This window comes from Dermacentor silvarum, chromosome 5 (assembly GCF_013339745.2).
Source record: "Dermacentor silvarum isolate Dsil-2018 chromosome 5, BIME_Dsil_1.4, whole genome shotgun sequence".
Lineage (NCBI taxonomy): Eukaryota > Metazoa > Arthropoda > Arachnida > Ixodida > Ixodidae > Dermacentor > Dermacentor silvarum.
This window is the reverse complement of record NC_051158.1, coordinates 32,491,087-32,635,265: the sequence shown is the minus strand read 5'-3', so window position 1 is coordinate 32,635,265 and position 144,179 is coordinate 32,491,087. Positions and strand designations below refer to the sequence as shown.

The 144,179-nt window shown below is 46.7% G+C and overlaps 1 protein-coding gene and 5 non-coding genes across 6 annotated transcripts; 1 reads left to right on the top strand and 5 right to left on the bottom strand.

The window, feature by feature from the left end:
* Positions 1 to 34,538: 34,538 nt before the first annotated feature.
* On the bottom strand, positions 34,539 to 122,209 carry LOC119454050 (uncharacterized). The gene is made up of 13 exons (XM_049667891.1): positions 120,819 to 122,209; positions 116,623 to 116,713; positions 114,310 to 114,436; positions 112,621 to 112,735; positions 109,135 to 109,332; positions 108,669 to 108,863; positions 104,231 to 104,308; positions 99,202 to 99,399; positions 94,845 to 95,040; positions 93,952 to 94,014; positions 38,240 to 38,302; positions 36,330 to 36,394; positions 34,539 to 34,559 (listed from the first exon to the last, which is right to left on the bottom strand). Exons 1-13 carry the CDS (start codon positions 120,933 to 120,935, stop codon positions 34,539 to 34,541), a joined length of 1,527 nt encoding a protein of 508 aa, XP_049523848.1. The 5' UTR covers positions 120,936 to 122,209.
* Trnas-gga (transfer RNA serine (anticodon GGA)) lies at positions 84,911 to 84,985 on the top strand. The gene has a single exon. It is a non-coding gene; the product is annotated as a tRNA-Ser (tRNA).
* A 3,239-nt stretch (positions 122,210 to 125,448) lies between the features above and the next one.
* LOC119454672 (U1 spliceosomal RNA) lies at positions 125,449 to 125,612 on the bottom strand. Its single transcript, XR_005192610.1, has one exon. It is a non-coding gene; the product is annotated as a U1 spliceosomal RNA (small nuclear RNA).
* Positions 125,613 to 128,836: 3,224 nt separating this feature from the next.
* On the bottom strand, positions 128,837 to 129,000 carry LOC119454660 (U1 spliceosomal RNA). The gene has a single exon (XR_005192604.1). It is a non-coding gene; the product is annotated as a U1 spliceosomal RNA (small nuclear RNA).
* A 3,271-nt stretch (positions 129,001 to 132,271) lies between these two features.
* LOC119454734 (U1 spliceosomal RNA) lies at positions 132,272 to 132,435 on the bottom strand. Its single transcript, XR_005192662.1, has one exon. It is a non-coding gene; the product is annotated as a U1 spliceosomal RNA (small nuclear RNA).
* Positions 132,436 to 135,309: 2,874 nt separating this feature from the next.
* On the bottom strand, positions 135,310 to 135,473 carry LOC119454722 (U1 spliceosomal RNA). The gene has a single exon (XR_005192652.1). It is a non-coding gene; the product is annotated as a U1 spliceosomal RNA (small nuclear RNA).
* Positions 135,474 to 144,179: the final 8,706 nt, after the last annotated feature.

Below are 144,179 nucleotides of genomic sequence, written 5' to 3'. Positions count from 1 at the left end.
ATGTTTGGCCCACATTAGACGCCGTTCCAAAGGGGAATCTTTAGTTGGAGATAACTCCATTTCGCTAATCAAATACATGTAAAACGCAGAAATGCTGTCACTAGACATTCGTTGAACCGAATTAAATCACATTTATTGCACATCAGACAGCTGAGTTCTACCGTCTGCAGAAAAAAAAATCTTATTTACGGCTTCATAGTATCACACAGACTGCCGAAAATCGGGCAGCTTCAAAAATAATTGAAGCATGGAGTAAATAGGTATACCCGTAACGAGAACCAAAAAAAAAACAGATACTGCAGATCTGTAAAATGCATATGTTAGAGGATCCAAGCGCACAAACATGATATGCCAGTTTACAGGTCGCGTAAAATTCTTACGATGTTAACGAGGGCGCGGCAGTGGTCCTATTAACAAAATAATTGTCCTCCGTTCCACCCTGTGAAAGTGGACGTGTACAGCGAAGCTGGTGCGCATGTTACACAAGCACCACCACCACCACAAGCGGCGTGCGTCACGCGCGCAAGCGCGTGCGCGGAAGTGCTGCATACGTCATCATTCTTCTAGGGCCGTCCGCCAAGCGCAAAAGCCGCATTGAACGAATTAATTGTTTAAAAGTAAATTGCGCCAGCAAATGCGTAAAGCAAGTATTGCACTGAAGCTGCAGACATGGTAGTTTCGGATTGTTATTTGAATATATACGAGAAAACATAAACCTGTTTACGCGACAACTGAAAGGCAAAGCCCTTTTCCAGCGGCTGTTTGAGGTCTGGCTGAGTGGCCGGGGCCACTAGGGGGCGCTGCCGTTAGCACAGCACACATCTTCATTCTTGTAGGCCCTCCGCCTATAGCGCAAGTGCGTTATTGAAATGACTGAATTTCTCAAAGTAAAATGTGTCAGAAAATTCGCAAAGTACGACTTACACACAGCCTACAGACGTGGTAGCATCGGATAGCGAGTCGAATCAACGTGAAAACGTAATTCTGTAACGCGGAAACTCAAACACAAACCCCTCTTTCAGCTGCCGTTTTTGGGGTGAGCCACGCCACAAAAAATCCCGACCAACTCGCGGCTAACAGCTTCGCTGTAATAGTGGCATATTTCGGGGAATGTACTATGCATCGAGTATATTCGCTTCTGATGCGTAAATAGGTGTAGTATGCAGCACTTCAATATCGTTTATAATTGCTGAGCTACGCTTGATGCTTCAGTACTGCCTTTTTTTTTTCATTTTTACCACTTATAAAATTTTATTGGCCAAAATAAAAATTCTAGTTCCCAGAGTCGGCATACGTTTTCTTTTAAAGATATCAAAACTTATCAAATTCGACTCCGTGAGGTCGAACAAAACGATGACTCTGTTCTATTTAGATATCACCTTCTGAGGGCAAAGTGCTCTCTAAAAGAATCATCTTACATCCCCGTTGGAGTACGTTCCTCTGACTGGACACGTACTGAGTAAGCGTACTCCAACGGCCAGTGCGCGAACTGTGCAAACGAATAGTTTGTAGTGGCCACCGCTAGGCGGTGGCTGAGGGTGGCATGAAAACGGCGCGGTCGCTCAGTCCACGCCAGTGGGCCCCAGTCCTGGCAAGCAGCGCGCAAGAGCGCCCAGCCACGGCTCGCGACACCGCTCGCCCATTCTTCCACCAATGGCTCTGATGTCGATCACGGCGGCGCTCCCATAATGGGAAGATGGGAGGGGAAATATTGCATGGTTGCATGGGTTGCATGGGTTCCATGCAATATTGCATGGGGAAAAACATGGTTGATCCCTCTTTCATAGAAATCGGTAGAACACGATAGTGAAACGTGTCTTCACAGAGGCTCTTGCACGTTTTCTTCGTGAAATCACGGTCCACTTCAGCGAGAGGCGCACGACTTGCGGGTCGGCGACTGTGTTGCAGGTTTGCTTGGCGAGTGGCGTCCTGCTGCCGAGTCACTTCGGCAAATGCACAAAACTTTGATCCGACTCCGTCGTGTCTTGGGCACCCAGTTGAGTTGCGACGCGCTCAGATTTATGAATGCGAGTGGCAGAGCTCGCAGCGTGCGCCGTGAACGCGCGAAGGCGTTCTGCTTCACGCTGGCGTTTCTCTCGCCGGACCAAAACGAGCTTCGACCGTTGACGTCGTTGCCTTTATACGCCGCTTAGCGCAGCAGTTTTTAGGGGCGAAGCTCCTTTAAGGGTCTAGCCTTGTCCGTCCAGCGTCGACTGCCACGCCATCTGTCTGTCATGGATGAAACGGTTCATGCAGCGGCTCAACGTCTATACACGATATGGCGCTGCTGTGTATGGCGCGTTCCAGACTACACAATCTCTTTCTGCCATGGACGAACGTAAGGCGCGGCATGCTGCGGCTCAGCGTCTACACAGACAGCAAGCTACTCCGGCGGCGAGGGCACGGAAAGCATCGGCAAAGCGGCAAAAACGCCAAGCGGACCCGGAGTTGAGGGCGCCGGAAGCGGCGGCTCGCCGGCAACGCCGACAGCAAGCTACCCCGGAGACGAGAGCGAGGGAAGCGGCGGCAAAGCGGCAACGCCGACAACAAGCTGCTCTCTAACGGTGCATCTTTTACGACTACAAGCAACCTACGACCACGAGTGGAACGTGCCTAGACCTCGTCTTTGCAAACTTTAGGATGTATCCGCGTCTTCCAGTGCCTTCCAGTGTGAAACCAGCGCATTATTTGACACTGGATCCCCCTGAGGACACTGGCTCTCGCTGGCGCTCGCTGGGAGTCACTGGGATACCGGTGACATCGCTGGATAAGAGCTGGGTCACACTGGACGAGACACTGGTTTCACTGCTATGACGCTGGGGCGCACTGGTGTGCGCTGTACACGCGCTGGTTTACCCGCCGCAGTGGCTTAGTCAGCTATGGCGTTGCGCTGCTGAGCACGAGATCGCGGGATCGAATCCCGGCCGCGGCGGCCGCATATCGATGGAGGCGAACTGCAAAAACGCCCGTGTGCTTGCGTTGTAGTGCACGTTAAAGAACCCCAGGTGGTCAAAATTAATCCGGAGCCCTCCACTACGGCGTGCCTCATAATCAGAACTGGTTTTGGCACGTAAAATCCCAGAAAGCAGAAGAAACACGCGCTGGTTGTCGCTGGAGTTCGCTGGCTCGTATACTGGAAACTACGCTGGTTTCGTTTGTGCCGCACTGCTGGAGTATAGGCGCTGTTGAATATTAAATGCTGGATACAATATTGTGGGCAGGTACTTGTCTCCTGTGCTAAATAACGCTATATTTTGTGGTCATAAATGGTTCCGTGTCGGCGGTGTTGCAGCTTGGAATAAAGGTGCGTGAGCTACCCCTGCATATGGGACACTGAAGATAACTTTCGTTTTGTGCATTTCCTTTTTGACTGTGCGGATAGCTGTATTCGTGAACGAAATTACGCAAACGCAGATAACGCCTCGTTATCTAGTAGTTTGTACGCAACCGATGACTCCGAGTTGACGCAGTGTTGTGCAGTCGACACGAAACGCAGCAGCCGTTCAGACGCGTTCGAACGGACCTCAGGAAGCCTGCCGCTGATAGATATTATCGCACCGATAACAAAGCTGAGGAGTTTCGTGCGCTTCCACTTTCCCTAGTCTACAAAAAATAATAGTTAAAAGGTTCTGAAGCTCAAATACAAACATTTTCGCATTCATCAGGTACCCGCCCCGAGATCGTTCGCTTCCATAGAAGGTTAAGCCTACCGTACCCGCTGAGTCCGTCTACACTCTATCGGCCCGTCTGGACTCGGGAATCAACAAGTCTAACGAGGATAAATCACTCTATAGTTTAGCTTTCCTATCGGTGTTTTTAAACAGACCATTCTGTCGTGACGCGTTATAAACATGCCTATATTTGCTGTCGCCGAAGGCTGCCAGCCGCAGTAACCGACCGCTTCTCTGACGGAGATATGTGACTACACATACGTGTCGATTGAAATGCATTGTCGAGCTAAAGAAATGTTGCATTTCCCTTACACAAAGAACAAGAAACGGATATCAAAATCGGCAGTAAGAGCCCGTACAGCGTCTCGGGTCGGCGGTTCAATTAAGACTTTTTTTTTCGGAGTTAATATAGCAATCGCAAAAGGGCAAATCAGTGTTGCAGCACTTCCAGGTATACTATGCAATACGGACAACAACTTTTTTGTTCTGATAGAGGCGTAATTTTTAGTTCTGCCATGTCTGTGCGAGACGTCTGTGCAAAACTGCAACTGTGTCTGCGTGTTGACATGGCAAATTATGAATCAATAATCACAAATCAGCGTGGCGTAGTGGTAAGATACTGGGCGTAGGATCTGTAGGTCAGAGGATGGAAGCCTAGCGTTTTTTTTTACTTCCTTTTTTATTGCATTACAACGCTCTATGTTCCTTTTTGTATTTGAAAAAATGTATAAGGTAGCCAGGCACCACGTATTTCTCGCTCTAGAGCCGCATTTCGCACCAGTACCCCGCGCCCAGCGCCTCCCAGTATGCCGCGCCTTGCCAGCGTCCCAACATCCAGCGCGCGACACTGGACCGATAATTAGGCATGGCACTGGACACTGGATACTGGGTTTTGCAATAGGGCAGTGGCGCCAAAAGCATCGCCATGACACATCCACTACATGCTTTGCTCCAGGCTCGTTGGTCTGGCTGTGGGTGCCTTCTACTCCTCCGGGACTTTCCTCCAAGCTGCACTCCATGTACCCCGGTCCCTACCGGGTACTGCAACAAACATCCGCGGTCAACTACCTCATCGAGCCGACGGACGCGTCTTCAGACTAGCGTCGTCGGGGTCAGGAACTTGTCCACATCTCCCGGCTCAAGCAGTGCCACGACCCCGCTGTGTTATCCTGCCCCTAAGTCGCCAGGATGGCACCTCTTCCGGTGGGGAGTGATTGTACTGAAGGCGCTGGCCACGGTGCTGGTGAAGGTAGAAGAAGACTCCCACTGACTTGCTTACTTCTCCGCTGCAAAGATAGGTCAAGTGCTACTAGGCTAACACCCCCATTGCGATAACAAGATAAATGTCTCGGTCTTACAGTGTACGAACAACGTGACCTACCGATAGGTTATACATGGATAGACAAGCAGACATATAGTCCTCACTCTCTCGCAGTCCTACCGCATACGAAAGATCCCAACTACTTATAGGTTAGACAGAGATAGGCAAACACGCATAAGGTCCTCTCTCTCACTCTGTCAGCAGGTAGACGGTCCTTCTTGGGGAAAGGCTAGTTGGTCTCGGAGGTATCGCCGACACGACTGTCGCAAACGCAGCTCCAGCTGTCCTCGTCTGTCGTCGGCGACGCCGATGTCTCTGTCCACTCTTGCTCTTGGTTCGTGACGCTCGTGCCCTTCTCTCTAGGCTATCCCGTAATTTGGCCTTTACCGAGGCAGGTGATGAGCGCAGCTGAGAGCTTGCGCGGACAAGGAACGCGCGGATAACGCTAGCAATCAGAGAATAGCGTCTGCAACAGGGAGAAGCTTCTGAAGAGGATGCGCTGGAAAGAAGCCGAGCACGCCGGCGGGCAAATTATACGCGAAAAAAAAAACGCCCTTCAGCAACATTTCTTTCATTTCCCAAACCCAAAATTAGTAGTGAAAGTCGAGATCGTCATAGTGCGCATGGTATTCTTAGCGGTTGCTTATCTCTTAAAATACGGTATTTTTGGTTTCAAAGGCGCAGTACCGGTTTCATAACTAACGATTACAAATAATGATACGCACTATATACAATTCCCCAGTGGAGAGTTTCTGCCCTATTTTTTTTTTTCGTTTTCATTTGCCGTCCAGTGAATCGAACTCGAGCTGCTATATTAGAAGCTAGGATCAAGAACAAAATGCCGACCATACTTTTTGTAGCGTGTTTAACTTCCTGCCAAGTGCTTCGTCCAGCAATACCCACACTTGCATGAAACTTAAACAATGTACTTAATTACGGTATCCTTATTACTTTTGAAGCTAGCTTCGTATCTTTTAAAGGCTTGGAAGTCTCTTTTTTGTAGTAATTTAAGCACTTTTCGAAGTAAATTCAACATCTGCTTTATTATATTCAAGAGAAAATACCAATTTCTACAGGCGCAACACTAAGATTCAGCTCCCTTTGACTTTACTACATCGCGCGGTAAAAGTAAGAACTCGTCGGAAAACCTGCTGCGTTTCTCGCGATTAAGCACCATTGTTCTTGTCTGCAAACCGTATAAGCGTAAACTTCTCAGGGTGTCCTTTATATCCGTCGTCACGTCTCCAAAGTCACCCCCAAGACAGGATTCCTCGCGGACGAATTCCTTTGCTGCTTTAAAAGGCACCGATAAAATGCCACAGCAGGAATCTCCTCCGCACTCAGAAGCGCGGGCGACTCTAAAGCGGCATCGAGCCGAGCTTTAGCGTCAGTGATTTTCTATGCAAAGGTACAAGCCGCCGACGCGCCCGAACACATCAACTATCAAATGTAACTGCCGTCTGTCTCTGTATATGTCTCTGTATGCCGTTGAGGTAGATCAGGAGGAGAGTGTGAAGACTTACGTAGGTGTTCATCTGTAACCTTCGCCACACGGTTGCCTCCTCAGCGCAGAGTTTGCCGTGCGGGGGTGGATAGACTTTTCTATTTTCTCTATAGCATTTCAGAATTGTTGCAAAATCACGGGTCTAGGGAAATATGGACCTCTATTGCAGAGTCCGAGGCGGCACGGTGATTTTGTAAAGCCTCGAGCCGCCTCGTCCGCATGCAAGTTCCCGGTGACGTCCTCGTGCCCCGGTGCCCAGGTCACAATTTGGATGTATTGAACCGTGGGGTCCCATCCAGCCCCGACAAGTATTCGGAGCGCCTGTGCTCCAATTTTGCCCCTCAGATAGTTTCTGTAAGCTTTCTGTGAGTTTGTGATTATTGTTAAAGGAGCTTTTCGCGTCCGACCCTCTTTTATTGCGAGCGCTATAGACACCTCTTCCGCTTCTGTTGTGTAGATGCGCGATCTGTTGAAGCGCAGGTTGGTAATTTTACCTCTACGGTCCGCGACCACCGCCACCGCCCTCCTTGCATCTGTGTGATAAGAAGGAGCGTCAGTGACTCTTTCCGTATTAACCCGAGAGCGTTAAGGGCCCCGTGTCGCAGAAAATCCGGCGTCAGCGTAAGCATCGGCGTCTGGCGCAAATAATCAACGCCGAACCATATCATCCCGAACCACCCCGACCACACAGGCCCTTCGCGTGGCGCAAGGCGTTAGTGAACAAAAATTGAATTTCTCAAAGTAAAATCCGTCAGAAAATCGTAAATTATGACTTAACCACAACCTACAGACGTGATAGCATCGAGTTGTAATTTGAATATACCAGAAAAAAAAAGCCTGATAAACAGCCGGGGATCGTTGAATGCTATCGCGTTCCACTCTTAAAGGCGAAGCTTAAGCGTCCTCCAATTCTGATGTTGTTTCGCTGTACTTTGGATCTAGGCAACATTGAGGGGAATGTTGAAAACCGAGCCTTTCTAAATTTTGATCGGGCCCCATGTCGCAGAAAATACGGTGTCGGTGTCGGCGTCAACGGCGTCCGATAACGCTATCGCGTTCCACTCTTAAACGCGAAGCTTGAGCGTACTCGAAGTTTTTTTATATATTTTGTTATTTTTTCTATGTATTGTGCCCTAGCCGTTCTTCTCCCAGCATGCAGGGTAGGATCCATGTTCTTCGGTATGGGGGATACCGTGTACCATTCTTTAAGTGCGTTGGGTATCTCATTATTTTCCTTGATGTTTTTGCATTAGTGCATCACGCCCTAACTTGCTTAAGACTTCTCTGCCTTTTGGAGTCTGGAGCAGGCGATTTTCTTGTCTCCGTAGATATGCTTCGGTTAATTCTTCAATCGTGTTGTGTAGATCAAGCGCCAGTAGCTTGTCGTTTGAAGTATTCCGAGGTAATCTTAGGGCAGTCTTGAAGGCCATTCTTTTTATTTGGTTTGCTTCTTCTTGCTCTTCCCTGTTCATATTATGATAGGGGAGTGAGCATGTGATGCGACTGATGACGAGACTTTTTTACTAGTAGGAGGGTATCTTGTTCTCGCATTCCCGTACGATTGTTTATTATACGGGCGATCATGCATGAGATCTGTTGCACTGGTGATTTGAGGGCATTTTGTGTGTGCAGGCATCTCTGATTAGCTTACAGCCACATTCCCAGTATTCTTGTGGTATCTTTCACTGGAATGATTTTTCCTTCTAGCTTGACTTCAGCTTTAGACTCGGGTCCGTGCTTCGTGCACATTTGTTTGGCGATGTTTGACGAAAATGATGTTTCATGACAAAGCTGGTGTTTGGCGATGTTTGCAAAAATGTTGTTTCATGAGAAAAGTTGTGTTTGGCGATCTTTGATGAAAATCTCGTTTGATGACAAAATTGGTGTTTCGCGATGTTTTACGAAAATTATGTTTGATGACGAAAGTGGTTACGACGACAATATCTTCCGGGACGTGCGATACCTCGTCTCGTCCCTTCGTAGACGTCAAGGGCATCCACGTTTTCACCGCCACTGAGCCCTGTAAACCAGGGGGAAAAAAAACAAGATTGTTGTAATGCGGCTCTAGTCTAGCGGCGTCCCTATTGCTGACATTTCTTAGCGGTATATTTCTTCCGAGCTCATTGAGTTGCTTCTGCTGTTTGCGCAATGCGATGACGGCGATTTCAACGCGACGTCAGCTCTACTGTTGATCTTTCTCGCTCATTTCTCAACACGTTCTTTTTTTTTTTCATTCCTTCATGTTCAGCAAAGCACGAAGCGTTGAACCCATTCTGTTCTTAAGGGCGCCTCCTCACTTTTTAAGCACGGAACATTTTCCCTCTACACTGTGCGACCGCATACCATTGAATTCGGCACAGGGCATGCTCTCTATAGGTACTTTTTGTCCCCGCCAAAGTTATCTGCTACGCGATCCACTAAAACCGGGTCCTATAAGTTACCAAGGTTGTGTGCTAGCAGAAAAGGCGAACACGTGAAAGACATGGGCTGTAAGCTCGATACTACTACTATGGCATGGTAGCGACGACGGTGGGGTGACTAAGCGACTATGACGACGACGAAGACATTTCGTTGACTGACAACTGAGACGGCACTCAGGCAAGATTCCTAAGATCACGTACAACGTGCCGAGACCTGAAAACAGCTCCGGGACTTAATAACTTAGAGAGTTGATTCTTCTTACTGACTGGCATAATGCTAACATGGGAAATGTTTGAAGGCCGCGGCGGAGGCATTTCATTGGAGGGGGGCAAAAACTCCCGACGGTATACCGTGCACTGGGTGCACGTTAAAGATCCCCAGGTGGTCGAAATTAATCATGAGTACCCCACTAGGGAGTGCCTCACAATCAGACCGTTGTTTCGAAAATTAAAACCCTAGAATTAATAAATTTTTAGGTATGTTAACAAAGTAACCACCTCGACATGCTTCTAACGGTAAAAACCGCCTTTCTTCACCTTAAGAGAGAGATGAGGTGGTAAAATTGTGTTCGCATGTTAACGCTGAGCCCTCCTTCAGGTGCCTCCTCCCCTTCCACCTTCATCGGGCCTCCTTTCCACTCCACTCCCCTTTATTGCCGTACACAAGCCGACAGACGCATTCTCGTTCTTATATGACCGTTCTAATGCTGGCATTTTTAAACTAATAATATCAATTTGAGACCAGTGCGTATATCTCGCTGCCTACCTGCAAATGTATTATGCAACTGCCCCTACTCCGGACTTCAAGCCTTTCCTACTAAAAACACTTTGAAGCTATCGGCAGCGCTTCTCGGCCACTGAAACACTTAATAAGCTCCACGTCAGTAAGCCACCGCTAGAGATTTCACCACCTATGACAAAAATATGACGAACTGAGGTCATTGTCTATCGATTTCAAGTAGGCCACACGTATAGCACGCTTTTACCTGTTGGCCGGTGAACCACCCTTCTATGGCAAATCTGGCGAGACGCTGACCGTTCAGTGATGGCGTCATCCGATTTTTAGACTTGCAGTTAAGACTTTCACCCAAAACTTGTCAAAAAGGGAATAGTAAAGACATGCCTAAGCAATGCTCGGAATAAATCGTGCCAACATCTAGTGAACCTAAGTTACACGCAACAAGCGAAACGTCAGAAACTTACAGCGTGTCAGCTGAGAGGTAATACCTCCGTCTTACCACTCCGTCTTATTACGGAGAGGTAATACCTCCGTCTGCCATTTTGTGAGACCAGAGTTCAATTCATTTTAATTCACTTTACTTCAGCGCCACCTACGTTGAGGGCCTTGAACGAAAAGCCAATAAGGCTCGACGTGGTCCACGGCCCTGTTTTACAGGCAGCGACCAACAGCGGATAAACAGTGTCAAACGTATAGACGGTAACACGAGGGTGTGAAGAATAATATTACAGACAATACAAAAATAAAAAACACATGACATTCGTAATGAGTAATTTTTATGGTTACAGCCATCCAAACATTAGATGCATTTAGAATCCGTCTCACGTAACAACCATACACGTAAAGAGTGGCGCAAAAGGCAACACAAGATATACTTCATTAGTGAATTATTTAGAGCCAGCAATAACAATTTCAATAATATATACGCAAAGATTTGACGCACGTGATACAAAGAGTAAATGTTGAACCCGTGGTTTGCAAAAGCTTTTGTTTATTTAAGAATATCTCTCAGAAATAGAATAATTCTTCTGTTGCAGAAAGAATACGTTGTGTAGTGTGTAATGTTCGCTTTGTTTAAATGGTAACGTAGTTGAAACCATAACATTTGATAGGTATAAATTGTTCCGGCCCTTGCCTATTCTCGTAATTCAAAGTTGTGTGTATTGACCGCCTTATGCTCCAGCGTCATGTCAAAGATACGTCTTAAAGTGGCATTAATTTTTGCAATATCGATCGTGTACCGTTTTGTAAAATTCTTTCATAAAAAAGTAGGCATTGTTAGCAAATTCAGCTGTTCAAATAGGGTACTGATGTGGGAGTAATAAAGAACACCTACAATACAACGTACGGCCTTTTTCTGTATTTGTGCATTGTAGTAATATTGGATATTGTTGTAACACCCCAGACAATATGGCAATAGTTTACATAAGATAAGAACAAATATCTCTACAAGAGAAGTTTGATGCTTTTTGGACGAAAGTTTACTGATTACCATTTCCCCATGAGCATTCCACGACATATGTTGCTCAAACACAACACCGACACACTTCCCAGAAGGAACAATTGGTACACATGTCAACATTTCGATTTTTGGCCTAAACAGAACAGCATTTGTTTTGTTAAAATTTATCTTTAATGAATTCGCGACACACCAGGGTTACAGTTTTGGTGGTACCTCACTTGCTTTGATCACATCTATAGGATACTTCGCAGTGGCAAGCATACTCGTTTCATCTCCATGTACGAGGTCATCATATTTCAGTGTTATGGAATTTTTAAAAAGCGCTTGTTGCAGATAACATAGTTTTAGTCATTGGGCTGGATTACTCAAAGAGGCATACATATTGCACCCTAAATTGAAACACATATAACTAGTCGAGATGTATATAACTAATTACCAAAAATTTCATCATTAACTTCTTAATCGCGGACATACTGGGTCGCCACTTTTTTTTAAATTTCCTATATTAGTCAACACCATAATCATCATCATCAGCCTATATTTATATCCACTGCAGGACGAAGGCCTCTCCCTGTGATCTCCAATTACCCCTGTCTTGCGCTAGCTGATTCCAAGTTGCGCCTGCAACTTTCCTAACTTCATCACCCCACCTATAGTTTTCTGCCGTCCTCGACTCCGCTTCCCTTCTCTTGGTATCCATTCTGTAACTATAATGGTCCACCGGTTATCCATCCTACGCATTACATGGTCTGCCCAGCTCCATTTTTTTTTCACTTAATGTCAACTAGAACACCGGCTATCCCCGTTTGTTCTCTGATCCACACCGCTCTCTTCCTGTCTCTTAGCGTTAGGCCTAACATTTTCGGTTCCATCGTTCCTTGTACGGTCCTTAACTTGTTCTCGAGCTTCTGTGTTAACCTCCAAGTTTCCGCCTCATGAGGAAACTCGATTAAGTGGGTGACACGGGCACCACCACGTCGTTACGCAGTTCACTCCATCGCGAAAGCTGTCTGTAGCGGTATCCTTCGCACCGCGGTAGTGTCACCGACAGAGAAGCTATCCACGGCATAGGGCGTGCATGCGCACTACGCGTACCGCGGTAACGTATCACTGTATAGTATTACGTGAAGAGACTTATTTGACGCAGAAATACCAAGAACAAAGAGATTGCGTGTATGGTTATTCTTGGGACAACCTGGAACACGTTCACGTCAGCTGTCCCAAGTTAGCAGTAAAGACATTCTTTGATGTCACCAAACGAATCACCCTTGATGACCGTCCTTTCTCAGCGGAAAAGTTACTTCGATCATGGATAAAGGCGTCGTACAGCAATCTGCTCTAAATGTCTTAATAACCAAATTTACTGAAAGTGCTACCGTATTTATGAACACTTAATCGTTTTTTGGGGTCTTTTGAAACTTATATGTTGATATTGTAGCCTTGGATTGGCTTTTGTGGTTGACTTGTGACTAATCGCAAACATTTCGCAAGTCGACTTTTTTTTTAATTGTGGACACTCCAGGCGCATTCCTGCCGTCGCTGTCGTCGTCGCCGTCATCGTCGTGCGGTTCCATAAAAATTTCAATGGCGATAACACCGTCACCGCGTGCCCTACGCTGTATGTGCGAGTCAAAGCGCGCGCGGGGAGCCGACGATCGTGGCTCAACCTCGTCTGCGAGAAACGAAGGAAAGCGGGCAGGAAACGCGCTGTCTTCGGTCGTGCGCCAGGCACCCAACGTTGCGAGGCATCGTGGGGAGGGCAGGGAGGAGGGCAGCACTCTACTCTGGCTGCAACTGCGTATGTGGCGGCTGCACGCGGTCGCGCGGCCGTATCTTGAGAGCGATCTGCGTCGGAACAGAGTCTAGGTGCGTCGGCGGCTCGTAGCTTTGTGCGTGCTGTGTGTTCTCGGCGCTCAGTCTGCGTTAATGTGTGATTACGCCGTGTCGGCGTAGTGTGATTCAGCCTGAAAAAGGCTGAATCACACTACGCCGACACGGCACTGATTTTGGTTTGCCGACTGTTGGCGACAGCGTTTGCCTTTCTTCAAACCGTTGGCCACAGCGTTTTCATCAGTCGGCAGACCAAAACCTTTGTCGTGTCGTCGTAGTGTGAATCAGCCGATAGACAAAAGCACGAAGGTCACTTCGCTCGCTGTATTTTGTAGCGATGCCTTTTCGGTAATAATGCCTTTTCGCGCTTATCGCGCTTTGTCAGTGGTCAGAGCGACGGTCCGCTCGCGTTATCAACGGGATCAGCCGGCCGTGAGCGGTGGATGATAAGACTAGTATAGAATAACTCATAAGTCATCGCTACAAAATCGCGGCCCTCACGCCAGTGTTTTGACAGCGAATGTCCGCGGTCATCGACTGTGATGTGTTAATGTTTGCTGTGCCCGCTGACACCATGCTTGTTAATTTAGTTAGCAAGCGAATGTTTACAAGTTGATACGGCCGATAAAAGTACTATCTTACTTCTTATGGCTCTCTGCTAATTTGCTATCGCAATCGATACTTCGCCTTTCGGGCGAAACTGCGACTTCTTATATCACTTCTTGTCATGATTTGATCGTTGATTTGATTCATTCGTTTGTGGAGTAGCTGGCGATGCAATAGTTAGCCACATTTCAAATTTCATCAGTTTAAATCAATCAGTGAGACCTTTGTATTACGTGATTTCTGCATCCACTCAGCGATGAGGGTTTACCGTGCGTCAAGCTGCTTATGCCTTGATACAGCCCCTTGTTTGTTCTATCTGTTTAACGGAAACTTCCCCTGACCTGTTCATGTTAGTATTGTTCTTGTGCTTTTATATTTCTTACTGCTGCCGAAGTGGTGAAGTTCCGAAAGAATGCCAATCGCAATAGTACCAGTGATGCTATATAACACATTTACAGAGAAAACCAAATGAAGTTGGCGCTGTTACAGCCCCTTCGGATGTTTTAACGCGACAGTGTTAAGAGCCCCGGGTACAAAAAAATCCGGTGACGGCGTCGTAGCCGGCGTAGGCGTCCCGTGAGCGAAAAATATTCTAACGGTACTAAAGTTCTTCTATCACTAAAGTTGCTCATACCTTGTCTTACATTCTTTACAAAGTTATTCTTCGGAATTTTGAGAATGACAGCCCGCAAACAAATGTGAAAAAAACAACACCAACAGTGCATGCCTTTTATGTTAAATCTTCTCAGACTGAAATTTTAGAAGAGCGAAACAATAGCACAAGACAGGCCAACGCAAGAGGCCGCGTTTCTACCAGAAAACTCGCCTTCGTGCATAGCGTTCGTTGCCAGCGTTTCCCGGCAAACGTTGCGGTTACATAAGCTACATTTGCCGGGAAACGTGAGAAGCAGTCAGGGATCGCTGAATGCTATCGCGTTCTACTCAAAGGCGAGGCTTAAGCTTCCTGCTATTTTTTTTTATTCAGGAACCCCAAAAGTATGAAATGACCGCTCGTAGAAGAAAAACCTCTCAGTTATGCGCTGAACCGGTTCCTCGGTATCCATCTGTATTATTAGGGGATCCTCAGTCACATTGTGGGAAACCGCTCGAGCAGTTTGGATTGAAGTGTGGACATTCACTCAACTGGCTTGCACAAGCGTTTGGCAGTTCGCATTTTCCACCACAACATATGCCTACACATGCCTTTTCAGTTTCGTTCCTCTGAAAAAAAATTAAAAGCAGATAAATCACAAGTGTATGACGTTTCTCGTTGTTGTATGCATGGGTAATTTTCTGCTGCACCGCACGTGGCAATTGTTATTGTTCTCGTGTGTCCGGTATTCCGGCAAATGCCGGCGGTTCGGGCGGATTTTCGGATGGGCGGAGGCGTAAACCTGAGCGGCTAGAGTGGTGACGCCGCCTAGTGGCGCGAAACTCAAGCAGACAAACACAGAGCCAACATTGCAGTAGCCAGTGTACTCTGCGTCCCTGCTGGTAAAGTAGAGCATTTAAAAGCGCAACGTGTGAACCATTACACCGCTGCCGAAATAGGATACACTTGGTATATACACTTGGACGAGGTGGCGTCACCGGAGTGGTGACGCCGCATGGTGGCGTCACCACTCAGCGGCCGCTCAAGTTTACGACTCCCCCCATCCGGCAATCCGCCAAAACCACCCACGTTTGCCGGAATACCGGACACGCTAAAACACTCTCGTAAGATACAACACCGCGTGACACTGGCAAACCCTACAAGCAACGCAGACACTACAAGAGTCTTTCGTCGCCGCAGAAGGAAAGAATGCGTTACGCTTAACTAACATTATTCAGGGTGTATACAGCAATTATTGAACGCTACAATTTATTTATTTATTTATTTATTTATTTATTTTATTTATTTATTATTTATTTATTTATTTATTTATTTATTTATTTATTTATTTATTTATTTATTTATTATTCGTGCAGAACATCTTAACGCCTTAGCAGGAAAAAAGAAAGGCGAACACATCAACACTATTTATATATATATTGTGAGACGACGCCCGAGACGAAGGCAGAGCTCTTGTATTGTCACACAGCGCGAGACAGCCCACGAACACCAACCCGACAAAATGATGATGATTATGAGGATGGGTATATACACATGAAGACGATGATGAACTGCACAGTTAGCGCTCACACTAACTTCCCCCCCTCACGAAAGCGGCCGGTAAGGCAGCGAGTCAGAAACGGTCGGAACGCCGAAGATACGGCTTCAGGCGAGAGACGTGAACAATTTCAGTGCTGCGGCAACGGCGGTCAGTAACCGAGGTAACAGGAGCTACGCGATAGTTCACGGCAGATGTTCTTTCAAGCACGGTATATGGGCCGCGATACCTGTGAAGAAATTTTTCACAGAGCCCTGGCACTCGAACAGGTGTCCACAGGAGCACTTCGTCGCCTGGGCGGAACGAAATGACACGACGGGTCGCATCACAACGGACTTTCCTCTTGTCCTGAATGGTCGCGGTGTGGGCGCGCGCAATTTCGCGGCAGTGGGCGACGCGGGCGGCGAACTCCTCTGGTAGAGATGTGGATGGAACAGAAGGCGTAGAGAGAAAAGTGGTGTCCAAAACAAAGACGGTGCACGGCCGTACACGAGGAAAAAGGGGCTGTAGTTTGTTGTGCGTTGAACGGCAGTATTATATGCAAACGTGACGAAAGGAAGTATAGTGTCCCAGTTTGTGTGGTCGGGTTTCACATACATGGAGATCATGTCGGACAGAGTTCGATGGAAACGCTCGGTAAGACCATTGGTCTGGGGATGGTACGCAGAGGTGGTCTTATGGATGGTGTTTGAGGCTTGCAGGACTTCAGCAAGAACATGGGAAAGAAATGTCTTGCCACGGTCACTTAGAAGAACACGAGGGGCACCGTGGCGCAAGATAATGGCTTGCAGGACAAACTCGGCGACCTCAGAGGCCGCACCAGAAGGAAGAGCTGCCGTCTCAGCGTAGCGAGTGAGATGGTCCACGGCGGTGACAATCCAGCGGTGACCCGCGGGTGTAAGCGGAAGGGGTCCGTATAAGTCGATGCCCACGAATTCAAAGGGAACGGACGGGCACGGCAATGGTTGTAAAGGGCCGGCGGGAAGAGAGGTCGAACGTTTTCGATGTTGGCATGACGCACACGAACTGACGTACTTGGCAACACTAGTAGACAGGCCAGGCCAGAAACAGCGAGTCTTAATGCGGTCGTAGGTTTTATGAAATCCTAAGTGGCCAGCCGTTGCGTCGTCGTGAAAAGCTTGTAAAATTTGCAGTCGAAGTGAGCGAGGGACGACTGGGACCCATCGGTGACCGGTAGGGTGGTAAACTTGCCGCAATAATGAGCCATCATGAAGTTTAAACCGTGCCAGTTGTCGTCTTAAGCGGCTGTTGGGAGGACGGGATAAGCCAGTGAGCCGGTCGATAATTGTGCGGCAGTACGTATCTGCACGTTGGAGGGAGGCGAGGTCTTCTGAGGACAGAATGTCGACCGAGGTCACGAACCGTACCGGGGCCATGGTTGTGGTCGGTTGGCTGGGCGGTGCCGAACGGAGGGAAGGTGAGACATGGGCATTTGGCGACAGCGGGCAACGAGATAAAGCGTCAGCATCTTGATGTTGCCTGCCAGACCTATATGTGACAGTGTAGTCGTACTCCTGCAAACGAAGAACCCAACGGCCGAGGCGTCCGGACAAATTCTTCAGGGAGGACAACCAACACAGAGCATGGTGGTCAGTCACAATTGTGAATTGGCGGCCATATAAATAGGGGCGAAACTTTTGTATGGACCATACGATGGCGAGGCATTCTTGTTCGGTGATAGTATAGTTTCGCTCAGCAGGAGAAAGAGTACGACTCGCGTAGGCCACGACTTGCTCTTCAGACGCGTGGTTCCGCTGCACTAGGACAGCGCCTATTCCATGCCCACTTGCGTCAGTGTGGAGGATAGTAGAGGCTGTGGGATCAAAGTGACGAAGCACTGGTCCTGATGTGAGGCATCGCTTGAGGGTCTGAAAGGCGGCTTCGCATTCATCCGTCCAGGTAAAGGGTGTGGTCGTGGTCAGGAGTTTATGAAGAGGAGCTGCGATAGTCGCGAAGCCACGGACAAAGCGGCGGAAGTACGACGCTAATCCGAGAAAGCTGCGAAGGTCTTTAGGTGTGGTTGGTGTTGGGAAATGCTGTACAGCAGCGACCTTGTCGGGATCTGGCTCAATGCCGTGCTTGCTGACCACGTGACCTAATACTTTGATGCTGCGGCTCGCAAATCGACACTTCTTAGTATTGAGCTGGAGACCGGCCTTGGCTAGACACGTGAGAACGTCGTCTAAACGTTCTAGGTGCTGGGAGAAGCTGGACGAAAAGATGACAATGTCGTCCAGGTAACATAGGCAGGTTTTCCATTTGAGGCCGCGTAGTACGGTATCGATCATTCGTTCAAATGTGGCTGGCGCATTGCACAGACCAAAAGGCATTACGTTGAATTCGAAAAGGCCATCAGGTGTTGCAAACGCCGTCTTCTCTTTGTCGGGCTCATGCATCGGGATCTGCCAATATCCAGAACGCAAGTCGAGGCTCGAAAAGTATTCGGCACCTTGTAAGGTATCCAAAGCATCGTCAATACGGGGCATAGGATATACATCCTTACGGGTAATTTTGTTTAGTGCCCTATAATCGACGCAAAAGCGTACCGAACCGTCCTTTTTTTAACTAGGACAACAGGAGACGACCAAGGGCTTGCTGAAGGCCTTATAACGTTCCGTGCGAGCATGTCGTTGACTTGGTCTTCTATAACTTTCCGTTCAGCAGACGATACACGGTAAGGGCGGCGACGAATGACGCGGGATCCGTCGGTTTCGATGTGATGAGTGGCCACGGTTGTTTTACCCAAGCCATCCGAACACACGTCAAAGCAAGGTTGGTGTTTCCTTAAGACGGTCAGCAAGGCATCAGTCTGAGTTGGGCTCAGATCTGAACTCACAGTGGCCCTGAGAGCACTGGGTGAACCGTCCGTGGGCGTACACTCGGCGAAGGAGGAAAGAGGCGAAGCAGTGACGACACATACTGGTGCTGCGTCGATAAGCATGGCAACAGTGGACCCCTCCGGCAGCAGAAGTGGCTCTGATGTCGTGTTGTAGGCGGTCAGACTGGCGCAGCCGCGTGAGAAACGCACTAGACAAGAAGCGATGGCGATTCCCCGAAAAATGCAGCGCTGAGAAGGGGAAACCACTGCGTCGCCGTCGATATTTTCGCTTGATCTAATGGTGAGAATGCGGGCTTGGCCGGGTGGAAGAACAAAATCTGCCGCTGTGACAAGGTGGGGCGGCGAGGAATCGGCAGCGTCAGAGAGCTCGGTGTCCGTAATATGTATCAGTGGTTGTCCGCACGAAATGACAGCAGATGCAGCTGACAAGAAATCCCAGCCTAAGATGATCGGATGAGCGCACGACGAAAGCACAGTAAACTGTATATGATGGCGAATTCCGTCGATGAGGACACGAGCAGTACACTGTCCGGTAGGGTAAATCGGACTGTCATTGGCGCCACATAAGACCGGACCAACATACGGAGTTTGCACTTTTCGTAGACGGAAGCATAGTTCGCGATGAATAACAGAGATGGCGGCGCCAGTGTCAATAAGAGCGTCGACAGAAACACCTTCCACACAAACAGCGAGTAAATTAGTCGGGCGAGCAGGAGGAATTGGGACAGTTCGCAAACAAGCAGTTTCTCCTCCAAAAACTGCAGCGTCTAGTTTTCCGGATGGTTGTCGAAAGAAGTGGAGGCAGGACGCAGGGGCGATGAAGTACGGCGGAACGGAGACGGGGAACGACGACGGGGTGAGCGAGAAGACCGGGACATGTTTTGAGACAACGGAGGTGAGGGCGAGCGACGTGACGAGGATATATAGGGTCCTGGAACGTAGGCGTCCGATCTGGGCACATAGTCTCTCTCATAGGCGGAATAGCCACGTCGTTCATCGTGCTGGCGCCGGCGGCAGAAACGAGAGATATGACCACGTATGCCACAGTAGAAACATACTGGGCGGGAAGGGCGCCAGGTAGAGTCGTATGGTTGCACGGGGGCCTTCGCTGCCATCGAGGCCAGGTGGTCGCAGACAACGGTGGCAGGTGCAGACGGAACTGGGACCGCAGGCCGCGAAGCAATCTCGGCGTAAGAAGGTGCACAAACAGGCGCAGGGGACCGGGCATGTGTGACACTTGGCATGGACGCCAGTTCTTCTTTAATGATCTCGCGCAAACTGGGAGGAGGAGCGCGCAAAGACGCAATGGCGGTGTTGGCCGGAGCATGGCCGTGAAGCTCCTCTCGCACAATGATGCGGATGAGCGCTCGCAATTCGTCGTTGTCGGTAAGGTGAGCGTCGCAGGAGGCGCGTGGAAGACGAAAGGAGCAGATCGTGGCAAGTCGTTGGCAAGTCGTGATGATGTCACTAACGGAAGTGGGGTTCTCAATAACAAGGGCGTGAAAGCAACGGAGTTGATGCCCTTCAGGATATGGCGGATACGTTCCGCTTCGGGCATGTCACTCTGAGCGCGACGGCAGAGGGCCAGAACGTCTTCAATGTAAGAGGTATAGGATTCCTCGGCTCCCTGGATGCGGGTAGCGAGCTTCTGTTTCGCTACTTCGGAGCGCCCAGCAGATGTGCCAAATATCTGTCGCAGCTGCGCAGTAAATGCTGGCCAATCAGGGAAGTCGCGCTCATGGTTGAAAAACCAAGTTTGGGCGACCTGCCCCAGGTAGAAGGCAACATAGCGGAGCTTGTGTGACTCGTCCCAATGGTTGCAAGCGCTCACCCTGTCGTACTGGTCAAGCCAGTCTTCCACGTCTTCGCCGCGAAGGCCAGAAAAAACCTGAGGGTCGCGTTGCGGTGCGGTGACGGACCAGATAGGCCCAGCTGGCGGAGCTGAGGTGGTGGCAGCAGTGGATGCGGTGGTTTGTGCCATGGCTGGTGTTGGCGAGCACAACCGTCGACCAGAGCGGAGCTCCAGGGGTGACCGGGATATCAACGCGGGGATATCAACGCACGCTCCACTACTTGTGAGACGACGCCCGAGACGAAGGCAGAGCTCTGGTATTGTCGCACAGCGCGAGACAGCCCACGAACACCAACCCGACAAAATGATGATTATTATGAGGATGGGTATATACACATGAAGACGATGATGAACTGCACAGTTAGCGCTCACAATATATATATATATATATATATATATATATATATATATATATATATATATATATATATATATATATATTGTAACGCCTTGGTTGAGGCGAAAGGAAGAGGACGACGAATCCTTTGGTGTGCGGAGCGCAGAAAGAAACCGCGGCTGGACTGCTTTCCTAGACTCTCATCCATCACCTGTAAATAAACACGCCTCATCCGTAACAGTTTTGTGGTGGAAGGTGCTGGGTACTCAACCACGCAACACGGTTCTGCAACCACCTGATCTGCGCCGAAGTCGCCGCCTTGCTGGACTGCCGCCGTTGCCGCTGGTGGTCGAGATGTCTCGCGGTGAAGACGGAACCCGGACTGTACCAGTTCCTACAGCTGCAGCCCCTGCCCTGGTTACAGCCGCCCCTTCGGTACGTGCTTCAGCCGCGGCTGGTCCCTGGCAGCGTCAGCACCTGATAGAGCCGCGTACATTTGGAGGCAAGTCTGGCGAGGACGTGGATGAGTGGCTCACTCACTACAAACGGGTGAGCAACTATTACCATTGGGATGCGGCAACTCAGCTGTCCTACGTCGTGTTTTTCTTAACGGACACGGCACTTGTGTGGTTTGACAACCATGAGGACACCCTCACGACTTGGAATCGGTTCGTGTCGGAAATAACGGAGTGTTTTGGGGACTCAGTCGCGAAGAAGAAGCAGGCTGAACAAACGCTGCTGCAAAGAGCCCAAGTGCCAAGCGAGACGTGCACGACGTATATTGAGGTTATATTGAAGCTCTGCAAGAACGTCAACCCTCGCATGTCAGAGGAGGACAAGGTCGGCCACCTCTTAAAAGGAATTGCCGAGGATGTATACCACTTCCTCATCGGCAAAGAGAACCTTGCTACAGTAGCTGACGTCATACGGCATTGTCGTACATTCGAGACCCTGAAGATGCGACGTATCACGCCTAAATTCGGTCGGTTACCGAATGTGACTACCGTTGCGAGTGTTGACGACTACACGTCCCTTGATCTCGCGTCTACAATACGTGAGATAGTACGGGAAGAGCTCACCCGACACGTGAACTCGACACCTTACGATGCTGCGCCAATCCCAGCCCCCGCTCATCATGTTTCCATCGCTGCAACGGGCGTAGAGGACTACAACTACAGTTATCGCTCGCCACCGAGGCCGTAGCCCAATCACTACCCAGAGTCGCGCTACGAACGCCGCTTCAGCTATCCTCGTCAGCCGGCCGCTACACACCAGGAGCCGCGTGAAGATGCATTTGTCCCACAGCGTCGCGACAATGCTTTTCAGGAGTACAACGCATATCGCCAACCTCCTGTGTGTTATTGTTGTGGTGCTACCGGACACATAGCTCGGTTCTGTCGTCGGCGCAGGGAAACATCCCGATACGATCCGCAATCAACGTTTCTTCGCGCCGGCAATGGTCACAACAACGATCCCTGGTCCGCCTATTCCAGGAGAACCTCACGGCAAGAGAATCGGCGCAATAGTTCACCCGCTTCTGACCGTAGTTTGACACCTCCGTCCGCCCGACTACGCCGCTCGCCTTCACCGCGACGGCGGCTATCACCACCGCCACCGCCGGGAAACTAGCCGGCGCGACCGATGGAGGTGAGGTCGCACAAAATGACTTACCTCAGGTGCCTGCGCCAGTTACGATGTTTAAGAACAAGATAAAGGTGTTAATAGATGGAGTATGTGCAACGGCTTTAGTGGACACTGGTGCAACCATTTCTGTTATGAGTCGTTCCTTCAAAGATCGCATCGGCCAAGAAGTTGTTTACTTGGCACGAATCTACAAGATTTCGTGGTGTCGGCGGAGAAATACTTCATCCCCTGGGAGTTTCCGTCGTTCACGTCTTGTTGGCCGGAAAGGTGTTCCCAACTGAATTCCTGGTTCTGCAGCGGTGTACACACGAAGTTATTCTCGGTATTGACTTTCTGCCAACCGGAGATAATGTCTGGTTAACCTCCCTGTCTTTCCTTCACCTTTTTTTCTCTCTCTCTGCAAGAGTGTGGCGCTTTCGTCGACTGTGGCACCGGCGAACTTTCAGTCAGCAGTGAAGTTGTTCCTGCCCTCTGTGACGAGCTGCCACCCGCGGAAGACACACTGGTTGTTTCCGATGAACTGAAAGTGCCACCATGGTGCATGCGGTCAGTTGCCGTGTTCGCTTCCGTCTCTGCCGCATCTCCCTTTGATGCGATCGTTCAACCTCTGACCGGTCAGTGTGCTAAGAAAAACATCTTAGTGCCTCGCTGTATTGTGTCGATTAGCAACCGAGTCACGTCTTTGTGGGCACTTAACTGTTCGCCAGTGCCTGTTATACTTCCTCGAGGAATGAAGCTCGCCATCTTTGATGGTGCCAACGGAAATTCTATCGCTGCCGTTGACGACGAAGATCAAAAACGCTTGGCCGTAGACGAATGCAGTTGCTCCTACGAGTCGCAGATTCTGAACATGGTTAGTAAGAACCTACGGTCACACGAGTGACAAAGATTGGTTGAGCTATTGGAAAGACATGCTTCTGTGTTTGACTTCTGCGAAAAGGAGAAGCGACCATCTTTACCCTGTTCTCGAGCTCAGCACAGAATCGATACAAGTTCTGCTCATCCGGTCCGACAAAAACCTTACCGAGTGTCGTCTTCGGAGCGGAAAGTTATTGCTGAACAAGTTCAGGATATGTTGCAGAAGGGCGTTATTGAGGAATCGTGCAGCCCTTGGGCAGCACCTATCATTTTGGTGAAGAAGAAAGACGGCTCTTGGCTATTTTGCGTTGATTATAGATGATTGAACGCGCTCACACAAAAAAAGATGTATATCCACTACCTCGGATAGACGATGTCATAGATTGTCTGCATTCGGCTTCCTGCTTTTCTTCACTCGATCTACGATCAGGGTATTGGCAGATCCCTATGCACCCTGCTGACAAGGAGAAGACTGCATTCGTGACACCCGATGGACTTTATCAGTTTAATGTTATGCCGTTTGGGCTTTGCAATGCCCCCGCTACTTTTGAAAGATTTATGGACTCCATTCTTCGTGGTTTAAAATGGGAGGTATGTTTGTGCTATCTAGATGACGTTGTCATTTTCGGACGTACTTTCGAAGAGCATAGCACCCGTTTAAACATCGTTTTAGACTGCGTCGAAAAGGCCGGCTTGGTTTTGAATTCCAAGAAGTGCCGGTTTGGCGAACGACAAGCATTAGTCCTTGGTCACCTGGTTGACAAAGATGGTGTCCGGCCAGACCCCCGGAAAATAGAAGCAGTCAGTGCCTTTAAACCACCTCCGTCACTAAAAGAACTCCGCAGCTTCCTGGGTTTATGCTCCTAATTTCGACGGTTCGTGCCCAGATTCGCGTACATTGTCTATCCTTTGACAAGCCTATTGCGAAAAGACAGCCCATACGAGTGGACACCTGAATGCGACGCGGCATTCTCTCAACTCAAGTTCCTGCTGACTTCAGAACCCATTCTTCGTCACTTCGATCCGTCTGCTCCTACTGAAGTGCACAGTGACGCCAGCGGAATTGGCATCGGTGGAGTGCTTGTTCAGCGCCATAATAATGAAGAGTATGTGGTTGCCTATACGAGCCGTTCTCTCAGCAAGGCTGAAAGAAACTACACTGTGACAGAGCAAGAATGCTTAGCGGCTGTCTTTACTGTTCAAAAGTTTCGTTGCTACCTCTACGGGCATCCATGCACAATTGTAACCGACCACCATTCCCTGTGTTGGCTTGTTACCCTCCGTGACCCCTCCGGTCGTCTAGCACGCTGGGCTTTGCGGCTCCAAGAATTTGATTTCAATGTGTCGTACAAAAGTGGAAGACGTCATGCCGACGCTGACTGCCTTTCTCGCCTTCCACTGTCGACAACAGAGGATAACGCGGACAACCTCGACACCTGCTTTGCTGCTGTCTCTCACGCGTTTCCTGACGCCACCGTATTCCAGCGGGAACAGCGCAACGACTTATGTTTGGACCCCCTTTTCGCCGATGCCTGCAGTCCCAAGGCCAGTGGTCGCTTTTGCCTTCGCGATGGACTGTTATACAAGACAAATTATTCAGCAAGTGGCGCGCGGTATTTACTGGCTGTTCCCCAAAGCCTGCAATGCGACATTCTCCGTGTCATGCATGATGATCCGACGTCAGACCACCTTGGATTCATTCGCACCTTACATCGAATACAGGAGCGGTTTTACTGGCCTAAGATGCGACATTCCACTAAGCAATACGTCTCGAGCTGTGACAAGTTCCAGCGTCACAAGCGACCGACAAGTGCTCCGCAAGGTCTTCTTCATCCTGTAGCGCCGCCTACTACACCTTTCGAGCAAGTTGGTATCGATCTGCTAGGACCGTTTCCACGATCTTCGAACAACAACCGCTGGGTCATCGTCTGTGTCGATAACCTAACTAGATACGCGGAAACAGCTGCGATATCTTCCTCCACCGCTACCTGCGTCGCTGCCTTCTTATTACGCTACGTAATCCTTCGTCACGGTCCGCCTCGCGTAATCATCAGCGACCGTGGTCGCCAATTCGTCGCTGACGCCGTGGAAGAATTGCTTAGACTCTGCACTTCGCAGTTCCGCCACTCAACACCATATCATCCCCAGACGAATGGCCTTGTCGAACGTACCAACCGTACCCTGACCAACATGCTGGCTATGTATGTATCATCCAATCACAGGAACTGCGATGACATCTTACCGTTTATTACCTACGCCTACAATACAGCGAAGCTACGGACTTCACACCTTTCTACCTGCTCTACGCTCGGACACCACGCAGCTGTCTGGATACCATTTTCCCCTTTACACTCCATACAGAGGACTCAGTTGCCGAAACTTTGTTCCGTGCTGAAGAAGCCCGACAAATTGCTCGACTGCGTACTCTGGCATCACAAGATCGCTCCAAGGAGCGGTATGACCGCCGCCATGACTCAGTTTCATTCGAAAAAGGTGACTTGGTGTGGCTGTGGACCCCTCAGCGCAGACGCGGGTTATGCCAAAAGTTCCTGGCTCAGTATACCGGTCCCTTCACAGTCATCGACCGCATTAGCGATTTAACGTACGTGGTCGCCCGTGTAAGGTCACCAGGACGCCGCTCTAGCGCTACTCAACTTGCGCATGTTACGCGCCTCAAGCGATATTACTCCAGCACTCGGCCCTAACTCCCGTGGTGGGCTTCGTCTGCGAAACGGGGAATGTAACGCCTTGGTTGAGGCGAAGGGAAGAGGAAGAGGACGACGAATCCTTTGGTGTGCGGAGCGCAGAAAGAAACCGCGGCTGGACTGCTTTCCTAGACTCTCATCCATCACCTGTAAATAAACACGCCTCATCCGTCACAATATATATATATATATATATATCTTTTTCAGCCATTTTCAGTCTCTTACAGGAAGTGCGTGAGTGCTGGAGTTATAACAGGAGACAAAATGTCTATCCCGCAGGAGGTCAGCTTCAACAAAGTTCCACAGTGCGATTAGAGCACGGCGTGCGTCGACAGCCTGGAAGAGTAAGTGCTAAACAGATGCACTATATTTCGCGCATGTACTCCGCGAGGAGTACATGCCACGTTTAAACAAGTGTACAAGTTTCGGGCGAATGCCAGTGCATATTCAGATTCAAGCTTATTGTTTCATGTATAGAGTAGATGTTATACAGAGCGAGGTCCCACAGTCCGAACCTGCAGCGGGACCTCTTGTCTTTAGTTACGTCATAATATATAACTCAAAAGGCGTCAAGTGCGGTTAGGGATAAACAAAAAAAAACGGTTACACAATTTCTACAATGTTAAAGCAATAAGTCATATCGCAATACGTCATAACACAAACAAATATATATCATCATCATCATCAGCAGCAGCAGCATATATTTATGTCCACTGCAGGACGAAGGCCTCTCCCTGTGATCTCGAATTATCCCTGTCTTGCGCTAGCTGATTCCAACTTGCGCCTGCAAATTTCCTAACTTCATCACCCCACTTAGATTTCTGCCGTCCTCGACTGCACTTCCCTTCTCTTGGTATCCATTCTGTAACTCTAATGGTCCACCAGTTATCCATCCTACGCATTACATGGCCTGCCCAGCTCCATTTTTCCCGCTTAATGTCAACTAGAATATCGGCTATCCCCGTTTGTTCTCTGATCCACACCGCTCTCTTCCTGTCTCTTAACGCTATAGGCCCAACATTTTTCGTTCCATTGCTCTTTGTGCGGTCCTTAACTAGTTCTCGAGCTTCTTTCAGCCTCTAGCGTCTGTAAAGGAGTACCTTTGTCTAGGTCAATTACTCACAGGGGACCCTGATTATGAGACAAAAAATTTACAGAAGAATAAAATTGGGTTGGAGTGTTTACGGCAGGCATTACCAAATCCTGACTGGGAGCTTACCACTGTCGTTGAAAAGAAAAGTGTACAACCATTGCATTCTACCGGGGCTAACATATGGGTCAGAAACTTGGAGGTTAATAAAGAAACAAGTATGCATAATAAGCAACAAAAGATACTCCGAAGAAGAGATGGAGTTTACAAAGTAGTAATATGAGTTCTCAGTGAATGCTGGTACGAGGATACTGTAGGTGAAAATTTTACATGAGCCGGTAAATTCAACATTCTGACACTAGCAAAACGAAAAGTTAGTTTGCCACAGTTTCTGCGTGATTTAGGTAGTAAAAAGATTATTTTGTAAAGAGAACCTACTAGTGTTAGGGTTAGCAAGACTATTTCTGCCAATGACAAATTGCGGTTTTTAGGTAAGCGCGGTAAATAACGATGCTGTGGTTGTACGAGATAATTTCATTTATTGTGAGGAGATTTAACTCAGTGAACATGGGGTAACATGACCGTTATAAGGAGCCGGTCCGATGATACGGACAGCGTTATTTTGGATGTGCTACAATGGAGCTATATGACAGCGATATGCGAGACCCCAAGAAGTGATACAATAATTTAAATGGCTATAAATAAAGGCATAATACAATGCGATGAGAGTGTGCTTTTGAATTAGTGCCTTGCCTTTAAAAGCACCCTGATTCCATAAACGGTTTTCTATTTTAAGTAGCTGACATATTTTAATTCATCACTTTAGCTTGACTTAGCATTTGCCTTTAGTGTCCCTTTAAGAAAGAGTCTCATTCAACAACTGAAAGTGAACACTCATTAGATGGTAATATTCGGTGGGACGCAATTTACACTGATGTTTGTTGCGTGAACTAAAAACCATTGAGTTTATTTTCTTAGGGTTAATGGTCAAATTATTTGATTACAGCAACCACTGATATTATTTAGTTCATACTTAAACGTTCAGTTAGTGCACAGATGTCGTTGTGGGAACCGCAAGCAGCGGTGTCGTCCACGTACAGAAAACATTCTCCAGAAGTTAGGCAATTTGGGAAGTCATTAATGAAAATATGAAATAAAAGGGGACCGAGTATGGGTACACCTGTGAAACGCTAGCGTAATTTTTCTCTCTCTTTTACCGGTTTTTCTTTTTGTTGTGAGTCAGACACTGCTCCTGAAATGCAAACCTGTCGCTGTCTGACGTGTAAATAACTTCACAATAGCTCTGGAGATGCAACGGTTATGCTATATGCAGTAAAGATAATGTTGTGATTAAGGGAATCGAATGTTTTTGAGTCGTCGATAAAGGCAGCTCTACCAATCTTCCCCCATCGATTTCCGTTTTGATCTTGTCAGCGAGAGTTACTAAAGTTAGGTTGGTATAATATCTAGTACAAAAACCAAACTGTCCTGGCATTAACAGTTTGAACTTATCTAGAATATCCAGTACGAAAACAGAACTGTCCTGGCATTATTAGTTTGAACTTATCTAAGTAGTAGAGAGACGATATTCGATTAGTTTTTCTACTACTTTACTAAAACACGGCGAGATTTATATAGGCCTGTAGTTTGATAACGAGGTGACGTCTCCTTTTTATACACAGGAATTATTTTTTCTCTTTTCTAGACACTAGGGAAAACAGCCGTCATAACGATTAAAATGAGAACGTGACTGAAGGCTTCCCATATGCTGTCAACAAGTTCCTTGATGTGACAAGAGCATATGGAATTTAAACCAGGACTACATTATTTAATATTCATAATCGTAGCGCGGACTTCACTGGGTGTAGTTGCGACAAGATATAACAATTCTGGTGACAAGCGCGACCTGTGAGTATCATTAGCGCCGGGAATATCAGGCACAGAAGCAAAACAGAACATCCGAGGACACCTAAGCGCTCATGAGTTGTGAATGATGTCTAATTGAACGCAGCTGAGCGGTCCTTCGAGTGATAAATTCCTCTCGGGCAAGCGAGCGCGTTGTGACGCTTGGCCAACGCCTCCTAGATAGCACAAGGCCGGTGCATTTTGATCCGTGACGTCATTCTACCTTGCCCGACTGCCAGGTAATCTAACGGGGATGCTCCAGAGTAAGCCGCGGCGGTTTTGACGTCACGCCAGGCTTGGCAATGAAAATTTCGGTCCAAGTAGCATGGTGTCATAAAGCAGAATGCACAGGCCTGCTTTCTAGGAGGCGGTGATTTAGCCCAGTGGGTAAGCCACTCGGCTGCTGAGCGTGGTGTCGTAGGGTCTAAACTCACTACCGCCAACGTTTTATTGCGATAGCAATTATATGGACACTCCAAGCAGATTTCTGGCACCGTCATCGCCGTCTCCGTGAGGTTCCGTATAGAGTCCAACGGCGATGAAATCGTCGCCGCGCGCCGTATGCTGTATGTGCGTGTGAAAGCGCGCGAGGGACGGGCGCTTGCACGGGGAGCGAACGCACGACGGAGAGCAAATGCGACTTCTTCCGTCGCGCAAAAGGACGTGGGGGGGCGGGAGGGAGGGAGGCGACGTTTAGCTACGGCACCAAATGCGTATTATATAAAAAAAACACCGCATATCCACGAAGTGAATGATGATGAGTGGGCGAAGCACCGGCCGGGGGATCATTCGGGCAAAACACCGGAAGCGTTCTCCGGAAGTTGGCTTCCGGTTTCGGCTTCCGGAAGCGGAACCAGAAGTGGTACCGGAAGCCGGCTTCCGGAAGACGGAGCGTGGCGTACATATACTATACATATGCATAGGCAGGTGTTCCCTTTCACCCGCTCTGCTCCATCTGGCTGCGTACCTGCTGGCGGAGGACCCCGCGGACACTCCGGTTGTGATCTTCTGCGACCGGAGACCGCCGGCCTTGGCATGGCCCTGCTGGCGATAAAGCTTCGCTCCCTTGTTTCAAGTGGCTTGAAGCTGCCGTTGCAGTGGCTCCCCTCTCACGTCGGCGTCGAGGGCAAGGAGGAGGCTGACGCCATGGCAAAGGCAGCACACCACGCCACTGTGCACCCATCAGCACCGCTTTAACTGCCTTCGACTAAACAAGGCACACGTTGCAACACACAATGCAAGGCACACTATGCAAGGCACACTATGCAACACGCACGGCGATCCGGGCACGGCGCTCCACCCGGATCGGCGTGCGTGTCCCCAGCGGTCGCCCTCCCCGTCCCCTTCCTGATCACGGCCTCATAAGGCAGGAGCGGTCTCTCTAGCTGCGCCTCCGGATCGGCTGTTCCTGGACGGCTTCCCGGAGGTACAGCAAGGGCCTGGCTCCACCCCCGGCCTGCTCAGCGTGCGGAGAGGAGGAAACAATCCGCCATCTACTTTGTTTCTGCCCCGCCTTCTCCAAAGAAAGGGCTTGCCTGGGACTCCCTGCGGTCTCAGCATTGCAGCTGCTGTTTCCCGGCCGGCACCACGGCTCCGCCTTCAGGCACCTTCTCACGTTCCTAGAGGACAGGGGACTGTCGTGCAAATTTAGAATGCGACGCTTGGCTACCGCTGGCAGACCAGTCCGTGGTAGTCAAGTAATCGCCTCGACCTTCTCTCTCTTTTCCTTCTTCTTTATATCCTCCTCCCCTTCCCCAAGGTGCGAAGTCGTGCTCCCTAAAGGGCTGCAGAAAATAGCGCCTCTTCCTCTTCACAAACACAATCTCTCTCTCTCTCTCTGCTCCGTCGAGACGCACACGTGACGAGGCGTCGCAGCCACTGGGAATTTAGGGGCCGTTTCCCTGCTACAGACGCCGGCTTTTTCGCTCATAGGGCCATTTGATGCTTTCGCATCAAAAGTTGCTGAATGCACGTGCCCTGGCAAAGGCACTTCTGGATTTGTAAGTATGCAGCCTTTTTCTTGAATTTTCGTTATTCTACTCCTAGTAGGATTCTTATTCATAAACGCATGATCATCACACACAATGACGCCAATATGCCCTAAGTACCACTATGCTACGATCAAAAAAACAGCGGTGGCATATTTCGATGGACCATGCTTTATTCGAATCCGAAGATATCTACCCGGCAGTCGGTCTAGGCTCGGCTGTCTTCCTTTGAAGCCCTTGGGTTCAGGGATAGCAGAAGGAAAGTAAACATGTCCGCGATAGACATTAGTAAAATGCGATAAAAGGTTTAGTGGCAGAAAAGTAGGGAGGTCACAAACAGCGGAGGCGTACAAACACAAAGCTCTAATAGTGGTTCACAAAGTCTGATGCTAGGAATTATTTGTTATTTTTTTTAAAGATAGGGAGTACATTAAGAACAACAGCTTGGTGGCGCCACCCACCACCCCGTTTCAAAGGGGACGCTCATAGCATCCATCCATGGCTAGACAGAAAAGTGTGTTGCTCCGTAAAACAATACCGGCTGCCACTATTGACGTAGCAGCTGGAAGGAAATGATGGAACCAAGTCACACCATATTATCGAGATTCAGCGACCTTGAAGCCACCTCACCAACGCCTGCACCCAAGATGTTCTCCAGATTTCACACCGTCCTGAATTCTTTGTATTTCCGCCCTTCTCTTCTAAGCATTATATGGTTATATAGCAATGCTGTAACCGGTGTGATTTTTTAGAGAATTGTAGTGGCACTCAGGTAAACGGCAACTCTTTTTTTTGTGCAAAATTTATCAAATTCCAATTAGTTATTTTTAGCAATAACATTTTTTTTATTCTTGTTGTGGCTTGCATAAAATTTACACGCATTGTAACCAGTAATCATACCTTAAGGCAGAGTCCACTACAAAAGTTTACAGGCCACGGGATCTGTAAGAAAAATTGACTCGCCATCCCGGCTTCGCGAAAGCGGAATTCCAGTGTTCAAAGCCCCACTACAACTGCTGAGGGGCGTATGCAATGCTTTATGGCTTTAGAGTAATAGTAGTAATGCCATCTTAGAGTAATGGGAGTAATTATAATTTTGACAGCACGCCGCCGTCCATAGCGGCGCTGCGACAACATTGGAATCAGTTGCCAGGCTAATTCTTTTATATATGAAACGATAGAGACGTCACTTCCCGCGTCCCAAGCTACGGTCGCTACGGCAACTTGCGCACAGGGAAGCGTATGCGGGGAGTGCTGCGTGCTTCGCATTGCTATCAGGAGCGCCTTATCATCAATTGTGCGGTTCGGATGCTTGTTTTGAGCTTGTCCTTTATTGAAACGTATGCTGTTTTGTATGCTGCATGTGTGATTTGTCGTGTGTTTTAGCTTCCACCAACTTCGTGTGTCACAGCGCAACAAACGATGAAGCTACACTAACTATATCCTTCCTTCCTTACTCACTACTCCCTTCCATGGAAGATATATTTTTGGTTCCAACGAGGCCGCCATGAAGAAATCACAGACGAATACAGAGTGCAAATAATACTATTGCGTCGGTTATTTTATTGCATGCGTGCATGCATGCCAGTTTCCGATAGGTGTGCTACAAAGATTCTCTCCAATGTCTGCTGTCCAATGTCCAAAATGGATGCAGAATACGGGGAGACAGGTGACAGACTTTCTGTCACCCCCTGTCGCCTCCCAGCGGGCAATTGGTACACCCTTTCTGCAGAAAGTCTGCTCAGCCTCTGTAGCCGCAGGATGCAGCATGTCTGCAGAAAGTCTGTCGAGAGTGTGCTCACACGATGCATCAAAGAAGCAGACATTGGAGAGAATCTTTGTAGCACACCTATCGGAAACTGGCATGCATGCACGCATGCAATAAAATAACCGACGCAATAGTATTATGACTCATGGTCTGTAAGATTTCTGCGGCAAGACCGCAATTTTTTTCTTCTGAGGGCGTAAGGCAACGGCTGTAGGACTGGGTGAATAAAATCACGAAGAAATGTAGTAAAAACTAAATTAGGTGTTCTTACTTACCCAGCACGGTGTACCATTTGTCCATGAGCCTCGCGGTGCCAACCAGAAAGCACTCACACTAGCTCCGCCACATACGTATGTACACTTCATCGCAGTCACATTCTAGAGAGACGGAAAAGGCCTTTTTCAGTAGGCCACTCATACATCCGTTGATCGAAAAAAAATTCAGAGCCCTTCAACTACTGTGAAGATGGAAGCCAGCCAAGATGTGACTATGGTGGGTCTGCTACCGTGAATATTGCTGTAGTGAATTTATATATTACCATTATTGACTATATTGAGCGCATTCGGCATGTTCGTCAAATAGCAAGGACACCACCGTCGTGTTTTCGCCCGGCGCGATGGACAAGTAGTGCGTTCGCTGCGCCAAGTCCACCCCATCGTCATAGACTATAGCGTATGAGTCACAGCACTCATAGCCACGGTACACTGCACGGCATCGTCAGGATCCTGATGTCAAGATCCTGGAAGATGTGGTTAAATGAGCGGCCGTCCAATAGCGGGTCCAAGGGCAACTGATGATAACAGCACTAGCGTGATCTCTACGCCACGAGACAAAGGGGCACAACGATTGGTGGGACGTGCCGCCGCCGAGTATCGCGACACTTGTGAAAAAAAATTACACCATCTTCCCGTAGGCGAACCCTGAGTAGTATGCGAAGCAGCCATGGGGTCGACTCAAGGTAGTTTTATCAGCTGTATAAACTTGGACATGCAGCAGCACCAGCAACGCGCAGAACTGTTGTCGACGCCGTCGGCGTTTTGCCCGCGTTCGCACCGAACGCGCGCGGCGTTGGTGATTGTTTCCGGTGCCTCTGGGGCGCCTACCATCACACCTCTAACCTAAGCTGCTTTGCATAATCGCGCGCGGAGCCGCAGGTGTTGCCATTCGTTGCGCAATCCGTAGAGGAGAGGAGCGTAGGAGAGGTGAGGAGAAATGCCAAGAGGAGAGGAGATGAGACAAGGAGAGGAGGGGGAGGAGGATGCACATGCGCAGTAGGGGTGTGGACGCCGCACGGCGGAGGGAGGGAGGGAGTGACATAGTCCCGACCATAAGATGCCTCGCATCTAAAAGGCAGCGGCACGGCAATGGCGAGGTGTTTAACAATGGGCCATCCATTATCCGTGTTTACACCTGTGCCAAGGCACAACTGGCGGGAAGCCGAAACGCACATCGAGCCAAACCACCAAGCACATGGAGCCAAAGCAATGCTGATAGTTTTTTTTCTGCACGCGGACACGATCCGGGGGAATCTAGCCCCTAACAGCTTCGCTGTAACAGTCAGACGAGGGCGTGTGAACCGCAAATTGATGGCAAAGTACGATGTTGGGCAAATTGGTGCACAGCTGTCAATATTTTTAGCGCGAACGGTAAGTGCAGGAAATAGCAAACGGACTCACAGAGCGCCAGAACAACGGCTACGGGGGCTAACGAAAACATGCTCATATCAAGAACAGCGCAGACACATGTATGAGTGTTCATTTTGTCGCACTATACAACTGAATGTATCAGTTCATATATGTAACTGTGCGATATATGGTGCGTTGGGTTGCTACAGCTTTGCTCTGTTTATCTGCAAATGCAAACAGTTCATACATGCGCACGATTTCAGGAATGCAAATTAGTTGAGAGTTTTGCGCGTTTTCGGTCCGTTTTGTTTATTTTTATTTATTTATTTATTTTTTTCTTTCTTCCGCTTCACTTTTGCACCACTAGCTCTTTGAGTAAGATCCGGGGCAAATATAAGGCGCTTAGGATTCGTTCAAGAAATTCCTAGAAACAAAAACAACTTTTCACCCGCAAAACAAAAATGCCTGCTTCCCGAAAACGATGGCTCACCATGGTTCAAGCATCGACTAGCTTTAGATAGACATGCGAAAAATCATAGCTCTTGGTCTGTAACCCGGATGGTGACACCTAAATACGGTGAGTGCCGACGGTTAAAAAAATACATCTATATTGATGCCTCGCCGAGGAATATCAAGATTTGCCCTAAACCTAATGCTTGCGAAGTAAGCAATTAATGTTGACTAATTGTGCAGTTAAGCAGAATGCTATAGATAGTGTGACTTGCTACATACAATAGCCAACAACGTGCACTTCGTCGCGTCCTCCTAGAGTGATTCGACATATCTGTAAACCTTGGCTAAAGTCCGCTGGGACACGCTCTATAAAACCTTAGCACTTGTTGCACAGCATCATTTTTCTAGCGATTTTATCACGCTAAACCCTTAAAAAGTTAAGCCGAGGAGTAGTAATTGGAATACTCGGCTTGACAATGCAAGACATTCCGTTCAATCCGAGGTCAGATATTCTGTTTGTAGGTGTTTTTTTTTTGTATTTGCCTTTAAGAGACGGAAACACAGTCACCTCTAGCTGGGCGTCGCGAAATGATACGTAGAATGTCTCCAAACATTAAAAGCATCATAGCTTGAAAGAGTTCGTCTCTTATGAGTATAACTAATATGCAAGTAGAAAGCGAGAATATCAGAGAGCGCAACATAGTAACCACACCGAGGAAGTACTCCCAAATCTAGCAAGCCTGGAAGCAGCTCCAGGAATACTAGACGGTCGCAAGTGCCCTATGTACGCAAACGTAAATGGCAATGTCCAGAGCAATACTTATGAGGCAAAGTATCAGAGCAATTTATAGATCCCGCACTGCAATTTAGCCACAACTGAGGAGTTATCGGCTTTAACCGAATTCCTGCCTAAAATTTTTGTCTCGCATTTCTGACAAAGAAAAAAGCAAGAAGTGTTTCTTTTAGTGGCTGATAAGTTGCTCATTATTTAACACGTTTTTATAGGATAGTTGGTGCGACATCGAAAGTACGTACAGTACGTGCAGACGGAGACAGAGCAAGGAACTAGACAGAATGGAGCGCTGACTTAGAAGTGTTTCTTTTAGTGGCTGATAAGTTGCTCATTATTTAACACGTTTTTATAGGATAGTTGGTGCGACATCGAAAATACGTACAGTATACGTGCAGACGGAGACAGAGCAAGGAACGAGACAGAACGGAGCGCTGACTAATTTATTTCAACGCTTTCCTGGATAGATATGAAGAGCGAGACAAAATGAACAGACGGAAACAACCAACAACACATTCGCTTTTTTTTTTTTCTTGTCCATTTCATTAGCTGGTCATTTCATCCAGGCGCACTACTTACACACTTGCAGAACGAGCAGAAGTCGCAGCGTAATAAGCAGTGGAACAAATGAAACACATGAAACATGTCACGTTTTTCAAAACATGGCTTAAGTGATGTCCCCGTTCCGCGTGCCCCTGAAGCCATACACCAACTTGTTGCGACCTTGTTAAGGCGCTTCAAGAAAACTTGCCTTTACGGGACACTTGGTAGGTGGACATGTAGTGGCATTGCTGGAGGACCGCAGAACCAAAGCGGCTGCAACAGGAACAGTTCTATTGTACGCACGGTGGTATTCGCATGCACCCTCAATGTACCGTTGCTATTCAGTTCTCAATCAACAATGTATTCGCTTAATGCGGAATTCTATCGACTATACATTCACATCTAGCACTCACGGTTACAGCGTTACACTGATGACACAGCAGCTCCTCTGTGAGTGGTCTCCGTTTACCTATTTTGACAGGCTGAAGACGACGACGATGATGCTAATGGCAGCTAACGTAAAAGCTAGCTGAGGGTAGCGATATGGGCTTGTTGATATGGCATCTTCTACTTCGTTGTAGCGCATGCAGGCAGAACGACAAACACACACAAATGCACACTAGACAACACACAGCGTTCGGTGTTGTCTAATGTGCGTTCTTGTGTACCTATCGTTCTGTCTACGTAAACGTACAAAGTAGTAAAAGGTCTTTTTTTTTTACAAAGTAGTAAAAGGTCGCATTCACAATGAATGCGAAGGCCAACCGGCCGCGTAGTCTGGGCACCCAAAACATGACTACTAGCCCTCTCGTGTGCTATAGTAGCTGTCAATCGCAGTTCCAGTAAGCGTCGATGAATGTTATCTTTATATTTTTTTTTCGTTTTGCCATGAACAGCTTCCAAATACCTCGGTAGTCGCGGTCAGAGCTTTGTGAGCATGTGTTGTGGCTAACCGCTTATCGCTGGTGCGCTGTCCAAGTTTTGCGTAACGCATGTTAGTACGAGCTGTGCGGCATAATTTTAAATGCGAAGTTTTTCTTGGCGAACATTTGCTACTTTGACAGTATCTATCTATCTATCTATCTATCTATCTATCTATCTATCTATCTATCTAGCTGCCTACGTCTTTGTGCTCTCATGGTCGTTTCGTTAACTTCGTATGTCAAAAATTGGCATAGTATGACAGGAGTATATGACGAACATAAGTGCATGATAGGTCATGACGTGTGTCATGTAGGTCATGACAATGACCCAGCGAAAAGGATTAGCGCTCAAGAACCACTGAAATGGTTTCGGACGTGGGTACTAAGTGAGAGAGAGAGGGAAAATGATTTAATGAAAGGCAGGGAGGTTAACCAGTACTGAGCCCGGTTGGCTACCCGACACTTAGTAGGGACTTTCTATTCTTCTCTTAATCTCTACTAATTGAAGGAAACACTAAATGATGCTGGTAGGAGTCAATCACGAGCATGACTCAGCAAAAATGACAATCACTCAGCAAAAAAAGATTAACACCCAAAAACAAATGGAATGGGTTTGGATGTGGTACTAAGTGAAGTAAAATGCTAAAGGTTGATAGTCGAAGTCATAATCATGAGCATGACTAAGGCTTTCGACTTAAGATCTCTTAGGTGTTATTGCGACCCGGGGTCGACGACGAGAGACGGAGCTTTCGTCTCATCTTCGTCTGCTCCAAGACTCCGTCTCTCATCGTCGACCCCGGGTCGCAATAGTAGTGGCAGCGGTGGGATCTCCCGTCGCCTTGATGATAGGCACGTAGTACGGAACAACAGTGTAGCTAAAGGGACTCCTGACGACTCATGACATGAATGTCATGACATGCGTGTCATGTAGCTCATGAAAAAGCCGCCTACGTCTTGGTGCTTTCATGGTCTTTTGTTAACATGGTAGGCTCCCCGCACACTGCTTCGCATAACATCGATTCCCACAGGGCGTGGGATCTGCCGGCTTCGTACATTGTCAATTATAAATAAAGAAACTTGGGTAATTGAAATGGATAACATCGTCCCATTTCATGTACACACATGCATACACATTTCATGGATCCCAGTACTAAGCCCGCGATAATTCGCGTTCTAAATTAATCAGGCAACTTACCTAGAAAGATTGCTGCCGCCACGAGGATCATTATCCGTGAATCTACCTCGACCGAATGGAATCCTACAAAAAAATGTAACATCCGTTGCGTTATATAGAGCGCATGGTACAGATCTCCCGCAACGTTCTCTCAATCATACAAAACACGCTGCCTTTTCAGTTATAATCATCTTGTCCCCACAATTCTTTTACATCATTTCTTCTTTCTTTTACATCTCCTGTATATTAACTCCCGCGCGTCAGCTATAAACGATAATCATTTCTAGCTCATGAATTTAACCGTCCTACAACGCTCTTCAATCCATCTATCAATCAGGCGATCTGATCGAGGCCTCATCGACTGACCTGCTGCTTCTTACAGTGCGAGCTCCGCACTTCTCAAGGACGAAACAAAAGCTTTGTTACCGACATATCACTGAGCTTCTCTATCTCCTAAGCCCCGTCTACTGTAAGATTGCTGGTCTAAAATCCCTGACACATTCAGAAGTTTAATATTTGTCTGCAATACGAGATCCCAGTCACGATAAGGCAATTACTTCAATTGAATTAGTACAAGCCAATCCAGTTCGTTCAACAAATAAAATTCTAAGTGGTCCAAAATTTTTTTTCGAGTTCCCCACAACGGCGTGCCTCATAATCAGATCGTGCTTTTGGCACGTAAAACCCCATAACTTATTTTTTATATATAGGATAGGTGAGCGAGTAGCGCTACCCGCGCGAACTAGCAATGACCATACTGTATTTCTCATAATGGTGATGATAGTACTTGCAAAGCCATCTCAAGGTGCTCTATTCACTACACCCCTACTACCACATGCCTCCGATATTTGTCTCCGAGGCACTGCCACTACACATACATACATGCATGCATGCATGCATGCATACATACATAGTTACATACATACATACATACATACATACATACATACATACATACATACATACATACATACATACATACATACATACATACATACATACATACATACATACATACATACATACATACATACATACATACATACATACATACATACATACACACAGGCATACATACATACATACATACATAGTTACATACATACATACATACATACATACATACATACATACATACATACATACATACACACATACATACATACATACATACATACATACATACATACATACATACATACATACATACATACATACATACATACATACATACATACATACATACATACATACATACATACATACATACATACATACATACATAACATACATACATACATGTAAAGATTTCACTAGGGTACTGTAGGTAGAACCCATTTATTACTACGTTCCTCCGTCTCCTCCTCGTCGTCTTCTCTTCTGCCTCCTAACTGCGCTGGCGATGTGGTTCGCCACACACTTCCAATCGGCTGTCTTAGTCCCCACGAGCATAATACGGCAGCACATTCCCAATTGAAGCCTTTTCAACTTTTTCACTGGGTCCTTGGTAGTATATTGTCTTCAGGAATCCTTGCTGTCTGGCTGTCTTGACGACATAGTAAGGTCCTGTAAAGGGCGTTTTCGAATCAAGTCCCTTTCGAACCAGAACCCACGAATCTGGTTCAATCTCCAGCATTTTTGTGCTGTGTCTGCGATCAAAATTCTTTTTCATTGTCACTCTATATCTTTGTCGCTGCTGAGAAGTCTTGGGATGTTCCTTCAGATCATAGAGTTTCATGTTTTTTATTTAGAAACTCTATGCTTCAGATCAATTAGTTTCACTAAGCCCAGTTCGTGATCAGCTGGCAGCCATGAGCTCGTGCCAAACGCCGCCAAATGTGGGCTGCATCCAAGGCCCGCTGTATATGATCTGTTGTGATGCGCTACGGCTCCTTCTAAGGCGCATTTCCAGCCGCCTTTGAATTCGGCGTATAATCGTATGTACATCTTCAAGTCCCTTATCATTCGCTCTGCAAGGGAATTCGCTTTCGGATGGTAAGGTGCTGGGAAACGAAAGGTGACATTTCTTTTCTCAGCCCAAAGTCGTAGTTTCTCGCTTCTAAAGGCTGGGCCATTGTCTGCGACGCCGACTCTGACGTTCTTGAAGACTTCTCGTTCCAGCAATGATATCACGCACTTTGCGTCCTCTTTTCCAGCTTTGGCGGCGAAAAAACGCGTGCACTCGTCTACGGCGACAAGGAATGCTTGCGTCTTTCTAACTCCCTCCCCCTTCTTTTTGATTTCAGCGAAATCAAGATGAACCGCTTCGAAGGGGATATCGGAATACTCTGGCAAGACCATCCTGTTGCCTCTTGGCTTGTACTTGGCTTTAACAAGCTGGCACTGGTGACAAGTCTTCACATAATTTGTGATGTCTTCTTTCATGTTTTTCCAAGTGACTCGCTGGGCTATTTTATGGTATGTCTTCCAACATCCATCGTGCCCTCCTGACTCTGGACTGGTGTGGTAAAGCTTCAAGACTGTCGGCACTTCGGTCTCCGGAACGTACAATTTTCCATTTCTTACTTCCATCTCCTGGGTGCCTTCCCAAAGCTGTAACAGGTTTACATTTCTAGTTGGGGTTTCGTGCGGCACGTGGATAGGGCATCGGCATCTTGGTGTTTCTGTCCCGGGCGATGTATGACGTCAAAGCTGAATTGTTGTACTTCGCTAACCCATCGAGCTATTCTGCCCTTCGGCTGCGATAGCTCTAACGGGTACGTCAACGCCTGGTTGTCTGTGAACAGCTTGAAGTGGTTTCCTTCCAGGTAGCTTCTGAAATATCGCAAGGCCATCACCACCGCCAGTGCTTCCTTCTCCGTAGTTGCATAATTTTCTTGTGTTTTCGTAAAAGTGCAAGAGTAGTAACCTACTGCCCTCAGTTCTCTTCCTTGGTGTTCTGTCGCATCACGCTGATAGAGTATGGCACCTGCTCCATAATAACATGCGTCGGTATATAGCTCAAAGGGCAACTTAAAGTCAGGAAGCATTAATACAGGGTTCGATGAAATGATGCGAACAAGCTCGGTGTAGCAATTCTCGCATTCTGCTGACCACATAAATGGCACACCCTTTTGGGTCAGTGCAGTGAGACATTTCGTCTTTCTGGCATAGTCTCTTATGAGTGCACGGAAATAGCCCGCCAGTCCCAGAAACACTCGGAGGGAATGAACATCATACGGTTTCACCATCTTCTTGATGCGTTGCACACTCTCTTCCTTGGTGCTTTTCATTTTACCGTCAAACATCCTACCGAGGAAAGCCACCTTATTGTAAAAAAAAACTCATTTTTCTTCATGTTAATTTTAAGTCTTGCGGTGCTTAGAGCCTGAAGTACTTTACACAAATGTTCCTCATGGTTTTCCCTTGTCCTGGAGTCGACGATGATATCATCCACATACACATTGCCAAATTTTCCAATGAATTTGCTCAGTGTCTCGTTCATCATCTTTTAGAACCACGAACCAGAATTCTTCCAGCCAAATGGTAACCGATTATACTCGTAGATGTCGAATGGTGTGACAAAGGCCGTAAATTTCTTAGTTTCTCCTTTTAATGGCACTTGCCAGTACCCCTTGCATAAGTCTATACGTGAAAATCATGCGGATCCTCCAGTCTCGTCAATGATATTGCCACCAGGTCACGAGCTGCGGCGAGCGCGAGCCAGTATTCAGGCAAGGAGAGAAGAAGAGGTTTTTCGTTTTTGGGGGAAGCCGAAGAAGATCGGTGCTCGGGGGATGCAAAGCTCGCTGCATACTTGCCAATAGAACAGCCGGCCCAGTGCCTCTGCCTCAACGACGTTCCTGCGTTTGATCCCTGTAATAGCATCTCCTGCTTTGGGGGCTTGGGTCAAGTATCGGGTGGTATTTTCTTTGTTCACCTTGATCTTACGTTACTCTTTTTATTTCCGTTTGAAGAATTCTTATGTGTTTTTGAGTTACTCAGCCTTGCTTCATGTCTGTCTCATCACCTGGCCTCGGGGCTTCCCCGTGGTCAGCCTCGGTGGCTCCCCAGGAGCTACCGCTTGAGTTTTTTCTCCGCAGTGGAACCGGCAACGTTCCCGTGGCCATGGTGCCTACCGACGGGGGTATAATTAACATGAAAAACCCGAAGACGATTCAGGTGGAGTTGCAGAAGGCGTCAACTCACTACCGACAGATCACTGAGGTCCGCCAGTTCGGCAAGGGAGGTATTTTATGTTGCTCGCCAGACCACAACTGTGCCAAGGAACTGCTCAATTGCCCAACATTCGCTTCACATCCGGTGAGATGTTTCGTCCCACCACATCTTGCATGCTCTAGAGGCATTGTACGAGGTGTAGACGTCAGTTTAACCCCTGAAGAGATTTTAGAGATGTTTTCGGTGGCTGGTGTCATCTCCGTTTACCGGTGTAGCCGAGTGATTGATAATAAGAAGACTCCAACTGAGTCAGTGATAATCACATGTGCTGGTACATTGCGACCGACAGAAATCAAGGTCTGGCCCCTTATATATAAGGTTGAAGCTCTAGCTCCACGCATTCTACAATGCGCCAACTGTTGGCGATTCGGTCACAACGTGAGGGGCTGCAGATCTGCGCCACGTTGCCGTAATTGCGGTGACAACCACAATTTCACTGATTGTTCATCCGAAGAAGAGAAATGCTGTCTCTGTAGTGGTGGTCACCACACTAACTACTCGAACTGTCCTGCGAGAACACAGGAACTTCAAATCCTGGAAGTAATTGAAAGGAGACGTTGCTCACGCCGTGATGCTGTTGCTGAGGTCCAGGGAAGATCTAAGGGATATGCAGGAGTGACAGCCCGTCAACAAATGGTTGCAGACTCGACCCTTTCCGATGCTATTGCGATAGCTGTCGAAAAAGCGCTGTCAAAAGCTATGGAACGACTAACATCAAACCTATCGGAGACTCTAGCTCATGTGATGACATCACAAATGATTCAGCTTTTCAGTTCTGTAACGAGCCCTAACACTATCTCGCAGATTCCTACAAATCCCATTACATCGAACGCTGGGCAACTAATAGATCCCTCGCCAGTCATTGCAGAAAGCACTAAAAATGCAAGACCATCAACTTCCACTCAGCAGACCGACAACGGATGCTTCTCTGGATCAGTGTCGGAAAACAACCAGGACGTAGAAATGGATCTTCCGACGCTTAAACGCACAAGATCACCTAATGATAATTCATCCACCTCTGTCCCGCACTCCAAAACCAAAAAAATTGTTAAAGATAACATTTCTAAATCCGATGCTAACCCCAATTCTTCAAGTTCTATCCTTAAATCAAAACCCGCAAAACACGGTAAAGACAGTCTTTCGAAGAAAGATTTTTTAAAAGACAGTATATTAGAGCAAGTGATTTCTACAGTAGGCATTAATTTATCATAGGTGTTTTAAAGGTATTACAGTGGAACTGCCGTTCCATTATTTCTGCAGCCACAGATTTAGTATATTTTTGTTCTCAATTTTCTCCCGACATTATTCTTTTGCAGGAGACTTGGCTATCACATGGCCAAGATTTCCACATAAGAAACTACCGTTTATTTCGATTGGACCGTCCATCCAGAGGTGGAGGACTCGCTTTCCTGATAACAAATAAAATATGTCACAAAGCAACAATATCATATCAGTATATGTCTACGGAGTGCGAGATACTAGCAATAGATGTAACTATTCCTGGTTGTTCTCCGTTTTCTTTAGTTAATACATATTTTCCTGCAGGTGTTCAAGATATTCGATACCTTAATAACGTTGTCAAATCTTGTAGGAAAGAAATTGTGATAGCGGGAGACTTTAATTCACACCATGTGGCTTGGGGTTTCCGAACAGACTCATGTGGAAAAAGATTATCGGACTGGGCAATTACTCAAAATTTTTGTTGCTTAAACACGAAAACAGTTACGTTTATTCAAGGCCGTTATAAATCAGCATTGGATCTAACATTTGCCAGCGCGGGGATGTGCGTGACTTCCTGGTCTACAGTCGACTCTGCCTCAAACAGTGACCATCTACCCATTAGATTTGATATTCTGTGCCCTCTTACTTCTTTAGAGTCTCCGGCGCGAATTTTTGTCAATTACCAGAAATTTCAGAGTGTATTAAAAGCGACCCTCAACTCCCAGATAACGGTGCCGGATGACATCAAAGCCATGAGTCTTTGCGCGGTATTAAAAAGTTCATATAAAAGATCTCAGTTCAATATTAACAAAGATAAACGTACTCACTCTCCTTGGTGGAATTCGGAGTGCACGCGGGATTATAGAAGACGAAAAGCCGCTTGGAAAAAACTACTTTACAATCAGTCTCCGAGTAACTGGAGTGATTATAAGTTTGCAGCTGCCACATTCAAAAGAACTGTATCGAATGCCAAAGACGAATATGATAAAAAACATCATGAATTCCTCTCTAAGCCTAACAACAAAAAAGCACTGTTCAGATTCCTTCGGTATAGAAAGTTCATACCGACATCAGCGAATACTACATCGATAATTCTTTCACCACGCGAGACATCTGCTTCATTAGAATTCATAGGAAAGGGATTAGCTCAACGCTTAACATCACGTTTGCCGAATCGACAATTAAGACCTCCCATCGCGGATGACTTTGTGAAGTCACAGTGTCGGAGCTTTCCAATATCGTTAGATCTTTGCCTGCCTCAGCACCAGGTCCTGATGGCATTTCCAATGCCATGTTAAAAATTTTGTTTGCAATGTCTCCTGAGGAACTTCTAAACACCGTGAATTATTCTCTAAAAAATGCTTGGATTCCTCAAGAATGGAGGACAGCCAAAATAATTCCGCTACTTAAAAAACAAGGAGCTGGCTACAATCTTGACAATATTCGACCTATTTCTCTTACCTCAAATATGGTAAAGCTTATTGAAAGAGTTCTATATGATCGCATGATCGATCATATATCTAAAAATTCGTTACTGAGCCCAAGTCAAATAGGTTTCCGGCCTGGTCTCTCTATTTGGTGTGCGCATGTAGACTTGGAAAGCCGTATCCAACTTGCTAGAAATAGAAAAGAATTGAGTGCTTTAGTGACTCTTGACGTGGCGAAAGCTTATGACAGTGTCGAGTACCCACTACTACTGGACAGATTACAGTCCTACAATTTTCCGAGATACATAACGACATGGATTTTTGCATTTTTAAGAAATAGAAAATTTTATTGTTTTCAAAACGGCGTTTCTTCAACAAAATTCGATCAGACAAGAGGGGTGCCCCAGGGGGCTGTTCTGTCTCCTGTCCTATTTAACCTTTTGATGAGTTCAGTTCCACTGAGCCGGGAAGTTCATATCTATGTCTATGCAGACGACATCGCATTTTTCGCGACAGCAAGAGACATCAATTCCCTTTACCTGTCCTTGCAAACATACCTCAGTATGCTAGAGACGTGGCTTCACACTCTTCACCTATCTCTAAACGTAAACAAAAGTGCAGTCCTTGTCTTTCCGCTTTCCGGGCCGATACATTTATCTTTAGTATATGATCAGAGAACAATTCCACAAGTAGAGTCGCTTAAGTACCTGGGTATCACATATGATGAAAAACTTAGCTGGCGTTCTCACATAGAAAATATTGCAACGAAAGGGACACGAGCTGTAGGTTTATTACGTAGAATCAGTAACCGGCGATCTGGTATGCGAAGTGACACATTAATTATGATCTACCGTATGTATGTACGACCGATTATAGAATTTGGATGTGTTTTGTTTTCCGGAGGTGCAAAATATAAAATAAGACCACTTGTTCTTTTAGAGAGAGAAGCTCTTCGAATATGTTTAGGCCTGCCTAAATTCGTTGCTAATAACGTGTTATACCAGGAAGCACGCTTACCTCCTCTTCACACGAGATTCTGTATGCTTACGGTTCAAACCTACTTAAGGGCTTATGAATCGCCTCTTAGACGTACAGAATATATATTTATTAGTGAACCAAATTCATTTTTTGAGATCACGTGGCCTCGGTTACATACCCCACAGGTTGTATTTGTGCAGGAACAATTAGCACCTTTAAATGTTCACATTAGGGAAATCATTCCGTTAGATAGCTCCACATTGTCCTTTAAAATAGAATTTGCGGATATTTTCCCCAATAACGCAAAATTGCTGCCACCAACATATTTGAATGCCCTTTTGCAAGATTATTTGGCCCATTTCCCAATAAATGTAATAGCGACGGATGCTTCCTCGTGTGAAGAGAAGGCAGGCGTGGGAATATACTCACCATCCCTCGATTGGTCTTTTTCACTTCGCCTGCCAGATTACACACCAGTTTTTCAGGCCGAACTTCTGGCAATAATTCTTGCATTGAGAAAGTTACCGCTATATGTTACAAAAGTTATTATTGTCACAGATTCACTTTCTGTATGCAGCGCGCTTAACGCATCTACAAATTTGACAGCTTTAAACACGTTTTATACATTAGCTCCTCCCCACTTAAAGTTAGTTCATTTAGTATGGGTACCAGGCCACCGAGACATCCAGCTTAATGAAATAGCTGATTCTTTAGCACGAGCTTCTTTAAAGGGTCCGGCGATATCTGTGCTGCCGGCAACTGCGTATATCACTGCAGCCAGATATAGGCAGTTTGCTTTGGCTGAAGACAAGAAAAGCCTCGCACTAGCAAAATCAACAGACTTTATACATCTAAATTATTCTTGGAATCGACAGTGGTGTCCCAACCGGCAATTCGAAGTAACATTTACAAGACTGCGTTGCCGTATTCCACAACTAAATTTTTACTTGCACAGATGTGGTCTGACGGCATCACCATTATGCTACCTCTGCAATGAACCAGAATCTATCGATCACTTTTTACTATCCTGTCGGCGGTTTTCTAATCATCGACAACGATGTTTAGAAATCCCACTTCGTAACCTAGGACTGCCGTTAAGCAGTTCAGTTTTACTCTCACTTGGAGCCACGGTGTTAGGACATGCCCACGGGAATGTTTGCCGAGCCATTTATAACTTTTTATGTGACACAAAAAGATTGCCTTATTAATATTTTCCCATTGTTACGTGATTGCTTTATTTATCTTTCAATAAATTATAGCTTTAGCAAATTCAAAAAGTAAAGTTATAAAACCACAATTATATTATTATTATTATTATTATTATTATTATTATTATTATTATTATTATTATTATTATTATTATTATTATTATTATTATTATTATTATTCAAAATCTACGTATTTCCCTTGCTGTATTTAATTTATTATTAAATTCATATTACTATTCCTATTCAGGCAAGGCTGACTAACTTAGTAAACACTACTTAATTCTTTTATTATTGCTTTATTTCTCATTTTCAATTAGTCATTTATTTTTATTCTTATACTTATGTATTTATAAATTAATTTATTTCAAATTTCTATCATAATACCACCCGGTTCGTGGCCTATCCCCCTCAGTGGGTTGTGCCAAGTATTGAGGCATCATCATCATCATCATCATCATCATCATCTTCCTGGCTAGTGCTCATCTCTGCCGGTGCAGTACTTCTTGCTCTGAAGGCCTTCTCCTGCACGTGACAAACTGGTGGAGGTGCTGGGTAGTCCCAGCAAATGTCCTACACGCCTCCTGGTAGCCCCGTGCCTACAGTGGCAACACCTGTCCACCGGGAGAGCCGAAGAGTCCGAGGATTGCCCCCTGAGCTTGGACATCTTCCCGAGACTACGTCAGCGACGCACCAAAGCGGTATGGAAGGCACTACTACTGCTGCTCACTATACGCTACGGAAAGTGCCAAAAGTCTTCCATGGTTCCATCCTTGAGGACGTCGAAGACTGGTTGGCTGAGTTCGAACGCGTCGCTGATTTCAATGGGTGGACCGATGCGAACAAGCTGAAGAATGTGTACTTTAGCCTGGAGGATGGCGCTCGCACCTGGTACGAGAACCGCGAACCCTTCTCGTCGTGGAGCGACTTTTGTCGTCATCTGCGGGCAAGTTACGCCAATGCTGATCGCTGTGAACGCGCCGAGCGGGCCATTCAGTCGCGCATCCAAATGCCCAACGAAAGTGTGATGATGTACGTTGAAGACAAGACGCGCCTCTTTCGTCGAGCTGACCCGGACATGGCAGAAGATAAGAAACTCCGCCACTTAATGCGAGGGGTTAAGGAGCAGCTTTTCGCTGGCCTTGTTCGGAGTCCCCCGACGACTGTGGCCGAGTTCTTAACGGAAGCTACGACAATGGAAAAAGTGCTTCAGCAGCGGTCAGCAGTGTACGACCGGCAAATCAGCGTCGCGTCATCGATTGATCAGATTGGAGCTGCCGGAGGTAGCATCAACATCGACTCCCTCTGCGACCTCATCCGATCAGTGGTACGCGACGAGCTGCAAAGAATCCACTTCCCGCCTCAACCTACTGCGGGATCCGTATCCAGCCTCATCAGGAACGAGGTGCAGCATGCTCTGCAAGTCCCGCTTGCCTGGGAGGTCACACCACCTGTGCCGACGGAGCTTCGGCGCGCATCATACGCGGAAGCTGCGAGCCGGTGTATTCCTGCTTTTCTGCGCTTCGTGCGCCCCACGCCTCACGATACACTTCCATCAGTGCAACCGATCCAGCACTTGGAGAACCGCCAACCGCTTCAAACAAAATCGGACGTCTGGCGCACACCGGACAGGCGACCGCTGTGCTATCACTGTGGCGAAGCCGGACATGTATACCGTGAATGCCCGTATCGCCGCCTCGGACTTCAGGGTTTTGCCGTCGACTCTCCAAGGCCAAGATTCGGCGAAAGACCAAGAGCCATTGAGGAATACCTGTCTCAACAGTGCATGCCACTGCCCTTGCGACGGCAGTCACGGTCACTGTCGCCGAGACGATTGTCCCCGAATTCCCGGAGCTCCCCAGTGGCGGCGCAGGGGCGTTCGCCAAGCCCTAGACGGGAAAACTAAAGACAGCGACCTTCGGGGGCGAGGCCGCTGATAATCGACGCGAGCAGAGCAAGGTCTCGCAGCGACGCGACCAGGTACCGGCAGTGATTCGACGACAACAACTGAACTCGGAAGCCGACTGTCTTTGGATATACCTGTGGTGCTCGACGGTCACCATGAAGTCAGTGCGTTATTGGACACAGGGACTGATTACTCGATCGTGAGCCGAAAACTAGCGACACACCTGAAGAAAGTAGTTACGCCTTGGTACGGAACACAAATTCGTACTGCCTGCGGACATGTAGTCATCCCACTTGGTATATACACACTCCGAGTTAGCATTCGTGGACGTACGTTTCTCTCCAGTTGTCTTGTACTTCGCGAATGTTCCCGAGACATCATCCTGGGAATCGACTTTCTACGGGAATATGGCGCTATCATCGACCTGCGGGAGCGCACCGTGACCTTCTCGACAGAGAGAGCAGCAGACAAAACCGACGACAGCCATCTCAGCACGTTTCGCGTTTATGCTGACAACGTCTCGTTACCCTCGCGTTCGAGTGTCCTCGTTGATGTCGTGTGTGACAAGTTACGTGACGGTGAGGCAGTCGCTGAAGGCAACATGTCGCTCTTGCTCACACTAGGTCTCTACGCCGCTCGCAGCCTCGTCACGCTTCGTGACGGACGTTCTACGCTGCTTGCGGCGAATTTTAGTAATGAGTACCGTCACCTTTTATTGCGATAGCAATTATAAGGACACTCAAAAGCAGATTTCTGCCGTCGGCGTCGCCGTCGCCGTAGCCGTCGCCGTCGCCGTCGCCGTGAGGTTCCGTATGACGTCAATGGAGATGAAATCGTCGCCGTGCGCCGAACGCTGTATGTGCGAGTGAAAGGGCGCGAGGGACGCGCGCTTTCACGGGGAGTGAACGCACGGCGGAGAACAAACGCGCGTTCTGCGCCGTGCTCGCTTAAGGGCTGCAGAAGTAAGCGTCTCTTTCCTCCTTTACAATCACCATATATGTAGAGCAAACGCGCCTTCTTCCGACGCGCGAGAGGCCGAGGGGGAGGGGCAGGGGGGGAGGGAAGGGAGGCGACGTTTAGCTGCGGCACCAAGTGCCTATTTATATCAGAGGCTCCGGCAACAGTCACCAACGCCGCACGCATTTTGAGCGAACGCGGGCAAAACGCCGAAGGCGTCGACAATAGTTCTGCGTGTTGCCGGTGCTGCTGCATGTCCATGTTTATACAGCTGATAAAGCTAATATCATTACTCCGTATACCTCTCTACAAATTTGCTATCGCAATTGATGCTTCGCCTTTCAGGTGAAACTGCGACAACTTTTTTCGTCGCACTGCCATCGCTCTCGCCTACCCCATAACGGAGATTGCTGAATGTTTTACGTCTGCATCACTGGACAATGCTCTCAAATCGACACCAGGGGCTGCGACGGCATCACTAGGCAAAGTAGACATTAATTCGACTCTACCAGAGGAACAACAAATAGCGCTGCATGAATTGCTGCTTCAATTCCAAGAATGTTTCCCCTCGTCCTCTAAGGTGCGTCAGACGCCCATCACGAAACACCGAATCATTACGTATACCGACGTCTCGCCCATATAAAACAACAGCCTTACCGAGTTTCGGCCAAAGAACGGGACGCGATACATACGCAAGTCGAAGAGATGCTTCAGGACGATGTTATACAGCCTTCCAAAAGTACCTGGTCATCGCCGGTCGTCCTCGTGAAGAAGAAGGACGGAACGCTACGTTTCTGCGTTGACTACAGGCGGCTAAACAACGTGACTAAAAAAGACGTCTATCCACTGCCCCGCATCGATGATTCACTCGACAGACTGCGACGCGCCAAGTATTTTTCACCTATAGATTTGAAAAGCGGATATTGGCAGATTGAAGTTGATGAACGAGATCGCGAGAAAACTGCCTTTGTTACACCGGATGGCCTGTATGAATTCAAAGTGCTCATTTCGGCTTGTGTTCTGCACCTGCGACATTCCAAAGAATGATGGACACTGTTCTCACCGGTTTGAAGTGGCATACTTGCCTCGTTTATCTTGGTGACGTCGTCGTATTTTCGGCGACCTTTGAGGAACACCTGAATCGTCTGAAGACAGTGCTGGACGCTCTCCGCGCCGCTAACCTCACACTGAATCCAGAGAAATGCCACTTCGGTTATAAAGAACTTAAGTTTCTCGGCCATGTTGTGAGCGCGGATGGCGTTCGGCCTGACCCTGACAAGACCACCGCCGTAGCCTCATTTCCTGTTCCCCGTGACAAGAAAGCGGTCCGTCGCTTTCTGGGGCTCTGCGCATACTATCGCCGCTTCATCGCCAATTTTTCTAGGATTGCCGAACCTCTGACTCGCCTCACACGAGAAGATGTACCATTTGTGTGGAATGAAGAGCAAGACGCGGCTTTCACCGAGCTGCGGGAGCGTTTGCAGACACCACCAGTTCTTGCTCACTTTGACGAGGACGCTGATACTGAAGTCCATACCGACGCCAGCAACGTGGGTCTTGGCGCCATCCTGGTCCAACCCCAAGAGGGCACAGAGCGCGTGATAGCTTACGCCAGCCGTACTCTTTCACGCGCAGAAGCAAACTATTCCACCTCAGAGAAAGAGTGCCTTGCAGTACGTGGTATGGGCGACCATGAAGTTTCGGCCTTACCTCTACGGTCGCCCCTTCAAAGTAGTGACCGACCACCGTTCATTGTGCTGGTTGACCAATATACGAGACCCCGCTGGGCGACTCGCACGATGGAGCCTTCGTCTGCAAGAATTCGATCTGACCATCGTATACAGATCAGGCCGCAAGCACGAAGATGCGGATTCGTTGTCGCGTGCACCCACCGATGTTTGTGATCCGGCCGCTGAGGATGACAGCGGATTCCTTGGGGCCCTCACTGCAACGGACTTGATCGCCCGACAGCGCGAGGATGCCGATATCCGCGCAATAATCGAAAATCTCGAAGGACGCAACTCTCCCATACCTCGACGCCTTTCTCGCAGTCTCTCGTCCTTCTGCCTTCGAACTGGTGTCCTGTATAAGAAAAACTCGAACAGCAACGGCAAACCCTACCTTCTCGTCATACCTGCTGACATGCGCGACGACATTCTTCTTGCCTGCCATGACGAGCCCACATCTGGTCACTTAGGCTCCTCATGAACTCTCGCCAGAGTTCGACAGGCGTACTACGGGCCCAAACTTTCTACATATGTAAAGCGCTGCGTCAAGAGTTGTCGTGAATGTCAACGCCGCAAATCCCCGCCACTGAAGCCCGCGGGGCTGCTGCAACCGATCGCACCACCCAGGGCACCATTCGATCAAATAGGAATGGATTTACTCGGGCCTTTTCCACTATCATCAGTCGGGAACAAGTGGATCGTAGTCGCCACAGACTACTTAACCAGATACGCCGAGACAAGGGCTCTACAACGCGCTACGGCTGCCGATGTTGCCCAGTTCTTTATAGACCAGATCATTCTTCGACATGGAGCCCCGTCGTACGTGATCACTGACAGAGGCACCGCTTTCACAGCCAAGCTGATTGAGGACGTATTCAATCTAAGCTACACGAGCCATCGCAAGACCACTGCATATCATCCGCAGACCAACGGGTTGACGGAACGATTGAACAAAACCATCGCCGACATGTTATCCATGTACGCCGATGTACAACACAAGAAGATGGGATCAGGTTCTACCGTACGTAACATTTGCGTACAACTCTGCCATCCAGGAGACAACGCGATTCACGCCGTTTCGTCTTGTCTATGGACGTGAGGTTCAGACCATGCTGGAGGCGATGCTTCCACACGATTACGACGCGCTGCTCACCCCTGACGCTGAGCAATTTACGCAGTACGCCGAAGAAGCTCGCCAATTGGCACGCCTACACATCACGCAACAGCAGAGTGTAGATGCACGTCGCTACAATCTTCGCCATCGCTAAGTGGAATACCACCAGGGCGATCAAGTTTGGGTGTGGACGCCGGTGCGCCGCCAGGGGTTGTCAGAGAAACTGCTCAGTCGCTACTTTCGACCCTACAAAGTGCTGCGTCGCGTTAGTGACGTGAACTACGAGGTTCTCCCGGATAGTGCCATATCGTCCCAGCGTCGAAGGCACCACTCGGAGATTGTGCACGTTGTACGACTCAAACCTTATTTCGCGCGATAGTGCGACAGCTTCTCAACTTTATGCCTTACTTAATTTTTCTCTCCCTCAGCCCCCCCACTTGTACATACTTTATGTTCGTTCCCTCTTTTTTCTGTCCCTCTACCTACGTCGACTAGCGCTAGCATCGGCACGATGCCCGTTTTTTTTTTTTTTTTTTTTTTTTTTCACAGGGGGAAAATGCCACCAGGTCACGAGCTGCGGCGAGCGCGAGCCAGTATTCGGGCAAGGAGAGAAGAAGAAGTTTTTCGTTTTTTGGGGTCAGCCATCTTCCTGGTTAGTGCTCGTCTCTGCCGGTGCAGTACTTCTTGCTCTGAAGGCCTTCTCCTGCACGTGACAATCTCATCTATCCTAGGCATCGGGTATGGAAAAAGATCCGTCTGCTTGTTTATCATTCGGTAATCAGTGCACCGTCGGAATGATCCATCTTCCTTCGGTATAATGGTAATAGGGGAAGCAAAAGATGATGTCGATGTTCTAATGATCCCTGCCTCTAACATGCCTTGAAGTTCTTGCTTTAACCACACTTTCTTTTCATGGCTGAGGCTATACGGTTTTTTTCTGACGACTGTGCTGTCGCGCAACAAGAACGGCACCTCAATCGCTGTTGTATCTTCGGGATATGGCCCAATGCATATTAGCTCGGGGAACTTCAACGGCACGTCTTCCGCGCATGATAGCTTCCGTCCGTCGGGTGTTTCAGTCCAAGACGTATCTTGCTCAGGTTGTCCAATGGTCACCTTGTCATTCCGCAATATGTTAATCTTCCTGCTCCTCATATCGGGCCGCGATAAAAGAAAGTCGAAGTCCACCATTGACACGACGAGCGCTTCCACCTTGAACTTCTGCCCTTGGAACTCAAGAGCTGTTTTTGTCCATTTATGATATTCCCGAGATGATCCATCGTAGCTATACACACGAATAGGCTTCCCGGAAATGATGATGGTGGAATCCACTATATTTTCATTAATTAGGCTTACGGAAGCACCAGTGTCAATCAATGCTGACATGTTTCTGCCGTTTATAAGCATTGACACTATTAAAACGCCTGATTTAACAAGGAACACTGTTTCTTCAGCGTAATGGTGAGGTTCGGTGGTGCCTTGACTTTAGGAGGTATGACTGGTGAAGGGGTACCGAGCCTCATGTGTAGTTATCGCTTGATCTCGAGTTGTGACCCTTGTCTTATTTGATGGCACATTAAAATCTGCGGTCATAACGTACGCCAGTGACTCAAGCAATTGGTCCATTGTGCTTGGCGACCTAGCTAGAACTTGTTTCTGGCACTCTCTTGTCATGCCGTGTATAATGAGGGCGATAACAGACGATTCTGGAAGTTTCGGCTCGGCTGTACAAATTAAATGCCACTTTTCCAACACATATTCTCTGCTGTTAACTGCCTTCTGTCTGTAGAATATGGCGTTATTCCAAAGTTCCACGGGGTTCTTTTTAAATGCTCGAGAGAAACTCTCTTTCCACTCATCCCACGATTCGCTCAACTGTGAAGTGAACCGAAGATCGTGCCATTTCCGCGCGTTGCCACACAGAAATACCCGCATGTTCTGTATGCGATCCTCGTCAGTCAACCATTAGTTCCGGGAGCAAGCGTACTCATAAAAATGAAGCCAGGTATGTACACCGGACGAATTTCCATCAAATATGTCTGGTTTCAAGGAAATCTGTTCACTGTTGCTTCTAGATCTTGATAGCGCAACAAGAAGATCTACCAGCTGCTGCTGTTGCCTCATCTGGCATTTCTGAAGGTCAAGTAGTGCGTTCGTATAACAACAGTTATATCATTGTCCAGCGGCACTACAGCTGGCTCGGTTTCACGAGCTGAGATGGGTCCTTTAAAACAAGCTTCGGACTCGTCTTGTTCATTGCAGGCAGGAACGATACCTTTAGTGACGGGGTCGTCAGCCGTAAACCCGGAGGCACTTGGAACGCTCCGCAGAACATCAGGCGTGGTGATGTCCTCCAGTGGCCGGACATGTTGTTCGTCACTTCCTCTGTAGCCCTCGATGGTGGTTCGTCCCTCGTTGAACACGACGTTCATCTGCTTCTTCACAGGCTCCTGCTTTCGACTGCGCCAATGTAAAGATTTCACTAGGGTACTGTAGGTGGAACCCATTTATTACTACGTTCTTCCGTCTCCTCCTCGTCGTCTTCTCCCTCCTAACTGCGCTGGCGATGTGGTTCGCCACAATACATACATACATACATACATACATACATACATACATACATACATACATACATACATACATACATACATACATACATACATACATACATACATACATACATACATACATACATACATACATACATACATACATACATACATACATACATACATACATACATACATACATACATACATACATACATACATACATACATACATACATACATACATACATACATACATACATACATACATACATACATACATACATACATACATACATACATACATACATACATACATCATCGCGAACGTGGCGTACTTGCTAAGGGGAAAGCGTCATCATCATCAGCACATTAATTATGTACATTGCAGGACGAATCTAGCGATCTCCAATTACGTCTGTCTTGCGCTAGCTGATTCCGACTTGCGCCTGCAAATTTCCTAATTTGATCATCCCACCTAGTTTTCTGCCGTCCTCGACTGCGCTTCCCTTCCTTCGGCACCCATCCTGTAACTCTAATGGTACACCGGTTATCTACCCTACGCATTTCATGGCTTGCCCAGCTCCATCTTTTTTTTTTTTCTCATATTGTCCGTTATAGTATATCGGCTATCCCCATTCGCTCTCTGATCCACGCCGCTCTCTTACTGTCACTTAAAGGGCCCCTCACCGGGTCTGGCAATTTTTAGCTGACAAGCGCAGTGCATACAATGCGCGCTAACGATCGTGTTTGCTAAGTATTACATCGCTACGCGCCGCGGAAAAAGATGAAATTTCAAACCAAACGCCGTTCGGCCCTCCTCCTGGCGGGCGCCGCGCTCCAAGGGTTGACGTATATGCGCAAGTGCGCCTACGTACATGTCTGTGCTGTGACGTCGCTCATAGTGACACGTGACTTCGAGAATTATTCAAAGCAACTTCTACTTCTATTTGGGTAATCTGTTGCTTCAATAGACGAATTAAAGTTTAGAGAAATAATAAAACGCATAAACCGAATGTCTGCGCGTTCTTTGTTTTACTTCGCACCGCAGCAAGAGAGATCCACTTCTGTTGTGGCGGCTTGTTCCCACGTGGCGCAGTCGCGCGCGCAGTCAACGAAACTATGTCATTTTCTACCGTGTTCGAGCGCGCGATCGTTCGTGTAGCACTGACTTATAACACTACTCAGGTCTTCTCGTGCACAGCGCTCGAAATCGTGCGCTACGCGGAACGAGGCAAACGCAACAGTCTCGCGCGAGAGACCGACAGCGGAAGTGCGCCGCGCAGCAGAAAAGTGAGGGGGGGGGGGGGGGGGGGGGAAATGTCACAGTTTCGCCCTAAGGGCGAAGCAATGAATGCGATAGCAACACAGCAATGTCATACGAAGTAAGGTGAGCGGCCTTGGTAGCAATATGAATTGTAGTAAACATGAGCTGATTAAGTAAGCAGGTGTGCTGCGGCGTAAGTAGACCGACATGAAGAGAGACTCGATGACCACGAGAAGGCGCGTGTGAAACGGTGGTGTTGATGAGAAGCGCTTCCCGTGGGCATCACGTGCGAAGGGACACACCTGTAGTGCTGCACTGCCGATCTGGGCAGCATTGCATGTGTAGCGTGCGTTGGAAAATGTGGCCCGACTATTACTAACTGAATGAACAAGCGTGGTGTGAGCGCGCACAAACAAACATGAATAGATCGCACTGAATGACTGCAGCCAACGACTGTCAAAACGCTGGCAGCGAGCGCATACGCCGCGCAGCGGGCGAAGGTACGTGCGGTCTATCACTGCAACGGAAACTGAGCGGCGAATGCACAGCGCATAAAGGTCAGAGCCGTGTGGAGATAAGAGACGGTGCGGTCGAACGAACGACGAGCGCGGTTGTTGGCAGCGTAGAAGTGCGCCCCCCCCCCCCCGCTCCCTCCGGCGCTGACTTCCCGCTTCCTTGCTTGCGCGTGGGAGAGATAAGAGACTGTGCGGACGAGCGACGAGCGCGGTTGTTGGCAGAGAAGTGCCCCCCCCCCCCCCCTGCTCCCTCCGGCGCTGGCTTTTCGCTTCCTTGCTTGCGCGTGGGAGATTGAGTGCGTTCGCTCTCCGTGATAGCGCGCGTCCCCGCACGCTTCCGCTGGGGCATACGGCGCGCGGCGAAGATTTTATCTATACGGAACCTCACGGCGACGGCGACGGCGACACCGACGGCAGAAATCCGGTTGAAGTGTCCATATAATTGCTATCGCAATAAAAAAGAAAAAGGCGGGGCCCGTATGCGTCACGTGATCCTCCAGCTCCGGTATGGGAGAACGCAGGGAAGGAATTTCGCTTGCGGAGGCTAGACGGGGACAAGTGGAGAGAATGTCTATGTTGGCGGTGAAGCTCGCCTCCTGAAACCATGAGTGCGCGCGGCACAGAAATATTTCTATCGCGGCTATTAATGAACAAATTTTTAAAATTCTTGAGGCAGAACGCTCCCTATAGGGCACGCAACAACTTACAGCGTACAACCGAAATTTTCTATATCATAAGAAGCCAACAAACAAAGACACGTCGTTTTCCCAAGAAAGTGGATGGGAACACGGAGCTCAAATGGTAAGAGCATCGCACGTGTAATGCGAAGACGTGGGTTCGTGCCCCACCTGCAGCCAGTTTTTATTGCGATAGCAATTATATGGACACTCCAAAGCAGAATTCTGCCGTCGGCGTCGCCGTCGCCGTCGCCGTGAGGTTCCGTATGACGTCAGTGGAGATGAAATCGTCGCCGCGCGCCGAACGCTGTATGTGCGAGTGAAAGGGCGCGAGGGACGCGCGCTTTCACGGGGAGTGAACGCACGGCGAAGAAAAAACGCGCGTTCTGCGCCGTGCTCCCTTAAGGGCTGCATAAGTCTCTTTCCTCCTTTACAATCACCATATGTGTAGAACAAACGCGCCTTCTTCCGACGCGCGAAAGGCCGTGGCGGGGAGGGGGGGGGAGGGAAGGGAGGCGACGTTTAGCTGCGGCATCAAGTGCGTATTTATATCAGAGGCTCCGGCAACAGTCACCAACGCCGTACGCATTTTGTGCGAACGCGGGCAAAACGCCGACGGCGTCGACAACAGTTCTGCGTGTTGACGGTGCTGCTGCATGTCCAAGGGTATACCCGTGATAAAGCTACTATCATTACTCCGTATAGCTCTCTACAAATTTGCTATCGCAATTGATGCTTCGCCTTTCAGGTGAAACTGCGACAACTTTTTTCATCTACTTTCATTTTCATTATTTATCATTTTCGTTAATTCAATCAATAAGCACATGTGATTTCCCCTATGCTGTCCTTGGTGTCTTTGTTTCTTAGCTTCTTATGATATGACTAATAAAGATATGGCCCTCGGTTTCCTTTCTTCTGGAAATTTTCTACGTGGCTTGGTGAGGGGCCCTATAACACTACGCCTAACATTTTTTCGTTCCATCGCTGTCTGTGCGTTCTTTAACTTGTTCTCGAGCTTCTATGTTAACATCCAGGTTTCTGCCCCATATGTTAATTATCACCGATAGAATGCAATGATTGCACACTTTTCTTTTCAACGACAGTGGTAAGCTCCCAGTCGGCATTTTGCAATGCCTGCCGTATGCACTCCCACCCACTTTTATTCTTGTGTATATTTCTTTCTCAGGATCAGGGTCCTCTGTGAATTATTGACCAGCCCCTCCCCCGAAATTTTTTCGTGCTGGCCGACAAAACCAACCACCGACGCCGGGAATCATTCTGGATTTTGTCTACAATTTCTTTTTCACGCTAGAAAAGACATTTCGGCGCGAAATTTGCGAACTCGCGCTGGATTTCGTGACAACGCCCTCGCACCTGGAGTCACATAATAACGCAAGGAGCCCCATCCGAGCACAAACTTTCAAGGGCTTTTCGATAGCGAGCGGGCGCGTTGCGGCATCTCTCAGCGGCCACGGAATCTACGGAGCGCATGGATTTCAATTACGAAACTTTATGGGTATAAAGTTCTCATAAACTTTTGATGCTAAAGGTACACTGACATTTCCAAAGGCGTGCTTTAAAAGATGTTCAATCCCTCGTGTCCAATCCCTCGTGTCAAGCCCTCGTGTCCAAGCCGTTCCAGAAATGGAAGCACGCGCTCGCAATCTTCCACACACATGAAAATACTAAATATCACCGTGAAAGTCAGCTGGCAGCTGATAATTTTCTCCAAACATTTTCAGGAAGCGGGCCCAATGTGATCGATCAGCTGGACCAGGGCAGGCAAAGTAAAATATGAGAAAACAGAAGAAAGTACACTGTCTATTATTGAGGTTTTTTTTTTTTTTTTTTTTTTGCTCGCGGCAAGGTCTGGCTCTCCGTGGCCACAGGGACAGTGGCCCTATGAATTTAAGCATAGCCCCCGCTGAAAATACAGGTATTTTCAGAGCGCTTCTTCGCATGCCAGCGGATTGTAGAGATACATATCTGAAGAACCATTTGGAAAGGTGCCCCAGTAATGCCTCGTATTTAAGCCCAGATGCACAAAACCAAACTATAGAAATTTGTGGGGAAATTATCAAAGAATGCCTATATGCAAAAGCAGGCTCCTTCTCCATACTTTCTGGCCAAACGACGGACATCACTGGAATCGAACAGCCTACTGTTTGTGCAAGGTACCTAAACAAGTATGCCAACGACATCGAGGGAGTGTTTTAGGTTTTAGCACCGAAATAGATGCCCATCTCTCATTGCGACTGCAGGTTCTATGTAAATGTTTAAATACTGCTGCAGATTCTAGTCACCCTTCCAGTGACCACTGCCAGTGCAGAGAGAATATTTTTTAACAAGAGTTTACTAAAAAATGTCGCAGTTTCGCTCGAAAGGCGAAGCATCAATTGCAATAGCAAATTAGTAGAGAGCTATTCGGAGTAGGGATAGTAGTTTTATCGGCTGCATAAACTTGGACACATTCGCTTACTAACTGTATTAACAAGCATGGTGTCACCGCGCACAAGCAAACATGAATAGATCACACTCAATGGCCGCTGACGACTGTCAAACCGCTGGCAGCAAGCGCAGCGGCCGCAGCGAGCGAAGGTTCGTGCGGTCTATCGCTTCAACGGAAACTGAGCGGCGAATGCACAGCGCATACAAAGGTCAGAGCCGTGTGGAGATAAGAGACGGTGCGGGTGACCGCCACAGCCGGGCGAAGTACAAACGCAGTTGTTGGCAGAGTAGAAGCTGCCCCCCTCCCTCCCGCGCTGCCTTCCCGCTTTCTTGCTTTCGCGTCGGAGATTGAGTGGCCAGTTCCCCTTGCGCCCGGTTGCAAGAGAAGCATTTGGTGCCGCAGCACAGCGTCGCCCCGTCTCCCTCCCTCCCTCCCATACCCCCACGGCCTTTCGCGCGACGGAGGTCGTGTTTGCTTTCCGCCGTGCGTTCGCTCTCCGTCATAGCATGCGTCCTCCGCGCGTTCTCACTCGCGCATACGGCGCACGGCGACGATTTTATAGCCCTTGAACTTTATACGGAACCTCAGAGCGACGGCGACGGCAGAAATCCGGTTGAAGTGTCCATATAATTGTTATCGCAATAAAAACTACTTGCGCTCTACAATGTCTGTGGAACGCATGGTTAGGCTGGCGCTTCTATACACCCACAAAGACGTCGGCATCAACGTGTCCGAAGTCATTGACCGCTTCGCTCAACTTCCCCGCCGAGAGAAGTTTGTTCTTTAGATAGTGAAGCAGCAAAAATCAATGCAAGTAAAAAGTTCTGTTCCTTCAGGTCCATAAGCTCTTAATTATGAAAACGTATGACTGTTCATTAGCTTTTAAAACCGCCGACATTTTCGTCGTTTATTCTAGCAGTTAGCATCATAATCAACATTATCATGCGAATACGAAAATTACGAGGACATCAATAACCAATTTTGACCGACCTTGCTCATTGAAAGCCCGGCCCACGCGGCGTTTGCCAAAAACACACTCGGATATTGGGTAGTTGAACTCACCGCATCATCTGTGGCTTTTGTTTGTCCTTTTCTTTCCCTTTTAGCTACCTGCTTTTATTTCTTTTTTGAAACGAAGCAATACCGTCCTTTAATTTTGCGTGCAGAATAATTGTTCGCGTTGTGCACGTAGTTAAATTACACATTTTCGTACTGATTTCTGCATTATTCCTCTATTATTCTACCCATATGGCGCTGTCGCGACCGCCGCATGGCCCGAGTAAATATCACGATTTCTGCGATCGTAGTTTTGTTCTTGCCTGGATCGTCTGTCCTTGTGTGCGCAAAGTTTACTATCTGTGACTGCGCAACTTGTTTACTTTAAAAAAATTATGGGGCTTTACGTGTCAAACATGTTTATTTGTCTTGTTTGACGCATTATATACAGTGACGTTTGCCTAAATACGTAGATTTGTTGGCGACTTATACGTATTTTTAAATATCTTGTTGCGAGGTTTTGTGTATACAAGCAGTGGACTTTGTTTCCAGCGACTCTTTTTTGCCCTTTAGGCGAATTGTATCTTCGCATTTGTATATTCCAATCTATCTTCGCATTTATAATGTATATTTTGCAGAACTCCTACTTTTTATTTGTACTCACTGTTGCGACTATAATCTCGGTGTCATTACAATACACGACCGGTAACAGCTGCTCCTGTGCAATCTATTGCAACGAGGGACAGCGCCATTGAGGTTTTTTTCTTGGCCGTTGCATATGTACAAAAATGTAAACAAGGTTCTTGAATGACAAAGATTCATTAAAGTATTTGTCCTCAACTTATTCATTTAATGGCCTTTACGTTTTTCATATCAGCTGCATGCACTGTTTTGCTGGTTTCGAACTGATATATTTCTAAAGTTCGTGTGATATTTTCTTTACTTATTAAATAGACAAAAAAGAAACGCGGAAGCATTGATATCGGTTATTTCTGTCACAATTTTTGGGGCATACGAATATATTCTTTTATGAAAAAATACATATTTTACTTGACAGTGCATAGGGTTCAATAATTCGTTTGCAGCATCTAATATACAATGGCATTGGAAAAGCATTTATTATTCATGCATTTGATCCCTCATCAAATTCTATAAGGAGGAGGCCGCGCTGCAACTTGAGCCCCCCCCGAACAAAATTTGTGGCTACGCCACTGGTTACTAGGAGTGTAACATGCTGCCGAACTTTATTACAGCTTTGGTTAATATGACATATTTGCAGCTTATTGAAATATAGTTACACATATCACACTACTTCCATTGCAATAACTAAAGGTTAGCAAACAGGTATTTGCTAAGTTCACTGCGTGTCGTTAAATTTTGATAACATCTTCATGTGTAATTCGCATAAGGTGCTCTGCAAAATTGTTCGGCGTTGAGTGAAAGCAACTGTATTCTGGCCTTCAGAGGGTAAGTATTCGCTGCACGCTGATATTAGAAGCTCGGTTTCAAAACAAACAAGTCGCAAATATGTTCACCGCATTTTCTTCTGATTTATTTTAGTGAGCTTTGAAAGCATTCCAATAATGCATTTTATCTGCCGCGTCGGCCTCCCGTTCCTAACCGATTCAGCTTGGTAGGTTTGCGTCACACTCTTTAAGGTCATCGTCTTCGTGATCACGCATGCCTTTCCGTACAAATCACGCAGCAAGCTATTGTATGAATTTTCCACGAAGGGCACGCCGCCCGAAAGGTCGTTTCTGAGTGACACTGGTGTTCCAGAATGTACACCGAAATTGCACCGAATGTACAGCTTCCCCATACCACCAACGATTAATGAAAACCTTAAGAACATTTTCATTTTAGAGCGACTATACGGCTAGGATGCCGGGATTTCTTCGTGGCGTAACGGCGACAAAAAACTATCTATTTGGGGCTCATATCCCCAAATGCAATGGCTCATACCCCCCCGTAAGGCAGAGGCTACAAGCACTCAGCAAAGCGTAAGCGAACAGCGCATACATTCTCTGAAATCACGCATTCATCATCATCATCATCATCATCATCATCATCAGCCTATATTTATGTCCACTGCAGGACGAAGTCCACTCCCTGTGATCTCCAATTACCCCTGTCTTGCGCTGATTCCAACTTGCGCCTGCAAATTTCCTATTCTCATCACCCCACCTAGTTTTCTGCCGTTCTCGACTGCGCTTCCCTTCTCTTGGTATCCATTCTGTAACGCTAATGGCCCACCGGTAATCAATCCTACGCATTACGTGGCCTGCCCAGCACCATTTCCTTTTCTCTTAATGACAATTCGAATATCGGCTATCCTCGTTTGCTCTCTGATCCATACAACATACTGCCATTCAACATACAGGAGAGCATACGTTTCAACAAAGATCAAGCTCAAAACAAGCACCCGAACCACATAATTGATAAGGCGCTCCTGCACCTACATGCAATGCGAAGCACACCCGCCGTAGTTTCTGAGTGGCTATGGTGTTGGGCCGCTAAGCACGAGATCACGGGATCAAATCCCGGCCACGGCGGTCGTATTTCGGTGGGGAGAAATGCGAAAAAAAAAAAAACGGCACAGCTTGCACTAGGCCGCGCAAAGCTCGAGACACAGCGAAGCTGGCCGATCGATTGCGTCATAACCTAAGAGATACCTGGCATAACAAAGCTCAACTCAGGCATAGTCAAGGCCGAACCTAGCTCCTACCAAGTCCCACCTATCTACTACCAGGAGACGCAATCGATCGGCCAGCTTCGTTGTGACTCGAGCTCTGCGCGGCCTAGTTAGTGCAAGCTTTGCCTCCCCATTACGACGACAGAAGAGAAGTGAAATTGCACGCTGGAATGATTGGCGGCCACGCAGCCAGCTGTGGAAGACAACGACGACGAACGCGGGAGCAGTGGCCCGGGCGCGTGCCGAGCACGAGCATACGAGCGCTAACCGAGGGCCACCAACGAGCCAGCTGCGGAAGAAGACGACGACGCTCGAGCCCATGCTGATGATGATAATTTCGTGAAACGCGCACATTTTACGGCTGGCTTTAAATAGCTTCGCTGTTAAAACACCCGTGCACTTAGATTTAGGTGCACGTTAAAGAACCCCAGGTGGTCCAAATTATTTCGGAGTCCCCCACTACGGCGTGCCTCATAATCAGATCGTGGTTTTTAGCACGCAAAACACCATAATCTATTTATCAATGCGAAGCACATAGCGCTCCCCGCATACGTTTCCCGGTAAAGATTACTGTTGCGCAAGCTACCGCGGAGACGTAGGGCAGCTTGACTGTAGCACACGAAGCAGGGAGTAACGTGACTACACATTCGTATGTAAACGAAGAACCCGCCTAGCAATGAATGAATGAAAAAATTCATTTTCACAAAGGAGGCTTCCGGCGTAGGTGGAGCCCTCAGTCCAGGGCCCTGCGGCCTTTGCCATCTTGCGAGCCTCTGTCGATCAGCTTGAGCTGTTCTTCAGGCTTCGAGCAGGATAGCGCAGCCTCCCAATGCTCCGGTGTTGGTGTTTTGTGTACTGGCGCTACCTTTGGTTTTTGGCAAGCCCATGTAACGTGGTAAAGCGTCGCGTGTTCCCCGCATCATCATCATCATTAGCCTATACTTATGTCCACTGCAGGACGAAGGCCTCTCCCTGCGATCTCCAATTACCCCTGTCTTGCGCTAGCGTATTCCAACTTGCGCCTGCGAATTTCCTAACCTCATCATCCCACCTGACTTTCTGCCGTCCTCGACTGCGCTTCCCTTCTCTTGGTATCCATTCTGTAACCCTAACCGGTTATCCATCCTACGCATTACATGGCCTGCCCAGCTCCATTTCTTCCGCTTAATGTCAACTAGAATATCGTCTACCCCCGTTTGTTCTCTGATCCACACCGCTCTCTTCCTGTCTCTTAAAGTTGACAATAAGTCAAAGTTAAAGTCAAAGTTAAAGTTAAAGTATGACAATAAATGCCCGCATAGCGGGCATTTATTGTCATATGTTGCCGGATAGATTTTGCTGAGTAAACTCAGATTGGGGTATGTATTAGTCTGCAGATGTCTCCAGGCAACCAACTAGCAAGTGATTTGTGTTGCGACATTGCTATTGGAAGGCCACGCATAGTGAGGACAACTAAAGAGCAGCGTGCATATGAGGCGCGGCGAATTTCTCTTCTCTCTGGTCCACTATTTGTAGGTGCACGAATTAGCGACGAAATCCAAGTCGCACGCCGTCGAAACGTCTTAGGCTAATAATTAGGTAATATGTGCACGTGAATGCAACAACGTGAATAATTTCAACCTATGTCGTAATAGGTAATCGTTCTAGTTGTCGTTTGCAGCTTCGCTGTCCAACCACCTTCACAGCGTGGGTTGGAGACCATTTTTTGAAACCAATGGGCAGTGTCTGCCATAAATAATAATAATATATGCTTTAAATATTGGTATTTTTCCCAAAATAACGCTAATAGAGGCTTCAAGTTATGGGAGACCTACATGTTACGTCAGTCGGAGCGAAATTTCCACAAGCCAACAACTGGGGTATCATGCGCGTTGTAGAATGTATCCCATGACGCCTAGCGTTCACGTTCAGTGTATGTTGCCCCCTATAAATTTTAATGACGATCGATTCTACATTATGACTTGACCAAAAATAACGGTGCCGTGATTTACGGCAATGAACAACGCTTACCAATCAGTGATAGTATAATATATGAAACACTTAAAGACGTCACAAAGGCAAGCCAAGCGAAGCATGAAATAGCGTTCCAGTGGATACCTGGACATTGCAACCTTCCTGGCAACACAGCAGCCGATGAAGCAGCACGACAAGCACACCTCAAAGATGATGTGGTTTCGCTTCCAATATAAAAAAAATTAATTACACTGCACCATAAGGGCAACGTCTTTCAAAATGTGTAGAAATACGTGGTTTGACCACATTTTAAAGAGCTCTGATTTGTACCATATCGATCCAATTACTTAATTCAAATTTCCATTGTCATTAGACAGAAATATGGAAACCCTTATTCATCGATTAAGGCAAGGCCCTGCCTACACACGATATTTCTTACATAGAATTCACCGTGCAGAAACCCCCGAATGTGATAGTGGATTTGTAGATGAAGATATACATCGCCTCCTCCTAGATTTCCCACATCACGACACACCAAGACGCCGACTTAAATCAACTCTAATGACATTAGAGCGCAGACCTTTCCGTTTAACGAAACTTTCGGGCCCTTGGTCAACAACGGCCTTACAGAAGAGCGCTTTAAAAGCATTAAAAACTTTTCTCGAAGACAGCGGCATTGTTGGCCGTTATTAACGCTTATAATGGTCCTTTTATTTCAACACCGCTGTATATATGTATGTGTTTGTGGATCATGTTACATTGACTATTCTGTTCTTACTATATGTGATAATGCATTTACACGACGTAGGCACCACCCGCTGATTAGAGGCTGTATTGTTAGGTGACATCATTATTTGTATTTTTGAGACTTTCTTCTGCAGTGCCATGGAGTTTAACTTGTATACTCCACATACCACGTATTTTCTTACTTTGTAGTGTTACTGTGAAAACGTTGCTTGACAAGTATTTTTTCATGTTCTGGTGCTTGTATGAGAAGGTTGTTTGGCATGTAATCTTGAACCCTGTATTTTGAAGGTTAGACCCATTCAAGAGCTACGGAGTAGCCGGCGCCGTATTTGTGCGTCAACATCTCCTTATATCATATCAATAAAAAAAACGCCACTTACCTGTAAAAATGTTCAAAAATTCGCACCTTTAGAAGTTACCGTGTTTTGAGTGTAGTTCGGAGCAAAGTCATTATTTTTTTTTTCAACCTCATTTGAAACGTACAGGTTCCCTCACTAAACAATCTCCCAGCAAATTTGAATATTCGGAGAACTTTAGACAGAAAGGCCATTACATAAAATTTGATATACATAAAAATGCAGAGAATCGGCAAATGTTCTCAAAAGTTTAATCGGCGAGGTTACAACACCAAAGCTCTTCAATAAAAAATAACATCCAGCTTCTGTAAATACTATCGGTTAAACCGTCTAACGCGGATGAATATGATGCATATCACTGCACATCTCACAGATACAGCTGCTGATCTAACAGATAGAGTTTACACAACTTCGATATCGTGTTCCTTTTACTGTTGAGTGTAAATTTAACGCTTCATAGTTTTTTTTTATATTCATGCAATTTTCAGAAAATATGTTGGCCTAGACAATTTACTTCCAACAGGCGGTAGATACTGTCTCCTAGCAAGACAGTAGTCCGTCGAACTCTTTGACTAACCGTCGGCAGATTATGACCTTTCTCTGTTAAACACAACAAAGCTCACAGAAGTGGTTACGTACAGTACTCACGGAATGAAACGCGACAATCACAACAGTCGGGTTTGCGGTGGACCACAGAACCCGCATGCCGGCGACCAGAAGCAGTATAGCTGCTCCCCCCCCCCCCCCCCCAAAAAAAAAAAAAAAATGCTGGCTCTCCCGTAATTGAGAGTAGATGTAAGCATGAAATGAGTACATTATGGCGTCTTTTGCTGCCGGTGGTGCCGCCATCTTCAACCGCTTTTCTTCTTCCGACAGTGCAGCGCGCTCAGCGTCTGTCGCTACTTTTTCTTGTCGCGGACCGCTCACGACTCTCGGACCACTGGCGTTCAAGAGAGCACAGGCAACCTATCTAGCTTTTGAAAGTCGCTATCGGAAATGACACACAAAACTTGAGCGTGCTAGAAGTTACAGCTTGAGTGATCTTGTGAACAAACATTAGGAAGAAATCGGAAGCAATATTTTTTGTAACTTATTTGTTTGGGAAGTAACTAGCGTATGTAATGCGGTCCAGTACAGAGGGATGGGGGCCAGAGACCACATTTTCTCAACTTTTGACTGGTTTCCCTGATGATCTCGTTTTGTTCTCCCAACGATCCACGGGCGTTCTCGTTCGAGTGCTCCGATGATCTCGTTTGAGCGCCCGGATAACGGCTCTGGCTTTTGGCTCAAGGTTACTTGAAGATCGCCGACAACGGGAGCTAAAAGCATTTCATGCTTAAAAAGTTCTCGCCTTCGCGTTGTACTACAATGCAATACCTTGCTTCCACGGGTGTCCACGGGCGGCGCTGAATGTCCCAGCGGCCGCGCGCTCCGGCTGTTGCGTTTCATTCCGTGAGTACTGTACACGTCACGGAAAACGGTGCCTCCGTCACCATTTTATCTGTATAAGCTGCTGTGGGTACCAGGGCACGCGGGAGTTCGAGGCAATGAGATTGCTCATGCCTGCGCGCCCGAGAACTTTTACACCGGGACTCCGCCGATTCTTCCACAGCCCAACTTCTCGCTGACCAGGACGATCCCCAGCACCTGGCTGAGTAGACGCACTTTACCCCCACCTGATCCCAAATTGGACAAGGCAACACAGGTAGCATGGAGACGCTTACAAACATTGTCCTTTCCAAATCCTTATGTATTATCAAAGATAGATCCTACGACGTACAATCCGCAATGTAAATTCTGTCCTCAGACGGCCACGTTATGCCACATGGTCTGGGCGCGCCAACAGAATCAGAAAATATCGGCCAAGCATAATCCGACGACAGTCGAGTGGGAGGCGACCCTGTCCAGCTCGGACCCAGAACAGCAACAAGCCCTGGTCAACCGAGCCCGGACGGCGGCAAAAGCCAATGGTCTTCCGGACTAGGAGGTCCGACTACAAAACGACTATTAATTTTTCGCTAATAAATGTTTTATTCTCTCTCTCTCCGAATCGCTTCGATCTGGAACGTTGCATCTCGAAAAAAACGGTCACAGAAACAGAGCCACGCGTAAATACTTACCGGCGCTTTGCGTCTGTGTTAGCTGCTTTTCCGCTGAAACAGCTTAAAGCAGGGTGTGCACCAAAAAGGCACACTTTAAGTACTTGCTCTTCCCCCCCGAATTCGATTTACATATTGTCAGTAGCACGTGGTCTAGCACACCTTAAACACGCATGCGCAACATGTGGTGGGCGTATACATGAGAAGGAGGAACAAAGAGACAGGCAAAAGAAATGAACGTTTGCAGGCTGCTCCGGTCTTAGAAAATTCCTACGACATCCCCTTTTTTCCCAGGAACGAACTGAGAAACAAATAAAAATATATTCGAGAAAGGTATTTAGTATAACGTCCGACGGTCCGAGAATAAAAAATGCATGCTGTTGACATGGACAGGGACTCATCCGTTCTCGGAATGGAATGTTATCTTGTTTGAAATGTGGTAGGCCCATCTGATACGCATTCTTTGAACCTTTCCTAATTAAGGCCAACAGCAAAAGAATGTGAGCGCCTCACGCGGTGGATTTCATTGCGCGGTACAACACTGTATTCGTTGAGGCGACGACGAGTTCAATGTATCGAGAGAACCGAAGTTCGAATACCAAAGAGACATTTCGGCTTCGCAAACCTCCATAATTTATCTACCTTATCTCCTAGCATTACGCTTTATGCGATCGCGAAGAGGTCTGTTTAGAAGATGGTGTAACTTCGAGAATAACGGTTCCGTTGCTGCGCCATCAGATTGCAATTCTTCGTGTACAATTCCTCGTTGCAAACAGTCTGTGCGCAGGCATGGGTTGCAGGAGTGACATGGTGATGTTATATAACCTGCACCCTGCTGTAATTCAAGTAGTAAACTCAGTTGATAGTCGTAACATGTACTTTGTTCCCTTTGCTCGTCCCCGTCGTAATAGCATATACTCGCATATACTAGCCCATGGATCCTCTGTTGCACCACCTGCCCGTTATATACGGCTGTTACACAAATAAAAGCCTATTTGACTATTTTACGGTGGTCTGTTTGTTTCTTAAGGTCAAGCGTGAATGACGGAGACAAAGGGAATCCTTGAATCAGTCCTGTCTGAATATCCACTCGTTCTGTGCATTTCCGAACTCCCCCTGCGATTTCTTCTCGGCTGTCTCTATACATCTTCCAGGGCACACTTCGTGTACTTGGCCTCCAATTTACTAAACATTAGACCGTCAAAAACCACCATGGTCATACGAGAGTGCGGAATGTCAACTTACCAATCCGCATATTCGCACCAAGCGACTTACACCTGTAGCAGAGGCAAAATCTGTGGTCGTAGAGCACCTCGACAGAATGTATGACCGACATCTGCAGTTGTACACACCGACGGCTCTGTTGACGAAGAGACTGGAGCCAGCGCGGCGGCGTACGTGATACCGACCCTCAATGTCGCATAGACTGCCAGATTTGACAGCGTCGTGTCTTCTACGGAATCTGATAGTGTCGCCATTGCAGCAACCTTGCGGAAGCTGAACTCCTGTCAGCCTCAACTTGCAGTTCTCTATTCAAATAGCAAGGCTGCGCTGCAACTATTACTGCGCGGGTTTCCCCTCTACAAGTACATTCAGCGTGCCTTACATGCTGTTAAAGAATTACGGAAAGTCGCATTTACTATCGTGTTCCAGTGGGCACCTTCCCATATCGGCGCAGCAGGCAACGAGGTCGCTGACAGTCTGGCGCGCAAAGCGCTGCAATTCAAGCCCACGAAGAAGGCTCCCCAAGACGCAAAAAGAGAGATGAAGAAGGCCATCGTAAGCCACTTCCGTTCGTTATGGTATCTTTATCGTATCCGCAAGGGTCAGCGCGAACTCCAGCTTGGCGGTGCTAGAAAGGACTTGCCCCATCCCCGTTGTGCGTGCATCAAGCTCTAGGTGACATTGAACATTAGATACTAAACTGCCCTGAATTTGAAGCAGAACATAAGAAATTAATAGATGGACTCAAGCGCAAGACGGCACCACACTCAAATGCAAGTGGCAATTTGTTCCCGCGAGGACATTGGACATCTAGGATGGACATGCTTCGGTTCCTGAAACTCCTCCGTGATACAGGTTAGGGAAGTGTATGGTGAGCGGTACGGGTCATCGTTGTTCGGAAAAAGCGCTACGTATTGGGCTCCGAGTCACGTTGTTTCTGACGCCTGGAGTTGTCAGTTGTACTGCAACGTGTTTCAGATCGCATCGCGGTTCATAGGTGGCGTTCAGGCGGAGCAAATGGCGGCCACTTCTGCATGGCTAGGTCCGCGTGCAGCAGTAGTAGTGATTTTATTGAAGAAGAAAATGACGCTTATTTCTGCTGCAACCAACAGCCCTCCTCTTCTTTCTCCTCTTCCTCGTCCTGGGCAGCTCCACGAGATCGTCATCTATGCTCTCGTGCTTGGGAATACGTTGTAGTAATTCCCCGTCTACGTTGCCGTAAGCTCCCTTATTAACGCGATAGCGTTACGGGGCCCGTGTCGCAGAAAACCCGGAGTCGGCGTCGATGTCGGTGTAAGCATCGGCATCTGGCGGAAATAATCATGCCGAACCACAGCATCCCGAACCACACCGACCGGGCGGGCCCTTAGCGTGCCGCAAGGCGTTAGTGAACGAAATTTGAATTTCTCAAAGCAAAATCCGTCAGCAAAATCATAAAGTACGACTTAACCACAACCTACAGACGTGATAGCGTCGGATTGTAATTTGAGTATACGAGAAAAAAGCCTGATAAGCAGCCAGGGATCCTTGAATGATATCGCGTTCCACTCTTAATTAAAGGCGAAGCTTAAGCGTCCTCCAATTCTGATGGTGTTTCGCTGTACTATGGTTCTGGAAACATTGGGGGGATGTTGAAAACCGAGCCTTTCTAAATTTTGATCGGGCCCCATGTCGCAGAAGATACGGTGTCGGTGTCGGCGTTAACGGCGTCCAAAATATTACCGCGTTCCACTCTTAAAGGCGAAGGTTAAGCGTACTCCAAGTTTTTATCTAGAAAAGTTAGATATAAATGTATATTCTGAGCCATTATATACTTAGCCATCGATGTGGATATGCACGAAGTTAATACAAAGATATTATCATCTAAGCGTCAGCCTGTAGTTCTCCCAATATTTATCTGCACCAACTTGAACACTTCCGATTTTTACGGCTTACTTTTCTATATATTACCGACGTCACTGTAACTGGGCTGTACGAGCTCGTCCTATCCTTATCACCTTTGTCTTTATCGATAAGGTTCATCATGCTTTCACGCCACCGATTAAGAATCTTCTTAGTTTCAATCACTTGCTCTATGGCATTATTTGGACCCAGCTGTTTGATCAACAGCTTTGGGATTTGATCCGATCCTGATGCCGTGTTATAGGAGGCATTCGCTACTACTTTTCTACTTGAAGCTTTCTGCGTTAAATTCTGTACTTTCCGGCTTCTCTCTTGCTGGACCTATCTGAGCTGAGCGTATGCCCTTTCCTTTTTGTTGACTTTTTATCCTAACACGAACACGGTGTGCCATCTGGTAGCGCACCATGGAGCGTCAAAAGACGCAGATAGCTCCAGTAGCGACCTGCAAAATGCTTCCTATCGAGCGAGCGCAACCTGCATAAATTTATTTCTGCGTGTTTGGAAGAAACGCCGTCCGCATGCTCTCCACGCCAACTTTGCGCGGTGCCTTTTGCGCGTCATATATCTGACATTTGTGAAATGGCAGGCGGCGGCGCGAAGCAGGCGCAGGCGACGGTAACTCGGCGAATGACCTTTCGCTGCTCACCAACAGAATAGAACGCCTTCGTGCCCTCGAGTTACAACTAAGGTAGCCCGGCAATCCCCGCCCCTACGAGTGCGCCCCCATTAATAATGCGAATAGCTAGCATTCTTGGCATTGCCAGACCAGTTTTATTTCCGACTATCTAATTATCCAGCTATCCACCTGTCCCACCAAAAATGTGGGCCTATTCCGAAGGTATAGGGCCGTCTAATATGTGGTCCGGTCACGTGGGTATGCTGCCACTGGGCCACTGCGTTACGTGCCGCTCATCGATGAACCCCTTTGATGCCAACTTTGTTCACAGGGTATGTGCCTATGGGCATGCACGGACTTCACCGCGGCGCCACCAGATGGCGGAGCGTGTCTAGGGGGGAAGCGCGAGAGAGAAGCCCGGATGCAGCACACACGTACGCCTCACGCATGACGCGTTTCGGCAATCAGCATACTTTGATAGTCGTCGTAGATGAGTTCTGTCCGGATATTTAGTCGTGTTAACATATACAAACATCACAGAGAGAGAAGCGGAATCCGGCTAGCAATTATCTGCTGAAAGGGACGTATCACGGCCATCGGTTTGAAAAACAAGAAGAAGAGGGAGTCAAGGAGTCTTCCCATTTTCTAATATTCGTCTTACTGCCCTTCGTCATTCGACCGCAAGAAGCCCCACCAACGCAATGACTGGCCACTCGATGGGACGACGGGAAATGTTGGCAACCAGCTCAATTACTGGTGCGACTCACTGGTTCCAGAAAGGAACGGTTGGAGGCGGCTGACGTGGATGATGTCAGATAGAGGTGAAGGCACGGTAGCATCCAGTGGAGACACTTCATATGCGACAGGCGTCACCTGGCAGAGGATGCGATAAGGGCCGTAGTATCGCGAGAGGAGGAGTTTCTCCGAAAGACCGACACGTCGAGATGGAGACCAAACTAGCACAAGAGCGCAGAGAGACGAAGACGGGCAATCTGGCGTGCTTGAGTCGCTGTGGTTATGACATAACGAGCGTACTGTGTCGGCGAGTCGAATGTGGTCGAAAGAAGAGTCTGGAAATGCAAGGTCGGTTCACGGCCGTATAGAAGGTAGAAGGGCAAATAGCCAGCTGTGTCGTGGCGCGAGGAATTGTACGCAAATGTGACAAATGGTAGAGCAGTGTCCCAGTCACGATGATCGGAGGAAACATACATCGCGAGCAGTGGCGTAGCCAGAAATTTTGTTCGGGGGGGGCTCAGGTTGCAGCGCGGCCTCCTCCTTATAGAATTTGTCGTGGGATCAAATGCATGAATAATAAATGCATTGCCAATTTCATTGTATATTATATGCTGCAAACGAATTATTCAAAGCTATGCACTGTCCATTAAAATATGTATGTTTTCATAAAAGAATATATTCGCATGCCCCAAAAATTGTGGCAGAAATAACTGATATCAATGCTTCCGTGTTTTTTTTTTGTCTAATTAATAAGTAAAGAAAACATCACATGAACTTTAGAACTATTGCCCCTTTTCGCGGAGCAGTTTTGTTTTAGAGAAACGAGATGGCACTCACGGCGGCGCGCCATAACTCTCCTCAGCGACCGCGCACGCATACGAAACCATTACCGCTTCTACCTTGCTTTTGTGCGATCAGCTGTCGGAAATGCAACTGAGTTTTCACTAACACACTGTGCTCCAATCATGCTAGATTGAATAATGTGGATTGAAGACGTGTGCAGTAATTGGCTGCAAAAATAGTCACTGGCATGTTAAGGAATAGAATGAATCTGTGTGGCGAAGTTCGCGGATCTCTGCTGCAACTGCCCGAACGTGTTACCGAAACTTCGAGATGTACGGCTTTCCGCGAGGATACAGAAATTTGCTCATCCGCCAGCCTTGTATCGCTAACCTTCAAAGAACCTTGTATCACTAACCTTCATCCCCAGAACGTCGGCAAGAGTGAGTACCACTCGTTAAACAATAACAAAGGGAGTAGCGCCGCTTCCTGTCATAGTAAGTTTCGCACACGTTATCTATACACATCTGTCCAAATGCAGGAAAACTTACGCCCACTCTATCGCCGACGTATCAAGAATAAGTGAATGCACGCACACTTGAATATGTGCGTACTGTATACGCACAATAAATGACGGACTACACCTATGGCGCACCAATGGTCGAAGCTGAATGTTTCGTGATGGTCCACTAGAGTAAGCAAGTTACTAGCTGTAATATATATTTGCTACAAGGTATTACAATGTACAAAACAGCTACGTTTCAAGCCTTGTGCGCAGCAAGAACAAATCTATCGGATTCAGAACTGAGCACACCCGCGAGCGATTAGGCAGAAAAAAAATTGCCCGCCAATCCACCCTGTGAAGGTGGTTGGAAAGCGAAGCTTTTTACGCCACCCTCACGGTGACTGCGGCGCACTTGATATTTCACACACTACAACGTAACTTTAACCACGGCCTTTATTATTATTTACTTCACAACAATGTTCACCACTGCTTTATGATCGGTGTGATATACACTAAAATTTTCAGTTTTCACTGTAGTTACATTCTTTGCCAAGGTTAAATCAATGCACGTTCCGCGAATGGTGGTTGGTTGTTTTGCATTGGTGAAGCACACGAGTGCTAACTCTTCCAAGACGAAATGGAAGGGTTGCGAATGACGTCAACCCTCTTTCAAGCAGCTGCATAAGCTTTGCAACAGCTGCAATCTAATCTTACGGACCGCGCCGAGCCTGTTTCCGTTGTTTGCCCGCAGCCCTTATCATCCATCATGTTGGCTCATCACTTTGAAGCTTGTTTTTTGTGGTTTTTCTTGCGAAAACGAGTGCTTAGTTGTACGCTGAATGCCTGAATTCAAGTAAGCTATACTGATATACCTGCAATTGTTAGCGGTTCGTCGGGATCGTTTTTTGCTTACAACGACGGACACGACAGAACCCTTGGCTGGTAGAGGTACAAAGCTTCGCTTTAATAATCAGATAGTGGCCGCACCAAGGAACTTCACTGAGTCAGAAACTGACAAGCCACTGCTTCAAAATATTTGCCGAATAAAGAACAAAGAGCAAAACACACTAATCCTGACTGAATTCCTAATCGCAAAGCTTGGAATGCATATTTAGCCCCGCTTTTAGAAGAAGCACCATATACACTGCTTGCGCCGTTTGGACATAGCTTAATCAGCACCGAAAGCGCTTTTGCATGTTATCTGAAGCTGCAGGTGATCAAAGCTTCGTGTCATCCACCTAGTCACCGTCTACGATATCTCCGAAAACAGAGGTTTTCTATGCCGCGCCGGCGTCACACACTTCCATTGTAAACAAGGAGGCAACGGAGGCAGTTGAGGCAAGCAATGAACGCGTCACCACGTGATCAAATATGGCAGGTCCCACGGGATCACCGCGAAAAGGGCCAATATCAGTTCGAAACCAGCAAATCAGTGGATTCAGCTTATATGAAAAATGTAAAGGCCATGAAATGAATAAGTTGAGGACAAATATTTTGATGAATCTTTGTCATTCAAGAACCTTGTTTCCATTTTTCTACATATGCAACGGCCAGGAAGAAACCTCAATGATGCTATCCCTCGTTGTAATCGATTGCGCAGGAGCAGCTGTAATTCGTCGTGTATTGTAATTACACCGAGATATTACTCGCAGCAGTGAGTACAAATAAAAAGTGGGAGTTCTGCAAAATATATATTAGAAATGCGAAGATAGAAGGGAATATACAAATGCGAAGATACAACTCGCTAAAGGGCAAAAAAAGAGTCGCTGGAAACAAAGTTCACTGCTTGTATACACAAAATCTCGCAATAAGATATTTAAGAATTCGTATGAGTTTCCAATAAATCTACGTATTTAAGCAAACGTCAGTGTATATAATGCGTCAAATAAGACAAACAAACATGTTGCTCAGTCACAGATAGTAAACGTTGCGCAGGAATTTACCTCAGGCCGACCTCTCTGCATTTCGCATCATTAAACTTATATCTATCTATCTTTGCGCACAGAAAGACAGATGATCTAGGCAAGAACATAACTATGATCGCAGAAATCGTGATATGTACTTGGGCCATGCAGCGGTCGCGACAGTGCCATGTGGGTAGAATAATAGAAGAATAATGCATAAATCAGTACGAAAATGTGTAATTTAACTGCCTGCAAGGTGCCAACGATTATTCTGCGCCAAAAATTAAAGGAGGGTATTTCTTCGTTTCAAAAAAGAAATAAAAGCAGGTAGCTGAAAAGGAAAGAAAAGGACAAACGAAGGCCACAGATGATGCGGTAAGTTGAGCTACCCAATATCCGAGTGTGTTTTTGGCGAACGCCGCGTGGGCCGGGCTTTCAATGAGCAAGGTCGGTCAAAATTGGTTATCAGTATCCTCGTAATTTTTGTATTCGCGTGATAATTGTGATCATGATGCCAACTGCTAGAATAAACGGCGAAAATTTCTGCGGTTTTAAAAGCTAATGAACGGTCATACGTTTTCATAATTAAGAAGTTATGGACGTGAATTAACAGTGCTTTTTACTTGCATTGATTTTTGCTGCTTCGCTATCTAAAGGACAAACTTCTCTCAGTGGGAAAGTTGAGCGAAGCGGTCAATGACTTCGGACACGCTGATGCCGACTTCTCTGTGGGTGTTTAGAAGCGCCAGCCTAACCATGCGTTCCACAGACATTGTAGAGCGCAAGTAGTTTTTTAGTAAACTCTTGTTAACAAAATATTCTCTCTGCGCTGGCAGTGGTCCCTGGAAAGGTGACTAGAAGCTGCAGCAGTATTTACACATTTACATAGAACCTGCTGTCGCAGTGAGAGATGGGCATCTATTCCGGTGCTAAAACCTAAAACACTCCCTTGATGTCGTTGGCATACTTGTTTAGGTACCTTGCAGAAACAGGAGGCTGTTCGATTCCAGCGATGTCCGTCGTTTTGTCAGGAAGTATGGAGAAGCAGCCTGCTTTTGAATCTAAGCTTTCTTTGATAATGTCACCACAAATTTCTATAATTTGGTTTTGTGCGTCTGGGCTCAAATACGAGGCAATACTGGGGCAACTTTCCAAATGGTTCTTCAGATATGTATCTCCACAATCATCTCGCATGCGACGAAGCACTCTGAAAATGCCTGTATTTCCAAAAGGGGCATTGCTTAAATCCATAGGGCCCCTGTCCCTATGGCCACGGAGAGTCAGACCTTGTCGCCCGCAAAAAAAAAAAAAAAAAAAAGTCGCAGTTTCGCCCGAAAGGCGAAGCATCGATTGCGATAGCAAATTAGTAGAGGGCAATTCGGAGTAGGGATATTAGTTTTATCGGCTGCATAAACTTATAGACATTGGCTTACAAACTGAATTAACAATCGTGGTGTTAACAAGCGCGCATAGCAAGCGCGCATTAACAAGCGCGCATAAGCAAACATGAATAGATCACACTGAATGACAGCAGCCAACGACTGTCAAAACGCTGGCAGCAAGCGCAGGTTCGCGCGGTCTATCGCTTCAAAGGAAACTGAGCGGCGAATGCACAGAGCATACAGAGGTCAGAGCCGTGTGGAGATAAGAGACGGTGCGGGCGACCGGCACCGCCAGGCAAAGGAGAAGTTGTTGACAGAGGAGAAGCTGCCCCCCCCCCCCCCCTTCCCGTTTCTTGCTTTCGCGTGGGAGATTGAGTGGCAAGATACGCCTTTGATGCGGGAGCAAAGCGCCGCCCCGCCTCCCTCCCTCCCATACCCCCACAGCCTTTCGGGCGACGGTTGCGTTTGCTTTCCATCGTGCGTTCGCTCTCCGTGATAGCGCGCGCGAGAATTCGCCCTCCGTGATAGCGCGCGTCCCCCGCGCTCTTTCGCTGGCGCATACGGCGCGCGGCGACGATTTTATCGCCCTTGGAATCTATACGGAACCTCACGGCGACGGCGACGCCGACGGCAGAAATCCGGTTCAAGTGTCATATAATTGCTATCGCAATAAAAAAAATCCTCTATAATAGGCCATTCACTATCTTCTGTTTTCTCATATTTTACTTTGCCTGCCCTGGTCCAGCTGATCAATCACATTGGGTACGCTTCCTGAAAAGGTTTGGAGAAAATTATCAGCTTCTAGCTGACAGTCACGGTGATATTTCGTATTTTCGTGTGTGTGGGAGATTGCGAGCGCGCGCTTCCATTTATGGAACAGCTTGGACACGAGTGTTCCAGTGGGCGCATGTTGGCCCAAGTTTATAAGAGCATTAACCCCATAAAGTTCTAGAATTGAAAATCTTTTACAGCATGCCTTTGGAAATGTCAGCGCACCTTTCGCGTCAAAAGTTTATGAGAACTTTATACCCATACAGTTTAATTAATTGAAATCCATGCGCTCCGTTTATTCCGCGGCCGCTGCGAAATGCCGCAACGCGCCCGCTCGCTATCGAAAAGTCGTTGAAAGTTTGTGCTCGGATGGGGCTCCTTGCGTTACGTGACTCCAGGTGCAAGGGCGTTGTCACGAAATCCAGCCCGAGTTCGCAATGTTCGTGCCGAAATGTCTTTTCGAGCGTGAAAAGGATATTGTAGACAAAATCCAGCATGATTGCCGGCGTCGGTGGTAGTTTTGGTCGGCGGTGCATGCCAGCGCGAAAAAATTTCGGGGGGGGCTGAAGCCCCATCAGCCCCCCCCCTGGCTACGCGCCTGATCGCGAGCATGTCAGTTATTGTCCGGTTCAGGCGTTCAGTAAGACCGTTAGTTCGAGGATGGTAGGCTGTAGTAAGCTTGTGTTTAGTAGCACAGGATCGAAGTCGTCGATGACTTTGGCAAGAAAGTATCGGCCGCGATCGGTGAGAAGTTGACGAGGTGCGGTGTGTGTAAGATAACGTTGTGAAGCAAGAAGTCAGTGACGTATGTAGCGCAACTGGTGGGAAGGGCTCTTGTAGTTAGATAGCTGGTAGTATAGTCCATAGCGACGGCAATCCACTTATTTCCGTCGTTTGACACAGGGAATGGTCCGAGAAGATCAACGGCAACGCGAAAAAAAGGGTCGGTCGGTATATCCAGAGGCTGCAGCAGAACAGCAGGATGTACAGCTGGTCGTTTTCGGCGTTGACACGACTCACACGCGGCGACATAGCGACGAGGCCAGAAAAATCGTCGCCGAATTTGGTCATAGGTCCGAGAGGCGCCAAGGTGTCCAGCGGTGGGAACGTCGTGCAGTTGCTGGAATAGAGTCTGCTGAAGATGAGACGGAATGACGATTAGCAGCTCGGGTCCGTCTGGGTGCATGTTGCGGCAATACAATATTGTAACCTGAACACCAGAAGCGGATTTATATGAAACAAAAGGGCAAGACGAGGATCCCTGGCTGCCAGACTGTGTGATCGCTATAAACGATCCTCTGCAAATAAAGCCATTTCATCGTAACAATGCATAACAATTCTCAATCTGATGCACAGACTGTAGAAGACCGTTTTCTAGTGCTCACAGACGTATCGCAAACATTTCACACATAGCCACTCCCACACTGGCAGGCATGACCAAAGGCCTCGTCCAAAAATGCTTTTCGTGGCGCCAGATTCGCGAGCAAACTCCTGCAGGGAAAGTCGCGTTTCCCTCGCGCGCCCGGGGTCCGGGAGTGTCGTCCAAGCCTCGTAAACCGCGACAGGCTGGCGTGTTTATCCTGGAGCGGGCGAAGGGCCTCGCCGTCTTGCAGGAGGTGTTTGATTTCAAGAAATACAATGCCAAGTTAACCTTCGTATAAACCCCTCGTGATGTCCACATCGCACCCAACAGTCATTAATGAAAGCTTATCTCGAAAGTCATGCTTTACGGTAATGCAGTCGACGGACGCGACGAGGTGGTGGCCACAGCGGTCGCATTATTGACGTCACTGATGACCAAGGGCATAGATGAAGGCATCTTTGGATTTTTTTTTCAACAAGCATGCAAGTAACAGTGACAAATGCTGCATTGAACGATGAGGAGTATAAAAAACACCGCATATCCACGAAGTGAATGATGATGAGTGGGCAAAGCACCGGGGGATCGTTCGGGTAACCGTGAGTCCCCCGTACATTGGCCACCCGAACATGCAAATGAGTGACAACACATGTGTACAGTATATACAATGTTGTTTTATTGGTCGTATATGGTATTGAGGTGCGGACTTCGTTTTCCCTTCATTAAGACTGCCTTGTGATCAGTGCAGCAGCACGGCGACGCCGGCAAGCGGACCCAGAGGCGGCGAGAGCACGGGAAGCGGCGGCAAAACGCCGGAAGCGTTCTCTACCTGAGGTTGGTGGCGCCGATGCTCGGTTCAAGCGCGAGCTTCGCGAGCCCTCAGCTCCGGGTCCGCTTGCTGGCGTTGCCGTACTGCTGCAGCTTCGCGAGCCCTCAGCTCCGGGTCCGCATGCCGGCGTTGCCGTGCTGCTGCAGCTTCGCGAGCCCTCAGCTCCGGGTCTGCTTGCCGGCGTTGCCGTTTTGCTGCAGCTTCCCGCGCCCTAGACACCAGGTCCGCTTGTTGTCTGCGTCGCCGTGCTGCAGCAGCTTTGCGAGCCCTCGACTCTGCTTGCAGTTGAGCCGCCATTCTCACCTGTTCATCCATAGCGGGCACGCCGTTATCAGAAGCGACCGTTATCATCCATGCCTGAAGAGAGAAAGAGAGCGCGCGTCGGGAACGAACGCCCTTGTGCACCGCAGGGCCTCTAGCGGACTCCATGCAAACCAGAGCTACGGACAACGGGCGACGACGAGGGAGGTACAAGGCTCGGCCCTAAGGTAATTCGCCCCTAATATATGCGATTTTCCTAAAAATTATGAGCAAAATCAAAGCAGCGGTAAGCGTAAAACGTCTTTTTTTTCATCTTTTAGATTAATATGCAAGTCGCATGGTTACCCCACTGAGCTGGAGGAGCTGGAGGCACCTTTCACTGAACCCAAAATTTGGGAGGTCCTCCACGAGCTCAACGGGCACACTGCACCGGGCCTGGATGGAATCTCAAATGAGCTTTTACGTAACTTGGACAGTAAATCCATCGAGAAGCTCACTGAGGAAGTCAACAAAACCTGGGAGACCGGGTTCGTCCCCGAATCCTGGAAGACGGCCTCGGTGGTGCTCATCCCAAAGCCAAGCAAACCTCTAGCGCCGGAGAACATGCGGCCCATCTCGCTTACGTCCAGCGTGGGCAAGGTGGTTGAACATGCGATTCACAATCGGGTATCCCGGTAAATAGAATGCAAAGAGCTATTTCCACACAATATGGTAGGATTTAGACCTCAACTATCCACACAGGACGCCATGCTCCTTATCAAGAGAAATTATTGACAACTACGCCAAGGAAACTAGAGCCATACTAGCTCTAGACCTAACCAAAGCTTTTGACAATATATCGCACAAGTTCGTGCTTGAGGCGGTCTCGGATAAGGGTCTGGAACGTTTCCACGCATACGTTAGCTCCTTTCTCAGGGACCGCAGGGGAGGGCTGAGCGAGAGCAATCTCCTTCGGCTCTACCATTAATTTCTCATGATCCACATTAATTGCGTCGTTTCGGCGCCGGACTGGGCCAAAAGGGAAGAGGCAAAAATCGATGCACTAATGCGCAAAAGCATAAAGCGAGTTCTAGGCTTGTCCAACAACACCAGCCCTGAAAAAGCATGCATAACTCCCACTCGGAGGTGATCGAGGCCCAGCAGATGGCTCAGGTCGTGCGTCTCTCGTCCTCGCGGGCTGGTAGGCACATCCTGCAATCCATAGGCTGCGGTCTTACGGAGACTAACGAGCGTAAAGTGACTCTACCGTCCTCGATCAGAGGTACGTTTACGGTAGATCCACTTCCAAGAAATGTCCACCCACAATACAATGTAGCGCGCAGCATAGCTCGGGCCCGTTCTTTATTGAAATTGGTTGCAGATAGTCCGGATCTCGCGACCTTTAACAATGCAGCCCAGTACGGGCGTTCCGATTGCTTCGCAGTGGTCTCGGTCGACCATAGTGGCAAACTCCTGTGTTCTGCGTCGGTTAGAAGGGTTTCGGAAACGGTGGCTGAGAAATCGGCATCGCTATAGCAATGAAGGACCCATCGGGTCCCAATATCTTCACAGACTCGCGGTCTGCAGCTAGGGCTTTTGCCTCGGGCTCGATCTCGCGGGAGGCAGCGGCCATCCTCTCGGCAGCGAGGGGGCTGCCGGGTTTCACACCATAAAATAGTTCCCGGCCCACATGGGGGCCAACGTACATCCCGATGTTCCCAACGCCAATGAGTTTGCCCGTGGCCGTGCGCGAAGTTTCGCTCACCGCGGCAATCCCGGCGGATTCGCAGGTGGGGACGCCAGGAGGTACAGGGACTCGCTCCTCACTTTCCACTAGGTCATGACTCATTATCATCTCTCTCGGTGGGCTTTTCCACTTCCTCACCCTAAACTCACTCGACCGCAATCGTCGGCCTTCAGGATGCTGCAAATGGTGTCTTTCCCTTCGAGGGGCAGGTTTAGTCACTCCTCGCCCAACATCGAACCGCGATGTCCGGACTGCAGAGAGGCGTATTGCTCATTAGCTCATATGATCTGGCAATGTCCTGCGTTACGCGACACTGAGTTCAACAAAGAAGAGGACTGGGAGGAATCCCTTAAAAGCGGCGACCTCTCGGTTCAACTTCGGGCTGTCCAGAGGGCCTGCGCGAGGGCGGAGGGCCACGGTCTTCCGGTCCCTGCGTGGGAGCGGCTCGCGACTGCTACGAACTCCCCCTTAAAGGGGGTGTCCCTAGTTTCTCAGGACCTGAATAAAAGTTATGTTTTTCTGTCTATCTACACCTTGAAGATGAAGAAAATAAATCACACTCGTGGTGTTGACCGGCTCGAGCCAGCGTTATCTACCGTACTCCAATAATTTTATTCACCTATCCACCAACATTTACGCCTCGTCCAATTGGTATGGGTACCAGGACAGATGGGACTAACATTAAAAGAGTCAGCAGACTCACTAGCGGCGCGATCTCTTATAGACCCGGTACAGAGGGCTATACGACCTTTGGCATACATCTGCTGCAAAATTTAAAAATCTTTCTGTTCATGAGAAATATGACATGTGTATTAACACCGATTGTCAGCATTTCTGATTTCCTTGGCACAGAAATTTGCTTTCGTTTCAATTGGTTTCATTTAGAAGAATGCGTTGCCAAATACCAATGCTTAATTCTTATTCCCACGGGTCTTGTTATGCTCCTACCCTTCAATGTTATTGTTGCAATGAACCGAAAACAAATGAGCATTTCTTTATAAAATGCCGTAGGTTCGACATACAAAGAAAGCCACTTCTGGAAGGTTCCCTTCGTCAACATGAACTCGGAATTACGCTTCCGGTTATACTATCTCTTGGAGCGCCGGCACTAGGATACTGCAGTAGGCACGTATATGATGTCACATTTAATTTTGTAACCGCAACAATGTAACCACCACGATCATTCCGTCAGTGTGTGTGTGTGTGTGTGTGTGTGTGTGTGTGTGTGTGTGTGTGTGTGTGTGTGTGTCCTGGTCTTCATCTGTGAATAAACATCAATCATCCGTAACAATATATATATATATATATATATATATATATATCCTCCTGAGACCCGAACACAACTATGGCACATCATCGATCATCATCAGCCTATTTTTATGTCCACTGCAGGACGAAGGCATATCCCTGCGATCTCCAGTTACCCCTGTATTTCGCTAGGTCTTCAAGGTGGTTATTATTGTCTACTGTTATGTTATGAACTAGAAAAAAACACAATTTTTAAAATTTAAATACAATGGTTAGATGCCAAAAGCTGTATGACGTAATAGTTCAGCGGAAATCCGCTAGGTGGACATAAGTAATTAAAGGGAAACTGAGACATCCACCCAAATGTAGCAGTTTGCTACAATGGAAACCCAACCGGGTTCCTCGAAAGAAAGCCTCGCAGTTGAAGAAGCAGGCCGCCTGGTTAGCTCAGATGGTAGAGCGGCTGCCCCGGAAAGGCGGTGGTCCCGGGTTCGAGTCCCGGACCAGGACAAATTTTTCTTCAACTGCGAGGCTTTCTTTCGAGGAACCCGGTTGGGTTTCCATTGTAGCAAATTGCTACATTTGGGTGGATGTCTCAGTTTCCCTTTAATTACTTATTTCCACCTAGCGGATTTCCGCTGAACTATTACGTCATACACTTGCCTTTGCTTCGAGTTGTCGACAAATTCGACTTCGCCCTGCCATCTGCTAGCCGCCTGGTTAGCTCAGATGGTAGAGCGGCTGCCCCGGAAAGGCGGTGGTCCCGGGTTCGAGTCCCGGACCAGGACGAATTTTTCTTCAACTGCGAGGCTTTCTTTCGAGGAACCCGGTTGGGTTTCCATTGTAGCAAATTGCTACATTTGGGTGGATGTCTCAGTTTCTCTTTAATGCCAAAAGCTGCGTCTCCATGTCTCCACAATCTCCATCATCTCCTCATCTTCGCTATGGTAAAAACAGCATTTCATTGCTTAAACGCAGAGATGAAGATGGAACTACCTGTAGTAGATTGCCATGTTGCTGCCGCGTCCCGTATTTTCACGCAATCTCAGTGATTCCGAAACACACCTCAAGGTTGCCTTCGGTCGTCTGTAACGACACAGAGGTATAGATCAATTTAATGACAAGAATATCAGCAAACCCCGTCTTTACAGTTACACATGCACCGTACTTCATAATAGATATTTTACATAATCACTTCCGAGTGAACTTAAGAAAAACGTTGAAGGCAATGTGCAATGTATTGTACCAGGGGTCATAGGATGTGTGTGTGCATGCGTGCATGCGTGCTTCCAAGCTTGAAAGAAGCCCGAGAATACACGCAAAATTGCTGCGCAACTGACCGCTCGGGGGACTTTGCGTGCATTCTCGGGCTTCTTTAACGCTCGGAAAATCACGTTTATGTAGCACACATTGAGCAACAGAAACCTGTAGCGGGAAATTTTCATGTTGCTCTACAATTTTCTCACTGACACTTTTCATGTAATTATAATATTTGAGAAGTTCATTAATAAATTAAGACTAATTATCCAATTAGGCAGAATGCAAAAAATAATGTGGGTATATCCAAGCAACGGCACACAACATCATACCTTGGTTCTGTCCAGCTACATGGCATTTGCATATCTTTCAATATTGGTGCACGATAGTTGGCACATCCTCTATATGTATATTGTGCTGTAGAGAAGCAGACAAAGGGCCGTTATGGCGAACGCTTGGTTTACTTCTTTCTCTCACCTCGCACCCACAGTCCGAGCACCCAATTGAGCCCAAGTGCGCCTCTTTGTCTTCCATGAGATGCATTACATTCGGCCACGCTGCGGCTTGCCACGCTGCCGAAGCTGGTTCTGGCGGTTGTGAGGGTGCGCGGGTGGTGAAAGCCGTAGTCGACAACACTAGGAAATGGAATTCGTCGTCGTTGAGCCGTGCTGTGCTTGCGCAACCAGCTTCTCTGGTGGGCGGCACTGACTGCTACGCTCTGGTCGCTGGTTTCGGAGACGATTAGCCCGTCGCTGTTAGGAAAACGCGGCAGGAGATCCTTGACGCTCAACCGCTGGTTGTAGCACTGAACGTGGTTGGTCGCATTGATCGCAGCCGGTCGCAATACGTCAGGTTTGTCTAAAACGTGGCTTCTTCAATGAGGAGGTGAGCATTCGTGTTAGTATGCGACACAACTTGCACTTTTGCAGAGTTGGCGCTGACGTAACAAGGCTCCTCAAGGTGCTCGAATTGGTAGATCTTGATAAAACGCCACGTGCTGCCCCGCCGTCCTGGTCAGTGCTCATGCCATATGCAGGAGATGACTGGACCTCGATCTGCGTTGCGAAAGGCGTATGATAGGATGATCCGGGCCACATGAGCAGGTCTTCAATGAGGATGACCTCGTACCCGCACAGGTCTTGAGTATTGGTGATCAAAGCCGTGTTGGTCTCCTAGGCTCACAGAGCGAGACGTCGCTAGGCGAGGCATGAAAGTCTCTGCATTCGGCCAATGACTGCTGTAGAGTCTGGATGTGTGGGTCCGACGAGTCCACAAGTATCTCGTTCTTAGGATCCGTGGACATATCAGTGTGGTCCTGGAGTGTTAGCGCTCCATCATCAGAGCTCGACGACCCGTTGCGTGCAGTTGAGCTGTCCAAGGTTGAGGGCGGGAGGGAACTCGATACCGCCGCTACTGGAAAAAGAATCGGTGAAACGAAAAACACCTCCTGGTCCTTCCCGCCACGCTGCACTCCCACATATTACGCACTGTCCATGACACACCGAAAGGGGGCACGCTGGCAGGCTCAAGAACGTTTCTGGTGGCCAAGAATTTAAAAGAATGTTTGCGGGGGGCAGGTTGTGTGTTACGGTGCTGCTGTTGAATGCGAAGTTTCAGCGTTGGTTGTCCATATATATTTGAGAGCAGTGTGTCAAGCATCAACTTTGCCGACCTCAGTTGTCTCAATAAGTGCAGCGTACATAATTCTAATATCGTTTTTTTTTTATTGCTGGATTAGAGTTGTAAACTTCATACTTGATATTTTTGGAAATTTCGCAATTTTCGGCATAGCTTGTTTCAAAAGTTTGACAGCCGAAATAATAAAAAAATATTTTTCCTGGAATTACTACATCTTAAGTTCTTTTACGTGCCACAAACTTCGTTAAGAATCGGTGCAGTGGTTGCCGAGATTTCTCCTTTCCTAGATGTATTTAGATGGCAGCTCCCGCGCGGCTCGCAGACGAGCATGACATGGCGAGGCTTTAACAAACTGCACCGCTAGCAAATTGTCAGCGGCACTGAGCCATTTCGCTTTCTTTCTCAACACGAATTAGTGACCTGTCCCGTCGTGTGAATCCAACTTTGATGATGACTTCCTAACGGATAAGCAGCAAACTCAGTTCGTGTCTCCCGCGGGAATATGCTTCGCTCAACCAAACCAATTTAACGTTTCTCCTTCCGTATCCGATTATTCTGCTTCCCACCACGACAAAAGCTAAGTTGCACGATATGATCCTCTATCTACAGTGATGCTCGGTTGGCTAGAAGGAAAGATGGACTAATCGACATGCTGATTGAGAGGATTTATTGATTTTAATGTTCCAACGCAATACCTGGGATTAGGGAACACCGTAGTGTGGTTGCTCCTGAATAATTATGGAGCCAAGGAACTATTTAGCACCAAAACAAAGCCCTCAGAACTTGCGCAATTCTGAACACATGACAAGCGTTCTTGGTTTCCGCTTCCACTGGAATGCAGACACCAATCAAATCCGCCAACCCGTGTGCTTGGTATGGCAGAAGGTCAGCAACGGAGTCACCGCGGTGGGTCCGGGAAGGGCGTCGGCGCATTCCAAGGAGCGTTCCACTGCCGTCATGTCAAAGACAGCGCGGTCCCGCTCAGAAGCAGTACGTCTTGCCCCCGATGGTGACGCAGTCTTCCGAATGCGGCACGTGCCTGTGCTTGAATACCCACAGCGCGTAGCAGGCTGTCAGCACGACAGGAACAATCACGATGGCGGCCCGCAGCAGCTGCGAACGCAGGAACCAGCCGGCGTACTTCAGGGCCCGAGTCACTGCCGCCAGTCGTAGTTTGATTGCTGGGGCGCCGTACTTGACCCACTAGAGCGCAACAAAAAATTGGAGGACGCTTATAAGCTTCGCCTTTAAGAGTGGAACGCGACAGCGTTCAAAGATCCCTGACTGCTTATCACGCATCCCGGCAACTGCAGCTTATGTAACCGTAATGTTTACCGGGAAACGCTGGCGGTGAACGCTATGCACGAAGGTGAGCTTTCTGGTAGAAACACGGCCACTTGCGTGGGCCGATACCGAAGGTAGTGCACAGCCACGCCCAAAAAAATTAGATCATTTTCAGGTTGCTGTTATTGTTTCGCACTTTTAATATTTCGGTCTGAGAAGATTTAACATAAAAGGCATGCTCTGTGTGTGTTTTGTTTCATGACATTTGTTTGTGGGCTGTTATTGTCAGAATTCCGAGGAATAACTTTGTCAAGAATGTAAGACAAGGTATGAGCAACTTCAGTGATAGAATGCTCTGGCAATATAACCCGCATATACCGCATGCCACATAGCAAGGCGTGGCATGTACATATACCTAAATATATACGGGAATATTCACTCACTGGACGCCGGCACCGGACGCCGACACCGGATTTTCTGCGACACAAAGCCCTTAACGTTATCGCATTAAAAAGGCGAGTCTCCAACATCCGTACACATCCCTTTGTCAACAATGTTTGTAACATCGAACATGAATTAAGCTGTACAAAAGCCACTTCGTGTAGTTTGCACTGTGAACCCCGGCCAAACAAACCCCCCTTTGTGGGCGTGTACCATATTTAAAAAGTAGAAATGCTTTAGGCTATCGCCGTTATTTTACAGCGATAGCTTACGGACGCGTTTCAATCTCCGTATAATCATCTTCGGTAGGCTATCGTTGTCGTTTCACAGCCAGGCGTCGAACCGCTTATCTTTGTCGAACTGTTACAGAAGCCAAACTGGAATGTGTGTCACGATTTTGGTGCTCAACCTAACAGGAGCAAAATAGTGGGACAGTTCCGAACAGGTTCAACCAACTGTTTCATAATGGCTCGAAACGAAATCTATTAGCTCTTCCGCGGTGGTTAATTCGTTGAACGGTTCAGAGCGGTTCCATGCAAAACAAAGCAACCGTTCCTAACAATATAAATGCTTCTAACAGATATATTCTAACTAATCTCACAGCAATATTAAATTCGCTGCTATTTTGAAAATTCTCGCTATTCCATGAGCCTGAGCAATGCAAATTGAACAAGATATTCTGTGAAATGAGTCAAGCTCCGGATCTGTCGCGCAGTTCCTTCGTTAGAGCATGTATAACGAAAAGCCCGCAAATAGTTTTTTCATCTGTGCTGGAGGTTTTATGGCTGGTTAAGCAAACTTTGTCTACAGCGTGTATAACAAGCATGAAATAATATAGTAGTATTCAAGCCTCGTCTACTTCGCATCTCAACGTTGCTCTATAAAAAGCCTCTGCCAGAAGGTGGGCGTTTTGAAAGCCATTTTCTTTTGTCCGAGCAGGGGAACTAGTTACAAGGAGCTCCATGGCAAAGTAATAAATTAATAGTAGAGTTGCTACAGATCTAGCCAGCGTGATTGCCAGCCCTGCAGACCTATAGTGTAAGCATAGTATTCCAAGAAAGCTGCGCTTCCGGGTGTCACGGAGAAATTATACACGCGGTATACAAGGTGTGCCTATTCGAGAGATATCAGCCAACTGAACGTGACTGTACAACGCCACGAAACACATCACGGCTTGTTTCGACGCTTCCCGCTTTTCATGTGCAAGCGATGCAGCTAGTGCCCTCAAATATTGCGAGAAAGAAAAGACGCCAACACCCGAGTTCCACTCCCTTGCTGTTATAACCCTCTCTACGTGCCTGCTAAGCAAGTCAGCATGAAAATAGCTTTTTTAAGACCCAAGTACATCTCGACTAGCCAGTGTAACAGTCAGAGTGCTGGGACTCTATATTACGTCCTCTTGCAGAGCTCTTTTTACTCAGCAAAGCCGCGAAGTGCACAGAAGTGTACCACAATCCATGTAATCATTGCATGCAAGCTGAAATCCATCCTTAGTATCATATCTTCCTGCGTATGCGTTATTTTTTTACTATAGCACACATTGACACGTGCACTTCATCCTTTTCCCGGGATTGCTTTTCATCTGCTCACAACTTCAATGTTTTATGGCTCAACACAAGACACACCTGCGTGATTTGGAACGTAACAGAATGCTATTGTTGATTCTATGTGTTGTGTATGTTCTCATCGAGCCTTGCGTAATCAGATTGTATGCGTGACGCGATTAGTGTTGCACTTTCTGGAAGTTATGCGAGCACCAGCAACTACGCTGGAACATTCGGCGAGTCATGTATAAAAGCCGACGCACTTAACCCGCTAATAAGATTTCCGACGCTCGACGAGCATGCGCTCCGCTATCATTGCGCTGAGTGTTACCTGTTTCGCTGTGCACAGGTTCACCTAATAAACAGCTTATTTCGTGACTTGCGTTGTGCCACTGTGCTTCCTCACCGTCACTACAACGTGACAACATTGTGTACAATAAATAAACGTGTCGATGCCCATAAAATATTTACTGGACTTTTTAGAATGATTTACTAGTTACGTGCTGGGTGGGAATTAAGTATAACACAAGGAGAATAACGTTCGAAACTGCTTGTCACACCTCCGCAGTCTAAAAAGCGTCACCAAAGCGTCATGGACGCAGCAGAGACACTTTATTTTTCTCTTGCAGTTGTACAAGTCACTCGCCGAACTGGGACAATGCTCGTAACCAACACGTGCCTCAAAGCTATCCATTTCCCACTTGTTCCCACTTATGTCTTGCAGCGCGCTCTCATTCGTCCATATCAGAGCTGTGTGGATTCTATCAGCAGGCGTCAATGATTCTGCAAAGCTGACCAACAGGACCTGTTCCATTGCCACGGAGCTGGCAGTACGAGTAGCTTTCACTTACATCTTCAAACAGCTAGTGATCTCCGCAGGCTCACGCGGTGCCCTGTTATCCCTGAAATCACCACATCCAACAACCACACCATCTACGACATAAACTGCACGCACACAGAAACTGATTGTGGTATATGCAGCACAGCCTTGCTCTGCAGTGGTTGCCTTCGCATTGCGGAGTAGCGGGCAATGTACATGCAGACCGCGCTGTTGATTCAGCACATAACTCCACAGAGCTACTCCTCAAAACTGTATTTATTCGAATATAAGGCGAGGTTATTTCCCCGAAATTTTAGCCTCGGAGTCACCTCCCGCCTTGTACGTGAATTTTGCCTTTAGGTGCGGCTTCATGGCAGCGAGAATTTCACCTGACAGTGTGGCTTTACGGCAGCGAGTGCCATGTTGCATGAAGCCACACTATAAGGGGAAATTCACGTTGCCATGAAGCCTCACCTGAAGGCAAATTTCGCATATAACCCGCACTCCACGTGTTGAAGTTTGCTTCGCCACCTATTTCATGATCGCCATTTTGCATTTTGGTCATGTTAGTAATTCAAGATTTCAGGCGATCCCCGCCGAATCTCGATAATCCATCGGCCACTCTGTATCGCTGTATATTGGTGTGCATACTCCATTTTTTGTTTTTTGGTTTTTTCTTGGGTCCCCCGACAGCACCCTCGCCTTAAATCATGACTGCCTTATAATCGAATAAATATGGTAACTTTCTCTTGGATCAGCTCTTTTGTTGCGCGGCCCGCGCAGCATGCTGTCTGGACTGACTCGGAGCAGCAGTACGGGTATAATTTATTTGCACTCACAATCCTATGTGCGAGTTTCGCATGCCATGTGGCCAACAGGCACGATCGGGCATGTCTACACCGAGTTCGTCTAAACGTTGCAAACACCAAACATTTCCTATTTAAAATCAAAATGCATGAGGTCGCCACTGTGCCTCGAGTGCAAAGTGCGGGACAACAATGCCCACTTTATCTGTGCTTGCATGTTATTTACCCTACAAAGAACGGCCTTAATGTCCGCGCTGAACATTCCACAATCACTGTACTCCCGTGAGCTAAGGCACACAACAAAGAGACTTTTCAGTTCCCTTAGGGACACTAGCCTCAATGAGACACATTAGTCGAGTGTTGGTTGAGCGGTGTGTTTTGTGTATGTTGTGTGCATGCGTTGTGCAGCGTTGCGGAGTGGCAACCCCGAAGTTTGAATGATTCTGGATTCATTCCACACTTTTTTAACACCAGGAATCTAATGGGAGTGGAGTGGGCGCACCAGTCGGACAGATGGAATGGGAATGGAATGGACACCTAATCTGTAAATGTTGATTTTAAGTGAGACTACCAAACTACAAAACCGGTAAACTTTTCATTCAGACTAAACTAAACTTGGCCAATACTTTGTGTTTCTTCTAGCAGTTCTTCCAGTATTCACGTAGGTAACTACTTCTGCCGCAGTATACTACGTGCCCATCCTACACTTCTGAAAAGCCGGAAACCTTTCTGCGTAGCACGGTTTAAGTACGTTTAATGACAGCAACTTCTAGTTGTAAAAAAAAAATGGTCACAGTTTCGCCCTAAGGGCGAAGCAATGAATGCGATAGCAATACACCAATGCCATACGAAGTAAGGTGAGCGGCTTTGGTAGCAATATGAATTGTAGTAAACATGAGCTGATTAAGTAAGCAGGTGTGCTGCGCCGTAAGTAGACCGACATGAAGAGAGACTCGATGACCACGAGAAGGCGCCTGTGAAACGGTGGTGTTGATGAGAAGCGCTTCCCGTGGGCAGCGCGTGCGAAGGGACACACCTGTAGCGCTGCACTGCCGATCCGGGCAGCATTGCATGTGTAGCGTGCGTTGGAAAATGTGGCCCGACTATTACTAACTGAATGAACAAGCGTGGTGTGAGCGCGCACAAACAAACATGAATAGATCACACTGAATGACTGCAGACAACGACTGTCAAAACGCTGGCAGCAAGCGCATACGCCGCAGCAGCAGGCGAAGGTACGTGCGGTCTATCGCTTCAACGGAAACTGAGCAGCGAATGCACGGCGCATAAAGGTCAGAGCCGTGTGGAGATAAGCGACGGTGCGAGCGAGCGACGAGCGCGGTTGCTGGCAGAGTAGAAGTGCGCCCCCCCCCAGCTCCCTCCGGCGCTGGCTTCCCGCTTCCTTGCTTGCGCGTGGGAGATTGAGTGCGTTCGCTCTCCGTGATAGCGCGCGTCCCCGCACGCTTCCCCTCGGGCATACGGCGCGCGGCGAAAATTTTATCTATAGGGAACCTGACGGCGACGGCGAGGGCAGAAATCCAGTTGAAGTGTCCATATGATTGCTATCGCAATAATTACTCGGTTAAGAAAGAGCACGCATGGCCTACGACGTGATAACAGAAGCGAAGAGTGACGTTGCAAATTGCTGCACGCTGCACGAGCCCACGGTAATTTTTGGAATGCGTACCATGTCTTTTCGCATGCTGTCGAGCGTCCAGAACACACAAGAGGAGGAGGTCAGTGAGAGCTCCTGAAAAACAAAACGGTGCCTATTAATGTGCCGCTATATGTGAAGCAAAATATATCGAACTGCAAAATATACCAGTGCCTTCATGATGTAGCTTCACAGCGCGAAAAAATGAGGACACACGAGAAGACAGTTTGCGCTGAGTTCAGACTGAAATTTATTACACAGAGTCCTGTCTTATTTATTTTTTTTAAGCTCTCAAAACACAAAATGGACATGCTTGGGAGATAGTCTGATCACACGAACTGAGTATATCTTGCAATCTCGTCACAAATTCGTGACTTCTAACTCGCTCAGCTAGGATATGTTTTTGGCGCTATTTAAATGCACAACATAGTGCAGCCTGTGGATGTTTCACCGATATAGCATCCATGGCAGCACCCACATGTCATACAGTAGTCGGAAAAAATAGACCTTTTAGCCAAAGAGTAGGGAAATCACTTGCACAATGAAGTTGTTCTACAATGCCTGAATCAGCGATTAGCGACAGTATCAGATGCAGGACTTAATAGTGCATTTCACCTATTGGCAGCGTGACTCCGGTTATTGTGCGCTGGCACTTTTCACTGGTTCATAGATTACTAAATGCAAAGAAAAAAAATTGCTTCCTTAAAGAAGGCGCAGCAATCTTCAGAGTGTGTCGAAAAATATAAAGCAATGCGTGTTCTACAGATAAAGGCATATCTTGCCTTTTTATCGTGCTGTTTTAAAATTTGCGATTATTCGTCGAACTGTAATGAACCAGTTTAAGTTGGTTTGTACCGTAACCCAAACCGAACTTAAAGAGTTTCGTGGCTTAGAACCATGTTGTAGAGCCATGGCTTGTAGCTTACTGTGTCTGTCAAACTTGGCGTACGTGGCACATCCGGCGCTCGCTTGGACTTGAGTATACACAGCCCGAGGCAGGCGCCAATCATAATGACGACTACCAACAGCAGCTGCGAGAGAAGGCGCCAGCCGGCGCATTCCACTGCCCGAGCCGCTGCCGGCAGCGATGGCTTGGTTGCTCCGACTGCTGTAGGTGGTCCACTACAGTGGCAAGTTAAAGACGAGTCTCGACATCCGTGCATTTCACTTTCTAGTAGTTCAAAAATGCTAAGTTAGCAGGGGGAAAAGTCCCTGTCACATTGTTACCGCAGAGAACCTTGGCCGATTGTGGTTACATGCCATATTAAAAATGCAACAATAAAGAAACAGCTATCGGTATTCTTTTACAGCGACAACTTATCGCTTTAGATTACGCAGACGTGCTAGGCGTGTCCACATGTTTTGCTCACCGGTTGGGTTGCCGTGCATAAACTGGGCCATTCCACTATAAAAAAGTGCGAATTTACCTCCCCAAAGACAATCAGAGCACGTCCAAGCGTCTCGTTCTCTTTTTCAGCTACAGATGGTGCTATTTTGAAAAAAAAAGACGTGGCTGGGAGTAGCTTACCTATGGACAGGTAGTGATAGCGGGGGAAAAAATAAGGAATTGGTTGATTGCATTAGAAGCGATATTAATGTGTTAAAGAAATCGGGCCAGGTGATATTAGTGGGAGATATGAACGCACACATGGATGACTTAGACGGATATACTGATTACAACGGTTCTCTAGTGCTGGATCTATGTGATGAACAGAACCTTATAGTAGTTGACAGGGAGAATAAGTGTCATGGACAGGTAATGTGGCAACGCAAAAACAGGCAGTTATGTATCGACTACGCCTTAGTCTCAGAGATGGTCTACGAACAACTAGAACAAATGATAATAGACGAAAATGGAAAAAAATGCCTGGGTAGCGACCATAGACGATATAGTTTGGGAGAGATACTAACGCAAAACACGAACCAATAGCATCAGAATTTCTAAACATGAATGAAGAGCAAACAACAGATATTGCAAGAACATAGAGAAGAAAATTGAGGCTTTTCCTGCAGCAATGTGGGAATATAAGGAACTGGTCGACGTTATGCAGCAGGAAATAAGATAGACAAGGAAAAAAATTGCTGGATTGGAAAGAAGAAATCACGTAAGTGGTGGAACAAGGAAATAAAGCAAGCTACAGAAGAGCATAAGCAGGCGTCTAGGGATCATCAAGAAGCCAAAAAGTTGGGATTACACAAAGAAGAGGTGCTCCTTAAATGGAACAAATACCGAGAAAGGAAAAGGTTTGCGAGTCAGCTCATGCAAAAGAAAATTAAATGTGCAAGTGAACGTTGGGTGCATAACATTCGCAAAAGAGACAAAGGCACCCCAAAAAGATTCTGAAACCATATAAAAGCACTCGGAGCTCCAACTAGAAAACTCGCAAACAGCTGTAAGGGATGACGACGATAACATCTACGATGGAGACGATGCACTGCGGTACATCGCAGACGTTATAACTTCGGCACGAAAGAAAGAGTAGTTCAGACAACAGATCCAGCAACAACAGAGAAGCCGAGAGATCAACACTTAGCATAGAAAGATTTTATTGGAAAAAGGCAGCAGAAAATGTCCCGAATAACACAGCAGCAGGACCCGATGAAATCCCAATACAGCTAATCAAAAACCTCGGTCCAAAGAGCAAGGCACTGCTGACTAATGCCATAGAGCAAGTGATTAGAACGAAGAAAATTCCAGTTGGATGGCGCGAAAGCAAGATGCAGCTCATCTCCAAAGGCAAAGGAAATAGGGATAAAACGAGCTCGTACAGGCCAGTTACAGTAACGTTGGTGATATATAGAATCGCACTGCAAGCCATAAAACTAGAACTGTCGAAGTGGTTGAAAAAAAAGGATGTACTGGGGGAACTACAGAATGGGTTCAGACCAGGCATACGCTTAGATGATATGTTTGTACTAACTCAGTGCATAGAAATTTCAGTAGCTCAGAATAGACCTTTATCGATAGCATTTCTAGATATTAAAGAAGCCTATGACAACGTATACAGGGAATTGTTATGGAATGTTGTTAAGCGCGAAGGCATAGATGATCGTTTCGTGGAGCTGCTGAGGGAGATATATAGAGACAAACGAGTACACATTGTATGGGAAAGTCGAAAAGGTAAGGAAGTGGTGGGAATTCACCAAGGACTGAAGCAAGGATGTCCTGTCTCCGTTGCTGTTCACGCTTTATGTTAAGGGCATAGAAATACGACAGGAAAACAGCGAATTAGGGTTTGATTTATCCTACATGCGTAATGGACAAATGGTGTATGCGGACGACATAGTACTACTAGCGGACAATCCAAGCTATTTACAGGCACTTGCGAATATCTTTGGCAACGCAGCGACAAATCTGGGCCTTAAGTTTAGCACAGAGAAATCAGGAATTATTATCTTTAATGAAGCCAGATGGCATTGAGGCATGATGTCTTGTCACAATACTACAGAATGTAGCCTGTGGTCTTCGCACTGGCAAATCGGCTAAATTATGGGATGGTAGCCGTGAATTGTGTCGAATCTGCGCTCTTAGCATCTCACCAATGACATGAGTGGTGATCGGGTGCTCCTGTGCAATGACAATCGTTGCAGCTGTCGATGAACATCTCGGGAGGCCAAGACATGTCCGAAGTGCTTGGGCTTGTACGCTCTGTAGTGCAAGGATATTAGTCTTGCATGTGTTGGACAAGACAGGAAGACTGTATCGCAGGAATCCGAGAAAAAGTGCCGTGTATAGCTGTAACATGGAGCGCACGGATGGTCCCCATGATTTTCCAGCTACGAATTTAAACATATTCTCAATACAAATGAGTTGTTTCTTCATGTAGGAGACATGGGGACTCCAGGTGAGGTCGCGATCCATAATAATGCCTGAGAACCTGCGAGTTTTCTTGTACTCAATTGACTGGCCCTCGTCGGGGTTGGAAGTTATCTAAAAATCAGTAAGCCAGTTGGCTTTGGGAGCCCACGGTAAAACCACAAATGAGGCAGTGCAAGGTGACATGGGTTGGGCCTGTTTTGAAGTCAGAGAAGCACAGAGCAAAATTAGTTTTGAAGACAGACTCAGGAACATGGAGGAAAATAAATGGGCGGCTAGAGTGCACAAGTATTCGTATCTGAAAAGCGTGGACACAGAATGGAGGAAGAGGTCAAGAAAGTTGGCAACCAAGTACAGGATAATTCAAACTGTAAATAAACAACCAGGAGTCATCAGAAAGAAAGCAAGAGAAATAGTGAATTGGATGCAAAGAATGGAAACAAAAAAGAAAATGGATATTTACAAGAATGAGAAGAAAGAAATTAGAAAGGAAAATATGTACGATAACACAAAGGGCAGTGCCCTTGCTATTTGAGATTTGAGGCTCGAGCCGGTTGCCTAAGGACCAAAACATATCGGAGAAAATATTCAGAACTAGATGAGTCACATGTATGCTGCAGCAAAACTCCGGATACCACTCAAGACATCCTGATGGAATGTGAAGGGATTCACCCAGTGAGAACAGCAGGTAACATACACTTTCCATAAGCGCTTGGGTTTAAAGTAGACAGAAATATCAACCGGTCAGCAGTCGAGATAAGCAAGAGACGTTTGAAGTACTGGTGGAAAGAAAAAGCAGGGAAGAGATTGATACTGACCTGATTTGATCTCTAGTCATAGGTAGAGGTACAAGGTAGATGTAGAAAAAAAAAGGTGAATGAAATGTATACAAAAATGCTAGATGAAAAACTTGTATAGCGTACCTGATTAAATCAAGCAGGCTAGGTGACTATTTGTCACCAGCCCGTTTCAAAGGGGAGGCCATTAAATCATCATCGTCATCAATCTCGCAGGAACCATTCTTAAAGTTGAAACAAGAAAAATGTTGGTGCCGTCGAACGGCACACTAGCTGAGGTTCTTTTACATAACTAAATGTAATCCAATATGGTAGTCGGCTGCGTCACAACTCTCGCAGGGCACGGATGTCATGTTTGAGGCATTCACTTTTCATTTTTACTTCACTGCCGCTGAAGAAGTCAACTTCAAGCAGTGCAGTGAAGCCAGCCTTTTTTAGCTTTAAAAAACATCCTTTGTGTGTGCTCTCCAAATAAGGAGAGCACACATACATCCATTCTGTATGTATTTCTGCAATTTATTTAACGTGCCAATTCTGCCAAGCGTTAAAGAAATCGGTGTTATGGAAACGTTATTTCAAAAAATACATCAGGAGGTGGGTTGAGGAGGCGTTTCAACTTCCGTATGCTCCCCTTTGGGATATTTTTACACCGATAAGCTCATAGCTTACTGTATGTGCAGAGTCCGGCGCGTCCTGCACATGCGTGGACTTGGCTACCCACAGCTCGTGATAGGCGGTCGGCACTACGGCGCACATCACGACGACGGCCAACAGCCGTCGCGAACGCAGGGGCCTCCTGGCGCACTGCACGGCCCGAGTCGCTGCCGAAAGCCAAGACTTGCTTGTATTGGCGGCGTACGTGGCCCACTACAATGCACGACAAAGACGAGTTTTAATATCCGTTGATTTCAATTTATTAATATAGTTTTGATACTTCCAATAGTTACTACAGAGTTTTACTTTGTCCGCAAGCTTCTTATCGTTTGCGGGTCACCGGAGGCCTAAACGTGAACGACCTAGGGAGCCTACATGGAAGCGCACATGTAGGCTCCCTAGAACGACCGGTTTGATGGCGCCACCTGGCGGCACAGAGCTCAAGCAGGCAAACACAGAGTTATTACTGCAGTAAGCAAGTGCAGTCTATTACGCAGACACGGCCCAAATACAGGAAAAAAATTGTTTTCAAATCCGTGACATCACACTGACGTACTAGCGTCGGGGTTACGGCGCGATATTCAAGAACTGAGACTTCGACCTGAATTTCCCCTCTAATAATTCAATCTATTATTTCAAATTTAATGACAACTGAGTTTTCAAAGAATGCTTTATCAGTCTAAACTGATTTAGGGTTTTGCTTTAGCGTCCCTTTAAGCTATCGCTGTTGTTTTACAGCGACAGCTTAGGGATGTGTTTCAATCTTCGAATAGTCATCTTCGGTAGGCTATCGTCGTTTTACAGCGAGGTGCCTAACCATAACTGCAACTGAACCGCTTATTTTTGTTGAAGCGGATCTGAACCCGGATCGAAATGTGTGCCGGCATTTTGGTGCTGAACTTTAAAAGGAGCAAAACTGTGGAACCTTACCGAACCGGCTAAGCCAACTGTTCACAACGGCTCGGAACGAAATTAATTGGCCGTTCCGCGGTGGTTAATTCATTGAACGGGTCAGAACGGTTCCATGCAAAACAAAGACATCATTCCAAAGCAACATGAATGCCTCTTGACAACTATATTCTAATTGCTCTCACGGTAATATATGAAACCGGGAGCTATTTTGAAAATTCTTTACTAAACAGCGCGAGCAATACAATTTGAACAGATAGCAAGATAATGTGCAAGACAACGCAAGCTGCGGAACTGCCGCGCAGTTTCTTTGTTACTGCATGTAAAAAGACAAGCATAAAAAAAGCTTTTCATCTATGCTGGAGGCTTTATGAGTGAGTGAGTATGCCGACCTATGGTTATGAGAAGTAAACAACTGTAACGCTAGTAGAATAACTGAACCGCTCAAGACTGCTTGTCACCACTCTGCGGTCTAGAAGAGCGGCACCAAAAGCCCCATATAGTGCATCACTTCGTTTTCCTCTTGCAGCTGCACAAAACACTTGCTGGACTTGGACAACACTCGCAGCATGTGCCTACCAGCTTTTTATTTCCTATTTGCTCCCACTTACGTCTCGAAGTGTGTTCTGTGAAGCAAGAAGAAAAAGCTTGCTGGATCTTGCGCATATGTCTACAAAATTCATTTGTCTCTAGAAAACAAAATTTTCAGCCACCAGGTGACAGCTACTTGCAGAACATTTTGGTCGTATCGCAACTACCGCGAAACAAGTTGCGGACTAATTATGGGACGGTAGAAGGCACGCCTTTGTATCTACCATCATAGCCTGTGGACGTTTCACCGATGTAGCTTCAATGGCTACACCCGAACGCCATACAGTATAGCGAGAGAAAATCGGCCTTTTAGCGGAAGAGTATGGAAATCACTTGCACTATTAAGTTGCGCTACAATACCCGAATCGCTGATGAGCGACAGAATTTGATGCCGGACTTCACGGCATCTTTGGGTTATTGGCGACTTGCCCCCTTGTGAGCTCACACGTTGTTTACTGGCGCTAGGATTACTGAATGCAAATTAAAAGAAATTACTGCCTTAGTGTCAGTAATTGTGATGTCGCAAGTATTCTACGCTGGTTAGCTGTATCACTCACTGGCAGTAGCCTATACTGAAGGAAGGCTTCCTCGAAACAAATTGTCACTTGCAAAAAAAAAAATCACTCATATTCACAAAAACGTTATTACCCTAAATCTGTTTCTAAGGTCAGATTCCAGGAAATCGCAGTGCTGCACGTATCAGCGAAAGCAGCTGTTCAATGGAAAATAGCATTTACGAAAGACAAGCTTTGTGAATTAATGCCTCCGATAAATAATATATAGCAAGCATACATACATACGTACGTAAGTGGCGAAAAAAGAAAACAATACATGTTTTGTAGATGAAAATTTATTTTGCCTTTTTATGGTAGTTTTAAAATTTCCGATTCTTTCCACCGGTTTGAACCAGTTCACACGGCGACATTACTCGCTCTGAAGCTGAAGCTTAACCTAAATTTTCTAACCGTAACCCCAGCCGAACCAAAACAAGTTTCACGGCTTAAAGAGCAATTCCTGCGATTTTTTTTACCATGTCAAGGTAAAGGAATTAGAGGTGTCTGAATAGTGATTTGTGAGGCCGAATTGAATACAGATTGAATAGTGTCAGAAGAGAATCGAATACTTTTCGAGTAGATTTCAAATCACGAACAGTCGTTATCACAAACGATGTTCACATCCCACTATTCTTAAAGTTAGCAAGTTTCTGTCATTAGAGTACGTTATGAAACATTGTTTATTAAAAGCACAGATGGAGACATTAGGAGCAAACAAGTAGTTTCTTCGCATGCACAGGGCTTTTCAGAGAATGCCAATGATCGATGTACAGCCTGTAAAGTATGGCTAGTTGTCTAAGTGACGTAGCCTGCTCCACTACGCAAGTTCGCATGTTTCCATTTCATGTTTACATTTTAGTTACATTTCACCCGCGGGGGTGAAAATGTACCGTGCTTTTGTCAAGTATTATGTTTATTTTGGCGCAGTTGACGTTTTGAAATATTCAAGAAGTATTTGTGAAATATTCGCACTTAAGAATAGTGAATATTCGATTGGAAGACTGCATCGAACAGGACACAATTCAATTCGTATTCCAAAGTTTTCAATGTTCGCACACCCCTAAACGGGGTGTTTAGGTTGCCGAGATCTCCCTGTCATGTGTGTAACAGTAAAATTGTTCCGCAAGTTTGAAAACAATCCTCAATAATAAAAAAAATGTAGGCAGCTTGCACTAGTGGTGCTAGGTAGGAGTAAACAGTGGAGCTGGTGATCGACCTAGCTTTTTCCAGGTTTTACTAGTCTTGGCTAAGTTTTGCTAGGAAATGCTAAGTGCTGCTAGGCACGGTATTCCGAATCGGCTGGCCGCCGACGCGCAGATTCTCGCTTGGCCGCGCGACGCGCTTCAAGATGAGCGGCTTCTTCTTCGGGTGTCCGGATCTTCTTTGGTCGGGACAAGGCTACATGTACTTGCCACAGAGTCAATGAGAGTTATGCCGCCTTCGCGGCGGCTCCGAGCTTTAATTTCCCGGTGACGTCGCAGCCAAGCTGCGCCTCCACACTTGCCGGGGCGTGGCTGGTTGAAACCTGCCGAGCCGCCGCCAGAGGCGCCGGCTGCAGTCACGGACACCGCGCACGTTCGGCACGTACGCGGGGAAACGCGGACGGTGTCGGCAGCAGCTCTGTACGTTGCCTGGTTGATGCTGCTACAATTTATTTCTCTCTCTCTCTCTCGCTCTCATTTTCTCCTCTCCCTGCCGTGCGCATGTTGCCTTGACATGCGCATGGCAGGGAGAGGAGGCGAAGCACACGCCGCTCCGCGAGGTGGTTGCGCAGCAACGCGCGGTGACGTCTTCGCCAGGTGCAGTTTTTTGTTCGTGCTACGCGGCCTAACCAAGAGCTTAAACAGCTCCGCTGTTAAAAAGCGCTAAACCAAAACCTGACCGAGCAGCCGAGCGAACCTTTTGGTGTGACGTCACAAACGGCACACCAGCGGGGAAGACGCGCAAGGAAGACGCGCAAGGCAGATGCGCAAGGCATACTGCCCTCGCCCATGGCGCGAACGAAACCAGCGAAGAGCAGGCGCTCAGCTGATTCGTGACCGTGTCAGACCTTCGGTGTCAGCTGCACTAGCAGCTTCGGATCTGTCAAACAGTGACAGTTACGATTCCGACGAATTCAATAGCCACGAATCGCCGTTCGCATTCGACCCGCCACCACAATAGTTATAGCGCCCATGTGCAACATATCACAATGCAACATGATGACCAATGGTCATTGCATATGTTGGCCATTGCACTGGTCGTTGTGTGTCGGCCCTAACCACTAATGTTATATATGCTGCTTGCTGTTTTAGGTGTTTTACCCCTTCTCAGGGAGGCGCTTCGCATACTCACTATGAGATGTTGTGGAGCCCTGCTTTCCGCATTTGCATCCCAGAAGAACGCCGCTTATAGTCCAAAGCACCGATCCGGTGCATTTGTTTACATCGGCAGGTACATCGACCGCACGTCGTTAGCTTGAAATGTAATGCTAGCCGCGCATCAGTGACATCAAATATTGTCAGAACATAGCAAAACACGCACACCTTGAGCACGTAAGCACTGTTGCGTCACTCTTGAGTGGCGCTGATATGAGCGACCCCACACCTTCAAGAACAGCGAGCGGGAGACTGTAGCACGGGGACATTGTTATGCTGCCTACTTATCATTCTTTGCACTCTCTTCATGCACTCAATTAATGTGTTCCGTAAAGTAGACATAGATTAGGGCTTTGCGCATATGATCGTTCATTTAGAGAGCACGTAATTTTCTCGCGGAAGCGCCGATGCCAGTATTGACACCGTTGGCAGCTGAACGCTTGTTTACGCCGCTGTAACGAAGGGGCCTCCGCTTGCTGCCCATTTAGGATGTGGGGCAAACAGTGCACCTCGGAAGCTAAATAATGAGTCAGCATAACAATACCTAAAAAAATGCCCATGTACGTAGTCACGTTTCATTTATAGAGAAGTGCCGGCGAGTGCCACTGCCTGCCTACGAGAATGACAACGTACCGATGTTGATAGCCAGCCGTGTAGTCGCTTGTACCTTTTTGGAAGGATGGAAGCGGCCAAGGAAGTTTTGGAGCAGCTCTGGAAGCAGGAAATTTGGCACTTTGGAGCAAGTTTGGAGCAAGAGTTGTCCGTTTCGGAGCAGTAATAAAACAGGCGTCTTGGAGCAGCTTGGTAAAGGTCAATATGAGTGAAATACAGGCAGATGAAGAAAAATTGTTCTTTGACTTTGCGGAACACTATTAGGTCGCAGCAAATCCATTCTGCGGAAGTCCGTTAGGCGAGCAAAATTCATGGCAGGGGAAAAATTGGCACCCACCTGACTGTAACATGCAGCTACGAAGGAAAGCCTTACAGGTTTCTCAGAAACCACCATTAAATTAACTTACATTCCGGATGTGCCAACTAAATATAGCCAAGAAAAAAAATAACAGAGGGCTTTCCGCGAGCAGTGCCCACTCTATGCTGATAGGCTTTTGTTAATGCTAGTTGAGTTTGTTTTCTGTTTCTTTTTTTTTCATTGTGAACATGCAACTAATATTTAAGTTTAATGAGCTAACATTTATTACTTTACTTATTCAATGAGGTGCCAACTCAAACGCTGTAGAATACGTCGACAAATGACTGATAACAGCGTATATAGCAACCTAAGGTCTAGTGTGGTCCTTTATTTCCGACAAAAACAAAAAGAAAAAAATGAACAGAAGAAAAAAAGCCTGCATTTTTTTTTTATCCACGTGCCAACACGTACGTCCCCACACCAGTAATAAAAGCGGTCTCAAAACGTCGCCATCTAGTACATTGCCTATATCAAGAACATGCAAACCTGGGTCGCGGTCTTGCAACGGTTTGGAAAGCGAACCGTTACAAGATCGCGCTACCTCACATTTTATAAGGACAGAAGATGCGCGTCGAGCAAAACGCGCGGACGCTCATTCCCATTGCCACTATTTGACGAGATTAGCATAAAGATTGATGCAATCTTTGGTGTGCGTTGTCACAGCCACAGTGGGGTTTCCTTCTTTAACGTGATAGGATTAAGGGCCCCGTGTCGCAGAAAATGCGGCGTCGGAGTAAAATCGTCGGCGGAAAAAATCATCCCCAACCACACCAACCACACACGCCCTCCGCATGGCGCAAGGTGTTGGCGAAGGAGAAAATGATCCCGAACCACCCTGAGCGCGCAGGCCCTCCACGTGGTACAGGGTTTTGGTGAACAAAAATTGAATTTCTCACCGTGAAATCCGACGCAAAAATGGTAAAGTACGACCTAACCACAACCTACAGACATGGTGGCGTCGGATTGTAATCTGAATGCACGAGAAAAGATAATTCTGTTACGAGGAAACTCAAACACAAACCCCTTTTCCAGCATTTCTACCATACCAACACGACGCGCTCGGGTAATTTACTTGCGAAAATGCGATCCAGATGGCACTCGCATCCTCGGCAGGTCAAATTGGGACTTCGCCTGCCTAATGCGTTTTGGACACGCACACGCGTCAGGGCAATAGCAAACAATGAATAAAATAATTAATAAGGTGCTAGGGCCTTCACATTTTAATATAAGACGACTTATATTGCCCCTGGAAAAACGTCTTCCCAGCTATGCACTTCTGTTAAAAAGTGACGCCGACTTTAAGGGGATCGGTGTAAGCTTGGTTTTTGTAAGCTGGCTTTCCCACGTTCCGTGTTGCGGTGAAGCCCACTGAAACAAAAATGCAATGCGAACGGGGCCCGATAACGCTATCGCGTTCCACTCTTAAAAGCGAAGCTTAAGCGTCATCCAATTTTTTTTTACTTCACAAGCATTCTTTATCGTTAAAAAAAAGGTCTTCACGAATACTAGGTTACTTTAAATGCTGTTATCGCGCTCATTGCTCAACATCATCCCCAACATTTTCATTGTCCTCTCATTGATTAGGCAAATTTATAAAGTTAGCTAATTAAACGTATTTGTGCCCAACGAACGAGAAATATTCGCAGTGGCCACCATGAACAGCATCCACCAAGGTGCAGTGAACGCCGTTCGCATAGTACCCTCTGGTAAGTTTTAATTCTTGGCGACCTTCATGCAGTTAAGATAGCAGAATATCGCAGAATAAATATGAAGTAACATACTGGTCATTGCATGTTGGCCAGTATTTCACATCGCTTGCTGAGAAAAATACTCCAAGATATTTTTGAAAACAATAAAGGGATAAAAAATCACCGCCCAAGCACTCCATACAGATGGTTAACCAGCAAAGCTGGAACGTGCGGCCCCGGTGTTTAACACTGGGTTCATCCCGACGGTTCATTAAAGTCTTTCTCTATTATTGGTTACGTCTTTGTGTTGCTTAATGAGGTTACACACACGTTCGGCTGCAACGGAGAGAATGACGTCACTGACGGTATGTTCGCAGTCCGCCGTTGTCGCATTGCCGCTTGCAATTCTTCAAAATTAAATTGCTTTAAAATTGAATCTGTCCATCACGTAAGACAATGAATGGCTCATACCCCCTTAAGCAATGGCTCACACCCCCGTAAAAGCGGCCTCCCCCATTACGACAGAAGAGACGTGAAATACTTCGCTGGAATGATGAGCGGCAATGGAGCCGGGTGTGGAAGAAGACGACGACGCTCGAACCATTGATGAAGATGACAGTTTCCGCGCACATCAGATGGACGGATTATCGCTTTGCCTAGCCATATACAGCTTTGCTGTAAAATGTTCACTGGCTTTCCGATCTGCTTCGTCAACCAGTATTTTGGATAAGCTCAATTATTCTGGCTTATTCGTGGTACCGCCACAAACGCCATAAACCCAATCTAAAACGGCAACCAATATTTTGTGAGCCGAACGATGGTATAATAAAATTTTCGGACTCGACCTGCGCGATTCGCATCGTGAACATCGTTGCCGTGAACGCAATGTTGGGGGTTCACGTTGTCGCCGAACTTTTAATTACGACCCCAATTTGGCCGCTAAGGTTGACTAAATACAAAGCTTTACAATCCCTCGCTTGCTTTCTGCGGCGGCAAAAGCCTAATTTTGTGTGTTGTGACGTGCAGAAAATAGTGCAGCCCAAGTGCGAATTTCAGTGACGATTAGCAGTTGCCATTGGATATTCGTGGCCGAGGAGTTTCACGAAAGCAAGCAGGTTGTTTGTCAGCGTGTCGCACTATCACCCCGGTAACCAGACGTGGTGCACGTGCGAAATAGCTTTAGAACGTCGCACGCATGGCGTTCGCGCATTATAATAGACGCAAATGTAGCAATAGAGCGCGAAAGCAAGTGCTATAATGTATAAAGAAACTGATGAGCTATACACGCTGAGGAAACTGTACGACCTTATTGAATCAGCTCAGCTTTCCTTCCCGACTGCCCCATGAAATGAGCACCAGTTCAACTTATTTAAATCTTGGTGCATGATAGTTGGGACACCTTGTATAAGACATTCGTAATGCATTGTATAGCACAAAACGGTTTTCATTTTTTCGCGGCCTAGTTACAATTATGCCACCAAACACACCCACACTCATATACATATAAGACACCGACGTTGAAACGGATTGGTTAGGCTTGGATTGCAGGGCTAGGCGCTATGGCTGTGTGGTTGCTACTGAACACGCACACCCCTGCTAAATTAGGCAACTTCATTCGAGATTAGTGTTTTGGCGCAAACTGGCGCAGCTCGACAGTTTGGCGCAAGATGGCGCAATTGGTGCAGCACTTCCATCCCCGCTTTTGTGTGTGTGTGTGTGTGTGTGTGTGTGTGTGTGTGTGTGTGTGCGTGCGTGCGTGCGTGCGTGCGTGCGTGCGTGTGTGCGCGCGCACACACTGCACGAAATTAATCCTTTATTTCCACTCCGTATGGTCGAAACTGTAGACAAGCAGTTTTCTTCATCCTAATGGCTTACTTAGCTTCAGGTTAGTCGTTCAGGTCAGCCAGCACTAGACGCAAGAACTCGGCGACTGTGATAGGCTTAACCTCAGCTGAACGCTATCGACATCGGCTCAATCTGTGTGCGCGAATGGTGAGGGCTGAAGTTCTTGCAGCCAGCAACGCAGCACCACTTGCCCCACATCTCTTGCCCGTCCACGTAGAACGTAACTTTTCGCGACAGCGACTTCTCACGCCAAACACTAGTTAACTAGCTCACTAGATCACTAGCTCACTCCTCGGCCCTGCCATCTGCCGTTGATTCCCAGCACGCTCCAAGTATGCCTCATATTACGTCATAACTCAATGTGACCAGTAGTTGAGGAGAAGGCAAGGCCACAGGTGGTTCGAGGGAATTAACGAAATTCATTTGCAAAAAAAAAAATCTGTGCCTCTCTCAAGCCTGATGTTTTCCAAGAAAACACTCAGCAAATTTCACGGAGAACCGCTGAACTCGAGAAATCGCCGGAGTTGCCGTTTAATAGCCTGTTCTAGAGCCGTGACTTATAGCTTACTCTGTCCGTCAAACTCGGCGCATCTGGTACATCCGGGGCTTTCTTCGACTTGACTAGCCACAGCGCGAGGTAGGCGTCCATAACGACGGCGACGGTCAACAGCAGCTCTGTGAGCACGAGCCATCTCGCGCACTCCGTGGCCTCAGTCGCTGCCGGCGGCGATGACTTGTTTGCTTCAGCGCTGTGTGACATCCGCTACAGTGCAAAACAAGGACGAGTATCAACATCAGTACATTTCACTTTGTTTATAGTATTCATTATTACTAAGTTAGCCAGGAAATAGGTCATTTCATATTACCCTTTCCGAACCTCGGCTCATTCGCCTTCACGCATACGTGCTACAGTTTATATGCAACAACAAAAAACAGCTATCCTTTTACAGCGACAGCTTACGAACGTGTTTCAAGTTCCGTATGTTTATCTTTGGAAGACTAACGCTGTTTCACAGCGAAAACTTCTGGCTTACTGTATGTGCCGAATCCGGCGTGTCCGGTGCATGTCTGGACTTGGCAATCCCCCACGAGTAGTAGGCGGATAGCACCACGGCACCCATCACTATGACAGCGAACTGCAGCTGGAAGCGCAGAAGCCAGTTGCCACACTCTGTAGCCAGAGTCGCTGCCGGAAGCCGTGACTTGCCCGTTTTAGCGGTGTTCGCGATCCACTGCAGTCCACGACAAAGACGAGTCTCAGCATCCATTCATCTCACCTGGTAGTAATGCTTTAATATTTGAATGAATGAACGGTTTATTCATTTCTGTAGATACATACAGAAAAACGAAGTGAAGCTAAAGGCCATTTGGCCTGACGGGGCTTCGCTGCGAGGTGACATAAGTGACATTAGAACATACAAAAATTAAACTTAGCATACAGTGCTATTCAATCTACCATGACACAAATATAAGGAGGAGCAAAAGTATATAAACATACACAACGGAGAAAGTGTATTGGCAACAACATCTCTGTGTGCGACATATGCATACAAAAAGAAAAGTAATAAAACAAGAGAAAAAAACATGTAAATGGAAAACCAGGATTATAAACCAATAAATCTGAGCATTTGGAAGCATTGTTTACATGATGTGCATGAAATACACATAAGCCAATAGACATGAGTAATAGTGCATACACGGTAGTGTCGACTGCCTACATTAGTCCATTCACAAAGAGTTCTTTGATGTGGTGTTTGAACAGTGTTACTAAGAAGTAAAATTTTATTTCTTCACTGACACGATTTACAAGCACAGGCACGCAATATTTAGTTCGGGCTCTACCATACCCTATCCTTGTGACAGATACCTGAAGTCGTTAATTACGTAGTGAATACTTAGTTGTAGTTTCATGTGTCGGAGAGAAGTGAAGGTTGTTTTAGTGAATGTAAACTAAAAGTTTAAATTCATAGACTTGTCTCACTTTTAGTACACAGTGTTTTGTAAACAGCGGATTGCTAGGCGTTTCCCTCGGGTCATGGTAATATTTTTCAAATAGGCCGAGCACTTTTTTTTTTTAGAACTTCTAATTCGTTTAAGTTCTTTTCACTTGTTGTACCCCATACAAGCATGCTATAGGACATGCGCGAGTAAAAAAGAGCGTGATATACGTTCTTTGTCAGCCAAAATGGTACGAATGGATTTAATTTATATATGCGCCCAACAATCTTGCCGAGTTCTGATGTTAGTCTGTCAACATGAGTGTTCCAAGACATATTTTCTTGGAACCATACTCCAATAAATTTTTGTGTTTCAACCTGCTGCAGCTCCTGGTTCCTAAACATGATGGTAATGTTGTCTCTACACGGATTGTTGATAGGCTTAAATACTATGTACTTGCTCTTAGCTACATTAAGCGTGAGCTTATTTTGATGCAGCCATTTCTCCAATTTACGTAGGTAGTAATTTACCTCAACCTCAAGGTGCCTGAGTGGCCTACCTGTAAAAAATATGTTGGTATCATCTGGGTAAATGATTAACCTAGGGGAGTGTAGAATGTTACAAAGATGATTGATATAGATTATAAAGAAGAGTGGCCCTAGGATTGAACTCTCAGGTACAGCATTTTTTACAATTTTCATTGGTGAGACCTCATTTTCCACCTTAATATATTGTTTTCCATTGGTGAGATAACTTTTTATTAGTTCTGTACCACTCCTTTCATACCGCAAGCCTGCAACGTTGAAACTAGAATGCCATGTTTTACCGTGTCAAAAGCCCTTTTCAAGTCAATGAAAAGGCCTATAGTGTACAATTTGTTTTCCATGTTCTTAAGTATTTATTCTTTGGTATGTAGTAGTGCCGACTCTGTAGACTTGCATTTTTGGAACTCATACTGTGATTCGTTGATTATGTGGTGCTGTGTGAAGAAGTGCTCAAGTCTAGTATGTATGACCCCTTCAAAAACTATTGAGAGAACTGGTAAAACTGGTATTGGTCGGTAGTTCGATAGTACATCCTTAGCACCCCCTTTATAAATTGGGCTAATGCGGGCTACACACATATTTGTAACACTTAATATTAAGTTTGTGGGAAAGAAACTTTCTATACTGTTTCCACAGCAAGCTTCGGCCGATCCCCTTCGAGGTTATAAGTGCCATATTTAAAAGATAACAATATTGTTAAGCCATCGGTGTTATATTACAGTGATCGCTTATGGTATGCGTTTTGACCTACGTATATTTCTCTTAGGTGGGCTATCGCTGTTGTTTCACAACGATATCGCATAACGTAAAGTGTGATTGTGCGAAACAAATTTTTTTGCGATAGCAATTATACAGATCACTCCTGGCGCATTTTCGTCATTGTGGTCGTCCTCGCCACCGACGTGATGTCCCGAATAAAGTCCAAGCGTGAGTGGAAAGAGCGGCCAGCGCACTCGATGTTAATAGTCGTGTGATGTGCTGCGGGTGCGAGGGCAAAAGTGCCAGGACGTCAAGAAGGATGTTCGCTTGATGCGCACCACCGTCCCGCGCACGCGTGTTAGAGTTAGAGGTTACATGATTGAAACCACGTTGCCTCACGGCCGAGATAGGGGAGGAGCCGGGAGAGCACACATATTTAGCCTGGTCGTAGGCATACAGGGTGTCCCAACTATAATGCACCAAGATTTTAAAATATGCATATGCCACGTAACTGCACAGATCCAAGGTAATGTTGTTAGCCGTCGCTTGGAGATATTCAGATTTTTTTTTGCATTCCACCTAATCACATAATTAGTCTTAATTAATTCATCAACTTCCCAAATATTATAATTAGATTAAAAATGTCAATGAGAAAATTGTAGAGCAACATGAAAAACTCCCAGTACAGCTTTCTGTTGCTCAATATACGTGCTACATAATTCTTTTTTTTCCGAGCGTGAAAGAAGCCCGCGAATACACGCAAGATTGCTGTGCGACTGGCCCGCTCGAGGCACTTTGGGTGTCTCAGTTTCAGTTTATTCAGACATACATTGCCTGTGTTGAAAGGACTAAAGGCAGATGAACTCTGCCTGACTAAGGTCCCTCGACCCATACATTTGCTCGGAAGCAGCGAGAATAAAAAAAAAGAAATACAAAAGCTTTGTACATTCGAAGATGACAAAAAAATTGTTCAAAAGCAGAAGTAACATCGCGAACAGGCATCTTAAATTGTGTAACAGAATCACGCAATAATGCAACAGCATTAACCCATAACAAGAACAATTTGTATGTGTATTTCTGTCACTGATGTCGTTGACGTCCCGTAGTGCACCACGCTCAAAAAGCGTAAACTCAAATAAAGGAAGTTGTCAGTCCACTATAGTTTCCCATGCAAAGCGCTGCTTACACGAAAAATCTGTCCACGGCCATCCAAGCCCCTCGATTTGAACAAAAAAAGAGAAGCTCCTCGTACAGAAACAGGCAAGATGGAGGTTTGGTCCGCTACAGCTATAGATGTGAATGTGTGGCACAGCTGTTCTTAAAAAAATGTTACTCCACTTTTCCGTCACCAGCGCCAGTGGTTGCTTTGCTTGACAGTGGTTCACGTCCTGTACACGGCATCGTAGATGGAGCTGTGGCGAGCAGCTGGTCTTTCTCGAACTGCAACTTCCATCTGCATATCATTCCAGAACAAAAATATGTCTCGAGGTTTGAAAAATGGCTCGGATAATTTTCGCTAAATATGAAATGAAGCCAGCACTGTCAAATGATCTGTAACGTTTTGGTGGATATTATTGAAATCAAAAATGAGAGACAGGCCGTAACTTCACGTCACTTTTTCGCAGTCACCAAGTCAACCACTGATTAGCCATTTTTTTTTATAACGCTGCCCTCGCGCGCGCGAAACGCGCGGGCACCCACCTTCACTTTGCATACTGTTTTCGTGCTTTGCACCACAACTTTGGAAGGCCAAAATTAATAACTGCGGAAAAATGTAGCCAGCCAGAAATGTTGAATATGATGTTCTCGAATGCGATGCGCAATTTTACTTTAGAGCTTACGCAATTACACAAGTATTTAAAGGTTAGACAATTCATTTGGACTAATTAGCTAATCAATTATAACAGAAAAAAAATCACCATTGTGTGCAAGGCGACTGCTAACAAAAAACCGTTGGTCTCATAGTCGTATCTCTTAGCCTTTCTTTTACAGCTTGGCCCCCGTTAGCCGGGACGCACGGTATCTACACATACCTTCCTAAGGAACACAGCTCATTCAACCAGGGGTATAACTACACTAGAAAAAGCTAGCAAAACGGTATTCCCGAAACAGGAGTCACCAGTCAGTGTACTAGATTAGATCACCAGTACTCACGTGTTTCTTGTGCTGCAAAGCTGTACTTGCCTCAAGAAAAAGGAACATTCGCCCCGATAAGCTTACGTTTGCTGCTGCTGACTACACGAGCAGCTAAACAGAATGCAGAATAGTTGCAGCTTTAGTTTTGTGTGCTCTATAGTGGAACTCAGCATCACAAAGTGGCACCACCTGCTCTCAACGTCTCCCGTATTCTGTAAACAGTAAAAAAGATTTAGTTTGTCCGTAATCATATTAATGTTTGTGGAATATACCAGGCAACTATGGCAGCAACAGCACTGGAAGCGGCAACGTGTGACGCAGCACTTAACCAGAGAGCACGGAAAGATAATATTGCAGTGAGCAATATTCTACTTAAAGGGGCCACGGCACCAAATTTGTGAGCTTGAATTATGTATTGCGTGTTCAAACGTACGCGCCGCACAAGCTGGCAAAATTTTAGCGAAGAGTGTGAGTGTGCGTGCGTGCGTGTGCGTGTGCGTGTGTGTGGAGAACAGTCAGACGACCAGTGTCATGGTCTCTGCAACTGTTGGTGCAAAATAGTTGGCAGCAACATAATCAACTCATGGTAGTTGGGCAGAGCGTTACACGACATCATTATACCCGCTTTGCTACCAAGGCTGCCCTAACCTGGTAGTCCGTAAACGGTCAGGAGTGAATGGATGAATTAGAAATGTTTCTCTTCTGCGGAAACTGATAACATGCCCTTACAGCAAAGCTTTTGGTCCAGGCAAAATAAATAGAATGCGATGCAATGAATTGCCGCTTCACCGTACGGCCAGGCGAGTTTTTCCGTGTGGCTACAACGACAGAGGCCAAATAACCTCGCACCAGGCACAATCGTCTCACCAAATTGGAACTGTGCTGGCGCACCTCTTTTCTCCAATAAGCTCCGTGGGCGTCCGCTTCCAAAGCCTCTCGACTTCTTGCTGGTCTTCGCTGCGGACTCTGATGGAACGGAGTACCACCGAGGATCTCCGCGGTTGGCAGTGGCCGTCCACTGCAACGGTCGATCACTTTGGCGCCACCATATTGCACCACCAATTTGCACAATTTGCGCCACCACGTCGCGCCACCACGTATATGTTGTTCGGAGTGTCATTCTGCATCCCGAGACATCGGGATGCAGTTGCGGCAATGACCTACAATGTACACAATGATCTTAAAACATTATTCAAAATTGATTTTGAGCGTACCACGTGCTTTGTATTTGATTTCCCAGCAAGGTCACATATTGTGCTCCTGATCGTTCTATGCAAATTTTATCGCTGTTACTTTCCTGGTTCGTCAGTACTGAATGGTCAGTATGCATCTACGAAGTTTCCTTTATCTATGTTTATCACATCCCTTGCAGCGAGTGATGTCCAGAACATGGTGGCTATGACGTTTCCTGGTCGCTTCCCACCTTTGTAATGCGGCAAAGCATGACCTTCGAGACTGGTATTCTTTAGTCGCCGGGGGGAGGGGGGGGTGCGATGTGGACGCCAAGAGGAATGCATAATAAGTTATACATCCGCTTATTTTCGTTTCTGCAATGTTGTTCCAACATATGAGCAGAAATCAAAGCAGTGGCAAGTGTCAAATCATTTGTTTTGTTTAATAAAATAAACAACGCTGGCAACCGTATGCATCAAGCAATCGTCCTGTCTACCAGCTGCAGTGGCTGCGGCGTTCTGCTATCCACCACGAGGTCATGGGTTCAATTCAGGGCTGCCGCGACTGCATCAAGATTGAGGCGAAATACAAAAAAGTTTGCTTAAATTAGGTGTGCATTAAATGACCCCAGGTTGTCAATATTACCGTATATGCTCGAAAATAGGTGGAACACGTATATAGGTCAACCCCCACATAGTGAACTCACCGAGAAATGAAAAATAATCATTCAAATATAGGTCAATCCTATCTTTTTTTTTTTCGAAGGACAAAGAACATGCAGAACATGACACGTATTTATTTACCGCAAGCTCGGCTACTAAATCTTGATAATCGATGCCACATGCGGCATCCTCGTTGGATTCTTCGCAGGCGTCCTCGGTGCCGTCGAGTGCGACGGACATGCAGCATTTATTAAAGCCACTCTCTATAATCATCAGGCAGGCTTTACGCAGGAACTCCATCAGCAAGAAACTTCTGTTTGCTTTGTTCACAAATATAACTAAGTCGAGATTCTCTGGTCACGAGGATAGATCGATAGCTCACTTTAGGTAACATTTCCCAAAGAAAAAGGCCGACCCATATATTCACATAAATACGGTAACCCCGAGCTCTCCACTGTGGCGTCTCTGATAGCCTTTTGGGACGTTAAACCGTGTGACTCACTCATTCTGCAGCCACGTTTAATCATCATTTCGTGTGTCGTGTATGCGCGCTTCTCACTCGTTTTCGTCTGTGTTGATCATGCATGTACCAAAAGACGGAAACGGGATTCAGCATTTATTCACAAGTATTTTTTGAATGCAGACCGTCGGTTTTAGGCTCATCAGTAAACTTGCACATGCATTTAGGAATCATTCCACGCACTTCCAACACCATGTGCAAGACAAGCAAGACGGCACGAAGACGCCGTTGTCATGTACACATTGGGTTGGTTATAACTCATTATCCAAAGCATTGAGAAGTCTGGATCGAGACAACGTATGATCCATACAGAGCTTTAGTTTGTCCGTAAACGTAATAACATTCATGAAATAGCGCAAACATGAACCTGGTTACGCTGTGCCACCAGTTGAGCTACCAACCTGGTCGCTCACATTCATTGTAATGGAAAGTCAAGAAATTCACCCAAGGACGACCGTAGGGAACGTCCACCTTCTAAAAGCACTGAATATCAAAGCTGATAAAAGCGTCAGCTGTTCAGCGGCCGAGATAAGCTAGAGATACTTGTAGTATTGCCAGAAAAAAAAAGTAAGAAAAAATGAAACAGGCGATATAAAGCAGATATATGAAAAATACTACAGCCTGCAACGGATGTAGTAAAACTTGATTAGTTCAAGTAGACCAGGCAGGTGACTATTGGTAGCTGTCCCGTTTCAAAGAGGATGCCATTAGAAATCGTCCATCAACATCTAACATTTACGTCTCTGGCAACCGTAAACGCATCACGTTTATAAACGGACATGCCAAAACTTCCTATTATGTATTCTCCGACATTAGTCGGCGCTTCTATCATTCTTGACAGTGACTCACCATTGAAGAAGGTCACTATAACAACCGTTGTAGACTGCGGCGCGATGAAGCCTGCATGCGGCGAGAATTTGAACTCGGGGTCGTCCGCAAACTGCGCAAGTGAGACAAGAGACCACAAGAATAACTCGCACCGCTATAATAAACATTCACTGCACAAAAAAAAATTTTCTAGCGTTTGCATAACCATGCAAGTTAAACCGCAACTGCAACGAAATTTCACTTCAGCTAAGTTTGTGATAAACAACTTCAACAAGAAGTACCACTGAAGCAATCTTGGCAAAGCCGTAGGGCTGGTAATTGTATAGTTTTTTTTAGCGGCCTTTAAACGGCACCTAAGCAGACGACGCGTGCACCTGGTGGTCGTCGCTATAACGTAAGTCCCAGCACGCCGCATCAGAGATTCTTAACCACTCCGCGAGCGCCGCTTATCTCGGAGGTCATGACGAGGAGCCGACTGTTATGGGTCATCTGTCACTTCCGGTGAGCATAAATTGCGGCGTTTTTTTTTTAGTTTCGGTATCAAACACGGCTATTTTTGCAAGCTCTTCGTGACGCATCCACTTGTATTTCAAACGTCGTCAAATGTTGCACGAAGTTTCTCTATAAACACATTATCTGAAAATATAGGCTCCTTATGGGGAACAAACTTTCGTTGCATTTGGCCTTTAAGATCGTCCCGAACTCCCAAAGGGAGACTCTCGGGAAACTGTTAACTGAAACGCCAATGTATTAGCCTGAGAAGTTGGAGCTGCGCCCACTCGCGCGTGACGTCAGCTAGGGGACTCCGCTGCCGCACGCGCTCACTGCGTGATGGTTGCTTGACGCGGTCAGTCGAGCTGCCCTTCTCCCGTTTTTAAAACCTCGCGAGTCTGCAATCTGGTACTCTGGTAGAATATTCCAGAACACTATTTGCCGCAAGATTGCCCCTCAAGTCGTCTGCTAGCCGCCAGTGCGTACGTGCGCGTGTGTGGCGTAGATATCTTGCGAATATATTTTGTTCCGTCGTTATGACAATCACTATAGCTTCTCATTATAGTGCATACGGCAGGCATTGCCAAATCCTGACTGGGAGCTTACCACTGCCATTGAAAAGAAAAGTGTACAATCATTCCATTGTACCGTGCTAACAAAGAGGGAAAAAACTTGGAGGTTAACAAAGAAGCTCGAGAACAAGTTAAGGACCACGCAAAGAGCGATGGAACGAAAAATATTAGGCCTAACGTTAAGATCGAGACAGGAATAGAGCGGTGTGGATCAGAGAGCAAACGGGGATAGCCGATATTCTAATTGACATTAAGAGAAAAAAATTGGAGGACACTTAAGCTTCGCCTTTAAGAGTATAACGCGATAGCGTTATCGGGACCCGTTCGCATCGCATCGTTCACATACGGCAAGTAGGCTTAATTCACTGCAACACTGAACGTGGGAAAGCCAGCTTACAAAGAGCAAGCTTACAGCGATCCCCTTAAAGTCAGCTTCACTTTTAAACAGAAATGCATTGCTGGAAAGACGTTTTCCCAGAGGCAATATAAGTGGCCTTATATTAAAATGTGAAGGCCCTAGCACCTTTTATTATTATTTTATTAATTGTTTGCTATTGCCCCGACGCGCGCGTGTGTGCAAAACGAATTAGCAGGCGAAGTCCCAATTTGACCTGCCTAGGATTCGAGCGCCATCTGGATGTCATTTTCGCAAGTACCCGAACGCGCGGCTGTAGGTCTGGTAGAAGTGCTGGAAAAGGGGTTTGTGTTTGAGTTTCCTCGTAGCATAATTAGGTTTTCTCGTACATTCAAATTACAATCCGACGGCGAATCCGACGCCGAATGGTAAAGTCGTAATTCACCATTTTTCTGACGGATTTCACTGCGAGAAATTCAATTTTTGTTCACCAAAACCTTGCACCGTGTGGAGGGCCTGCGCGGTCGCGGTTGGGGATGATTTTCTTCGCCACCCGCCGACATCGCACGCCGGTCGCCGACGCCGGATTTTCTGCGACACGGGGCCCTTACCGCTCTCTCTCGCGTTAACAATTGAGCTGGGCCGGCCATGTGATGCGTAGGATGGATAACCGGTGGACCATTATAGTTACAGAATGGCTATCCAGAGAAGGGAAACGCAGTTGAGGACGGCGCAGAAAACTAGGTAGAGTGATGAAGTTAGAAAAGTTGCAGGCGCAAAGTGGAATCAGCTAGCGCAAGACAGGGGTAATTGGAGATCGCAGGGAGAGGCCTTCGTACTGCAGTGGACATAAAGCATAGGCTGATGATGATAGCTTCTCCGCCATTTGTGGCGGCGATTTGCTGCACTGGACCTGTGCTGTCGTCTGTGCGTTGTAATAAATTCATCCTGCGTGGTCGCTAGCACGCTAGTTTGGCCCCAAACATGTCGACTTCGTTGCTATCCGGCGCATAAAATACATCAAGAGAAGGTGTTTTATGCCGCTCTCTAGAAATTAGGTGGTCGCTGCGGTGCACTAATGCAGTGCACTGCAGCGAAAACAATTCACTGACGATTACGATACTCCCTAATGTGAAATTTGAGCGTAGCTCTATAGGTGTTTTCATTTTGCGAGATATATTGGCTGGCACGGACAATCTGTCTCGTGCGGCACGCTGCAAACGGGGCGAAGTGTTGGCACGACTGTCTCGCTAATCGGGAGACCGCGAGAGGCAGCGCGTGGGTGACGCGTGGGCGCCATTCACAGCAGCCGCAGCAGACAGACAGACCTCCGCTCATGCAGCGCTTTGTTTCCATACATGGTATCGGTGGCGTCATCGGTTAACAGACCACGCGCGCTACTCAGGCGCCATCACGTAGCCATCGTCGCCGCAGATGCCGTCTTGCGCGGCACTAGGCTTTTCTTCTCACGCTCTCGCCATAACCTCCTCCTCCGCTTCCCTCTTCGCGCTCTCCGCTATCGCCGTCTTTCATCCCCCGCTGCGCTCCGCGTTCGCTCTTTCATCCTTCGCTGTGCTCGTTCGCCCGGTTACGAGGGACGCCGACGCTCGCCGCAGGAACGGGAGCCAAAAGATGCGCTCTAATATGGCATTTTGCCGTGATGTGGCACAAGGTAAGCAATGTCATGTGCTCGGACTTGTGTCAAAAAAGGAATAATGAGAGAGGGCAGTGACAACAGTTCTAAAGTTCACATGCACACAACGAAAACAACAGCTTGATTTTTGAAGCACCAAATGAGTGGAATTACGAGCGAAATGTAAAAAATTGGCGATCAACTACACTGCGACTTGAACGACACGCCATTTTGCGACTGAGCCTTAAGATCGTACACTTCAGCTCCAAAGCTGGGGTTTTCCAACGTGTACCCGAATATCCCATCGAAAAGAGCTAGGTCGGGATCGAACCCGCGACATCGAGCTCGATAGGGCGACGCCATAGCCACTGGACTACCGCGGCAGGTCCGGCCTTCATTGCCTCGGTTATAAAAAAAATCACAGGGTCTCTTATGTTATCCCTAAGACGACTTGAAGGCGAAAGCCGAAGTGCCAATGCTATAAAGACAGACTCCCTTAATTCGCTTAGTCATCCACCTTACTCTTCCTCTTAATTTGCTAACTCATAGAAGACGATGACGACGGTGACCCGGACACCATCAAAATTGTTGCCTCAGCGTTTGCATATAGGTAAGACATAAGGGGTGTATGAGCCATTGATGATGATAGTTTTTGTACCTTTCGTGTCGTCGACGCGTTTTCGCTCAAGGACTTTGAAGGTCGACTGAACGATGAGACATACAAGGTTTTCGCATTAATAACCAGTCATTTCACGCGGTAAAAATACACAACTACTGTAGCACCGAATACTCCGCAGTCAAAGGGCCGGAGTTCGGATAATGTGCGCTTGGACAAATATTTATTTCATACTTAGCAGGCTACAAGACCAAGCCAAGAAAAAAAAAAGGAATCTTAACGGTTCCGGAACTTCCAACCATCGGGGGTCCCCAGAATTTACTTCACTTATTCTAACAACTTCACGTATATCCCGAGTTCCGCAAGATATAATTGTGCTTCTTTTACTCATTAACTAAAACGTCAAGTAAGCCAAGCATGTATCGTCCTAACGAAACCGGAGTTCGCAACCTGCGTGCTCCGTAGGTGTCGTTACTCTTGACGTTTACTCCTGGCAATCGAAAAAGAGAAAGAAAGGAAAAAAAAAAAACTTCGCGCACAGCTTCTCACCCGAAAGTGGACCGTTCGGCTGCTGCTGTTGGTGATTTCAATGGTGTCTTGAAGAACCTCGACGCCATTCTCACTTTTCGCGTGCTTAAACGTCACCGCATCGTCCGGTCTGCGCATAAAAAAAAACGAGACACATACAGAGATTGTGCCTATTCCAAACCAACCTTCACATTGCCTTTGACGAATGTAACCGAATTCGAACGCAAATGCCACGTAGCTGGACAGAGCCAAAGTAACGTTGTTTACAGTCGATTGGAGATACTCAGGTTATTTTTGCATTCCGCCTAATTACATAACTAGTCTTAACTAATCAACTTCTCAAATATTACATTTAGATTAAAAGTGTCTGTGAGAAAATTGTTGAGCAACAGACTCCCGACGTAGCTGTCTGTTGCTCAATACGTGCCACATAAAAGTGTTTTTCCGAGCGTGAAAGATGCCCACGAATGCACGCAAAGTGGCTCGAGCGACCAGTCGGGCAATTTTGAGGTTTGTGGATTTGTGGTCGACCACTCCAGGCCTCTACTTTCACTACTCTCAAATGACTCAGCTATGTTTCCGGCAATGCATTTCATTGCATATTCCCCTTCCAAGCGATTCCCCTGGTCCTCGACAAGCCTGTACAATTTTATTTTTTCCCCTAGATATTTCGCGTCATTTCAGAAAACTTTTTCGAGTACTTTAGGTTGTCCCACCTACTCCTAAAAGCTAGCGATTTTTGGCTTTAATTTTCCGCTAGATCAGGTTCCGGACTTCCCACTTCTGTCGCTATATAAGCCCCATTTTTTAAATCGATTTTCTCTGTTGTGCCTTTTTCTCATGTCTGTGCTATCCGGATTCCGGATGCTTTGCACAGGCTTTTTCGATTGCCTTTCTGATTTCAATATTCCACCAGTTACGTGTTGTCTTTTTATCTTCTTTTCACCGGAATACTATTTTATTTTATTGCGATAGCAATTATATGGATACTCCAAGCGCATTTATGCCGTCACCGTTGCCGTCGTCGTGATGTTCCGTATAAAGTTCAACGATTATAAAATCGTCGCCGCGCGCCGTGCGTTGTGTATGCGAGTGAAGGTGCACACTCTTCGTTCACGCGCGAGGAAGCGACAGAGAAGGGAGGGGGGGGGAGGGGGGGGGGCGTTCTGCTTACGCGGCTGCTGCTCACGGAGCTATCTTGAAAACGATCTGCGACGCGGCTGAAGTGTGCGCCCGCGGCGGCCTCATCTTCAAAGCTATCTGCGATCGGCCGAAGGGCATTCGCCAAGTGCCGGTAGCTTCGCATGCGCTGCGCTTTCGACGTTCGCGCTGAAGCGAGAGCCAGCGCGAAGGCCAGTTCGCTCGCTGTCGCAGGCGCGATTTGTCGCTCCAGCGTTTTGACGAGTTCCCGCAGTCATTCGAGCGAGATGTGTTCATGTTTACCCTGTGCGCGCGTGACACTGTGCTTGTTTATGTAGTTAGTAAGCGAATATTTACAACTTTATATGGCCGATAAAACTACTATCCTTACTTCGTATAGCTGTCTAATTTGCTATCGCAATCGATGCTTCCGCCTTTCGGGCGAAACTGCGACTTTTTTTTTTACTATTACCTGCTCTATTCTGCTGCAATACAAGCTTCTGTTGGTGTTGGTGTTTTTTTTTTTTTTCATTTCCTGCTTTGTGCTAGCTGCTGTTGATCATTAAAACTTAACTCGCTGTTTCCGAGTGACTGCACAACGTTGGTGCTTCTTTTCAGCTCTTCTCCGTCTTGCTCCCACGTTCCATATCATATTTACAAACCGATTCGTTTGCGCTCACTCTCGAAGATTCTAGCAAGTCCTCGGTTATCGGCATATTAAAGAAAAGTATGCAATCGCACGCTAGAGTGAACACCATTTACAGCGAAGCTGATACGGGCTAGTTCCCCCAGGATCGTGTCCGCGTGTAGAAAAAAAACTATCGTCATCAGCATTTCGGCTCGATGTGCGTGGCGGTTTCCCGCCAGTTGTGTCTTAGGGCAGGTGTCAAAATGTATGACTAACACGACTGATAGGTCATGACATCAATAGCATCACATTCTCGTCAGTTACGTCACGATTAACGATAATAAAATCACGTGTGGCTCATACCCGCATATTGTGGCGCATACCCGCATTAGATATGCGGGTATGAGCCAGGGACAAGAAAGTAAGAAGGAAACAAAGAAGAGACAGAGAAAAAAAGAAGGAAGGTAAGTGTGACTCATACCCGCGTTGGATATGTGGGTACGAGTCGCCGAGAGCAGGAGCGGGAGAGATCTCACAGGATCCTGACGCTGCCGTGCAGTGCGCCGCGGCCATGAATGCTGTGGCTCATACGCTAGTCTATGACGATGGCGCGGACTTGGCGCAGAAAACGCACTACTTGGCCATCGCGCCGGGCAAAAACAAGACACCGGTATCCTTGCTGTTTGACGAACATGACGAAGACCCTTACTTTAATCAATAATGACAATATATAAATTCACTATTCGCCCCGAGATCTATGAGTGGCGCCCTCTCGCGTGTGACGTCAATGGAGGGACTCCGCTGCCGCGCCGCGCGCTCGCTCGCTACGTGAAGGCAGCAGCTTGAAGCTGTCGGCCGTCGTGCACTGCTCGAGTTTTTGAAAAGCGAGGCTGCAGGTTTTTCGACCAGTGTGTACGGAATGTTCCGGGACACTATTAACTGCGAAATCGAGCCGAGTAGTCGTCAGCACGCTCAGCGTGGATTGCTCCTGGCGTCGTCTGCTAGTCGTCAGTGTGTATACGTGCGTGTACGGCATTGACTTCTCGTCATTGCTGTTCCGTTTTCAGGGCGCACTCGCAAAGATTTGTCGGCCCTTCTTGACAACGAACTGCGGGATTTGGCCTTCAGCTACGGTGCCTGCGCTGTAATAGCGTGTTCGTCTGTCCAGCGCATGCTTCGTGTTCGGTCGCCTATTCCGTTTGCCGCACACATTCCGATTTTGTTGCTGCCCAACGCGTTAAGTATATCATGAAAGAAGTTTGATGCCATTTTCAAGACACTAGGTGGTAAGTGCGGTACGTTAATGCATGCACTGCTTCAGCGGCATTGCAGCAAAAGGTGGTCTGGAACGTCTGATACAAAGGCGGTTAAATTTAGTGAGCAAAACAAAATTACGTAGTCTCGTGCTGCAGTACTGACCTTCGCATAATTTTAATTAAAATGAACTACTCCCACCGTGATACACCTCGCCCCTGCATGTTAGTCGGCCCAGCGTAACCCTTTCTTTCCTTGTTCCTACCGTGGGTAGCGTGCACATTCTCCGGGTTAGATTCGTCTAGCGATGATAATCAATGACAGGCGACAGCCTTTTCTTAGATCACCGTTTCCAATATATTTTGCTCTGTAAGCGGGTCATACCTAAAAACAAGAAAATTGATAAGTTTAGGTTTGCTGGGAACTATACCGAATAATTTGCTGGAGCTCTAAACATACAAAGAAAATGGAGGGGCGAGGGGTGTAGGCAGACACACGCATAAAGGCGAAATGTTTACAAGCGTTCCTGAATTATTTAACACTATATTTTTATTATTACGCCGATAAAATAATGTTCTCCGAGTGGCTTACGGTAGTCGGAAAGTGCGTTGAACGGAAATAGTATTATGCTAACCTGAACAAACATTTTTTTCTGCACTAGAAAGTGGTAATGAGATTTATTCGCAATAGTGCAAAGCATGCTTGGCAATTGGGAACGATAGTACGCGGTGCCCCACTAATGTTCAAGGTAAACCGCTTCTCAGTAAAATAACAAGACTTATGTTGCCAGAAAATGTTTTACATTTGGCACCCCAAGTTACTGGAATTACAAGCAAAATGTGAAATTCGCGTTCAACTACAATGCCGCTTTGTCAACGCAAAATTTTGCGCATGAGTCCTACGATCGTGCTTCATTTCCAAAGCTGCGTAGACTCTAATTTACTGGCTCGGCGCGATGTTTTATGACTGAGTCACGAGATCGTGTCCCTGCCCGCGAGAGATGGGGTCATATAAAACATAAAAATATATGTAAAAAATAAATTCTGATATTTTACGCGCCAAAAACACCATACGATTGTCAGGCACGTAGTGTGTGGCGAGGAATTAATTTTGACCACCTGGAGTTTTTTAGCCGAGCACCCAAATCTAAGCACAAACGAGCGCGTTTGCAAATCGGCCCCATTTACATGCGGCCGCCACGGAAGAGGTCGAATCAGCGACCTTGAGCTAAGCAGCGCAACGTCAGAACCACTTTGCGATCACATCGGACGGTTATATGGAAGATACATTTAACATACAGGGTTCGTTGTCCTCATAGTGCTGGGAATGTGAAAACTAACACTAGGAAAAAATACAGATGGTAATGGGACAGCTCTGCGCTACGCGAGCACGCAGTCAGAGCGCGAGCAATCATGAAAATGAAGCTATCCTAGCCGCAGCGTAGCAGACGACAAAGGCGAGTACCCCCCCCCCCCCCCCCTCCGACGTCACGGGCGCGCCGTCCGCCGCGCCGCCATCGGTAGTGTAGCGCACGAGGCCAATAGCAATATACACTACAGCAGCCCCACCAAGGTCACAGCTTCTAGTGAAAGAACTCTGTGAAATGTTTCTTTCTTTGAATTTCTTTGAAGGGGGATAGCGCGAACGCAGTCCCCCACTACCAAAAATTGCATGCCCCATCTGCCCCAGTTTGGGGTAGTGGCAGGGGTCAGCACGAGCGCAGTGCAATGCCCGCGCCTCTCCCTGGGGACACCGCCTAGCTGATCACGGTAATCCCGGCACCAGGTAAGTATGCTTAGGACGGTCTCGGACGGCCTCCACACTCCGCGGAGATCGCAACATCGCTCCGGTTCGGGACGAGTCGTCGAACAAAAATTACGCCTTTTACTTGAGCAGTTTGGTCATTAAAATGCAAAAGTATTGAAACTTTTATTCTCTCCATCGGTCCTTTTATTGAGATTCATGATGCGGTGCCCATAAGATTTAATAAATTGCATTGAGTGGTCAAAGACAAATGATCTACGCCGACGTAAAGCGCTTCGCGTCGTCGACTGGTGGCGGTGCCACTTACCCCACCGTCGTAACTACGGCAACATGCGATGCGACGTTTGAGTACAGCGTACTAGAATAGGTAGTTTGAGTACGTCGCGATCCGGACCGCACGGCTACATTAAAAAACTGGACAACAACGTCCGATAGATGCCTTAGGACAGGTTGGAGCGAACAGCACGTTTCTACAGCGAAATCTCGACGCAGCTATGCTACGCACTGCACGGCTTGAAAAGCATGAAAAGGGTTGAAGCAGTACGAAATCCCACGGTGGTTTATTCGAGCTATGAAGAATTGAAGTCGATTGGACCATTCCTGCTACAGAGAAAACTCGGCAACAGGATATATCATCCGTCCGTGTCGACGGAAGCGTTGGAGGATGGAAAGCTTTGTCACAAGTATTCGCAAGTTCGTGAGCGCACGGTCAGTTTTCATCAGATCACGCTGCGGTTCATTTCGGGCCTTACATTTCACATCGCTTAGCGCATCGACAAAGCACGATTTCGTCACGAAGATTTGCTACCACAAAATTATGTTCTGTAAGTATACAGAGAATTCGTCATCTGTGATATGCTGGGGCGTTTTGCGTCTCCGAGATATCGTGGTTCGGCTCTGCAGCTATAGAACTCACAAATGATGGACGTGGCAAAAACCATGCTCACAGGAAACCTACCTTTGACTGTAGATATCGTTAAAAAGTCGTTTAGGTTTAGGGGCTTGATTAAGGCAGGAATTTTCCTTTTGTTTTATTTACCATGGGCTCCTAAATTTATTGATTTTCTGACAGATAAAGCAAATGCGGTTTTTTCTATATATACATAATTCACTTTTCCAGGAAGCTGTTTTCCAAGTGATATACTTGTGCACCTCATGAAAAGCTTTAACTGTGTTCTTATGCCCCTGGAAAAGCTTGAAGCCAGGGATTTACAATGTATTACAGTCTTTATATATATAGTGCATTGCATGTTCATTGTCATAAGTTTGCCCAGAGTAGAGGCATACGCAACAAAGTGTGGATTTGGATCACAGCCAGTAGGATGCAAAAATCTAAATGTATTTGTAACAAAAATCCCGAACAAATGACTCCTTTACATGAAGCCGAATCATGTGCTCAACGTACGCGATTCCTGGGCACGCAGAGAAAGATTGACTAGATATCAGACTTGTACGTAACAAGCATGTAGAATAGTGTCACGTAGAAGTGACGATAAAGAAAACAGCAGCAGTACTGTGAATGACGAAACTAGCTTTTTATTGGGCGAGCTTGTGCCCACAAAAATAGGCTACACTCAAAGAACAACGATAGCGGCTAACACAGTCAGCGGTCGTCGAAAATCTGATCAGCGGGTCAAGCGCGTCGGCTTTTATAAAATGATTCACCGAAGGTTCCAGAGTAATCGCCGATGCCCGCGCGTCTTACAGAAAGTATCACACAATTCACGTCGCGCATACATGCAATCAGATTACACCAAGGTTCGATGACAACAGACCGCGGATAGGACCATCGATAACGTTCGAGAAACTTCCGATACATGCAGGCGCGTCCTGCGCTGAGCGATAACATTTGTTGAATGGTGAAACGTAGTCACCCAAGAAAGATAAATACTGAGAAACCGTAGAGAAAGTACACGTGTCAATCGTAATGAATCTGAGCTACAAAAACATGTCCACAGAAAGGGAAGAAGATAAATACAAGACGAGCGGCTTCATGCCTTCTAAATATCCTTCTCTTTCTGTGATCGTGTTGTTGGAGCTGAATTCATAGCACAGAAGGAGGGAAAGAAATCACATGTGACTCATACCGGGGCCGCAAATTTCAGCTTCGCCGTTTTACCATCTGTACAGGGAGGGGGGTGCATGGGCATTTTTTTTTTCGATTGACTTTATGATTCCCCTATCTTTTTTTTTTCTTTTTTTTTACTATTGCGCGCTCTATTTTGCTGCAATACCAGTCTACTGTTTTTTTTTTTTTTTTTTTTTGTTTTTGCGCCGATTTCCTGCTCTGCACTAGCGCTTGTTGGTGATTAAAATTTAACTCGCCGCTCTTGAGTGTCTACTAGCTCTTCTCCCTTTTGTTCCCCGGTTCGATATCATATCTGCCAACCGATGTTTGTGTTAATAAGTAACCGTAAGCATGCCGTCGCCTGCTACAGTGGTTTCCAGGATAACGCCCACGTTCTGTGGGATTGTCCGAATTCATTGCACAGCTGAATTCATTGCACAGAAGGAGGGAAAGAAATTACATGTGACTCATACCGGGGCCGCAAATTTCAGCTTCGCCGTTTTACCATCTGTACAGGGAGAGGGGTGCATGGGCATTTTTTTTTTTTCGATTGACTTTATGATTCTCCTATTCCACAGTTAAGTGTTGTTCTTATCTTCTTTCTACATTCTTTTTTTTTTTACTATTGCGCGCTCTATTTTGCTGCTGTTTTCTGTCTACTGTTTTTTGTGTGTGTGTGTGTGTGTGTGTGTGTGTGTGTGTGTGTTTTGCGCCGATTTCCTGCTCTGCGCTAGCTGCTGCTTGTTGGCGATTAAAATTTAACTCGCCGCTTTTGAGTGTCTACTAGCTCTTCTCCCTTTTGTTCCCCGGTTCGATATCATATCTGCCAACCGATGTTTGTGTTAATAAGTAACCTTAAGCATGCAGTCGCCTGCTACAGTGGTTTCCCGGATAACGCCCACGTTCTGTGGGATTGTCCGGGTGCCCATGCAGCCATGCGCGGGAGCCTCAGTCAAATACCTACTACACGAAGACCTGCGACACTGGAGGAGTGGTTGGCGGACTCCTCCCCAGATATTATGAAAGCACTGCTTGTAACACCTTAAACTTCTGGGCCTGCCTGAAGATTAGGCCTCGCTCTTTTTGGTGGACCCGGACTGGGGTCCATTTTCATATAATAGTTCTTCTCTCTCGTTCGCCCGCTAGGGCAAGACACAATCTTCTTTCTTTGGATTTAATAATGGAAGGGGGATAGCGCGAACGCAGTCCCCCACTACCAAAAATTGCATGCCCCATCTGCCCCAGTTTGGGGTAGTGGCAGGGGTCAGCACGAGCGCAGTGCAATGCCCGCGCCTCTCCCTGGGGACACCGCCTAGCTGATCACGGTAATCCCGGCACCAGGTAAGTATGCTTAGGGACGGTCTCGGACGGCCTCCACACTCCGCGGAGATCGCAACATCGCTCCGGTTCGGGACGAGTCGTCGAACAAAAATTACGCCTTTTACTTGAGCAGTTTGGTCATTAAAATGCAAAAGTATTGAAACTTTTATTCTCTCCATCGGTCCTTTTATTGAGATTCATGATGCGGTGCCCATAAGATTTAATAAATTACATTGAGTGGTCAAAGACAAATGATCTACGCCGACGTAAAGCGCTTCGCGTCGTCGACTGGTGGCGGTGCCACTTACCCCACCGTCGTAACTACGGCAACATGCGATGCGACGTTTGAGTACAGCGTACTAGAATAGGTAGTTTGAGTACGTCGCGATCCGGACCGCACGGCTACATTAAAAAACTGGACAACAACGTCCGATAGATGCCTTAGGACAGGTTGGAGCGAACAGCACGTTTCTACAGCGAAATCTCGACGCAGCTATGCTACACACTGCACGGCTTGAAAAGCATGAAAAGGGTTGAAGCAGTACGAAATCCCACGGTGGTTTATTCGAGCTATGAAGAATTGAAGTCGATTGGACCATTCCTGCTACAGAGAAAACTCGGCAACAGGATATATCATCCGTCCGTGTCGACGGAAGCGTTGGAGGATGGAAAGCTTTGTCACAAGTATTCGCAAGTTCGTGAGCGCACGGTCAGTTTTCATCAGATCACGCTGCGGTTCATTTCGGGCCTTACATTTCACATCGCTTAGCGCATCGACAAAGCACGATTTCGTCAGGAAGATTTGCTACCACAAAATTATGTTCTGTAAGTATACAGAGAATTCGTCATCTGTGATATGCTGGGGCGTTTTGCGTCTCCGAGATATCGTGGTTCGGCTCTGCAGCTATAGAACTCACAAATGATGGACGTGGCAAAAACCATGCTCACAGGAAACCTACCTTTGACTGTAGATATCGTTAAAAAGTCGTTTAGGTTTAGGGGCTTGATTAAGGCAGGAATTTTCCTTTTGTTTTATTTACCATGGGCTCCTAAATTTATTGATTTTCTGACAGATAAAGCAAATGCGGTTTTTTCTATATATACATAATTCACTTTTCCAGGGAGCTGTTTTCCAAGTGATATACTTGTGCACCTCATGAAAAGCTTTAACTGTGTTCTTATGCCCCTGGAAAAGCTTGAAGCCAGGGATTTACAATGTATTACAGTCTTTATATATATAGTGCATTGCATGTTCATTGTCATAAGTTTGCCCAGAGTAGAGGCATACGCAACAAAGTGTGGATTTGGATCACAGCCAGTAGGATGCAAAAATCTAAATGTATTTGTAACAAAAATCCCGAACAAATGACTCCTTTACATGAAGCCGAATCATGTGCTCAACGTACGCGATTCCTGGGCACGCAGAGAAAGATTGACTAGATATCAGACTTGTACGTAACAAGCATGTAGAATAGTGTCACGTAGAAGTGACGATAAAGAAAACAGCAGCAGTACTGTGAATGACGAAACTAGCTTTTTATTGGGCGAGCTTGTGCCCACAAAAATAGGCTACACTCAAAGAACAACGATAGCGGCTAACACAGTCAGCGGTCGTCGAAAATCTGATCAGCGGGTCAAGCGCGTCGGCTTTTATAAAATGATTCACCGAAGGTTCCAGAGTAATCGCCGATGCCCGCGCGTCTTACAGAAAGTATCACACAATTCACGTCGCGCATACATGCAATCAGATTACACCAAGGTTCGATGACAACAGACCGCGGATAGGACCATCGATAACGTTCGAGAAACTTCCGATACATGCAGGCGCGTCCTGCGCTGAGCGATAACATTTGTTGAATGGTGAAACGTAGTCACCCAAGAAAGATAAATACTGAGAAACCGTAGAGAAAGTACACGTGTCAATCGTAATGAATCTGAGCTACAAAAACATGTCCACAGAAAGGGAAGAAGATAAATACAAGACGAGCGGCTTCATGCCTTCTAAATATCCTTCTCTTTCTGTGATCGTGTTGTTGGAGCTGAATTCATAGCACAGAAGGAGGGAAAGAAATCACATGTGACTCATACCGGGGCCGCAAATTTCAGCTTCGCCGTTTTACCATCTGTACAGGGAGGGGGGTGCATGGGCATTTTTTTTTTTCGATTGACTTTATGATTCCCCTATCTTTTTTTTTCTTTTTTTTTACTATTGCGCGCTCTATTTTGCTGCAATACCAGTCTACTGTTTTTTTTTTTTTTTGTTTTGTTTTTGCGCCGATTTCCTGCTCTGCACTAGCGCTTGTTGGTGATTAAAATTTAACTCGCCGCTCTTGAGTGTCTACTAGCTCTTCTCCCTTTTGTTCCCCGGTTCGATATCATATCTGCCAACCGATGTTTGTGTTAATAAGTAACCGTAAGCATGCCGTCGCCTGCTACAGTGGTTTCCAGGATAACGCCCACGTTCTGTGGGATTGTCCGAATTCATTGCACAGCTGAATTCATTGCACAGAAGGAGGGAAAGAAATTACATGTGACTCATACCGGGGCCGCAAATTTCAGCTTCGCCGTTTTACCATCTGTACAGGGAGAGGGGTGCATGGGCATTTTTTTTTTTTCGATTGACTTTATGATTCTCCTATTCCACAGTTAAGTGTTGTTCTTATCTTCTTTCTACATTCTTTTTTTTTTTACTATTGCGCGCTCTATTTTGCTGCTGTTTTCTGTCTACTGTTTTTTTTTTTTTGTGTGTGTGTGTGTGTGTGTGTGTGTGTGTGTGTGTGTGTGTGTGTGTGTGTGTGTGTGTGTGTGTGTGTGTGTGTGTTTTGCGCCGATTTCCTGCTCTGCGCTAGCTGCTGCTTGTTGGCGATTAAAATTTAACTCGCCGCTTTTGAGTGTCTACTAGCTCTTCTCCCTTTTGTTCCCCGGTTCGATATCATATCTGCCAACCGATGTTTGTGTTAATAAGTAACCTTAAGCATGCAGTCGCCTGCTACAGTGGTTTCCCGGATAACGCCCACGTTCTGTGGGATTGTCCGGGTGCCCATGCAGCCATGCGCGGGAGCCTCAGTCAAATACCTACTACACGAAGACCTGCGACACTGGAGGAGTGGTTGGCGGACTCCTCCCCAGATATTATGAAAGCACTGCTTGTAACACCTTAAACTTCTGGGCCTGCCTGAAGATTAGGCCTCGCTCTTTTTGGTGGACCCGGACTGGGGTCCATTTTCATATAATAGTTCTTCTCTCTCGTTCGCCCGCTAGGGCAAGACACAATCTTCTTTCTTTGGATTTAATAATGGAAGGGGGATAGCGCGAACGCAGTCCCCCACTACCAAAAATTGCATGCCCCATCTGCCCCAGTTTGGGGTAGTGGCAGGGGTCAGCACGAGCGCAGTGCAATGCCCGCGCCTCTCCCTGGGGACACCGCCTAGCTGATCACGGTAATCCCGGCACCAGGTAAGTATGCTTAGAGACGGTCTCGAACGGCCTCCACACTCCGCGGAGATCGCCACCTAGCTCCGGTTCGGAACGAGTCGTCAAACAAAAAATAAGCCATTCAATTGAAGAGTTTGGTCACTACATTGGCAAAAGTAGGGATATTTATAATCTCTACCTCGGTCCTTTTATTGAGATTCATGGAGTAATCCATATAAGATTCAATAAATTGCATTGAGTGGTCAAAACGCAAATGATCTCCGACAACGTAAAGCTTCGCGTCGTCGACTGGTGGCGGAGCCACTTACGCCGCCGTCGTAGCTGCGACAACATGCGACGGGGGACCCGCACGGACGTTATGTACGCCGAGATCCGGAACACACGGATACATAAAAAACTGGACAACAACGCCCGCCAGATGCCTTAGGACAGGTTTGAGCGAACAGAACGTCTCTAAAGCGAAATCTCCATGCAGCTACGCTGCGCACTGCACGGCTTCTCATTAAAAAGCATGAAAAGGGTTGAATCAGTACGAAATCACACGGTGGTTTATTCGAGCTATGGAGAATTGAAGTCGATTGGACCATTCCTGCTACAGAGAAAACTCGGCAACCGGATAATCCGTCCCTGTCGACGGAAGCGTTGGACGATGGCAAGATTTGTCACAAGTATTCGCAAGTTCGTGAGCGCATGGTCAGTTTTCATCAGATCACGCTGCGGTTTATTTCGGGCCTTACATTTCACATCGCGAAGATTCGTCATCTGCGATATGCTGGGGTGTTTTGCGTCTCCGGGATATCTTGGTTCGGCTCTGCAGCTAGAACTCACAAATGATGATGTGGCAAAAACCATGCTCACAGGAAACCAAACTTTGACTGTAGATATCGTTAAAAAGTCGTTTAGGTTTAGGGGCTTGATTAAGAGGGGTCGGCAGGAATTTTCCTTTTGTTTTATTTACCATGGGCTCACAAATTGATTTTCTGACAGATAAAGCAAATACGGTTTTTGTCTATATATACACACTTCACTTTTCAAGGAAGCTGTTTTCCAAGTGCACTTGTGCACCTCATGGAAAGCTTTAACCGTGTTCTTATGCCCCGGAAAAGCTTGCAGCCAGGGATTTCCACTTCATTACAGCCTTTATATATATATATATATATATATATATATATATATATATATATATATATATATATAGGGTGTTTCAGCGAACACTTTCAAAAATTCTTAAAGGTTGCCTGTGTCAAATGGCACAATTCTAGTTCATGAGCTGGTCTACTCGAAGAGGCGGACATTACTTGCACAAAAAATTGAAATGCATAATCGAATAATTAACACAAATTCACTAATTAAGTTTTTAACTAATTACTTGATGGCCCATATTGCAATTTACAAATTGTAGCCGTGGAGTTCGCAAGGCGGATACACTTATTTATTATTTATTTATTCATAAATAAGTGCAACTTGGAATTAATTCTGAGGATGACACCAGTTTCGAGATATTAATTCCCGCACTTTGCGGAGAAATTCATTGGCGTTCCAGTTAAATTCTTAACAAAATGTCGCTCTATGCATTGAAGCACAAAATTAACTGAAACGCCAATGCATTTCTCCGCAAAGTTCGGGAATTAATAACTCCGCGGCTACGATTGTAAATTGCAATATGGGCCATCAGGTAATTAGTTAAAAACTTAATTAGCGATTTTTTTTAATTTGTCGATTATGGATTTCATTTTTTTTGTGCAAGTAATGTCCGCCTCTTCGAGTGGACCAGCTCATTAACTAGAATTGGGCGATCTGCCACAGGCAACCTTAAATAAATTTTGAAAGTGTTTGCTGAAACACCCTGTATATATATATATATATATATATATATATATATATATATATATATATATATATATATATGGTGCATTGGATGCTCATTGTAGTAAGTTTGCCCAGAGTAGAGGCATACGCAACTAAGCGTGGATTTGGATCACAGCCAGCAGGATGCAACAAATCCGAATGTATTTGTAACAAAAATCCCGAACAAATGACTCCTTTACATGACCGCGGATAAAACCATCGATAAATTCGAGAAACTTCCGATACATGCAGGCGCGTCCTGCGCTGAGCGATAACATTTGTTGAACGGTGAAACGCAGTCACCGGAAAAAGATTAAGTACACGTGTCAATAGTAATGAATCTTAGCTCCAAAAACATGACCACAGAAAGGGAAGAAAATAAAGACAGGACGAGCGGCTTCCTGTCGTATAAATATCCTCCCCTTTCTGTGATCGTGTTTTCGGAGCTGGGTTCATTGCACAGAAGGAAAGAAAGAAATCACGTGTGGCTCATAGCGGGGCCGCAAATTTCAGCTTCGCCGGTTTCCTTGGGTTTACCATGTGTAAGGGGGGCATATGGGCTTTTTTTTTTTTTTTCGATTGACTTTATGATTTCCCCATTCCACCAGTTGTTCTTTTTATCTTCTTTCTAAACCAGAATACCTTGTTTTTTTTTTTTTTTAATCTATTGCGTGCTCATTTTGCTGCAATACCAGTCTACTGGTTTCTTTTTTTTCCCGATTTCCTGCTCTGCGCTAGCTGCTGCTATTGATGGTGATTAAATTTAACTCGCCGCTCTTGAGCGACTCCCAGCTCTTCTACAAAACGTTTTGTTTGTTCCACAGTTCGATATAGTAGTAAAGGTTGTTGTGGATAGCAAAAGATGCATATTTCTGCAGCCCTTGTAAGGAGCACGGCTCAGCATCTGACGGGCGGGGAATGGGGGGAAGTAGGAAAACAATATATCTTCAAACCGCTCTTTGTGTTTATCACTCTCGAAGATAACAGCAAATCCTTTCCAGCATGCAGTCGCACGGTAGAGTAAGAAACATTCTTTCTTTGGATTTAATAATGGAAGGGGGATAGCGCGAACGCAGTCCCCCACTACCAAAAATTGCATGCCCCATCTGCCCCAGTTTGGGGTAGTGGCAGGGGTCAGCACGAGCGCAGTGCAATGCCCGCGCCTCTCCCTGGGGACACCGCCTAGCTGATCACGGTAATCCCGGCACCAGGTAAGTATGCTTAGAGACGGTCTCGCACGGCCTCCAGACTCCGCGGAGATCGCCATCTTGCTCCAGTTCAGGACGAGTCGTCAAACAAAAATTAACGCTGTTCACTCAAGAGTTTGCATACTTTGTTGGCAAAAGTAAAGAGACTTTTAGTCTCTCCATCGGTCCTTTTATTGAGATTCATAATGCGGTGCACATCCGATTCAATAAATTGCATTGAGTGGTCAAAAAGCGAATGATCTCCGACAACGTAAAGCTTCGCGTCGCGGACAGGTGGCGGAGCCACTTACCCCACCGTCCTAACTGACACAACCACCGTTACTAGATTATTTCGTCAAGAGGTAACGTAGTAATTTTTTTTTTTTTTTTTAATAGTAACGTTGGCTACAACATGAATCGGGCGACGCGGACGAACGTTGAGTACGCCGAGATCCGGGCCACACGGCTACATGGGAAAAAAGTAGACATCATAACGACGCCCGAGAGATGCCTTAGGACAGGTTGGAGCGAACAGCATGTCTCTACAGCGAAATATCGATGCAGCTACGCTGCGCACTACACGGCTTCTCTTTAAAAAGCATGAAAAGGGTACGAAATCGCAAGGTACTGAAGTCGATTGGAGCATTCATGCTGCAGAGAAAACACGGCAAACGGATAATTCGTCCGTGTCGACGGAATCTTTGGAGGATGGAACGCTTTGTCACGGTCAGTTTTCATCAGAACACGCTGCGGTTTATTTCTGGGCTTGCATTTCGCATCGCTTAGCGCACCGGTAAAGGACAATGTCGTCGCGAAGATTTGCTAACATGAAATTAGGCTCTGCAAGTATAACAGGGCTGCATAAGTGTGGCGAATTCTTCGTCTGTGATATGCTGGGGTGTTTTGAGTCTTCGAGACGTCTTGGTTCCACTCTGCAGCTAGATAACAAAAATGACGCCGTACGTGACAACAACCATGCTCACAGGAAATCCAACTTTGACTTTAAAAAGTCAAAGTTTAAAGTCAATCTTTAAAAAGTCCTTTCAATTTAGGGGCTTGATTAAGAGAGGGCGGCAAGAGTTTTCTTTATTTACCATGGGCTCACAAATTGATTGATTTTCTGACAGATAAAGCAAATGAGCTTTTGCCTATATATACATAGTTCACTTTTCAAGGAAGCTGTTTTCAAAGTGATATAACTGTGCACCTCATGAAAATTTCAACCGTTTTCTTATGCCCCTGGAAAAGCTTGAAGTCAAGGATTTCCAATACATTACAGCCTTTCATATATATTAAGTGCATTGCATGCTCCAGTAAGTTTGCTCAGTGTGGAGGCATATGCAACAAAGTGGGGGATTTGAGTGCAAGTTTGGAATGAAGTGTGGATTTGGATCACAGCCAGTAGGATTCAACAAATCCAAGTGTATTTATATCAAAAATTTCGAACAGATGACCACTTTACACGAAGCAGAATGATGCGCTCAACGTATGCGATTCATGGGCACGCAGAGAAAGGTTGACTATATATCAGACTTGTACGTACAAACTGCGTGTAGAATAGTAATCAAATTTAGCACCAAGAACATGACCGCAGAAAGGGAAGAACATATAGACAGGACGAGCGCTTCCTGTCGATCTAAATGTCCTTCCCTTTCTGCGGTCATGTTTTTGGCGCTGTATTCATTACTGTTCAACATGCACCAACTAGGCAAACAGCAAGTGCTAGTAAAGTTACATGTAATTAATTACTTTTAATCAGTTACATTCTTTTGGTAGTATTGTAAATGCTCTATTACTCTTTCTACTTGGTAATACTCACTGTAATTCAATTACTTTTTTCAGCAACCAGTTACATGTAGCCAGTTGGCTTATTGACGAAACAAGCTGTAAAAGGCAATGAAGCTTTGAGCCTACTAACCTAATGCTTTGAGCATTTGAATTTGGCAAAAACTACAGCAGAACATTTGTGCTATGCAGCAGCATCGCGGATGTGGATGTTCAGACCGGCAAATTTAGACGTCAATGCCAAAAAATTCCCTTCGAACGATTTTTTCAGTTTGAAGTTACCCTACTGGGAGTGCCTTCTCCCAGCCCTGGCAACAGTGAAGCTGTACGCTTCAAAGAGGACACAAACGCAATCTTTTGCACAAGGTTTTTTTTTTTTATGTTGCAACCTCGCCCTTCCCTTCAGCACGCACATTGAGCGAGTTTTCACTATCACTGCTGGTGTCTTCACAAAACGAGGGAAGATTAGCAATCTTTCAGTGAATATACTCGTGTGAAGGGCCGAAGAAGATGCACTGAAAGAGCCATGTCAGCTCATTCTATTTACTGCGTTCGGGCAGGTTGATAAAGGTTGGGAGGAAAGTAACACAAACGTAATCGATTGCATTTTAGCAATTGCTTAAGTTCTTTTGTGGGACAGTATTTGGTCACTATGATCGATTACATTTTTCAGTGATGTAATCATAATTTTAATTAGTTGCTTTTTTTTTCTGCAACGAGTACAAGTCTACTTGACATGATGAAAACTTCACCTCGCAGAAACTCCCTTGGCCTCAAAAGCAATTAGAATAGCATGTGTGATTCAGACTTGCTTCTAACTCACTCAGACTTATAGAAACTCCGATTCACTGACACTTATTCGGGATCACCATCACTGCTACTTCAACTCACCTCAACTCACTTAGACTGATTCGAACTCGCCGGGGTTTCATTGAAACTCATGGGTGGCTCCAAGTCTGAGTGAGTGAGTTGACTCGTAAGTGAGTTTACCGCATAACTGAAAGCTGGGAGAGTTAGTACCTGTTCATATTTATACCTTGGGTTGCACATGATACATACACATGGACAAAGGAAAGCACGTACACGACATGAGTGCAAAATGTGTCTGTTGCACTGGTGTGGTGTAGTCCTTTCCTTCATCCGTGTTTCATGTGCAACCCAAAGTATGAACATGAGTGAGTTTACCAATGTATGGTGCTAAAGCAGCACATGCAAAAGATTTCTGTTAATTGAGCCTTCGCTATAGTAGCTGCTGCTGCTGCAGCAGAGTGGTCATAAAGCACCACCTCTACATGATTCAGACAATGAACTGGCTGTTTAATTTTCTGACTACATGAGCCTGAGCAAAGGCAGAAAACAAAAAAATATGCAACTGCAATGCAAAGTGTGCACCTGTCGATGGCGACAGGTCATGGCGTACAAGCACGGACAATTCATAATGGAGGACAGGCTAGGACACGTTAATAAATGAGCTTACAGCTCTGCTCTGGGGCATTATACCACCAGGGATTCCCAAGGTGTAAATGATTGACAGAAGGCATTGCCATTCACGGCTTGAGCCATTCCTGAACAAAATCTGCCATACTAGCCCGTGGCCTTCAGTGGAAGCTTTAATCTCCCTATGACGGTGCTTTGACTTCTAAGGCAACCCCTGCTGCCAGGTAAATTCTATCTTGGACATTGTGCCAGCGCTACTGCACACACCAATAAGTCAGTGCAATAAGAGCCTTGCACCTTTTGATAGATGTCAAACGGCGCTGGAAACAACCACAACAGGAGGACAGAGTGAAGAACTTTAGGGCTTAGTTTCTGTGTTTGACATGTATAAGGTGCTAGCGTGTTGACTTGTCACACACTGCAGTAGCTGTACATGCTGTGTACTTTCTATTTCTGATGCCCTTGGTGCTCATTATATCATTCATACTTCGATTATATGGTGCAACCATACTTATTTTGCATCTTTCAATGTCTATGCATGCATGTCTTTCTTGATATTGTGCTGATGTTTTCATATCGTGCTCCAGTATAGCCTCGGCCAGTCTCCAACACGGTAGATTTGCCATGTAGTGACGATGTGTGTGTTGCACTAGCAGCAGCTCTCGTCGTCAACTTCGTCATGCCAACCTCCTTCATTATCCTACCCTGTCCCTGTCATTCCCTCTAACCCCTTCCCCGACGTGGAGTAGCAGGCTAGAGGCTCATCACTCAGGCCGACCTCTCCACCTTTCTCTCATTAAAGTTCCTCTCTCTCTACAGCTTTCGTTTGTGTAGGTTATATACTTTCTTGTTTGTGTTCTTCTAGCATTTCATATACTGCGACGTTTAGGTTCCTCATGTAAACATTTTTTACTTTGTTATCATTGTTACGTTGCCAGTAATGTACTAATTGTTATATTGTTACTTACTCACAAGAGGTCCCCCTGACAGTTTTGTAACTCTAGGACCTCCTCCTGTACTAACACTTGATGAATAAATGAAATTTTTCTTAATGTGCACGTGTATAAAGTGCTGTATTGCATGCGGTGCTGTTCTGCCTGCTTCCTTCCCGAGTTGCACCCGACCGCACGTGACGACACCAACAGAGGAGACCAGCACTGGGAAGGTAATATGCATTCAGACCCTTAAATGGATTCAGAGACATAAGTACTGTGCCATCCAAACACTAACACCCAAAATGCCACATTCAAGTTTACAGAAACATGAAAGCCAGAAACCTCTCTGCTGCAAAACAGCAGAGAGGTTTACATTACAGCCATACATTAAGTCATGCTAAAGGGATAAATTACTAAAAGGGATAGATTACTAACTTGAAGCGTTCAAAGCATTACTTCCAACAAACTAAGAGCTTTCGTAAGAAAATGACACAAATGTAGGACAGGATTCATTATAACTGATACGCAAAAGGAATGAGACACAAGCAAAGAAATGACTAGAATGTAGCACCCTCACGACTGGAGAAAGTTTACTTTCGGCACAAGAGCCAGACATTTGAATAGAAAATAACGCAGTCACATGACAAAAATACAGCCTAATGAAATATATGGCCACGTGTAGGTATCTGGTATATTCATCCGCACAACAGAAGGTGGTAAAAAAAAACTGCTTACACATACAGTTAGAAACTTAAAATGAGCTTAATTTTTTGTCGGTGCAATGGATGGCTGGCTCGCACGTTCGTCACCTGAGTGGCGACTGTGGAAGGCTTCCATAATTTCACAAGTCACTTGATTAGTATTCCTAAACAGAAAGCATGTTTTTTTTTTTTTTTTCAAACTTCACAATACACTTACATGACTGGCAGTGTTGACCGTGGTGAGAATGTGTGTTATTTTTAAAAGACAGTAAATTACTGTCTGTTAACATGTATTTCTTTTATTTCACATATACTTTAATTTTAAGTTGTTCATAACTGTATGGGTAATCAGTTGCTTTTTTTATTGGCTTGTGTTTTGTTGATGACTATATGAGATGTCTACACGTAGCCGTATATTTTACTAGGGTGATTCAGAAAGTAATGCCTCCACGCCCACTACTTTACCAATAGTATTGCAAACATGAACTCTTTATCATTAATGCACTGATGATTAAGCTATAGAATCTCACTTGCCTCACCTTCCTACCTCTTCTCGTTCCAGAATAATCGAGCAATCCATGGCATCTAAGTGGTGACGTCCGTTTGAAACAGCGGGCTGTAATTGAAATTCTGACTGTGGCAGGTTGTGCACCGATCAACATTCATCGCCGCCTGATTGCTGTTTACGGGGATGCATGTATTGACATCAGCACTGTGCGGAGGTGGGCAAGGACTGTGAAAGACCAAAATCCAGCCGCATCAAATCTTCACGCAAGCCACAACTTTCCGCAGTCAGAAATTCAATTACAGCCCACTGTTTCAACCGGACGTCACTGCTAGATGCCATGGATTGCTCGATTACTCTGGAACGAGTAGAGATAGGAAGGTGAGGTAAGTGACATTCTATAGCATAAACATCAGTGCATTAATGATAAAAAGAGTTCAAAATGTTTGCAGTACTATTGGCAAAGTAGTTGGCTTGGAGGCATTCATTTTTGAATCGCTCTGGTATTCTGCTGTTGCTTTTTTTCCTCATGTGACCGCATTATTTTCTACTTAAATGCTGGTGCCTGCACTGAAATAAATTTTCTTCAGTTATGAAAGCACAGAGGACATCCACCACATGACGTTACACAGACCAAGTGTAATAATTAAAGATTAGTCTTCAGACATTCATGCCAATCGGGAGCCTCTACGTGACCACATGGATGATAGATAACGAGGCACCATGTGTGTTGTCAAGCAGATGTAGTTGAAATTCTATTCTGCTTGGACGGAAAATTATTCCATTCACTTGCCCCAGTGACGCACAACTACTAGTAATCTATTTCTTTGTATTCATAAATGGGGGGGACCCACTACCAAAAAATTGCCCCACTTTGAGGTAGTGGCAGGAATCTGCATGAGCATGCTTCTATACACCCTTAGCTCCAGGCACCGACTGGCTGGTCAAGAGAAGCTTATCAGGACGTACATGGTCGTGCAATACATATACTCCCAAATTGTGATAGACAAATAGCTGCATATGCACACGGTTAAAACAATGTGTCACCATAGCTCGGCATACTCAATCACGAGTACCCTAATTCATACTCCCTCAACGCTGATTTCACAGGCACAAGACAGAACAGTTGAGAGTGATGAATATTTCGAATGGATGTATGTATGAAGGGAGTGAGTGCCAGCCGGTTTGAGTAGACTACAGCAAGTGCAGGTTAATATGAGTATGAACAAAAGTTAGTTACTGATAGGTGAGTGACTGGGTCACTGTGAGTTGGAGCTGGACGCGAGTATGAACATGAGTAGCGCTGGTAAGTGTGAATGGAAGTGACTAGTAATGCCAGTGAGCGTCAGTGAGCTAGAATAGGAATGCGAGTGAGTGAATATGCTGGATATGTAGCCTAAAAAAGTATTGCCAAGTATCTGCAAGTATCCACTTATTTTGCCAACCTACCTGTATCACACCATGGCCATGAGTGGTGCTGGCGAACACTCTCGAGGACATATCTAATACACAAATACAAAAAAATAATTGAATGGGGCGTTACCAGCCGCCGTAGCTGAATTGGTAAGAGCATCATACGCTTAATGCAGAGGATGTGGATTTGGCTTCAATCAGCGGCAAGTTGTCATTTTGTCCGCATTCGTTTCCTTTTTGCTTATTATTTCTACATTTAAATTAAAACTGCATTAAATTTGCCCCTATGCTTTCCTTGGCTCCATACTGTGGTGATTAACAAAAATCAGGCCCCTCGGTTCCTCTTTTTCTTGTTTATTATACAAAACGAGGTTGCCTACACTGCAAATTAATTACACCTCACATAACATTTCGGATAACTGCCTGAAAGCAACAATATCACGCATTTAATGACACATACACAATGCAAGCTATGTATGTGGTCAAGTTGCATGCCCTTTCTACGGGCGTAAAAGAAGCCTGCACTGTACCAGGAATGCAGCAGCAATATTGAAATGTGGCTGCAGCACACTTCAAGGGAGCATGTAGACCCGTTACACAGAAAATGCTACTGAATTAAAGTTACTAGTTCAATGTGGGCCTGCTCAAACGGGCATATGCAAAGACAGCATACCAGGGGATGCAACCTTTTCCGGTTGTACCTCATACCAGCCACCAGAACATCACACTTGCGCCAAATGAGAAACCACCCACATGCTACAAAAGCCTCATAATACACTCCTTGCAAAAGCGTATATGCACAATTCTCATGCAAGGACATGCGTCACAACATAAGCCAAGATAATGTAAATGACCATTCACAAAGGGCACACTACTATGTTTCAAGAATGCCGCGTTGTGGACATCAATCAGCAAGATCAGCACCTCTTGCCACAAGGCAGTTTCTTGAGGGCAGTTAGAACACACCAACCTCACCACCAGCTCAATTTGCACGAGCCTATCGGTATATCAGACAATGATAGTTTTTTGTGCTAGCCGGCTCTCATGCACTGACAGAGTTGATCCTCCTTCAGCTTCCCCACTAGTAGATCACAGGTTTGTTCCCAGCTCTGCTTATAATCTGTGATGTCCTACTTGGACCAGTTTCTTAACTTCCTATTTGAACTAATCTCACAACATATATCTTGGAGAGTAATTAGCTATAATCTGAATTGTTCACAAGGACATGGACTCATTGCAATGTAAGTATGCTGCGCACCAGTGTAATACAAGAAAACTACAACAGCCTATATTCATCAGAAGCTGGAGAAGCATGCATGCCACTAACTAAAGTTTCCTTGCCCAGAGAAACGAACTGCAAACAGCAGCCAGCCATTGCACAACCTTACATGGCAGACTTGCCGCACAGGCAACGTGGTAGGCGGCCACAGATACTTGCTTCACAATAAAACACCGTTCTGGCAACAACAGGGGAAAACTTCTCTGCAGCTAGTAACATTTTCTCTGGACTTCTGTGCAACTACCTCAAAGCTTTTCATGCCACATCCCTTGATGAGAGAAAAGCGACTCTGAAGACTATACCTACCTGAATGCAAGACATCTCCGCAAGGTACCACACAAATGAACCAGAATGCATTGCCTTGCTTATTTACTCTTTTTAACAGTACCCCAGACAGTTCGCTGTACTGAGCAAATACCGTAAGTGTGCAAAAGCACTGTAGCTGCCTTCACCCTGAGGAATAAGAGACACACTTGAGCGTACACGAAAACCTTCATGTAAAGCTTTCACTCAGCAGCAGGAAATCTCGTATTGAGTGATTTCACGCAAATGCCGCGAAGCAGAAGCCACGGTGATAAATGAACAGGCAAGGACTCGGTGAATAAATTCACCTAAGGCCACATCTGATGTACAATGAGTTCCTATTAGCTGTGTGTTCGCAAGCAGACTAGCATGCGCATCTT

Excerpts from the sequence above, each read along its gene's own strand:
- LOC119454050 (XM_049667891.1), bottom strand. The coding sequence starts at position 120,935 with ATGCGCAGACCGGACGATGCGGTGACGTTTAAGCACGCGAAAAGTGAG. Across the intron at positions 104,309-108,668 it reads CGCCGAGTTTGACGGACAGA|AGCTGCTCCAAAACTTCCTT; the intron begins GTAAGCTATAAG and ends TCCTGCTTCCAG. Across the intron at positions 99,400-104,230 it reads ACGGCTGGCTATCAACATCG|TGGGCCACGTACGCCGCCAA; the intron begins GTACGTTGTCAT and ends CGTGCATTGTAG.